Source organism: Heptranchias perlo, chromosome 5 (assembly GCF_035084215.1).
Source record: "Heptranchias perlo isolate sHepPer1 chromosome 5, sHepPer1.hap1, whole genome shotgun sequence".
Classification (NCBI taxonomy): Eukaryota; Metazoa; Chordata; class Chondrichthyes; order Hexanchiformes; family Hexanchidae; genus Heptranchias; species Heptranchias perlo.
In genome coordinates this window covers 95,417,798-95,561,976 of record NC_090329.1, presented here as the reverse complement: position 1 = coordinate 95,561,976, position 144,179 = coordinate 95,417,798, and the positions used below count along the sequence as shown (strand labels likewise).

At 44.6% G+C, this 144,179-nt stretch overlaps 1 protein-coding gene across 3 annotated transcripts; it reads right to left on the bottom strand.

Annotated features, from left to right (window-relative positions):
* Positions 1–26,198: 26,198 nt before the first annotated feature.
* sgk1 (serum/glucocorticoid regulated kinase 1) lies at positions 26,199–114,685 on the bottom strand. Of its 3 annotated transcripts, XM_067984852.1 has the most exons (16): positions 114,602–114,685; positions 108,501–108,716; positions 78,852–79,052; positions 47,369–47,441; positions 30,967–31,045; positions 30,568–30,640; positions 30,420–30,469; positions 30,251–30,308; positions 30,059–30,142; positions 29,744–29,875; positions 29,344–29,456; positions 29,055–29,178; positions 28,306–28,401; positions 28,047–28,202; positions 27,560–27,649; positions 26,199–27,387 (listed from the first exon to the last, which is right to left on the bottom strand). In XM_067984852.1, the coding sequence occupies exons 1-16, from the start codon at positions 114,668–114,670 to the stop codon at positions 27,220–27,222; spliced, it is 1,782 nt and encodes a 593-aa protein (XP_067840953.1). In that variant the 5' UTR covers positions 114,671–114,685; the 3' UTR covers positions 26,199–27,219. The 3 variants fall into 3 exon arrangements, with proteins under 3 accessions (XP_067840953.1, XP_067840955.1, XP_067840954.1); XM_067984854.1 differs by lacking the exons at positions 47,369–47,441; positions 78,852–79,052; positions 108,501–108,716; positions 114,602–114,685 and adding an exon at positions 33,034–33,082; XM_067984853.1 differs by lacking the exons at positions 47,369–47,441; positions 78,852–79,052; positions 108,501–108,716; positions 114,602–114,685 and adding an exon at positions 31,318–31,527.
* Between the last annotated feature and the right edge of the window lie 29,494 nt (positions 114,686–144,179).

Here is a 144,179-nt window from a genome sequence, read left to right as displayed (position 1 = left end):
TAACATGAGAATGAGAATTTAAAATCAAGGCATTGGTTGACCGAGAACCAGTGTAGATCTGCAAGCACGAGGTGATGATTGAACGGGGCTTGGTGCAAGTTAGGATAGAGAGGTAGTGATGAGGTAGAACTGGGTGTCAACAATTTACATGTGGAACCTGACATTATGCCTTCAGATGATGTCATCAGAGGGCCGATGAGAAATAGGAGGGGGCCAAGGATAGATCCTTGGGGGACTCCAGACTTAACGGTATGAGGGCCGAAAGAGAAGTCATTGCAGGAGATTGTCTGACTACTTGACACTCCAAAGTCTTTGACTGTGTTGTCCATCTTTCCTGCAACTCCATGTTTCAACCTCTCCAATCCGGTTTTTGCCCTGACACAGCTTTGAAACAGACCTAATCATCCTTTGTGTCTGTGACCATGGTGACCTATTCCTCCCGATCCTTAGTGACCTCTCTGCACCTTTTGACACGGGCAACCACACCATCCTCCTCAAATGCCTCTCCTCCATTGTTCAACTCAGTGGGACTCCCCTTGCTTGGTTATATTTTTATCAATCCATTTGTATCCAGAGCATCTCCAGCAATGGCTTCTCTTTGAGCTGTTAGCTGTGGCTTAGTGGGAGCACGTTCGCCTCTGAGTCAGAAGCTTGTGGGTTCAAGTCCTGCTCCAGAGACTTAACCACAAAATCTAAGCTGACACTCCAGTGCAGTAATGAGGGAGCGCTGTCTTTCAGATGAGACTTTAAAACGAGGCTCCCTTCTGCCCTCTCAGGTGGACATAAAAGATCCCCTGGCACTATTCAAAGAAGAGCAGAGGAGTTCTCCCAGTGTCCTGGCCAACATTTATCCCTCAACCAACATCACTAAAAACAGATCATCTGGCTATTATCATATTGCTGTTTGTGGGACCTTGCTGTGTGCAAATTGGCTGCTGCCTTTCTTACATTACAACAGTAACTACACTTCAAAAGTACTTCATTGGCTGTAAAGCGATTTGGGATGTCATGAGGTTGTGAATGGCACTATATAAATGCAAGTCTTTCTTTCTTTCTTCCCACCCCTACATGTGTTACCTCTGGAGTCCTACAGACATCTATCTTTGGCCCCTTCCTTTTCCTCATCCACATGCAGTCTTTCAACAACATCATCTGAAGACACTGAGTTAGCTTCCACACCATACTAGTCACCAGAGGTAGTCTGAATTCAACTGAGTCAGGCAAACTAGAATTCTAGCATATAACAAATGTCAACTCACCGTGTCAAAGAATGCTGGCGTGCAAGTTTGATCCCTCACTCTGCCGCATTCTTGATGCCAGTCAAACTACACAAAGATATGGCAACCAGAGATCCAGTGAGAAAAACAAACATAAATAGTGTCCACGTTTATTCGTCTCCTGGTAGCTGGTTAAGAATATCAGGGGTGGAAGCTGCAAATAGGCTCTTTGCCCTCTCAGTTACAGGAGATGTGTAGTCAATGGGGAAGGGAACCTGTGAGGTGAGAAAATGGATGAATTAGGATGGTATGTACCCTAAAAGAATTCTTATCCTATTGATTGATCCAACACTGATGCTTCCCTGTTATTCGGTAAGGTTTAACTGAATAAATATTGTACCCAACAGGTCCATGTCAAATATCCTTATACATCCATTCAACTCAGAAAAATGTTGAAAATCATTAGAGTTTCTCCCTTCTCTTCTCAAGGAGTTGACATTCTAGGGGTTAGCTCCATACAGTTGGCAGCCTTCATGTACCTCACCTTAGTGACCACTTTACACATTTGAGCAAATATAACAACAACTTACATTGATATAGCGCCTTTAACGTGATAAAACACCCCAAGGTGCGTCACAGGAACATTATCAGACAAAATTTGACACCGAGCCACGAAAGGAGATATTAGGACAGTTGACAGGTGGAGAGGGCAAAAAGGGCAAGAGAATACACAATCAATGGGAGGATACTGAGAGGTGTAGAGGAACAGAGGGACCTTGGAGTGCATGTCCACAGATCCCTGAAGGTAGCAAGACAGGTAGATAAGGTGGTTACAAAGGCATACGGGATACTTTCCTTTATTAGCCGAGGCATAGAATATAAAAGCCGGAAGGTTATGTAAGAACTGTATAAGAACTAGTTAGGCCACAGCTAGAGTACTGCATACAGTTCTGGTCACCACATTGCAGAAAAGATGTGATTGCACTAGAGAGGGAACAGAGGAGATTTACAAGGATGTTACTAGGACTGGAGAATTTTAGCCATGAGGAAAGATTGGATAGGCTGGGGTTGTTTTCTTTGGAACAGAGGAGGCTGAAGGGAGATTTAATTGAGGTATATAAAATTATAAGGGGCCTAGATAGAGTGGATAGGGAGGACCTATTTCCCTTAGCAGAGAGATCAATAACCAAGAGGCATAGATTTAAAGTGATTGGTAGAAGGATGAGAGAGGAGCTGAGGAGACATTTTTTCACCTAGAGAGCCGTGGGGGTCTGGAACTCACTGCCTGAAAGGGTGGAAGAGACAGAAACCCTCATCACATTTAAGAAGTACTTGGATATGCACTCGAAGTGTCATAATATACAAGGCTACGGACCAAGTACTGGAAAGTGGGATTAAGCCAGATAGCTCTTTTTTGGTTGACACAGGCACGATGGGTCGAATGGCTTCCTTCTGTGCCGTAAATTTCTATGGTTCTACGATACTATGTGACCAAAAGCTTGGTCAACAGGATAGGTTTTAAGGAGCATCTTATAGGAGGAGAGAGAGGTAGAGAGGCGGAGAGGTTTACGGAGGGAATTCCAGAGCTTGGGGCCTAGACAGCTGAAGGCACGATTGCCAATAGTGGGGCAAAGGAAATCAGGGATGCACAAGAGGCTAGAATTGGAGGAGCACAGAGTTCTCAGAGGGTTGTAGGGCTGGAGAAGATTATAAAGATAGGGAGGGGTGAGGCCATGGAGGGATTTGAACACAAGAATGAGAGTTTTAAATTCTGCTGGACCCGGAGCCAAATTTTTGGATGAGCTCAAGTTTACAAAGAGTGGAAGATGGGAGGCCAGTCAGGAGAGCATTGGAATAGTCAAGTTTGGAGGTAATAAAAGCATGGATGAGGGTTTCAGCAGCAGATGGGCTGAGGCAGGGATGGAGATGGATGATATTATGGAAGTAGAAATAGGCGGTTTTGGTGATTACAGCAAATTTCAGCAGGCTATTTCCCATGGGGAGCATCACAGCCGAGTCCAACCTTATTCTCACCTAACCATCACCGCAATTACACTTTCCAGTAAAGGCCACGGCAAAGTGATCAGGATTGGGAACCTTGACTGATTCTTTGCCTCTTCCTAACCTGGAGACACTAACCTCTTCTGATTTTGTGCACCTCCAGGAGTGATAGTAGATTCTGTCACAAGTCCGAACATTCTCTGGTTAGCACAATCCAAGGACACGTTACAATCAATTACCAAATACTTTGAACTGAATGATAACAATCTAGCTAGAACCACAAAATTGAATTAATCATGATAAGACAAGTGCACTTAATTTTACAATGTAATCAATCATTTGAAGCATGGTGTCACCTCTGCATTCTTGAATCACGAGCTTGACCTTGGAAACCTTGCGGGTTTCTTGAACATGAATGTGCAACTCCCAAAAAATATACTACATGCAGACAGATCAGATATGCATTTTTAATACAGTATAACCAAACCATCAAAACTTAGCGTTGGAAGTAAGTAGATAGGAAGGAAGAGAATACATGCAGAAAGGATGACCAATGGAATGAAAGCTTGTACAATGTCAAAAGGAATCTTAAAGAACTGAAGGACATTCATACTGAATAGTCCTACCACTGGTTCTGGAAACAGACTAACTGAGGAGCTCACAACACACAACAGCATTATGCAGTTCCCATTTAGGAATATACCAAGCACAGCTTAAAGACCCAATAGTTGGGTTCCAAATTCATTTGTGGAGAAGGTAATGGAATTGTATTGATCTAATCAAAAATATTCCCTTAAGCTTGCTTACTTTATGCAGTCACTTCAACCCAGGATTCAGTCAACAAAGCTACTCCATTATTCACACAGCAAACAATTAAGACACACATTGCATCCAAGTAAACATTATTACACAGTTACGACTGAGTTTGAGACATAGATGTACATCATGTTACTTGGTTGTCACCAGCAGCTACTATGACTCTGGTATCCTGCCTTGTGTTTTCCTCAGACATTCTTCTGGTTTGCTGCTCAACATCTAGCTGCCTCTCGTACTGTCTCTTTTACTTTTCTCACAGTTTCTTGGTACTATCCCAGCATCATCAGCTGATCCCAACTGAGACCAAGTGCTTCTACAATGCATTGCTTGCTTGGCCCCTGACTCATACAGACATAGTGTTTGCCTGGCCCCATACATGATGCTCGCCAACAGAGCAGCACCTTCCTGCTGCTCTGTTGACCCAATAACTTGGCACAAACATCTCAAACAGGGCAGAAGTAAAAAAAATACCTACATGATGAGGTTCTTTCAGTCCATAAACTCTCTCTCAGCGTTTGCACTCTCTTCGATGCCAGCAGACGCTGCTGAATTTTCAGAACACTCATATTACAAACCAGGGTGGGGCTATATTTGATTATCAATTACTTCAAGTAAAGGAAAATAGTACAGCTGGAGCTGCAGTGAACTAACTGATATTTAAAGTAAAGCTATTAAGTGCACTTAGTTCCCTAATCTAAACATTAAAGGCACCAGTTCCACCTCAGCGCAAGCAATTGATTTTGGAAATTCTTTTTTTTTTAAAGAATGAGTATACAGCTCCTGCAAAGGTTGCTAAAAGCAGGCAGATCAGACAAACACCCATGGCATTGTGTCAGAAATAAGTACAAAAAGGTTGAGAAGGAAAGGGTAGATGTGGAAAAAGAGGCCAGTGAACTGGAACTGAAAAATCAAGCGTAGAAATTCTGATACCTGTGCTCTCGGAAAAGTAAGCAAGAAAAGAAAGCATTTATATAGTGCCTTTTACAACCTCAGGATGTCCCAAAGCGCTTTATAGCCAATGAAGTACTTTTGAAGTGTAGTCACTGTCGTAATGTAGGAAACGTGGCAGCCAATTTGCGCACAGCAAGGTCCCACAAACAACGCGATAATGGCCAGATGATCTGTTTTAGTTTACTATAAAAATAATTATCTGCAAATTAAATAACCACTGCACCATTTTTGTCCAATTTTTTTTTGAGGGAAAAACACCTTGCTTTACCAATAGAGCAGAGAAGGTGCTGCTGCAGGAAGTGGGTGAAAGGAGGGTTTACCTACTTGGCACTGTAGGGCACCCACTCCTCAGGAGATCAATGAAGCATGCCAGTGAGGAAGTGGTGGAAAGAGCAAACACTACCTGTACCATTCATAGGACATAGGAGCAAGTGAGGAAAAAGTTAATAGATCTGAAAAAATTTGCCAAAATTTCCCAATACCAAGTAGATAGGCAAGGTATGCATGTCACAAAATGTTTCTTCTCAACTTGTTAACATGCTGTAGTACGGCCATGAATAGTCAGTGATCACAGAACTGTAAGGCTGCCCGAGTGATTTGCATGATTACTGCTAATAAAAAGCACTCAGCCAGCCGTACAGTTAGTTCTGTGTTTGCTAACTGTGCACAGCTATACAACAAAGTACACATCCCAGCTGCAACATATAATTAGAATTACCATCAGATTGAAATCTTAAAAGGATTCCATACAAAAAAAATTCTTCAACACAATCTAGTAGTGTGATACCTGTTCCTTCACTCACATACTTAATGGGATGCAGGATGAGCATTTGTATGTGCTCCTGAAACTTTCAACATCTCCACACTATTTCTCTGCTTGCAGAATAAGACTGCTCATAGTTGAAGTAAGCAAATCCTGGGTGGAGGCTCCAGAAATTTCAGGTCACTGAATCCATTCAAGGAGACATTCTTACATATCATTGAATAGAGGGCATAAAGGGAGTGGGGATAGGATGAAGCCAAAGTTTTTACCCAAGCTGAAAGCTTTTACTTCTTCTTCCTTACTCATTCACTCACAACACGCAAACACATCACCACTTAGCACAAAAGGATAATTTCAGTGATCTCATGCTTCCAGCAAGAAAGATACACGTGAAGGTAGTACAATCATAACATTGTAGACCTTATTCTGCAACTCATATGTTCTTTGAATGTAGCTCACTACTGGGCAAACACAGGAGCACTGACTTTACTCTGGAATATATTGTTCTGGAAGCACTATTTGAATGGGTAGCACGTTTAGTGAGATGGTCACACCGCGGATAAAGGTTGTACAGGCAGGAAGTAATTGGGTGACCACCAGGCAGAGTAAGAAGAGCAGGCAGGCAGTGCAGGGGTCCCCTGTGGCCGTCCCCCTCTCAAACAAATATACCGCTTTGGATATTGTTGAGGGGGATGACTTATCAGGGGAAGGCAGCAGCAGCCAACTTCCTGGCACCAGGGGTAGCTCTGCTGCACAGGCTGGGAGGAAAAAGAGTGGAAGAGCTATAGTGGTAGGGGATTCTATCGTAAGGGGAACAGACAGGCGTTTCTGTGGCCGTAAACGTGACTCCAGGATGGTTTGTTGCCTCCCTGGTGCCAGGGTCATGGATGTCACTGAGCGGCTACAGGGCATTCTCAAGGGGGAGGGTGAGCAGGCAGAGGTCGTGGTCCACATTCGGACCAACGACATAGGTAGGAAGGGAGATGAGGTCCTGCATCAAGAATTTAGGGAGCTAGGTAGCAGATTAAAGAGCAGGACCTCAAAGGTTGTAATCTCTGGATTACTCCCAGTGCCACGGGCTAGTGAGTATAGAAATAGGAGGATAGAACAGATGAATGCGTGGCTAAAGAGTTGGTGCAGGAGGGAGGGTTTCAGTTTCCTGGATCACTGGGCCTGCTTCTGGGGAAGGTGGGACTTGTACAAGTCGGACGGGTTGCACCTGAACCAGAGCGGGACAAATATTCTTGCGGGGAGGTTTGCTAGCACTGTTGGGGGGGGTTTAAACTAACTTGGCAGAGGGATGGGATACAGAGTGGAGCTACAATAGGGGGTGATGTGCAGCCAAATATAGAGAAAAAAACAAGTCAGCTTGGAAGACAGGGCAAATATGTGAGGGCAAGGCTGGATGGCATCTATTTTAATGCAAGGCGTCTTGCGAATAAGGTGGATGAACTGAAGGTGTTGATAAACACATGGGAGTATGATATTGTTGCTGTCACAGAGACATGGTTGAGGGAGGGGCAAGACTGGCAGCTCAATATTCCGGGGTACAGAATCTTCAGGCGAGACAGAGGGGGAGGTATAAGAGGAGGGGGGGTCGCAATATTAATTAAAGAATCAATTACTGCCATAAGGAGGGATGATATATTAGCAGGTTCCTCTAATGAGGCCATATGGGTGGAGCTTAAAAACAAAAAGGGGGCAAGCACTTTGATGGGAGTGTACTATAGGCCCCCAAACAGTCAGGGGGAGATAGAGGAACAGATATGTAGGCAAATCTCAGAAAACTGTGCAAATAATAGGGTAATAATAGTGGGGGATTTCAACTTCCCCAATATTAACTGGGATACTCAGAATGTAAAAGGCTTAGAGGGTACAAAATTCTTAACGTGCATCCAGGAGAGCTTTTTGAGCCAGCATGTAGAAAGTCCTACAAGAGAGGGGGCGGTACTGGACCTAATTCTAGGGAATGTGGCCGGCCAAGTGGAAGAAGTGCTAGTAGGTGAGCACTTTGGTGAGAGTGACCATAATTCGGTGAGATTTAAGGTGGTCATGGAAAAGGACAGGGAGGGGCCGGAAATAAAGGTTCTAAATTGGGGGAAGGCCGATTTTAATAGGATAAGGCAGGATCTGGCCAAAATGGACTGGGATCAGCTGCTTGTAGGAAAATCCGCATCGGAGCAATGGGAGTCTTTCAGAAGGGAGATTGAGACCATACAATGGCAACATGTTCCCGTAAAGGTCAAGGGTGGTTCCAAGAACTCCAGGGAACCTTGGATGTCAGGGGATATACGAGAATGGATTAGGAAAAAAAGGAGGGCTTTTGGCAGATACAAAAGGCTAAAGACGGAGGAAGCCCGAGAGGAGTACAAAAAGTGCAGGGGGATACTTAAAAAAGAAATTAGGAGATCAAGGAGGGGCCATGAAATAACACTGGCGAGCAAAATAAAGGAAAATCCTAAGATGTTTTATAAGTATATTAAGGGTAAGAGGATGACTAGGGAAAAAATAGGGCCCATTAGGGACAAAAATGGCAATCTGTGTGTGGAGCCGGCAGATGTAGGAGGGGTTCTAAATGAATTTTTTGCATCTGTTTTCACTATGGAGAAGGACGATGTAGACATAGAAATACGGCAGGGGGACTGTGATATACTCGAACATATTAACATCGAGCGGGAGGAGGTATTGGCGGTTTTAGCAGGCCTAAAAATGGATAAATCCCCAGGCCCGGACGAAATGTATCCCAGGCTACTGTGTGAGGCAAAGGAGGAGATTGCGGGGGCTCTGACACATATATTCAGAACCTCTCTGGCCACAGGGGATGTGCCAGAGGACTGGAGAACTGCTAATGTAATACCATTATTCAAGAAGGGGAGTAGGGAAAAACCGGGGAACTACAGGCCAGTGAGCCTAACATCAGTGGTAGGAAAATTATTGGAAAAAATTCTGAAGGACAAAATTAGTCTCCACTTGGAGAAGCAAGGATTAATCAGGGATAGTCAACATGGCTTTGTCAAGGGAAGATCATGTCTGACTAATTTGATTGAATTTTTTGAGAGGGTGACTAGGCGTGTGGATGAGGGTAACGCAGTGGATGTGGTATACATGGATTTCAGTAAGGCCTTCGATAAAGTCCCCCACAGGAGACTGGTCAAGAAGGTACGAGCCCATGGAATCCAGGGTGCCTTGGCACTTTGGATACAAAACTGGCTTAGTGGCAGAAGGCAGAGGGTGATGGTCGAAGGTTGTTTTTGTGACTGGAAGCCTGTGGCCAGTGGGGTACCACAGGGATCGGTGCTGGGTCCCTTGCTGTTTGTGGTCTACATTAATGACTTGGATATGAATGTAAAAGGTATGATCAGTAAGTTCGCTGATGATACAAAAATTGGTAGGGTGGTAAATAGCGAGGAGGATAGCCTCAGTCTGCAGGACGATATAGATGGGTTGGTCAGATGGGCGGAACAGTGGCAAATGGAATTTAACCCGGAAAAGTGCGAGGTGATGCACTTTGGAGGGACTAACAAGGCAAGGGAATACACAATGAATGGGAGGACCCTAGGCAAGACAGAGGGTCAGAGGGATCTTGGTGTGCAAGTTCACAGATCCCTGAAGGCGGCGGAACAGGTAGATAAGGTGGTAAAGAAGGCATATGGGATACTTGCCTTTATTAGCCGAGGCATAGAATATAAGAACAAGGAGGTTATGATGGAGCTATATAAAACACTGGTTAGGCCACAGCTGGAGTACTGTGTGCAGTTCTGGTCGCCACACTACAGGAAGGATGTGATCGCTTTGGAGAGGGTGCAGAGGAGATTCACCAGGATGTTACCAGGGCTGGAGCGCTTCAGCTATGAAGAGAGACTGGGAAGATTGGGTTTGTTTTCCTTGGAGCAGAGGAGGCTGAGGGGGGACATGATTGAGGTGTACAAAATTATGAGGGGCACAGATAGGATGGATACTAAGGAGTTTTTTCCCTTCGTTGAGGGTTCTATAACAAGGGGACATAGATTCAAGGTAAAAGGCAGGAGGTTTAGAGGGGATTTGAGAAAGAACTTTTTCACCCAGAGGGTGGTTGGAGTCTGGAACTCACTGCCTGAAAGGGTTGTGGAGGCAGGAACCCTCACAACATTCAAGAAGCATTTGGATGAGCACTTGAAATGCCATAGCATACAAGGCTACGGACCAAATGCTGGAATATGGGATTAGAGTAGACAGGGCTGATGGCCGGCGCGGACACGATGGGCCGAAGGGCCTCTATCCGTGCTGTATAACTCTATAACTCTATGACTCTATGACTCTATGAATGGATGCCCTTTCATTTCTGTGGACATCCCACAATACCCTGGCAGAAGTCAGAGTGACATTGAAGAGCAAGAGTCAGCAGAGGTACATTCACTCTGGGGGATTTAGGTAGTGAGATCGCTAGAAACACTAGGGGAAATCAAATTGATGTAACGTACCTGTAATAATTCTGTAATCAATAATCTGTATTGAGTGTAATGCAATAAGGCATCCTAGAGTGTCATGAACTGTAATTACGTACAATGTGTTCATTGAACTGTACTTGATGTAACCTGCAAATTGTATAATCTGTATTGTGTACATTTGGAATGTGATATGACAACTGTATTGTGTGTATTGCTGCAAATTTTATGAATAAAGTATATTTTATGAAAAAAAATGAGTGAGGAGGAGGGGCCTGTTTTCCAGAGGGCTGGCTCATGTCCTGCCAAATATAAATAGGGTTCAGCCACACTTCTGGCTCACCCCTGCAGCCCTGGCTGGGATCAGCTAATTTAGCCCAGGCAGAGGATCAAACCTGGGACTTTCCTGATCAGTGTGGTTCATTTTCAATTGAGCTGTCTCTTTTTCAATTGAGCCAATTAGTTGACAGATACTAAAGTAATAGGGTCTGAAACCCCATGGGGATTTCACCAGTCTCCTGCTATAACTCCAGTGGGAGGTGGAATTTCAGTCACATAATATATTTTAATGCTGTAATTGTATCTTAGTTCACTAGATGCAACAAAATGCCTTGATTGTGATGATTCTAGTTTCTCTATAACCGTGCAATAATTCATATTGGAACTTCTTCAGCATTTAAAGATAGTCATTTTCTCAAATATTTCATCATGTCTCACTTCCAAAAAAAAGGAGACCTCACAATAATGTTCCTATTGATGTGTCTACTGAGATGCATGATATCCAATTTCTCCCAGTTAATCCTGCAATTTAAGATCTGGGTAAATTTATCTCTTGCTTTTCCACGATCAACCATGATATCAAAATGCATACATTATTAATGGAGCTCAGCTCTCACTGCCACTTTTTTGATTGCAGAGACCTTCCAATTAATTGGCTAATACAAACAAAAATGGGAAGCAAAGGAATCTTATTTCATGCCCCTTCTGAGTGAAGGAAGTATATTCATAGAATTATACAGCAAAAGAGGCCATTTGGCCCAACAAGCCTCTGCCGGCTCTTTAAAAGAGCTGTCCAATTAGTCCCAATGTCCTGCTCTTTCCCCATAGCTCTGCAAAATTTGACTTTTCATGTATATATCCAATTCCCTTTTGAAAGTTACTATTGAATCTTCAGGCAGTGCGTTCCAAATCATAAAAAACTCACCGCAAAAAAAATTCTTCTCATTTCCCCCTGGTTCTTTTGCCAATTATATTAAATCTGTGTCCTCTGATTACCGACCCTCCTATCAGTGGAAACAGTTTCTCCCTATCTACTCTATCAAAAGCCCCTCATAATTTGCTCACCATTTGTAGCCTTTGGTAAAGTTAAAAAGTTTGCTTGGGTAATTTTATAATTTTTATTTGTATTACAAACAAAGCACTGGGGTTTATTTCCTCACCGCTAGAATTTCTGCAACCCCCCTGCCCAGCTGCCTGGGAGCGCTGGAACTTGCCAGTAAAATGGCCCGGGATTCTCAGCAAGGACCCCAGGCAGGCAGTACAAGTGCTCTAAGAGCAAGGATTCCTCCTGGTTCACATCATACAAGGCCATTTCCCTCCTCAACCATGACGGCAAAATCTTAGCCAAAATCCTGGCATGCAATTTAAACCCAATGGTGCATAAAATTATCTATCGACAGTACAAAGACTTCGGGGATGATTTTAAACCCAAGAACAGGTGGATTGGGGGCAGGTGGGAGTTGAAAATAGTTGTTTTTTGGGTCAGGACCACAACCCGGCTTTATTTCCGGGTTTAACATCAGTGCGGAAAAGTACAGGCTTCCCACTGGGAATGCAAAGTCCGAAAATTTTGCGGTTGTGACCCAAAAAACCAACAATTTTCAACTCCCACCCGTCCCCAACCCACCCGTTCCTGGGGTTTAAAATCACCCCCTTCATACAGGGTATCACTTGGAGGCTGACATCAGTGTGGCTCACCACCACAGCAGCTGCTCACATCAGCCCTGGTATCCAAACTAAAGACGGAAAAGTATTCAATTTGGGAATATGGGGCTTCCTATCTACGTATTTAAGAGAATGTCTTTCAAAATCATACTTAGGAGCTGATGAAAGTCCTCTATTTTTAATGCTATCAAGCGGCACTTTCTCACTGATAACCTGCTCATTGATAGTCAGTTTGGTTCCTCCAGGACCACCCGACTCTAGACCTCATTATAGTCTTGGTCCAAACAAGACCTGAATTCCATTGGTGAGGTTAGACTGACTGCCCGAGTGTGGCGCCAAGGAGCCCCAGTAATACCAAAGTCAATGGGGATCAGGGGGAAAACTCTCCCTGGAGGCCTGACACAAAGGGAGATCATTGTGGTTTTTGATGGTCAATCATCTCAGTCCTAGAGCATTGCTGCAAGAGTTCCTCAGGGCAGTATCCTAGACCCAACTATCTTCAGCTCCTTCATCAATGATTTTTCCTCCATCAGAAGGTCAGAAGTGGGGATGTTCGCTGATAATTGCACAGTGTTCAACTCCATTCACAATTCCTCAGATAGTAATGCAGTCCATGCCCGCATGCAGCAAGACCTGAAAAATATCCAGGCTTGGGCTGATAAGTGGCACATTCATGCCACATAAATGCCAGGCAACAACCATCTCCAACAAGAGAGAGTCTAACCACTTCCCCTTGACATTCAATGGCATTACCATCGCTGAGTCTCCAACCATCAACATCCTGGGGATCATGATTGACCTGAAGCTGAATTGGACCAGCCACTAAATGCCGTGGCTACTAGGTCAGAAGCTGAATATTCCGCAGCGAGTGACTCACCTCCTGACACTCCAAAGCCTCTCCACCACCTGCAAGGCACAATTCAGGAGTGTGATGGAGTACGTTCTACTTGCCTGGATGGGTGCAACTGCAACAACACTCAAGAAGCTCGACACCATCTAGGACAAAGCCGTCTGTGTGATCAGCATGTCATCCACTAGCCTAAATATCAATCCCCTCCTCCAGCAGCACACTGTGGTTGCAATATGTACTATCTACAGGATGCACCGCAGCAACTTGCCAAGGCTTCTTTAGCAGCACCTTCGAAACCCTGTCCACCACCACCTAGAAGGACAAGGGCAGCAGGTGCATGGGAACACCATCACCTCCAAATTACACACCATGCTAACTTAGACATATATCGCCAGTGGCTATAACAGTGAACCCAAGCACACTTAATGATAGAATATATGACCAATCTCATTATCTCACTCCCTAACATCTTTCAAAATATCGAGAAATTCAGATGGCTTTCAAATTACAAACTCATTTTTTTCAAAATGGAGGGCGGTGCATGTGTTGTGTACAGAACACCCTGCATATAGATGGGAATTATGTAACCTTACATGGTATTTAACTGTTTTTGTTAAAAGAGGAATTCTAGATTTAGAGAAGCCACAAGCATAGCTGGCCCAGCTATTTTAACATTCAGAAGGTGAGGAAGTGCCTAAAGCTCTCATCTTAATGTGAACTAGTTGCATTCTTAATATGTTGAAATTTGTACTTTCTAAGTGCAAATATGCAAAAAGAAATGTGAATTTGCAATGTGATGCCCAACCCTGTTACAAAATCACAAAGTCAGAGCAATGTTTCTGAAGTACACTGTTTTCAATTTAATCAAAAAAAAAGCAAACTAGGGAAACTAAGGCACTTGACAATATCTGTAAGAATGTCCGTCTGTTTACTGGCAGACTCTGGTTAGTGTACCACATTTTAGGGAATTGTGTCCCATATTGCAAGTCAGCAGGTTGCGAGGTATTAAAGGAGGCAGGGATATATCTTTGTGTTTCTTCTCATCAGGAGGGAAACAGGCAGTTTATTCCATCTGCCCATGTCACATAGGGAGGAGAGGAGAAAGTATGCTTTTGAATAAGCTGAGAGTTTGGACATCACTGTTTTTTCTGGGTATTTCAATCCATTAAACACCTTAAAAAAATAAACAGCATTCTGAACTCCCTGGGATATTTATATATGTAAAAATTGCCTGAATTACTTTAAACGGTTGGCATGTTTTCAAGATAAAAAAACAACAATGCCTGGAGATTCCAGGGGAATCTCCTGATCGTCTGCGTTTCCAGAACTCTCCACTCATGATGCTCCAACCATCATGAGTGTGGGGCAGGCTTGATGGACCAGCTGGTCTTTTCCTGCCTGTCAATTTCATATGTAAGTATGTTCATACTATCATACAACATAGTGACAGTGCAAGTCAGCTAGTGGGTGGTATTAATTGTTACTTATGGTTTTATCTCCTCTTCAATTTCCTTTGTTTATTTTGTTACTGGGTATTGGCATCATTCAGTACCTTCCTCAAGTGGCCATTATCCATGTGTTTGTCTTGTCAGTGAGCATCAGCAGACTTTGCAACCGTTCAGAACATTCTCCTTTTTATGTTAGAAGAGGAGTTCCAGATTTAGAGAAGCCACATAGCTGAAATGGGAAGTGGAAAATTCACACGAATGTAGAGAATGTTTTTCTTGTGAGGTTCCGGTTAAGGCAGGATTGTTTGTGCAGAATAAATGAAATCTTTAATCTGTATCTAGTACATGTTATACCGATCATGGAAGTGCTCGTTGTTGACATGTGGGGTGTCTGTACCACTGGCAATTTATTAGCAATTTGTGGGCTCCTTTGTCTTATAGTTCCACATTTACTATTCACTCTTACTTCATGTAGAGCCTTTATACCTGGTAGAAAGAGAAGTCTTTCATCCCACCTGGCTGGGCTGGGTTAAATTCAGAGGATGTATATTGGGCCTTTACTCATTTTCAGTGCTCCTGTTTTGGGTAGTGTTACATACAGGTTCCACTAGATGGTGCTAATGATCCGTGGAGCTGTTCGTGGCTCCATTCACTGAACTTTTATTGAGTTGTATGCTAAATAATGTTAAGCGGGATGAGAAACAAAAATTGTAATTTCACCTGCTTACTTTCCCACAAAAGTAAAAGGCTATACAACATTAACGTGATATTTTCTCATTTGTCTCTTTATCTTAAAATGGCAGATGCTGTGTTAGGTATCTATCTGCACTACCTAAACTCAATAAACTGTTTAAATCTGTGAATATACCTGTAACATTTTGAGATCTTTTACCCATTTGTTTTTCATAACAGATCAGTTTTGAAACAATGGAGAGTATGACTACATTTAGGGCTGTTCACACCTTTAATGCTGGGCTGGTCCAGCAGAGGGAGCTGCTTCACTTAAACAGCCAATGCCCCCACTCCCAGGGAAGGAATTTCCCATTCACGGGGGATGGCTTTGATGGGCACCTCAACAAGCCAGTCCTCAACACAGAAAGCTGAGGGAGGGGGCAGAGGTCAGCCTTTGTCTCTCTGCAGAGGTGGGTCTGGGACAGAGAGAGACATCTCACTTTCTCTTTAGCTAATCAGGGAGGCTAAGAGTCTCTTGGCAGAGATATGAAAGCCTATAAGTAATAGAAGGTTAATGCGAATCAATTCAGGATCTGCTAATTTGTGAGTAGTTTTTTAGCCCACAATAGATATTTCGCTATGTTTTATGATACGAGGAGCAGTAGAGAACTGATTGAACCTTGCTGTGAGAACTGTATTGTGTTTATTCATACATTTCATGTAAAATAAACCAGTTTGTTGGTCCCACGTCACTAGTGGAGCAACCAGTGACGCTGAACTGAGACAATATAGAATCATAGAATGGTTACAACACAAAAGGAGGCCATTCGGCCCATCGAGCCTGTGCTGGCTGTTTGTAAGAGCAATCCAGTTAATCCCATCCCCCTGCTCTTTTCCCATAGCCTTGCAAATTTTTTCCCTTTCAGTATTTATCCAATTCCTTTTTGAAAGCCACAATTGTATTTGCTTCCACCACCCTTTCAGCCAGCGAATTCCAGGTCATAACTACTCGCTGCGTAAAAAAGTTTTTCCTCATGTCGCCATTGGTTCTTTTGCCAATCACCTTAAATCTGTGTCCTCTGGTTCTCGACCCTTCCACCAATGGGAACAGTTTCTCTTTATTTACTTTATCTAAACCCTTCATGATTTTGAACACCTCTATCAAATCTCCTCTCAAACTTCTCTGTTCTAAAGAGAATAACCCCAGCTTCTCCAGTCTATTCATGTAACTGAAGTCCCTCATCCCTGTAGTGCAGACACAACATTTGTAACAATACCTATGAAGACTGACTGGGAAACTATCTTCTTCATTTCATCTAATTTTCTAAGTTTAGAAAGCTTAAAATAGCTTTAGGTGGTATTCAGAGGTTGACTGATAGTTTTTCAGAGTAGCAAAACCTACTGGTTTTACACAATATTTTGTGTTCAGTCAGTGGGCTATATCTTCCACACAACAAGCCAGACAATAAAATGGGAGAAGCACTAATCCTCGTAATCAGTTGTGAACTCAATTCAGTAAAACAGCTATTCAAGTAGTGGGAAAGCAAAGATGTGGAGATGCCGGTGATGGACTGGGATGGACAAATGTAAGGAATCTTACAACACCAGGTTATAGTCCAACAAATTTATTTTAAAATCACAAGCTTTCGGAGATTATCCCATTCACCTGACGAAGGGGATAATCTCCGAAAGCTTGTGATTTTAAAATAAATTTGTTGGACTATAACCTGGTGTTGTAAGATTCCTTACATTTGGGAAAGCAAAGGCAGATATTTAATGATCAAAATTACTGTAAAACTGGGAATGAGAGGGAGAAGAAGCCCGGTTTTACAGACCAAGCATTGCAAACCCTAGAGGAAGGATCCAGGGACTCAGTATAGAGGGCTGAAGGCCACTCTCATCCCAGAAGCATCTGGTGCACCAAGCATCGGAGGAGATGGCTGATAACATGCAGCACCAAACAGCCACCACATTGCTGGAGTGTGACTGTGCATGTCACTGATTGACACGCAGGGTCAATCCCAGCAGGCTGTCAGTGAAACCCTGCATCCAGCCAGCACACTTACTCCTTCCATAAGAGAGTCAGTTAGAAGGAACGATAGATTAAGTGTCACATATCTGACATAAAGCACAAGTACCAGGACCAGCTTGGTGCTAATTCAAGCTGTTAACATTGAAAAACTGCACAATAGAGAAAATAAATGCTCTGCACACGAATTGAGCGTGGTGCTGAGTATTTATTTCTCATTGGTTACAATATAGCTGTAACCCAGCGTAAGATGGCAGTAAATGGTATTTTAAGAACTGAGCATAAAAGTGTAGAACAAGACGGTTTAGTTTGAAAATCATGGGCTGTGGGCTGTGATTTCCCAACCTATGCTAATCAGCCCTACCATGTCCATATTGAGATAAAAATTTAATCCTTTTCAAGTGATATAGAACACCATATTGTGCTCAGGGGCAAAGTAACAATATGGGTGCTGTTGATGGCCTTCAGGACCCAGCAGTTTTGTAGAATTCTGTTGCCCTCTCCTGTTGCTGCTATTGGTGAGTGACAAAAGTGATTGGTCCTACTAAATAATGCATCTGCAAGCTGGCTCACACTGCAAATGTCCCCATATAAAAATTGAGGGTCATACTGACCTTGTTGTACACTTTCGGTGCTATAGGGATGTTGCGTGTTCTGTAGAGATCTTCCTGGAATATATATGTCAAAGGTACCCTGCTAAACGTCAGCGTCCTCAGGCGCCTCTCTACTGTCATTACCAGGTAGCCCTGCCTGGTACAGCAGATTTGGTACATAGTAGACTGGCAGGATTTGACAATACTCCTTACATGTCACCTACACCACAGTCAACTCTTTCCTGCTTTTGCTGGTCCTCCTCTGCTAAGTTCAGTGCCAGTGGAACACTGAGTGCACAAAAACCTGGAATGTGGGAAGAAAATGAGTAACAACTCACCTTTAATTGAAGACACCAGCTTTCTCACTGCAGTCTCTATAGTAAAGCCCATCCCATCTGAGAGAGATAAACGCATTGCACTAGCAATGCATTACTACAGCAGTATAGGGTGCATGATTATTAAGTGTCTCATCTGCCATTTAATTGGTATACTTCACACATTAACACTTAAAGTAAGAATTCTTCATTCAGCACTTTTGTTGTGACTGGGGAACAGGTGCTAATCAAATGTGATGCCGTACTCCTGGCATTGCTGGTCACTATCAGACATTTACCACTGGTGTTAAGCTTAACAACACCTGCAAACTCTAGGCAGTAGTTCCAAGCTCATAATGCTTTGAATGAGGCTATATGACCTGAAAACTATTAGCCATAGCCATAGGGTGGCACTAGTATCTCAGGAAACCTGCTACTCACTACCAAATAATGTACAATCTGCCTTCACTCACAGTTTATTATTGAAAAGGAAAATGTTTAATTAACATTAGTACACTTTTAATTCTAAGAATTATCTCGAGTACAGTATAATTGGTTTAAAGTTATATTAAGAACATAATGATAATATTCACAGTGGAGTTCATGAACTCTAACCAGGGGATGCAGCTTTGAATCCCAGCCTTGACTGACAGTCAGGGGTAATTTTATAAGTTCATGCTGCCGAGTCAGAAAATCATGGTTAATGCGTGCCCAAATTTTTGATGTGTGTTGGCAGGCAAAAGCTTCCCGCTGAGGGTTGTCAACTCTGTTTGGACATATTCCGGGAGGCTTTATCACATGATCTCCCGCCTCCAACTACCCTGCCGCCATTGGTTGCCCAACATGTCCATCTTCGCGGGGCACTGCCTTCCCACCCAATTGGAAAGCTAAGAGACTCTTCGTTACCCGATTGGCTGATTGACTGTTGGTCAAAACAGCTTTTTTCACCTCTCCAAGTTTTTTTTATACATTTATGATTATTCTCTTGAGTTGCTCGCAGCAGTGTCTAGGACATTAATCTTTAATTCCTGGAGACTGCAGGACAATCTGGGAGGGTTGGCAACCCTATTCTTGCAGGAGGTAAGTTATCCCCTGAAACTCTTCTTTCCTCCTTTAAGACGCTCCTTAAATCCTACCTCTTTGACCAAGCTTTTGGTCACCTGTCCTAATATCTCCTTTTGTGGCTCGGTGTCAAATTTTGATTGATAAAGCTCCTGTGAAGTGCCTTGGGACGTTTTACTACGTTAAAGGTGCTATATAAATGCAAGTTGTTGTTGCTGCTCTGCTTATGTTAAGTTTTGCTTGCTCTTGCCTGGGCTGCCAGATGGAGCACCATGCAGCAATGAAGCTCACCATGCCATGGGGGTTGGGGATGGGGTAACTGACAGGACCAGTCTTATCAAGAGCTGAAGTGTACCTCCAGCCAACCGATTTGAGAGAGACGTTGGTGGTGGGTACTGAGAAGTCTGACGGCCATGTCTGCCAAAAGGAGCAGTGATGGAAGGCAGTAATAGAGAATCTTTAAATAAGAGGAAAAACTGGAAAGGATATTTCTCCACAGTTTTCTTTCTTTTCTTCCCTCGTCTTCTGAAGGCATAGTTTCATACTGGAGTATGGTTCCATGGCAGCCAGCAGCCCTTTACCCTGCATCACTCCATGCATATCTAAAGAATCAATGTTGGTAGTTTATGAAATCATGGGACACATCACAACTACACCTGATCTTGTCTTCACAAAATGTCTTTTGGGAAAGAAAGCCTGTCATCTTTACCTGGCCTGGCCTATATGTGAATCCACTTACACACCAACATGGTTGATTCTTAGCTGCCCTCTGAGAGGTCTTGCAAGCCCCTCATTCATATCAAACCACCACTCAGCGATTAAAGATAAAGGTGTACCATCGCCTTGTAAAGACAACTAGGGGTGCGCAATAAATGCTGATGACCATATCCGAGAATTAATTTTTTAAAATCTAAAAGAGCGAATTTGGTCTTGGGCAGTAGTGCAAAACGGGCGATAATAAATCAGCCGCCTATTTTACACCCTGCCCAGTATGGCTTGTTTTGCGCTACTGCCCAAGACCAATTTCACCTCTTACATGTCTACACTTTCCAGAAAAGGTCACTGAATAGTGATCAGGAACCAAAATCCTGGCTGATTTTTCCACTACCTAACTGAGGGATGTTGTAGTACTCAATCCTGCTGCACATTCCTCGAATCACTGTTTATATGGATGTATCATACAAATTAAATATTCTAGGAGAACGTTGCTCAGGAAGTTTCTCTTGGTGCGTTTGTTCTATCTGGAAAGATTGTTTCCTATCTCCAGCAGCACATTCATTTTGTTAACTTTATTTTATATATATATGGTTGCTATCCAACCATTATAAGCACAGTTGTCCATAAGATAGTAATAAAATATTCCAGTTGACTTGGCCAGTCCTCATGCATAAAGTCAAGAAGTGTAAGTTTATTAAAATAATGTGTATAAACAGTCTATTATGGGAAGAGACCAGTTAATCTTTTCCAGTATAAGACACTGAAAGAAGTCTGAAATTAAATCTTAACACGTGATGAGGACCTTTCCTTTTTTTTTAATTCGTTCACGGGATGTGGGCGTCGCTGGCGAGGCCAGCATTTATTGCCCATCCCTAATTGCCCTCGAGAAGGTGGTGGTGAGCCGCCTTCTTGAACCGCTGCAGTCCATGTGGTGACGGTTCTCCCACAGTGCTATTAGGAAGGGAGTTCCAGGATTTTGACCCAGCGACGATGAAGGAACGGCGATATATTTCCAAGTCGGGATGGTGTGTGACTTGGAGGGGAACGTGCAGGTGGTGTTGTTCCCATGTGCCTGCTGCTCTTGTCCTTCTAGGTGGTAGAGGTCGCGGGTTTGGGAGGTGCTGTCGAAGAAGCCTTGGCAAGTTGCTGCAGTGCATCCTGTGGATGGTACACACTGCAGCCACAGTGCGCCGGTGATGAAGGGAGTGAATTTTTAGGGTGATGGATGGGGTGCCAATCAAGCGGGCTGCTTTATCTTGGATGGTGTCGAGCTTCTTGAGTGTTGTTGGAGCTGCACTCATCCAGGCAAGTGGAGAGTATTCCATCACACTCCTGACTTGTGCCTTGTAGATGGTGGAAAAGCTTTGGGGAGTCAGGAGGTGAGTCACTCGCCGCAGAACACCCAGCCTCTGACCTGCTCTCGTAGCCACAGTATTTATATGGCTGGTCCAGTTCAGTTTCTGGTCAATGGTGACCCCCAGGATGTTGATGGTGGGGGATTCGGCGATGGTAATGCCGTTGAATGTCAAGGGGAGGTGGTTAGACTTTCTCTTGTTGGAGATGGTCATTGCCTGGCACTTATCTGGCGCGAATGTTACTTGTCACTTATGAGCCCAAGCCTGGATGTTGTCCAGGTCTTGCTGCATGTGGGCTCGGACTGCTTCATTATCTGAGGGGTTGCGAATGGAACTGAACACTGTGCAGTCATCAGCGAACATCCCCATTTCTGACCTTATGATGGAGGGAAGGTCATTGATGAAGCAGCTGAAGATGGTTGGGCCTAGGACACTGCCCTGAGGAACTCCTGCAGCAATGCCCTGGGGCTGAGATGATTGGCCTCCAACAACCACTACCATCTTCCTTTGTGCTAGGTATGACTCCAGCCACTGGAGAGTTTTCCCCCTGATTCCCATGGACTTCAATTTTACTAGGGCTCCTTGGTGCCACACTCGGTCAAATGCTGCCTTGATGTCAAGGGCAGTCACTCTCACCTCACCTCTGGAATTCAGCTCTTTTGTCCATGTTTGGACCAAGGCTGTAATGAGGTCTGGAGCCGAGTGGTCCTGGCGGAACCCAAACTGAGCATCGGTGAGCAGGTTATTGGTGAGTAAGTGCCGCTTGATAGCACTGTCGACGACACCTTCCATCACTTTGCTGATGATTGAGAGTAGACTGATGGGGCGGTAATTGGCCGGATTGGATTTGTCCTGCTTTTTGTGGACAGGACATACCTGGGCAATTTTCCACATTGTCGGGTAGATGCCAGTGTTGTAGCTGTACTGGAACAGCTTGGCTAGAGGCGCAGCTAGTTCTGGAGCACAAGTCTTCAGCACTACAGCTGGGATGTTGTCGGGGCCCATAGCCTTTGCTGTATCCAGTGCACTCAGCCGTTTCTTGATATCACGTGCAGTGAATCGAATTGGCCGAAGACTGGCTTCCGTGATGGTGGGGATATCGGGAGGAGGCTGAGATGGATCATCCACTCGGCACTTCTGGCTGAAGATGGTTGCAAACGCTTCAGCCTTGTCTTTTGCACTCACGTGCTGGACTCCGCCATCATTGAGAATGGGGATGTTTGCAGAGCCTCCTCCTCCCGTTAGTTGTTTAATTGTCCACCACCATTCACGACTGGATGTGGCAGCACTGCAGAGCTTTGATCTGATCCGATGGTTGTGGAATCGCTTAGCTCTGTCTATAGCATGTTGCTTCCGCTGTTTAGCATGCATGTAGTCCTGAGTTGTAGCTTCACCAGGTTGGTACCTCATTTTTAGGTACGCCTGGTGCTGCTCCTGGCATGCTCTTCTACACTCCTATTGAACCAGGGTTGATCCCCTGGCTTGTTGGTAATGGTATAGTGAGGAATATGCCGGGCCATGAGGTTACACTTTACGTGGACAGATCTTGTTGAATAAAGAAGGTATTTTGAAATCAAGATGTGTCCCTTTCTACTTCTACTAAATTATACATAAGTTTATCCTGTGGATCAAGCTTCATTGCTAGAAAATTATTTTATTGACATCAGTCGATTTCCAAAGTATTTTCTGTGCAGCTAATCAGTATCAGTATTTTTAATGGATGTACCTACATATGTTTGCATATCAAATAACTTTGAATAAATGAAAGGAACGAAACTTGCTTTTATGTTGCACCTTGTCACATCTGTCAGAAATATCTCAAAGCATTTCATGTACAGTGAATTACTTTGAAAGGCAGTGACTGTTACTATTTTGGCAAACACAGCAGTCATTTTTCACTCAGCAAAAACCCATAAACAGCAATGAGTTGAATTATCAGTTGATATGCTTTTGGTTGTGTTGCTTGAGGAAGCATTGTTTTTTTTATTTGTTTGTCAGGTTTTATTTTTTTAAAAGTACAAACGCATCTTTGTAGCAGATGCCTATAATAAAAATAATATAAGCAAATGAATTTTTAGAGGTACCATGTTACAAAGAATTAACTAGAATCTTACACCACAGAAACAGGCCATTCGGCCCAACAGGTGTTTATGCTCCACACGAGCCTCCTCCCACCTTACTTCATCTCACCCTATTAATATATCCTTCTATTCCTTTCTTCCTCATGTACTTATCTAGCTTCCCCTTAAAAGCATCTATGCTATTCACTTCAACCACTCCATTTGGTAGTAATACATGTGTGGCATACAATTGTAAATTTCAGCGAATATGCACATAATGCAGGTTTTAATGTTTAATTACATGGCAGCATTTGCAGTTATTTTATTTTTTTGCCAGTATCATTCACGCTGGAGATGTCCATGAGTATAAACAGAGTAGTTCCAATGAACCAGATAGTGATATATTTGAACAGCGGACCCATATTAAGTAAGGGGTCTCAGCATAAGTCTGCTCAATATCCACCAGTAGAATCCTATTATTTCAGATTGGTCACATCAGCCAAAAGGGAAAGTTATACAATTATGGTGTAAGAAGAGCAATATGCATATAAAAGGAGATTGCCAGAAATATGCTTGTATATAGATTGTATACTTGTGTATTGGATTATATATGTAGCCTATTGATCAGCTCGTTACTGCTTGCTGATGTCTGCAGTCAATGCTTTTTCTAACATTTTGGTAACTGAGTACTCAGATACCAGTGACTTGTCCCATGATCAGAACTCATCATGGTTCAACTATTATATTAACCTAATAGCGTTAAAACTCTTAAAGCAAAGATTAAAAAGATACACTTAACAGTCTGTGACAAGCTAAATTAAACTGATCAAAGATGGCTTTTCTGAATCTGGATTATTACAATATTTGTCACTGGTTCCTAATTTGCTGTAAAAATAAACCAGGTGATTGAACTCCCATGTACCATTAAAGATGTGAATTTAGACCATTCAGGATATTAAAAAATCCTACCCCCTTTCTTGGCGACTTTGTTTACTCTGATACTCCTATTATATTGCTATTCTGCAATTAGTAGAAGTAGTACTGTAAGATGCTGTGTCTCACACATTAGCAGTTATTTAAAAGTTGTGATCACAACTTCCCTCTTCTGTTTGCAAATCTTGCTTGGTACCAGTAGAAGCAGTGCAGCAAATCACAACATAAAAGTGGCTCTCATAGTCACTGAGGGTATTATATCCTGCCAAGACAAGTACTTACTCCCTCTGTGGGTTGTTGTGACAGTAGAGGGTTCTTTGAATCAAGAAAAGCACACATTGCAAATGTGAGAAGAGTCTGATCTCATTAGCAGATAATAAGGCAATTTCCCACTCTCACACAAAATCCCTGATGGTAGCTTTCAATTAAGTTGCCCAAAAAAATATGGAGTTTCCTGCAGTCCATCCTGTTACTTTTGTCCAGTTTTAAAACTTCTGGGAGACTAATACATAGAACCTTCACCGGCTTCCCAAATGATCAAAACTAACTATTTTGCATTCATAACCCTCTGAGATCACTGCGTTCCTCCAACTCTGGCCTCGTGCATCACTCACTCCCTTCACCCTACCATTGCTGGCTGTGAATTCAGCCGTCTAGGCCCGAAGTTCTAGAATTCTAAACCTCTTCACCACTCTCTTCTCCTTTAGGACCCTTCTTAAAACCTACTTTTTAACCAAGCTTTTAGTCACTCCTCCTAATTTCTCCTTCGTTGGCCCAGTGTCAATCTTTGTTTAATGTTTCTGCAAAGCGCCTTGAGACTTTTTTATACATTAAAGGTGCTAGATAAATGCACATTGTTATTGTATAAATCACCCTCACTGCCCCAAACATTCACATCTACCTGCACTCCTACATTTTAGTTAATGTGATTAATGTAACTGGGATGGCCTGTTGTACCTACAGAGTATGATCCAGCTCTTTCCTATACACAGTGTTGCAGCAGAGAAGTGATTAAAATAACTTTCTGCACCACAGCTTCCTGCCCTAAGTATGTGACATAACTCAAATTAGATTGACCAGCCAAGAAATACTTGTTTTATTTCTGGTGCCATGACTAGAATGGTCCATTACCTCATTTCACCTATGCATTAAACACGGAGGATACAAGTTATGCAGCAAGAAACACATAGGGGTGGAAAAGACTTTGAAAGATAGTACAAGAGTTGGAAAGAGGGCATAATTCAAACTTCAAATTCTGGGGAGTGAAGGAATTAGTGTTCAAACATTATAAGAACACTGGAGCTCTGGAGACTTAGATCATTTCATAAAGGGAAGTCTTGCATTTATATAGCGTCTTTCACAATATCAGCAAATCACAAAGTGCTTTACAGCTAATGAAGTACTTTTGAAGTGTAGTCACTGTTGGAATGTAGTAAATAATGTACCATTGATGGCAGGAGTGTGGTACTGCTACTGCCAATAGCAAATGAAAGAGACAAACCCCAGTACTGCTTTTCTTTAATGTTCAGTGGGGTGATCTGGCTCAAATGCAGTTAGTTGCAACACCAAAGCAAATTTATCAGATTCGCTGTAAGGCTAGCAAGTTTACTTTAGGGTTGACACCAACTGCATCCATAGTTGGTGGCCTTAGCAACCCACTAAACACAATATAAAGGCAGCTCAGATCTCTAATAACACCTAGGACCCAACTATTCATGGATTTCAAGAGCACAGACACAGAAAATTAGTATCTTTTTCCCATTGGAATACCAGCAGGCCCTATAATCACCAGAGGCACATTAAAGGGGAGAACAGCACTCAGATCATGGGTCTCTGCTGTCTTGCAATTCAAGGAAAATGTTGAAGTGCCTTAAACAGGTTCAGATGTTTAACAGACTCTTCTGCTGACCCATGAGAAAGTATAGATTTGTATGTCCTGTCAACTTGTTATTGACTATTTCTTGAATGCAAGATTAATTTTGCACTGAAATTTTAATGATAGTGTGGTGCATCACCTATACTTAGATACAAAACTTGGAGTAATATATATTTAAAATAGTTCCACATTTATTGCAAACCCAACCTTAGTTCAGGAATGTGTACATTTCAAAACATGTTAAAATTACAGTCTATTATACAGGAAAAACATTTACATTACTGGTATTGTCTTAAATATGCACATTAAAACTAGTGCAGCAATGGATCACAGCATACAGATTTCTTTACATATGCACAGCTGATATGAGACAACCATTAAAATCTGGAATGCAATAGAACCAAAAAAAAGTTATTTTATACATACTGGATTACTAGCACATACAAGCCAGTTGGAAGTTATAAGACAGACTCCACGAATGGGGCATTTTGGTCCTAGAAACAAAATTTATAGTTCTACCTATAGCAGCAATGCTTCAAGCATATTGTAGTGAACTATTTTAGAGATTAATTGTGTGTGTCAATTTTGGGAGTGTTAAATTATACAGAGACAATATCTACATTTCATCTCAACTTCCTATTGTGAATGTGATGAATATACCCCACCGTGTAGCGCCTGCCCTATCAATCAAAATCACTCAAAGTCAATGTTTAGACCACAAAACAATCATTAGGTCCAATGGCCATGATTAAACCACAATTGCACCATTGTTCACATATCCAAATGTGGTGACACAACACTTGAACGTGACCACTCCAACACCTACAACCTTGTTGATTGCAAAAGGCACATGTAGCTGAAACAACAGTCTTCAGACATTCATCACCCTTATTCAAGTCAGGTTTAAATAAAAGCTCTTCAAATGGTGGGATGACAGCAAGTTCTTATTCCGTCCTTTTGATAAATGGACTTTCTTCCAGTGTGCAGCAGCACAGCACGGTCACGGCCATCTCGACGCATCGAGCAACAAGTGCTCCTTGAAGACTTCAACGTCACCTCAGAAATGGAATTGAAGGCCAGGCAGCTGCCAATGAGATGTGTAATTTTCCTTCCAGATAAGTCCCATTTCTTGGTAAACTCAAAGAGAGCTCAGGTAAGGTAAACCCCCATCAGACAACTCAGTTTGATGATTCACTACAGGAAGGAGTCGATGGGTGGAGCATATGAGAATCCCAGAAAAGCTTCAGATGCTTCCTTAACACTGGCAGTAATCAGAGCATTATCAGGTGATCTGCCAATCGAGCTTGGAACTGGCTCTTCTGTGAACTCTGGGTCAAAGTGTTGCAGGTCAGAAGGTCCACTCTAGAATAATATTAAAAAAGTAAAGAGAATTACAATTCTAGCTTTTATTCTTGCTGTAATTTTATACATAATTACCCAAATTTAAAAGGGAAGAAACAAGCTTGAGCTGTTTTGTTTGTGTGAACCAAATCTACTACTGTGAAGCAATTCGGTGAGTAATTAAATTACTTACCACGTTAGGATTAAACGGAGGTGTTAGCTTCTTGGCATTCAAGTCAACCCAGTTTATTGGAGAAAAGAAGACATGAGCCTTGATATCCATCTGTAGAAAGAGGACATTACAGTCAAGTAAAAAGAACTTGAATGAAAGAAGAAAAGATTGTTTGGATAAAGCTACCTGGTTCCAAAATCAAGTTTTAAAATATAGGAGCACAGCAACTGATTAGGTTTCAATATCCTGTCCAGTTTAAAAAGAACATGCTTTACTTAAATGGTCCACTATGTTTACTTCGATAGTAATCAGAATGAGTATGATCAGGTAACCCTAAATAAAAGGAATTTTACGAAGTATTTAAGACCTCATTACAGAGTACTACAGAAATACAAGGTATAGGGTCCCTCAGCTTTAATGATGTCTTTACATTACACAAGTAGCTTCCCCATACAGTGAAAGGGCAATGGGAAAACAGTTCAATCAAAAGAAAGAAGTATTTCCTTACAAAGTCCTCCTTTGCACCCAGGCGTTTTTTTCTGTCTTTTTGCAGCAAGCCCTCCAGCAGGTCTCTGGCAGCATTGGAGATGTTTGGTTTCAACAGTAGTGGTTTGTTCAGAATATTGTCGTACATCTCAGCAGTGTTCCTGCTATAGAACGGTGGCTGTATCAAAACACAAAGAGAACGTTACTTTCAATAATCTAATCTGCTTTAAATTGAAGAAACATCTTGATTGCTTGCTTAATAATGCATTGATGGTGCTTACCAATCCATACAACATCTCATAAAGCACTGCACCCAGGCACCACCAGTCGACTGTTCGGTCATAAGGCTGCTTGTGCAAAACCTCAGGGGCCAAGTACTGTAAGAGAATAAAAGAAGAGACAATTTAAACCAATTTGTTTTTCACAACAAGGGGAAAAAAATCACCCTGGTACAATACAGACCAGCATAGTCAACCCTCATTATAGAAATGTGCTTGTTGATACTTTTACAGTCTATTAAAAAGTGCCACTTATATAACAGAATTAAGGTAGGGTCCTCTCTGGCCCTAGTTATTCTACAAGGTGGGTTCCACAGCACTGGTAGCAGCAAAAAGAACAATTGTGTATGTGCAGGATTATGTGTACAGAGTTGTTGAGCGTCTATCAGATGTTTCCCGGTAGTTGGAGAAGACCCATACAAGACAGTAATAGGAAAACCATATTGCTAACTTGATAAAGGCAGACTGAGCACTCAACTTGCTCACAGCCAGAAAAAGCAATGAAACTGCTGCCTCCAGAGGCACTGAGGAAAAATACTTCTTTGTAAGTGTGTCCCAGTGTCTCCAAAAGCAGCAACACCATCTCATTTACCTTACAGCGCAGCCACCAATGGACCAATGCTGGCAGCAGCATTGTAAGCTAAATGCGATATTGGTTTAAAGTGTTATCTGAAAGAGACAGTGACTGGGCTAGCAAAAGAATATGGAGAGTGTCCATAAAGATGCCTTTGGGAAATACATGTTCCACTTACCTCAGGTGTGCCACAGAAAGTGCATGTTGTGCCATTTGGTTCAATGTTCTCTTTGCATAGGCCGAAATCAGTCAGAACAATGTGTCCTTGGCGATCAAGTAAAATATTCTCTGGCTTTAAATCTCTACAAGATAAAAACATGTAGTTTTAGTGACTTGAATAATTATATATATATATATATATATAGATAGATGTATATGGAACAATTAGAAATCTGTTGTTCAAGATATTTAAATAGTATCGTACAGTTTAATCACAGGTTTGCTTTCTTTATTCAACTCTTACTGACCTGTAAACAATCTTAAGGGAATGGAGGTAGCCCAGAGCACTGGCAATCTCAGCAGCATAAAACCTGGCTCGTGGTTCTAGGAAGCAACGTTCACGTTGTAGGTGATAAAACAACTGCAGAAGAAAGCAAACCAACAAAAAATAAATTAAAATCGATCGGATAACAATCAAGATGCCCTCCCTCCTAAGTTACAATAGCAACAACAAAAGGAAATGGCCTGTTACCCCCCGCCCCCACCTTCCAACTTTACATTTCTCACTCGGCAGCTAATTACAGTTACTAATTCTAGGGACTGTCCTCTACATCCGCTATTAAAACTCTCCTTTAAAATGCGAGTCTTTCACACCACTGCTACTTGGGACAGGAAATCCTGTCCTGCAGTCAGTCCCCTGTGGCTTACCTCGCCTCCATTTATGTAGTCCAGGACAAAGTAGAGTTTGTCGGCTGTCTGGAACGAGTAGTAGAGCCCCACCAAGAAAGGGTGTTTCACATTCTTCAGCAGGACATTACGCTCTGACATGATGTGCTTTTCCTTAAATGAAAAAATGCATAGAGAAGTGAGTAACACACTCAAGTGAATCTGTGCACAAGAATAGTCATTCATTTTAAGTCCAAAGCAAGTTTGACAGAATTAGTGTTTGCATTAAAACTTCACATATATTAAAACCCCTTTAACAGGAAGTTATAGAATGCCTAAAAAGGTGTTAACTATTACCTCTTTCTTCTTCAAAATTGCCTTTTTCTGCAAGACTTTTACTGCGTAGAACTGGTCATCAGATTTGTGTTTTGCAAGAAGGACCTATCCAAAAGATAGCCATACATTTAGAGAAACACTCACATTTCCAAAAATATGTGATTTTACAGTTTGTAATCGGTTATATCACACTTTAGAAAATGTGTCACAAACCTTTCCAAAACTTCCTTTTCCGATCACCTTTAGAAAGTTGAAATCACTTGGCTTGGCCCTGTAGGGGAGAAAGTTAAAAACTGTTAGAAAACATTGCATTCGGAGGTTATACAGTGAACAGCAAAAAGAATGTTTCATCCCAGCAATGAATGAATCCATTGATACTCACTGAGGGTCGGAAGAAGGGCCGAGGTTGATCTGTGCTGCTGTAGGGCTGGTCTGCAGGAGAAATCACATAAAAAGAAAGTTAACACCGCTCGTGTGAAGAGTCAAAAAAGAGAGAAACAGTCAGATCCTTGATAATCCTTTATACTCACTGGAGGAGACGAGCTGTTTCCATTCATTTCAGTTTCTTTTGGACTGACGTGTAACATGGCTGGAACTTCTGAGCTGTTTAAAGAAACAATTTACAAACCCATTAGAAACCAATCCAAGGCAACAGTCTGTTTAAGAACCTGTTATGAATCAAAGACTGTGATCTTAGTGAAAACAAAGCGTTGTTTCAACGGGGGAGATTAGCCGGAGATGTCTCGGTGCAGACAGACGCGCTATTGTGAGGAGCCAGGCGCAGAGACCGGGATCCGCCAGGACCAAACCGGGGCAAACATCACCAGCTCCCCTCCCCACACCACCTCAAAACGGCAGCTTCTGTACATAATACCCGGCGATACTCAGTGCAACAAGCAGTCCGTGACAGTAAGGCACAACATACTTACTGTTTACAGGCGTATGACTGGGAGGCCGCTAGTTTCTGGAGGAGATCGTTCAGTCCCATTCGCCTTTGTTTCATAAAAGCTGCAAAAAACAAACAATACTTAGAATAACAAGCACAGGATACTCTGATAAAGTTACAAGACCCAAACAAGTCGAACCGTCTGTCAGTGGCTCCTTTGCAAATTTAGAGAGTCATTCACTTAAAGTTAGATATCTCCAGGGTGAACGATAAGATCAGTTTAAAAAAAATAAAATGCTGCTTTGGAATCCTAAAATCTAAACATGCACGGTTGCAACTTTTTTTTAACATTATATATATAAAAAACAATTGGTGATTTGTAAACAAAAATTACCAGTAAGTATCGCGACCACCCCTCTCATTTTGGAGTAAGTGAGAGTGGATCCGGAGGAGCTGGATTTGACAGTCATGGCTAAAAGCTGATCACTTTATTAGGAACTGGAGGTTTGTGTCTGATTGTCCCTGCACGATCCTTGCCCAGTGAGAGAGAGATTGCTAACTCTGACTTGCGCTCTTTGATAGATATATATATACATGCAGGAGACTGAGCTGGGGGCGGAGGTATGTGAGCAATGTAGCGGTGCGGGGCGGGGCGGTCCTCACTGCTCCGAGTCAGCCTGTCAAACATCACTCATCCTCGGCTTCCTCCCGGAACGCGGGCGTCGCACAACTCAAACAACAACCAGCACCAGCAACTTAGCAATTTTCTCGACCTGTCACAGACTGCTGGGAACATTCTCCTGTTCTACATTCCCACCTGTTCGCTATCAGATCACTTCACAGCACCCCCATGGTGGTGCAAACTTTAGATAGTTTTGATGAGAACAACTCGGACAAGTTTCTGAAATTTGCATATTTACAAGATTTTTTTTTGCATATATGCGAATTGCATTACATTGCTCTCTGGTCACAAAAAAAAAATCAAACTTTGCTGCTTTTGCAACTCCAGATATCACAAAATGTCCAGGAGATTAGTTTGAGTCACTTCAATTTAATCAGAATTGAGCATATCTGCCTTCTAACAGAGAAACGTGTCATTGCACAAACAGTAATGATGGAAGAATTCTCAATTTCACAAGGGGAAAAGATTTCTCATTGCATACACAAGTTGCTAGTGATTTTCTTTTTCCTAAACCAACGAGTAAAATTACAATTTATGACTGATTCGGACCCCCCGCCTTGCTTACTGTGCATAAACGCTAGGGGGAGGAGGAATCTGACACCTGTGTTTACTCCGTTGGCTCGGGAGCATCACTTGCCCAAAATGTAACATTTACGCTTGACCTGCTCCGTGCAAAGTCAGGAGCCAATCCAAAACCCTAGACATGGCATTCCTCACCCGTCTGTGCCACAAGGGTTACTAATAGGCCAGTTGGTGTCAGTCCCTCCACACCACATATGATTTTTATAATATTGCTCCGTCTTTCACAGACTGGAATTATGATGTGGACTGAATGACCCGCACAACAATTGACGTCAAAATTAAATCACCCTTGAAACAAATTATAATGTAAACAGCATCCCAAATGAATCAGCGTAACAAGATTACAGCTAATCTGGGTGTTCACTTCATAGATTTGCATTCATTCCAATCGTGGTCCGCAAAATGCATATGCCTTCAAATCGCTGGGACGGTGGAAGTTATATTAAGCATACAGACCAAATGCAAGAAAAATGCCAATTCGGCCTGTGAAATACATGCAAATCACACATTCCAAGCAAAGAGCATGTATTTGCTTCCACGGTTTTTAGCTTTTTCCCTGCTGACTTTCGACGTGGCAATCTGGACCCTTCGTTACTCGTCACGCTTCCAGCCTTTTCCCCTCCCGCTGAACGACAAGCGGGTCTTTGATTCTCAGCCAATGCAACCGAAATCGGATCCAAGGAGTGTAAAATTGGCCAGGCCAGACCCTGGCACAGAGGAAACGGACCGGGTTTCACAAAGCGACCCCTTCCCCTCCATCAATCCTGGGCTAAGAATCGCCTCCTACAGTCACAGTTATATATTACAGCAGCAGTCAACTCACCCCAGCAAGGAAAGATATCTAACCTGTGAAAGAAATCTTTTGTGTTAAAGTTTTCATGGTCGTTTCCACTTGTTAAAACTTGGAGATAGGCCCCCACACCGTCCACTGGGAACTGACGGATAGCTCCTAGGCAGAAAGCGGTTAAATATATAGGCGAAGTGCCTTTAATTAAACTTCAATTTACATAGATAACTTATCGCCTTGCGTGGCTTATAAATTCCACAACGTAAGGGGCTGGTTGATTTAAAGCCGGATTCTCGAATTATGATATGTACTTGACCTCCACATGGCAATTAAGGTTGCTATATATTTTTGCAACATTTCATTGTTACCAGGCCGCGATTTCAGTCTGAATCTTATTGCTTTGAGGGGGAAATGAACTGACAGTAGCTGAGACCCAGATTGGTCCGCTGTGTATGCAGCACTTGAATTATCATCAGTCACCATAGACCCTCAGAGGGGCTCTTGTGGCGCCTGGGCTCTCTCCTCCTCCAGGACGTTGGGCACCGAGGCAATTGCGTGGAAGAGACTTGTTGAGACTGCTTCCAAGGGACCGGATACCTTTAGGGTGGAGGAGGCGCCCCCTGCTAATTCCTGGCATCCACCACAGATTTCCTTCAAGGAAGACAGTCGGCCAGAAGTGGAGCTAAGTTGAGAGAAACAGTTTGTGAATCGCAGTGTCTCGTCTCCCTCTGTCAGACAGCGTCCGGTGCAGCGTGCATATTTTAAAAACTAATGCAGAATTTTCTGTGATTAACTGCTCTAACACAAAGAATACGGGTTCAATATAATATATAGTAGACAACCAACTCCCCAGTAATGAAATGAAAATTAATTCTTGATTAATCTGCAGTAATGAGATCACAGACATTAATCTCCTTGTGTGAACATCATCATTTACAACTGTAAACAATTTTACAACACCAAGTTATAGTCCAGCAATTTTATTTTAAATTCACAAGCTTTCGGAGGCTTCCTCCTTCCTCCTTCACATCGTTCACCTGAGGAAGGAGGAAGCCTCTGAAAGCTTGTGAATTTAAAATAAAATTGCTGGACTATAACTTGGTGTTGTAAAATTGTTTACAATTGTCAACCCCAGTCCATCACCGGCATCTCCACATCATGATCATCATTTACAGCTACGGTTACCCCCAACATGAAAGAAAATATAACAAAAATTGATCTCAGGGAACAAAGAAAACAATAATAATTACCCATCATCTAGGTTTGTTCTCTGGATTTGTTACATCGTGTGAACCCATTGGGTAGGTTGTGACCTTGTAATCATTCCTGGGTTTCTGCTTTCTACACTTAACTTTTATAGAACACTTTAAATAGCTTTCTTTCCTCTGCAATATTTAATTCATAAATAGGCAAGTGTAGAAAGGAAGTGTAGCACGTATCGAAGAGGGGCAATGATGCCTTTAAGTTCTTATTGTTGCTCCCATCTCAGGACCTATGTAGAACAATCTGCACCTTTGAATATGAAAATCTATATTCCGCAAGGTTGTGCAAATATTTGAGCAATTTCAGTAACACCACAGAAACCGGACCTCACCCAGACCAATAGAATGTGATTGTATACAGGGTATTTTTGACACTATTACCAAATTAAATATGTGCATAGTTTACTCTTTGTGCTGGAACAGATTGAACAGTCAAGACTTGTTACCAGACAGCAATGTATCAGAGGGTTAGGATGATCTTATAAACCACAAGAAGTTCGAGTAATTCATTAACCCAGTGATGTGTTGCATCCTCGAAAGACACTCTAAGCTGTATTATGTGTTATAATTCTATAGGGGGAGTGAGAGAGAAAGAGAACAGGTTCAGAGAGACACCTTTAGTCCATTTTCAGCAGATTTTATTGTTGGCAACAGATGTCATTCAATGATGGATAGCAGCTTGCCACAATTAATTAAAGAATTTGAACTTAATGCTGTTGTACGTTGTGATTTGCATTGTATTGATATGTTACAGGCATATTGTAAACCTTGGCTCTATTATTATATTAAAAATTAGGCTACCTGGGAGTGGTTAAATGGTAATCTCATTCAGATGATATCATTAGCTAAAGAAGTGAAAGCTCCCCAGAAAGAGGGAATTTTAAGCCCTCACGATGGGCGGGAGAGGGCCGGGGGTGGGGGTTAAATCGGCTAATATGAGAAACCTGACCCCAACCCACTGCAAACGCGCCGACTTCTGTTTCAACCGCAGCAGGTTTGGGGGCGTCCGGGTAACCTGCACTGGAGAGGCGGGTTCGTGATTATAATATGTTACTGAGGTTTTGCTCCTCAGATTTTGGCAGCCAGGGACGCGCTGAAGCTAGGTGCAGCCGCCGCAAAGGCTCTGTGGGGAAAGGCAACCATTTAGAGCTTTCCTGTCATTGTATACCGAGGGGTTGCAATCAGGGAAAAAACCCCCTCAGGCAGAATGTAAAATTCTAATTGCTGTAATGTATCTGTAATATCCCTGTAATGAATCTGTAATCAATAATCTGTATTGAGTATAATGCATTGAGACACCCCAGAGTGTCATGAACTGTAATTATGTACAATGTGTTCATTGAACTGTACTTGATGTAACCTGCAAATTGTATAATCTGTATTGTGTACATTTGGAATGTGATATGACAACTGTATTGTATGTTTTGCTACAAATTTTATGAATAAAGTATATTTTTTGAAAAAAAAATTTGAATTTAGCGCTGGCTGGTTGGGTTTCCCAGGGCTCGGGAAACCCAGCAGCTAAAGGGAGGGGAGAGCAGCCGGATCCAGCAGGTAAGTGCTTTTTATAGCATTGCTTGTAGACCAGGAGGAGCAGGAGTGCTTCCCCCCGTCCCCCCAAGCAAATCTTCTGCCGTGATTTTTAGTTCTGGATCAAAATGAAATTATATGGAATAACATCCCTTCTCTTAGTGTGTCAATCTGATGCAGTACATAATCTAGGCTGACACTTCAGTGAAGTACTGAGGGAGTGCTGCACTGTCGGAGGTGCCGTCTTTTGGATGAGACATTAAACCGAGGCTCTGTCTGTCCTATCAAGTGGACATTAAAGATCCCATGGCATTATTTCAAAGAAGAGCAGGGGAGTTCTCCCTGGTGTCCTGGCCAACATTTATCCCTGAACCAACATCACTAAAACAGATTATCTGGTCATTTATTTCATTGCTGTTTGTGGGACCTTGCTGTGCACAAATTGGCTGTCGCGTTTCCTACATTACCACAGAGACTACACTTCAAAACGACTTAATTGGCTGTAAAGTGCTATGGGATGTCCTGAGGTCATGAAAGGTGTTATATGAATGGAAGCCTTTCTTTTTTCTGATCCAGCAAGAAAACAGAGGAAAGAATCAGGGAAGATTGTACAGGAAGGGATAAGCACATAGATATTGTTTATTGGCCGGAAATCTGTTTTCTGAGCTCATTGGAGCCAGACCTACCCTGGCCTGGGAGGGAAATGCCATTGTCCAGGCCAAAATAAACTGCTAGAAATTACACAATCTGGAGTGGGGGAGGAGGAAGCAGAGCTGGGGTGTGATTCCAGTGGGGGGCATAATTCGGGGCCAAACTCCAATCAGTTTGGTTTCTGAACTCATAACTTGCCCCACAAATTACCCTATAGGGGATGGATGTTTCTTATGTCTGCCCCTGTTACTTTGAAAACCAATTTTGAGTGCTTTGAGTGGCCATTTCTGGGCTACCCCAGGAGTTCTAGCTTTCCCCAGATATGTCCCTTGGAACCTACGCCTGCTGACACCAGGGGCCCGATTTTAGCACCCGCTCTCGGGTGCGTTCTCGGCGGGGGGGGGGCCTCGAAAATTGCGAAATCCAGGAGCGGGACCGGATCGTGCCTCGATCCCGCCCACTTCCGGGTTCCCCGCTGATGCGCGGGCGTGCGTGCGCAGCCCCCGCTGGTGGGAATCCCGCAGGCAATTAAAGCCAGCAGGATGCCACTTGACGCTATTTACTTTGCTATTTCAGGTCATTAACTGACCTGATTAAGGGACTGTGTGTGATTTTTGAGCAACATGGGACTGTTTCCCGTACTGGGGGAAACACTCCCAGCTGGAATGGACGTGTTGCAGCTGTCAGCCTGTGGCAGCTGCAAAGGTCCATTTGACAGGTTGGGGGGTGGGGGGAGACCCTCACTCATTGCAGGAGGCCGCTCTGTCACTTGGGACAAAGTTTGGCCTCCACCACCCTCCTCCTGACGGTCAAAGTCACCAACCTGCACACTTACCCCGGGGTCCGGAGACATGTACCTACCTTGCGGACCCCCTCAGATGTACATCTTGCGGATGGGGGCCGCCGTAGCTGCAGTCATGACCTCCTCGGAGGGCGAACAGCATCACCAGCCTCGCCGGCCACGCCGTCCACCTCTGACACGTGGAGCTCCACAACAGCGTGCTGTGACACATCCACCTGTACAGCAGGAGGGAGGGCAACCGCAGAGAGAGATGCGTCGCAGAAGGCACTACCCTCGCCACAGGGTCCACAGACCGAGGCGCAGCCTCCTGGACCTCTCTGAGCAGCAGTGCACACAGAGGCTCAGAGTCACTCGACATGTAGTCGTGGACATCTGCAGCCTCTTTCATGCCGAGCTGCTCCTGGCTGGACCGTGCACCATCTTCTTACCTGTCGGTGTCAAAGTCACCACTGCCCTCCCGAACTTCTCCTCCGCATCCTTCCAGGGTGCCGCCGGGGACATTGCCGATGTCTCTCAGTCGTCTGCGCAGAAGAGCCCTGCAAATACACCTACACCCACTCTGTAGTGACACAATGGGTGGCATCAGTGGTGGGTCCTCATAGTGATACCCAGGAGTGGGCTTTATTGCACAAACCGGACAGGATTCGCGAAGACATGGCAGTAGTGGTGCCATTATAATGTGTGATGTGAGTTGTTCTGAAATTCAATAGAAGTAACAACCATGACAAACCCTCAGACACCCTTGTGCATCCCCTTCATGCTCACGACACGTTTGCCTTACGCTGCCTACTGGACATATGTGATGCATGCCCTGTGGCTGCAGCACAGGTGGTGGCAGGTTGAGTGAGGCTGACCGTGAGGGAGATGCACGAGAGGGTGAGTATGGGATAGAGCCATGAGATTGTATGAGGATTGGGTTGAGTGGTAGTGGCGGGATGAGTACTGGCGAGGTGAGTAAGTGCAGGTAAGATGAGGATGGGGTTTGAGTGGGTATGAGGAGTGATGTGACAGAGTAGTGTTGGCAGTGCCGAAGGAGATGTGGGGTGGGGGCAGTGATGTAGCAGACGGAGTGTAGGGGAAAGACTACATGTACTCACTGTGGCTGACCTACTGAGGTCATTGGACCGCCTCCTGCACTGTGTGCAGGTGGGCGATATGTTGGTGGCGCGGGTGACCCCCTCTGCCACCTCGAGCCAGGCCTTCCTGGTGGCGGAGGCGGGCCGCTTCCTCCCGCCCGCCGGGTGGAAGATCTCTGTCCTCCCCCTCCTCCTCACCCCATGTATTGATACCTGTGGTGAGGGATCATTAAACTGGGAGCAGCCATCCCCCTGGGCTGCTCCATGCAGTCATCTTTGCTATTTCTTGCAGCATCTGTCAGTGGAGGACTGCCCCTTTAAATAAAGCGCCTCTAGCTGACAGATCTCACTGCGCATGCGCAGCCCGCCCGATGCGCAGATCAGCAGCGGGGAACCCGGAGGAGCAGGTAAGTGGATCCAATTAATGCGTTGCCTGCTGCGATCGCGCGGGAAACCCTCTAATTTCACCAGGCGCGTTACCAACGCGCCCGCTTGCCCATCCGCCGGGAACCCGCACCCCTGGTAAAATCGGGCCCCAGGTGTGGGTTCTGTTGTGGGCCTACTGAAGGCCCCAAGAACTAGAAAAGATGGTAATCGATCCTCTGATAAACCCTGATGGACACCTTAAAAATTTAGTGGCTTTTTTTCTTCAGCCCGATCTGGACCTCAGATGCCCAGATCTTATATAAATCTACCACATAATTTGGAAGAAGAGGGCACCGCTAAAACTTCCACCTCCTCAGCCAGGGCATGCACTTCTGTTGGACCATTACGGAGCCAGCACCTGCACCAAATATTCTAATGACCCCATTCCTGGGATTTGGAAGGGGGTCAGCAGCAGGTCAAAGCAGCGTGCCGAAATCCCGCCCACCTCTCTTCCACCCCTTCAAAAGTGTCAATGGAATTTCCACCCTATAGTGTTTAAACCATAGGTATGACTGAAATCCTCGTACTTAGCACTTTATCTAAAAATGATCCATTTTTTCAGCAATCTTATATAAGTCTAGTACATAATTAAAATAATTTCATTTGGCCCATGTCCAAAGCGTCCATATGATATGGGAAAGTGTCAATGTGTCCATGAGACATGGGAAAGTGTCCCACAAGTCCGTAGTTTGTGGGAAAGTGTCCGACGTATCCATAAAGTGTGAGAAAGTGTCCCACAAGTCCGTAGTTTGTGGGAAAGTGTCCGACATATCTGTAAAGTGTGAGAAAGTGTCCAACAGGTCCGTAGTTTGTGGGAAAGTGTCTGACGTATCTGTAAAGTGTGAGAAAGTGTCCCACAAGTCCGTAGTTTGTGGGAAAGTGTCCGACATATCTGTAAAGTGTGAGAAAGTGTCCAACAGGTCCGTAGTTTGTGGGAAAGTGTCTGACGTATCTGTAAAGTGTGAGAAAGTGTCCAACAAGTCCGTAGGTTGTGGGAAAGTGTCCGACGTGTATGCAGAGCACAAAGCATGCTGGTTGGTTCAAATTTCACATTCTCTAAAAACCAATCAATCACAATCACCACCTGTAAATAAAAAGCTGTCATCTCCTAATTTGCTAAAAAAAAATTAACCAATGATCCATCACTAAAGCAACCAATCAGATGTCTGAGAAAAAAATTAAAAGTCCCATCCACCCCATTAACAACTCCTAAAGTTTGGAACATAATCAGAAAATAATATATTCAAGCATTCAAAAAAATTACAAATCTAGCCCATAAGCTACCTGCCTCACTTTCCCAATACATCCTGCACGTTACCCTTAGCTGTGCCTCCCCTAACTCCATGGCTCAAGCTTATCATCTGAACCAATCATGGGCTTTAGGTCCCAATATTCCTTGTATCTGTTGCCTTGGTCCCACATATGAACAAACTTTCAGATCCCTATTTGATCCAGGTACCCACCTCCAACCAGGTATACGATGACCGCCAACTTGCTTCAATTGCTGGGCTTTCAAAAAGGTAAGAAATAGTAAAATAACCGCACACAGAGACTATGAGATATACAGAAGGGAGAGGATCCACAGCGAATGACAGAATTAGACAAAGAGTGAGAAAAAGAATGCATAATAAATAAAAGATAGACACCAGTGTGTGACAGCCAACAGAGAGAACAAAAGAGTGGAAAACAGAGGAACACGGGAACAATTAAAACACTTTCATGTTTAAAAACTGCAGTGAACAGAAACATTTGAACCTTTCACCTTCGCTGCAGCTAGAAATTTAAATTATCTGATTTTCCTGTTGTAATGGAGATGCACTTTCTCCTGGACTTTTAAAAATTAATTCTTGGGATGTGGGTGTTGTTTGCAAGGCCGCATTTATTGCCCACCGCAATTACCCTGAGAACATCGTGGTGGGCCTTCTTCTTGAACTGCTGAGTAGCAGTTTGCTAGGCCACTTCAGAGGGCAGTTACAAATCAGACGCGTTGGAGTGAAACTGGAGTCACAGGTAGGCCAGACCATGGAAGGGCCGTAGGTTCCTTCCCTAAAGTGAACCAGTTGGGTTTTTACGACAATCCTATTTTTATGACACACTTTATGATCACTTTTACTGATACCAGATTTTTGTTGTAAACTGAATTCAAATTTTCAAAGTGCCATGGTGGGATTTGAACTCATGGGGGTAAATTTTAACCCCCAAAAGCGGGTGGGTTGGGGCAGGTGGGAGGTTAAAATAACAGGTTTTCAGAGCAGGACTGCATCCCAGCTCCAACTCGTCCACTTCCTGGTTTAACCCAGGCAGGTTTATCTGCACGTGGACAATGGATACCAGGAAGTCCCACCCCCACTTAAAGCCGGCTGGCCGATACTTAAAAGGGCAATGTACCTCATCGAGATACTTGAGGTACTTTATATTTTGTATATTGGAATGTTAAAATAAATTTAGCCTTACCCGTTCAGGTTTCCCATCGCTTCCGTTTCACGTCAGGTGAAAGCAGGCGAGAAGGGCCAGATCCATGAGGTGAGTGCCTTTATTGCACTGCTTATGGGCCCAGAGGAGCCGGAGTGCTTTATCCAGGCCCAACAAGCTCACCTGGCCGACAGGAACCCCGTGATCGGCCGCAACCCCCCCTCCATGGTGGAACCCCCCACCATGGTGGACCCCAACCTACCTCCGACTCTTCAATTGACCTCCAGTGGCCCCGATCTTCTAACCCCCCCCCCCCGCCGATCTCATCCACGGCTCATGATCCCTCCCTCCCCTCCTCCCTCCTCCCTCCGATCTCCAGCTGCGGCCTGCTGCCATAGGCCTTCCTGCCCGACAGCCAGCCAGCCTGTCAATCAGGTTGGCTGCCGGGTACGAAATCCAGAAGTAAAATTTATTGGCCTAATTAAGGTCGCCCACTTACCTTCCGGGTTTTGCACCCGAAAATCATCCCCACACCCCCCCACTCCCTTCCTGGCTGGAAGTGAAAATTCTGCCCATGTTCTCTGGATTATCCGTCCAGGCAGTAGGCAGATGTTCAGCAGAAATTGTATCTACTTTGTGCACGGACATATTTTCCGCGGGCAGATGGAAGTGCTCAACTCAAACTGGTGGGCGTTTCATTTAAATATTAATTTGGGGCATGTCTGTCCTGAATGCTATTTCCTGCTGTTGTGGTTTCCAGGAAATTCAGGGTAAATCATATGAAATATACATCCTAGGTTGCTGGACCGAAAAATGTATACTGAAGATCATAGAAGTAATACAGTTAACATAAAGGTAAGTTCATTTTAGCCATTTCTGAACCTTTTTATTTATTTCTCTCCTGCTGGCACTTAGGCCCTCATGAACCTTTGTGCTAGTTGTTGCAACTTAGTTCTTTTTGCCCGCAGCACCATTACCAATGTGATTCCCAGTGTTTGGAAGAAGAGCAGTACGGAGGGCTGCCAGACATGTCAGGCTGCACAAGAGATACCCTATGCCTGCTGGTACCCACACACCTGCATCTGCAGACAGAGGTGAGTATACCTCGCTTTAGCAGACAGTTAGTGCAGGTGGAGGTCCCTCTTCTCAAAAGAAGTTGGCACAGCAAATATGATGGCGCCACTAAGATATGTGATGCCTAGCTAACCATAATATTGGATACTTCCTGGCAAGCCCCTGAATCACAGCTCGTCATGCTTCAGTGGCACTGTATGAAAGAAGGTTGCCAGGGTGATCACGGCTCAGTGTAGCCTGATTAGCCACACCCACCAAAATGGCAGTAGCCATTTCTGCAGGCAGAGCACATCTACTTGATAATGACCATGGAGGAACTGTCTTCCCAGGGTAAGGGTCAGAAGTGGGGCAGATGCAGAGCTGAGTCATCTGCTGCAAGGACCCCTGCAGCTACAATGCAGCATAAGGGTTGGCACGTCAAATGAAAGTACCTATCTGCTGCAGTCTCAAGCTTGCCTCCACCTCCTTCCAGGCATGCTGGAATGCTAACCTTTGCAGATGGTGCCATGTAGTGGCACAGAGAACCATCTTCCTCACAAGCATCTTATGCAGCACCACCTTCATTTCAGCAGTAAACAAACAGGACGTCAGGTGCTGGACTGCACCATGACATGTTGCCTGTGCTTTGGGTCGCCTTTCCCTTTATCTTTGACTGTCTTTTCTTGGTCCCCTGCTTCTTCAGCCTCAGCAATGGTTGATAACGGGATCATGTGCCTTTCGAGGCTCTCCTAAGTCATTAAACGTTTTCGCCATCCTGTTGTGAACCCCCCCTCCCCCCACTGCCACCTCCACCGCCCTTAACTGGCTCCATCCCTTGAAATTTCATTTACATACAACTTTCCTCTCCCAAGACTATGCCTCGGACTGTGGTGCAGTTTCAGGGGAAGTGGCAGCCTCTAGGACCTTGCCCAAATTCTTTACATTGCCACAGCTTCCAATTCATTCCAGCTGTAGCATTGTGTGCTTCCTATACCTGTCAGGATCTGCACCTGATCAGAGAACTAAGTGGTGCAATGAGTTAGACACTAGTCTTTCATCTGTGGGACTTGGGTTCAAATCCAGGCTAGATTGGTAGGATGAACAATTCCTCTATCTGCTGTATGTAGGGGGCCTATGTTAAAGGAGATTACCACAGTCCCTAGTGTGCCTGGGCCTACATCACAGACTATCTGTAATTTGGCTCTCACCCAGAGAGGTCACATTGGTGCAGTGCAGGATATTCTTCTGAGGATGGAGTTGGGGCAGAGTAGAAGAAGCTTTCCTCTGGATCTGGCTGTGCTATAGCAGAACTGTGGGGTAGATTTTAACTTTCATTGCCAAGCGGAAAGCTGAAAAGGAAAATCAGGCGGAGTCAATAACGAGCGGCCAATCTGCTAGCAAAGTGAAAGTGAAAATCTACCCCAGGGTGTCTGAAATGGAAAGAGTTCAATTCCCCAGCACTAACATCCATTATCTTGATGAATACGAAAGAAATACCCCTAAACCAACGCTACAACTGGATTGAATTGGAAGCTGTGGCAATATAAAGAATTTGGGCAAGGTCCTAGAGGCTGCCACTTCCCCTGAAACTGCACCTCAGTCCAAGGCATAGTCTTTAGGAGAAGGTTGGAATAAACAAAGAGAAAGAGAATTAATCATTTCTTTTTGGTGGTTTTTTTTACACTGCAGTCGGGTTCAAAACAAGAGCCTGCCATTAAAACCACATCCACTAAATTATCATTAAAAAAGAAAAGTACCTCTTGTTAGCATGACAATGCAAAATCCAACTGCCCAAACGAATGCAAATCTTCAACACAAAATATTCCTCTTTGCTATTTCCAATCTGATATTTCTGATCGTCAAATACACGCTGAAGCTCCAGATGAAACTATGCAATTACAGGCTAGGTAACTGTGCTACCATAGCAACCAAAGAACTTGTAAACAAGTCTGCTCCAAAATCATATAAATATCATTATATAATGCAATGAGTGAATCATAAATTGTATCCAATTTCATACAGTCTGTAGAGTATATCAAACACGCTGCATTGAATCAACAGTTTATTTATATCAATTGTGCTTGCATGTGGGTTTTTCTTTCCTGAACTGCATCCCTAAATGATTGAATGTATAGTGAACGATTCAAACTGTTCTGAAACTCATTAATGGTGACCTGGTCAAACTTGAAGGAAATTTATAGTTCAGGCAGTGCAAACAGGTCATTTCAAAGTCACTATTGATGAATCAAAGAATGGAAGAAGAACATAGGAACATGAGTAGGCCATTCAGCCCCTCGTGCCTGCTCCGCCATTTGATGAGATCATGGCTGATCTGTGATCTAACTCCATATACTTGCCTTTGGCCCATATCCCTTAATACCTTTGGTTGCCAAAAAGCTATCTATCTCAGATTTAAATTTAGCAATTGAGCTAGCATAAGAAAAACTTATATAGTGCCATTCATGGCTTCAGGATGTCTCAAAGCACTTCACAGTCAATGAAGTACTTTTGAAGCATAGTCACTGTTTTCACCTGCTTTCTGATCATATGCTTGTAGATCAAACATATGCTACCAGAATCATGTGTAGTCAGCGAGTATAATCACATTACTATATATTCAAAATCTTGCATTTGGCACACACTATAAGTTTAAATCCTATGTCACACTTTTACAATTAAAAAACTCATATGTCATCAAGTCACAATGGAGACATTATCTAAATACGTCAGCATTTTATAATGGGAAATCTCTAAACATATCACCATCATGGTTTGTAGATGAACTAATTAAATCATTTGAAGTGCTTTTTGGAAATTTTTTCATTTGCCAGCTTTTCTCAGTAACTGAAATTTCTAATGACCAAAATGCAGGTAAAATAAAAATGAATAAAAATGTACATATTTATGAACAATATAATTAACTTTATCAATTGAAATTTTTTGTGTCTTTTAATACCTTCATTAAAGACTGTACTTGCTGTATAATTTTACAATATAAAGCATGCAGAAGATGAAGAAGAAGCCAATGGTGCAGCAGTATCAGAGAAGGCAGTTAAGGAAGAGAAAATGGAGCAGTCATAGGTTCAACCAGGAAGGGTGGTACAGCAGGCATTCATTGAAAACTATTTCCAATAATTCCCAGATCCAGAGCCTATACAAGTATTGCAGATGTCTGAAACAACACACAGTGTTTCCAGAAACAACATACTGTATGTTTCTATCTACTGCACCTTAACTGCCATCTTACACCATCTGAACATCAAATATTACCCGAACATGGCCTTTCCCAATGAAAACTGTCTGCACTGAGAAACAAAGTGCTCTAAATTTACTAGGCAATATTTACAATTATTTGCAGTCCCTATCACCGTGCACCTCTTTGGTGACCCCTTAGATTATGTTTCTTCTGGTGCTTAATCTACTAGTACATCTACGTACTCCCTCAGTGGGAGGAGAAAGGGTGGTGGCAGGCTGTTGATATTCATTGTAAGCCTCAAGGGATGGAGGTAGTATTGAACCTCTGGAGGTAAAGTTATACCTCATGATGTGGCCTAGTTATAGCTGGAGCCATGTCCACCTCTGGAACATAGCCCATCTTCATTCCTACTTCAACTCTCTAGTGTAAATGCATCCTCAGTTATCACTCCTCCGTGTTCCAATTCTTCGTAAATGATGTAATCTTGATTTTCTTTTTAAATTCCAGGTAGCACTGCCACCAGCAACAAAGCCAGAGCCACTGAACTAATGAGAAACAAGTTAATCTTTGCTAATTGTTACAATTGGGGTTTTGCAGCAATGAATGTTTCTCTCAGATAATCTCAATTTTACTGCTCAAAGCAGATAATGATATGAATCACTCAATCAGCATGTCCATACCCATAGTAATTCCTGCATTTTACAGAGAAAATGTCCTATGTACAGATAGGATGAAGAGATAGAGGTGGTGCAGCTCACTTGAGTACAAAGAGAGACGAAAATACTGTGCTGGTTTTAGGACAGCGCCTGCATACCACTCTTTCCCACAGAAACAACAACTTGCATTTATATAGCGCCTTTAACGTAGTAAAACGTCCCGAGGCGTTTCACTGGAACGTAATCAGACATAATTTGACACCAAGCCACCTAGAGACATTAGGACAGGTGACCAAATACTTGGTCAAAGAAGTAGGTTTTAAGGAGCACTTTTTAAGGAGGGGAGAGAGGAAGAGGTGCGGAGACGTTTAGGGACAGAATTTCAGAGCGTAGGGCCTAGACAGCTGAAGGCACGGCCGCCAATGGAGGGGCGAAGGAAGTCGGGGATGTATAAGGGGCCAGAATTTTCATGTACGCTTGGATCCATACTCCATCTTTCAGGAGCCAGCTCCCACCATTCTGTTGTTAAATCTATTTTCTGTAGCCCGCAGGCAGACATGTAGACCCAAGTATCTTCCACAGATACCTTGCCCAAGTTCTTCAACAGTCACTTCGCCATGCAGGAAACCCACCGGAATGGGTGTAACGCTGGTTTGACAGCACGCCCAATATTACTCTCCACTGACTTCAGTTTCCTGACGGCGAGTTAGGTTAAATTTGCCCTCATTGTGTTAAAAAGAAGCTAATCTTTCCTTTACATTTAGAAACATGTTTCTTGGAATTAAAATATAAGGGTAGAAATCGCAAGGTAGCGCTGCCATTCCCTCGGATAACACGGGATAGATCTACAATGTCATAGCCCTGGTTCTGTGCCCCTCACTCACATCCAGCAAGGCTCTGCACAACCCCCCACCACCCCCATGCACGTGTGCAATGCTCTCATTAAAGCTAATGGAAATTGTTCAACCAGCTCCATTGAAGTATCTCTGTGACCTTTTAGCCTCCTCCCCACAAACCCATAACTGCCTCAGACAATAATCTGGGTTCATTTTCAAGAAAATGTGTGACTTCCATCACCTTTTATCAGTTTGAATTTCTGAGCTGCCATTTCAACTTTCCTACTTTGTTTACTTCAGTTCTATCTTGTCTGTTTTACTATTCCCTTCTTTCTTACTATGATGGATCCAATAATAACTAAGGCTTTGGCTGGAGGTAATAAACCAGGCTTTAAATTAAAACTGTTCTCCGGAGTGCGTGGAAATTAATTGTTTAAAAATACTTATTGATTTGAGGTTTGAAAGGAAGTCTGTATACTTCAGTCAAATTGTACCTGGATTACAGTTGTTTGTGAAGTGTCTCTCTGAGGGATGTTTCTGGAGTTCTCCTTGACACTGCTTCTTTGCCTGTAGTAATATTAATAGCATTAGTTGTTATTTTCTGCCATTCACTGAACAATTTCACATTGTAAATTATCAAGCAACCAGTTAGAAGCGCCTCATATCTTTTTCATTTTACTCCCACTATATTCAGAGCACATACCCACACAATCAATGTGTTGTTTCCCACATAATAGTTACTGCAGTTCAACGAGGCTGAGGCCTAAAAAAGGTGTATGGGGCCTTTATGGAAGGAGAGGAGACCACTACGAGGCCCTCTCGCTCCATGCATCTTTTTCCTGGCAGTCCCTGGGTTCAGCAGAGACAGTGGCAGTAAGGTAGGGAAATGAAGTGGCTTGCCAGGCCCTATTTCTGCACTAACATTTACATGTGGCCGTCCAGCCAGGGGCGGGGGATGAAAATCGAGGTCAGGGCAGCAGGCCTTGTTGTCTGACTTTCTCATCGCTGTCTTACCCAATTTTAGGCAGGATAGCAGAGGAAAATCCAACCAAGAGTGCTGGTAGACAATGGCCATCACAACCAACCCCAGCCCTGCCTTCACACGACATCCACATGCACATATATTGCAGCATGAGTCACTAGATAACGATCAGTAGCAGGAACCCTGGCTGAGTTTTTCCCACTCCTAGTCCGAGGATACAGAGACCAATTGTAAAGGAGGGGACCTTTGGCTGAGATCAGCAATGCAAGCAAAGAACCAAGAGCTGAGCCTGGGACCTACCTGATTCCAGTACCGAGCTCAGCATTTACTCACTAAGCCAAGCATTAAGTACAACGCAAAGAATTAAAGGGGTGGTTTACACAGAGGGTGGTTAGAATGTGGAATTCTCTGCCACAAAAGTAGACCCCATAAGATCTTTTACAAATGAAAATGAGAAATATTAAAGATTATGTGGAGCGACCAGGATGCTAGAATTAGACTAGGTGGTTCGTCCCCTTTAAAGCTGAGTGATGTTGGATTCAATTTGGACATTGTCACCCATGATTAATGGCCACATGGGTGAGATACTGGAAAGTGACCAGCACCTGTGTAACCATACCTCAGCAAAGAGTAAACACTTTCATGAGAGAAACAGATAGGAGAAAATCGGTTACATAAAAAAACCCTCACAGGTTTGATCCTCAAAGTGTTCTTTTCTCTAGCATGAGATTTACTTGGAGAGGAGGTGGAGAAATTATTGACAGTAAACCTCACATCTGTTAGCTTTAATTGAATGCAAGAAAACAGATAACACCTGGGAGGCTACACATAAAGAAGATTCTTGCTTTGATTTTGTTTTCTGTACATTGGAATGATTTTGAAACACGTCGGGGCTTCTTTGTACCTTGCAGGATCATGTGCGCAGGAGTGAATATATTGTTACTGGTCTGTTGACTCAATTTTAAACATTAATTAAAACCTCTTTTATTTGTGGGGAGAAACATATTTTGCGGAGAAGTTGCTTTCAGTTCAATCTCAACTCAAAGAGATTTAACCTTAGACACCCAGCAGGTTCAGGGAATTTCCAGTCTCCCCTTAGTTTTGTAATTTTTAAGAAATTGGAACAAACACTAATATTATGGCAATAAAGTATACACTATTATATTGTATTGTTTTTGCCATGTCTTTTTTGGTTACTGTCAATCCTGAACCAAAAGCTCCAATTTTAACCCACTGCGCCAGATTCCTTACCTCCGCGTTCACCCTGCACTCTTGCCAGCCGCGATTTTATCTCCTGGGTTACGGGAGGTGCGTGAGGCCCTGGCTGCAGGCAGTTGAGGGCCTCGTAAATATTCAAAAGTTGGTGTCTAATAACGACGCGATTTTAACCCCAGGATTAGTGAGTCATGTACAGTGCCGACCGCACGGGTAAAGCTGCCGCAAATTGGATCCAGGGCCAGAAGGAGCCCAAGTAAGTGATGTTTTCAATTTTTAAAATGTTTCCTTGTAGGTCAGAAGGAGCAGGAGTGCTCCTCTGGGTCCCACAAGGAATCCTTGGGCTACTCCCGCAATCACAATTGCCTCAGACAAAGCTCCCTCCCTCCATCTCATCACTCACCTTGCCAGGGGGCTGTTTCCTTGAATCCCGACTGGGGTTAAAATGTGAGTCATGAGGGCAGGGGAAGAAAATTGAGATCAGGGCAGCAGGCCTTGTTATTTTATTTTCCCATCCAATTTTGAGCAGAGTAGCAGAGGAAAATCCCTGGCGATGGCCTCCTGCCTCGCAATTTCCCGCTGCCCCCTCACCGGCTCCAGGCGGGAATCCGACTTGAAAAATTAAAATGAGGACGAGTAGTTAAAATGATCCTGGCATCACCATGCCACGGCCATCCGAGTTTCTCGCTTATGCTCCCCCCGCCTCCCCCAACAACTCTGTATTCACGCCCTGAGTTAAAATTGACATGCCAATTGCTCATTTGGAAATTTTAGTGGAGCTCAATGATATCGCAGTCCGAGGAAGTGGGGGGGTGGGGGCACAATAAAAAAAAAAGCTTATTCATTCTGAGGCTAATCACAATGAGTGTTTTAAATATTTAAATAATAATAAAATATTTGGGAATCTAGTTCGGTCTTGCCAGAGACATTTTATAAACAGAACTAGAAAAGCATTTGTAAATGTAAATGTTTAAAATGCTGAAACTACCTTAATACCATGCAAATTGTTACTGGAGTAAAGTAAACAAAAGCTCCAAATAAATCCCTGCCATACACAACATTTGGAATATTATATTGTAACTCATTTTCACTACTATATGGGTTCCTTTCCGAATTGGACCAAACTTACCTCGGACCCCACACCTCTCTTTCACTGTGGCGTATGTCAATTTCAAGTAGCTATTTAGTCAAGAAAAACAAATTAATGTACATCATGAGGGATAACTATACCCTAGGGGTTCGAAGAATGAAAGCACTTTTAATATGGAGGTTAGGGCAGCAAATGTGATTTTTCAAAATTCTTTTTAATAGTATTTACTGTGTTAGTATATTCATTTACAATTATGCAGCCCCCTGTTTCACATAGTTACAGAGTATCACATGGAATCTACAGCACAGAAACAGGCCATTTGGCCCAACTAATCTGTGCCGATGTTCATATGCCATACAAGCCTCCTCACACTCCAATTACCTCTTCCCACCCTATGATGAGTCAGGAGCTGTTTGTCAATGATTGGATATTGACGAGCTGTGTTTTCTTCTTTTCAAACTGGCCAAAGGAAATTTGCATGGACAGAGATTGAGTCTGCTCGTTCCAACTCCATTGAGTGCAAAAGTAATTTGTTTTAATTGGGATAAATTGACAGCGATAAAAAGGAGTATTTAAATAAACAAATAAAAAACCCTTCCTACCTCTCTGGGCTTTTGACCATATTATATATTTTTTCACTGACATAATGTTCCATGTCCTTTCTGCCAGTTAGCTCAATGCCATAATGTGGGAAAGAATACAAGCTCACCCCATAACTTGGAATCCTTAGAAAATTAGAGACTACTTCAAAAGCACATCATCCTTAGGACAGTTCCAGACAGATTTACTACAGGAATTTATTAAAAATTCTGATATCCCAATACCCTTATTATATGAAAAATATGCAAATTATTACAAAATTTTGGATATTCTTCAAAAATATCAAGTGACATGGAAGGCATCTTACATTTACTTTGCCAACACTCAGGAGAGTCAATAAAAGAGAAACTGGAGTCTAACAGAAACTGGAGTTATTGGTGATTGGAGTGTTGGGTTACAGGTGATCATTTATCAATTTCGGTCTTGACACTAAGAGAAATACCATTTGAACTGAAGTTCAAGTGAGAATACTTTCAGGGATCATTTTGTCCTGCAAGAACCACCAAGTAAAATGGGCTGTTTAAACAGAACCTCCTTCAGGTGCTCTCCACACGGAAAGGCCAGGCTTCACTTAAGGTGGTGCCAGAGTTTTACTGAACTAGCTGACGTATTTCTTCTGTGTACAATCCCATAGAAACCTTTTGTCCAAAATAAATCATTCCCTGACTAGTAACAAACAGACTGAATGTTCTCCAATAAACCAGGGACAACTGATTAAATTGTACACACTGTTTCCTCATCAGGTACATTAAGACACAGCCTCCTGTACCTGAAACTTGGCCAGGAAGGTTCAGTCCAGAACATATCACTTTTCAGCACTTTAATTTACAACTACACTTTATTTTGCCTAATGATGAAAAGATCTTGTTCAGGGGCTTAGGTAGCACAGTGGATTAGAGCACGGTAATATCTATGTGTCTGTGTACATCTTTTATTAAGACATATAGTAACAGAGAAATAATACAGAAGCTGCAATTTGTAAATATATTATTCACTCTATACTGCCCTGCTTTCATTGTGTTCTGTTCTCTCTAGTTATGTAGTTAAGCAAAACCTGGAAATTATGTATGCACATCTAGAAAGAATGCAACGATCTGTTACCAATATGTTATAAACACAGTCCTTCCACTTCTGGAAACTGGGTCCAGTCCAGAATGAGGGTATGAAAGTCAATTCTGATTGTTGGTAATCACGGAACCAGAAATCGTAGAGTAAAGGTCAGTGGCGTGAGAATTTATCTTGTCACAAACTAATCTCCAGTGACCAACATGGCAAAGTTTCAGCTCAGACTTTATACCTAGATGCTTCAGGAAATGTAGTCATTTGCAAACCTCCCCAAGTGTGTCATCTTCTAGAATTGCATAAACTATCAGGGAAAATTGGATCTGCATGTCATTGAGATACAATGTACATGCGGGGCCATGAGAGGTTTGTAAACTAGGCTGGAAAACGAAACATAGCTATGTTTGATTAATTTGACTTCTAAACTAATATTTTAAATAAATGTTTAGCTTGGCAAAATCTTATATAGGATTGTGGAAGTCACAGTATGTTACAGGGGAAGGAGAACCAGAGGTGATGTGTTTTCTGTTTTCTTTTGTCTAGAAATTGGAAATGTATAAAATCAGTCATGAATTAGTCTTACAAAGTATCATTATTACACTGTCCACTCTCTATGCATAGCTCACTATCAGGAACAGCTAGCACGAGATTGTAACCTTCCCTTGTGTGGTGGTCTGTGACTCTGTAGATCAGTTGTAAACAATTTTGCAACACCAAGTTATAGTCCAACAATTTTATTTTAAAATCCACAAGCTTTCGAAGGCTTCCTCCTTCCTCAGGTGAATGTGGAAATGAAATCCTCGAACCTCTCGCATAAATGCGATAGGTTCGAGGATTTCATTTCCACATTCACCTGAGGAAGGAGGAAGCCTCCGAAAGCTTGTGGATTTTAAAATAAAATTGTTGGACTATAACTTGGTGTTGCAAAATTGTTTACAATTGTCAACCCCAGTCCATCACCGGCATCTCCACATCTGTAGATCAGGGTACTCTTAAAGCAGCCTATGGGCCATATATGGCCTGGGCCCACCTCCACTTCATCAGTGTCTCTTTGCAAATTTGCTGCCTCATATGCCAGCAGGCTTTCATTCACAATCTGCTTGACTGTCAGATGATGACTAAGTTGAAATTCAATATTGTTTCCTCACCTTTGCTTGCTCACTAGCAAAGATACAATAATGCTATTAGGAGGCAGGATTATTCCAGCTTTCATACACCATGTGAAATTATTTAAATTAAAGTATTTAACCCTGAACTTGGCCTCATCTGATGTCCACAGGTGCATACTTTCCAGCCACAGTCACACCAGAAACATTCACCCATTATTTTTCTCTCTACTGTCTCGGCTGCATTTGAACTCTTTCATTTCTTTATCAGCAGCCTCCATTCTCACAGCAATTTTTGCTGCTCTTTTCAAGGTCAGATTAGCTTCAGTCAGAAGTTTTTGTCATTTAAACTGAGGCCACAGAGCAATGCATCTCTAGAAATTTCCCAAATTTATAGTTTTCTGATCTCCCTAACAATTTGAAAAAAAACACAATTTGCCTGTTTTTCAATCCTTCTGATTTTTGATGTAATTTTAAATATTCAGCAATGATGAATATTTGTAGACTGAAGTGATCTCTTTTTAGATCATCAAAATTGCCATTACAGGTTTTATCTGGTGTTACTCGATTTCTTATCAGACTGTAGTTCTAACTTTCAAGGTCCATCAGAAAGATAGCACTATCTTCAGTCTTAATTGCTTCTAAGTATTGTAATTTTCCAGACATAACTGCTGCCAATGTAACTTCTTTCCTTTTGTTGCCCAAAAATTTTCCACATCTCCCATTGTTATGTCTTTATACCTCTAGTCTGAAAAACAATATAGTACTTCATGTCAAAAAGAATTTCTCAGAAAGATCACTATTCCTGATCCATCAACACACTCTGCTTAAAACTTCCAGCTACCGATGCCATAAAGCAATCCATCCTTCTGCTGAAGCCAGAACGTGCATTCACCACATCATAGAATCAGACAGCACAGAAGGAGGCCATTCGGCCCATCGTGCCTGTGCCGTCTCTCTGAAAGCGGTACCAATTAGTCCCACTCCCCTGCTCTTTCCCTACAAATTTTTCCTTTTTAAGCATATATCCAATTCCCATTTGAAAATTATTAATGAATCTGCTTCCACCACCCATTTAGGCATTGCATTCCAGGTCATAACAACTCGCTGTGTAAAAAAAAATTCTCCTAATCTCCCCCAAGAGTAACATCAGTATTAGAAGATGTGGCACTGCCAGAATTGTTCTTTCCAAATAAGATCACAGGTGTGGTTGGGAATTGCAATTTCTAACATCTAGCTTTAGGAAAGAATTTTGTTGCACCAACAATTAAAAATTGTCGTTAATGAGTTATGGTTGACTTTCAGTGCAGTAAAGCATGCAGGAACTATATTCCACATTAGATACTGACATGGTCAATATACAAGCAGACAGGAATGCAAAACTTGAACACTGGAATCATGCTTGGTAGAACTGCAGTCCGAGATGTAGATTAGTACAAACAACCTTGGGCAGCATTGCAGTTGGTGCTAAAAGTTAAGAATTCTATCTTCAGCGATCTAGGCCTTAAGCTCTGGAATTCCCTCCCTAAACCTCTCCGCTTCATCACCTCTCTCTCCTCCTTTAAGGCGCTCCTTAAAACCTATCTCCTTGATCAAGCTTTTGGCCGCCTGTGCTAATGTCTCCTTCTTTGGCTCGGTGTCAATTTTTTGTCTGCTTACGCTCCTGTGAAGCGCCTTGGGACATTTTGCTACTTTAAAGGTTTTGTGCTCCAGTCTCAGACCAGTAGTTGCAGTATAGGTTCCAGCCAGGCAGTACACCGTTTACATTGCTTAACTCCTGCTCGGCTAGAATTCCAATTCTCCTGTCGAGGAGAGAGCTCTGTGAATGCGTGGTTATAAGCATACTCAGAATTCTGCTTCCACTGACTAATATCTATGGGGAGTGAATTTCCTCACTGCTCCTGCTGCAATGTACTTGTGTAAACGAGGTTTCTGCCAAACTTCTGCTAAAGTTACGCAGCAAGCGGGAGAAGCCCTGAGGAAATTCACCTGCAATGTTTAGAAAGTGCAGGTGGCAGCATCCGCACTGTTTTAATATTCAAATTACTCCAAGCAGGTTTAAAATGTGTCCGGATGGTCCAAGAGACCCCTGGGGCGTTCTTAAAATCCATTTCGACACCACTCCGGTGTGGTGTAAAACCCAAGAAGTGTGAGACAAATCCCTGCAGAGAGTCGCAAAACATCCCTGACTTTAGGGTCATCCAGTCCGCTACCTAAGTAATAGCCTGGATGAAAAAGATTTAAATAATTTTTGGAACTAAACCTTGGACATGTGTAAGAGACAAACTGACTGGAGTCCTGCATCACTGATTACACTACTCAACCTGTATATGTAACGGGAAGGCTATTTTTAACTTTAGCATCACTGAAAACTCAAAACTGCTTTGCAGTGATGATAAATGCATATTATAAATGGACCCTTGGCGAAAGTGCCACTGACTACTGTCTGCCTTTAAGAGCAGTCAGGTGTAAATGAGGTGCCATCTCACTGGGCGGCACCATGGTCATTTTAACCTAACTCACCGAACGGGAATCCCATGGAATCGGGTGCAACACTGGTTTTACACCCTGTCCAATATTATTCTCCACTGACTTCAGTGAAGAGTAAAATCGGGCGGGGTGTAAAACCAGAGTTGCACCCGATCCCGGCCATTTTCCGATGGGCAGGTTAGGTTAAAATTGCCCACCCCATGATTTTATTGCTGTTTCTTACAACGTATAGTTTGGCATTCACATCACTGCAAGACGTTGACCAACGAGCTCTTGACCAAGAGATTCCAAACCAAACTGAATAGAGTTTTTCAGAACTCCCGGCAGTCATCTAAGGTCAGAGACTAGGCTGGGCGATGTCCTGAATGTCTTTTAGTCCTTGACACAGTAAAGGCCGCAAACTATCACTAATGTCAGTTATACCAACTCTCAGAAGCGAACATGTTAAAACCCTTACGTCAGCAAAACCAGCACACTGTAAAGATTATATTTCACCACTCAAGCTACTAAAGCTCAGAGCGTGAGCTGGAACCCAGCTCTTACATCAGTAATGTTAATCTTTAATCTTGAAATAAGGAACACTGCTGTGGAAAAGGGATGGGAGGAGCATCCGGATTAGCAGCCAAGTATTGGCTTGGATGAAATAGATTGAAATAGTTTTCTGAACTAAACCTTGTTCAAGAAACAAACTGGCTAGAGTCCTACATCACTGATTACGCTACTCGAAATACGTGTGTAAAAGAAAGGCTATTTTTAATAAAAGAATTTGAAATACAGGCCTTATTATAATGAAAATATCATCTTTGACAAAGAATCTGTTGCTGTGCAAAAAAAAAGGCTGCATACTCTGGCCTTGCAATCAGCAACATGCAGAGGAACAAAATAAAATCATTGGGGAATAGTAAGCGTGAATGGGAAGAAAATTGTGCACTGGAATCCTACTTTCAGCTGAAATCCAATATCTGCTTGGATCAGGTGCACGGTCATCTGGAATCAGTTATATTAAATCACATTATTTGGTGGCAGAAAGATTTCGCAGTTCAAAAAATCTGTTTGAGAGGCTCATAGACTGCGTCTGTCAAGTATTTTACATAATATATATATAGGGGGGAATTTTAAACACCGAGAACGGGTGGGTTGAGGGTAATATTTTTTAAATTCTCAAACTCGTCTCCAACCCGCCCACTTCCAGTTTTAACGGAGGTGGGAGAGGAGGGGGGGGCAACTAATCCGCTCTCAGGAGGCAGGTCGGTCACTAAAATCTTTTAAGGAGGCCGCGTGCCTCCATATTAACTCAGTTTTTATTTTTAACACATGGAGGCCAGGATTCCCAGGCCGCAGGAATCCCAGCGGGTAGAAGGAGGCGGGAAGGGCCGGATCCATAAGGTAAGTGCCTTTATTGCACTGTTTGTGGGCCAGGAGGGGCATGCGTGCTTCCCCACAGTCCACCAAGCAAAACTCCACGTGATCGGACCCCTGTGATTGGCCGACCCCCGCCAACCCCGCAATGTCTGAATGACCCCCCCCCACCACGATGTATGATTCTCCTGACCCCACGATGTCCGATTCCCCCGCCCCCCCCAATGTCTGATTCCCAAACCCCCCGCGATGTCCGATTCCCCCGCCCCCCACGATGTCCGATTCCCCCGCCCCCCCACGATGTCCGATTCCCCTGCCCCCGGACGTCCGATTCCCCCGCCCCCCGTGATGTCCGATTCCCCCGCCCCCCCCACGATGTCCAATTCCCCCGCCCCTCGCATTGTCTGATTCCTCACCCCCATGATGTCCAAACCCCCCCCAACATGTCCGACTCCCCAACCCCCGACGATGTCCGATTCCCCCACCCCCCACAATGTCCAATTCCGCCGCCCCCGCAATGTCCGATTCCCCCCACGATGTCCGAATCCCCCCACGATATCTGAATCCCCCCGAGACTCCGCTTCCCCCTGCGATGTCCGTTTCCCCCCATGCGATTTTCGACCCCCCGTGATGTTCGTTCCCCCCCACACCCGCTGTGATGTCAGACTTACCAGACGTCCGTCTCCCGGCTACTTTCCAGCTGGACAGACACAACCTGTCAACCTGGCTGTCTGTCAGGCAGGAAACCTGTTGAAAAAATGTAAAAGATGTCCTGCCGTTAAATTTGGCAGGACATGAGAGAAACCCTTACTTCTGGGTTTCCCGTCCGAAAATCCTCTTCTTGGCTCCGAGTAAATATCGGGACCATAATGTCAGTCTATATTTCCTTCATAATTAATGTATTTGTTTAAAATGAAACCTCAAGATCTGTCAGCTCCCACATTCTGTCTTGCCAACGACTGAAGCTAATGACATTATTGCCCGGTTCCTCCACTCTCAAGAAACTAACCATTGAAAACTTAATACATAGGTGTGGGACAATGCTGCAGCCTAATGGCAGGGAGGGAAGATTAATGATTCTGGTAAAAGCCAACAGTAAGCATCTTTAGAATAAAGTGGAGAACTCCTCTGCCACTTCCCTCCCTTCCTTAGCCCACCAAGCCAAACTTCCCCCCCCCCTGCCCTAGCCCTGAACTCACATCTTTGTCTTGTTTCTCTCCTATCTCCCCTCATGCCCTCTCTGAGCTCACCTTGACCATGAGACCCACCTCCTGCTCCCTCGACCATATTCCCACCAAACTGCTGACCACCCAACTTCCCTTCCTGGCCCCCATGTTATCTAATATTGTTAACGGTTCCCTCTCCTCAGGTACTGTCCCCCTTCAAATCTGCTGTCATCCTACCCCTCCTCAAAAAAAACCCACCCTTGACCCCTCTGTCCTTGCAAGCTACCGCCCCATCTCCAACCTCCTTTTCCTCTCCAAAGTCCTTGAACATGTTGTTGCCTCCCAAATCCGTGCCCATCTTTCCTGCAACTCCATGTTTGAATCCCTCCAATCAGTTTTCTGCCCCTTTGACAGTCCTGAAATGGCCCTCATCAAAGTCACAAATGACATCCTATGTGACTGTGACCGTGGTAAATATCCCTCCTCATCCTTCTCGACCTGTCTGCAGCCTTTGACAGGGTTGACAAATGTAAAGAATCTTACAACACCAGGTTATAGTCCAACAATTTTATTTGAAAATCACAAGCTTTCGGAGATTACCTCCTTCGTCAGGTGACTCACTCACCTGACGAAGGAGGTAATCTCCGAAAGCTTGTGATTTTCAAATAAAATTGTTGGACTATAACCTGGTGTTGTAAAATTCTTTACATTTGTCAACCACAGTCCATCACCGGCATCTCCACATCTTTGACAGGGTTGACCACACCATCCTCCTCCAACGCCTCTCCTCCATCGTCCAGCTGGGTGGGACTGCGCTCGCCTGGTTCCATCCTTATCTATCCAGTCGTAGCCAAAGAATCACCTGAAATGGCTTCTCTTCCCACTCCTGCACCGTTACCTCTGGAGTCCCCCAAGGATCTATCCTTGGCCCCCTCCTATTTCTTATCTATATGCTGCCCCTCGGCGACATCATCCAAAATCACAACATCAGATTCCATAGGCGTGCTGATGACACCCAGCTCTACCTCACCACCACCTCCCTCGACCGTTCCACTGTCTCTCATTTGTCACATTGCTTGTCTGACATCCAGTACTGGATTAGCAAAAATTTCCGCCAACTAAATATTGGGAAGATCGAAACCATTGTCTTTGGTCCCCTCCGCAAACTCCGTTCCCTAGCTATTGACTCCATCCCTCTCCCTGGCCACTGTCTGAGGCTTAATCAGACCGTTCGCAAGCTTGGCATCCTATTTGACCCTCAGATGAGCTTCCAACCGCATATCTGCTCCTTCACCAAGACCGCCTACTTCTACCTCCGTAGCATCGCCTGTCCCAGCCCCTGCCTCAGATCATCTGCTGCTGAAACCGTCATCCAGGCATTTGTTACCTCCAGACTCGACTATTCCAATTCTTTCCTGGCTGGTCTCCCATCTTCCACCCTCCATAAACTTGAGCTCATCCAAAACTCTGCTGCCCGTATCCTAACTCGCACCAAGTCCCGTTCTCCCATCACTCGTTGACCTACATTGACTCCCAGCCTGGGAACACCACTATTTTAAAATTCTCATCCTTGTATTCAAATCCATCCATGGCCACGCCTTTCCCTATCTCTGTAACCTCCTCCAGACCTACAACCCTCCAAGATCTCTGCGCTCCTTCAATTCTTGCCTCTTGCGCATCCCCGATTTTAATCACTCCACCATTGGCGGCTGTGCCTTCAGCTGCCTTGGCCCTAAGCTCTGGAATTCCCCCCCTAAACCTCTCCACTTCTCTAACACACTCTCCTCTCTTAAGACGCTCCTTAAAACCTACTTCTTTGACTAAGCTTTTGGTCATCTGTCCTAATACCTCCTTGTGTGACTCGGTGTCAAATTTTGTTTGATCTCACTCCTGTGAAGCACCTTGGGACGTTTTACTACATTAAAGGCGCTATATAAACGAAAGTTGTTATTGTTGTTGATAGGGTTGTTCAAAATTATGAAGGATATTGATATGGAAACTGGAGAATATAAATTTAAGATCATCACCTAAGGAACAGAGTTAGAACAATCATATTTTATTCAGAAGGTTGTTAGGACATAGAATTTTCTAGCAGAAACAGTGGCAGAAGCAGAATTTATAAAAGCTTTCAGAAACGGATAAATATTTGAAAAAGAGGTTTGAAAGGGTATGGGGAGAGGGCAGGAGAATGGAACTAAATGGAGAGCTCTTTCAGAAAGGACAAATGGCCTCGCTCTGTAAAATCCCATGATTCGAAGTCGGTGTTATCCAGCCCAACACGTATAACACCAGATTCACCAGCGATCCAATATAATCATTTTTTTCACTCACTGCTTCCACCATTTGCTATAATCTAGTATGTAGGAAAGAAAAGAAAAAGGGGACAAAAGATTCTCTGCTCCACCTCAGATAGGCATAGTATTCCCTAACATAGCTACTTTATTTAATCTGACCCCTGACCCCAGAAGTAGGAATCAGCCCTGAAGGAGAAAGCTTCCTTCCCCCTCCTGCCAACAGTGCATCTCCATCCCTCAGCCCTGTGCTCCAAAAATCCTCCTTATATATCTCAGCCTATCTTGTTGAATCACATCTATCTGAACTGGACATTTCTTCACTCACACAAACAGAGCATACTCAGCTGCCCAGTATTTCAGATTAAGAAATACTATTTGTTTTCACTATAGAGACAAAAGGATAACTCAGAAAAAAAACTGTCAGGGTGGAAATAACTATCCCATGGCAGGTCGCCTTGAATTCTGGTGACAGCACAAGTGAAGAAGGACTCGTTGTGTATTATGATTGTTTTCTGTTGGAGCTACTTCATTTTGATGGCAGATTATATTAATGGTTATGGTGGTGACATGTTGACTGAGTTCTGTCTAGAGATGAAGGCAGAAAAATTACACAAGACTAACTGCGGAATGGATTGAGTTGCACGTTGGATTGTCTGTCTCTTTAAATAAAAAAGATGCTGCTGTGAAGGATGTTATCTCAGTTGCTTTCAGCCTCTCATTCCATTCTCTGTTTCATCGCCAGCTCATTTGGCTTCTAATTATATTTGCCTCGGGCAGGGTACAATATTGTTTACTTTCCCTCTTGTTATTCAGCAAGAAGGCAAAGCAACACCATTAGGAGGTGATACTGACACATCCTGTACACTATATTTTTCTTTATTCCCCTCCTTCCTCTCCTGAAGTGGTGACTCATGCTGGACCTTATTCCACGGGTGCTGAACATCTTCCAGTACCTCATTCATGTCACCGTTCTTCATGTGTGAGTTCATTCCGTGTCAAGCAAGGGGAGTATTACATCTAGGCCCCATCCTCTTCTCATCTAGTATTCACATGTTCATTTTCCAGCAGAAGTTACTGGATAGCAATCAATTGTGAGAGCCCTGGGTGACCTTTTCCCTTTCCTAGCCCTGGGGCACTAAACTCTCCCCATCAATGACCTTCCCTCCATCATAAGGTCAGAGGTAGAGCTGTTCGCTAATGATTGCACAGTGTTCAGCTCCATTTGCAACCCCTCAGATAATGAAGCAGTCCGTGCCCACGTGCAGCAAGGCCTGGACAATATCCAGGCTTGGGCTGACAAGTGGCAAGTAACATTCGCGCCAGACAAGTGCCAGGCAATGACCATCTTGAACAAGAGAGAATCTAACCATCTCCCCTTGACATTCAATGGCACCACCATCGCCGAATACACCACCATCAATATCCTGGAAGTCAGTATGACCAGAAACTCAACTGGACCAGCCACTTAAGAGCCATGGCTACGTGTGCAGGTCAGAGGCTGGGTATTCTGCGGCAAGTGACTCACCTCCTGACTCCCCAAAGTCTCTCTACCACCTACAAGGCACAAGTCAGGAGTGTGATGGAATACTCTCCACTTGCCTGGATGGATGCAGCTGTAACAACACTCAAGAAGCTTAACACCCTTCAGAACAAAGCAGCCCGCTTGATCAGCAGTCCATCCGCCACCTCAAACATCTACTCCCTCCACCACCAGTGCACCGTGGCTGCAGTGTGTACTATCTACAGGATGCTCTGCAGTAATTCGCCAAGGCTCCTTTGTCAGCACCTCCCAAACCCGCAATCTCCACCACCTAAGACAAGGGCAACAGGTGCATGGAAAAGCCACCACCTCCACTTTCCCCTCCAAGTCACACACCATCCTGACTTGGACACATCTCACCATTACTTCATTGTCGCCGGGTCAAAATCCTGGAACTCCCTACCTAACAGCACTGTGGGAGAACCTTCGCCACACGGACTGCTGCAATTCAAGAAGGCGGCTCACCACCACCTTCTCAAGGGCAACTAGGGTTGGGCAATAAATGCTGGCCTTGCCAGCGATGCCCACATCCAGAGAATGAATTTTTAAAACTTGAGCCCAGGTAGCTCAGCAAAGATTAGGGATTGAACTTGGATCTGTCCTGCTCTTTATGGCTTGGTGGTCACTCCTTAAATCACTTTTAGTTTGAAATTTCCCTAACTCTTTCATGCCCTCCTTGCAATGATTATTATGAAGGTTTTTTTCTGTTAATAAAGAAGTAGAATGTGACAAGTTTCAAGAAGCATGACCTGCAGGATACTGTACGTGCAGCCTCCGCATTCAGATAAGGTCTGGAGCTAACAGCATTGTGACTGTTACAAACAACACTAAGTTCTTAACCTTAATTAAGGATTCATCATCAATCATTTTGTAATGAATAGTTTTAGAAACGGACTCACTTAGCATTTTTTCTAACCTTATGGTTCTCTTCTGAAACCAGTTAATGAACTTCAAACAGAAAGGAAGCTCCCTTTCAACAGCTCAAAGAGAAGCTTCCTTTCAACTGATTTGTTTGAAGTCACTTTCTCTGCAACAGTAGATGTTCGGTTTATATTACAAAGTGATTTTTTTTCAGCTAATACAAATTCCAGTAACATTAATTTGTCATATAAAAATGAAAAATTAAATCAGTCTTAAAGTATCAGTGACACCTAGGGTTGAATGTGGAGATGGCTCTTTAAACATGTCATAGGGATAAAACATTGATAAACATTTAAATATTCATTACTTTTGGCATTGTTTAGAGATATGCAAATAACTCCAGATCCCTGTTCTTCCAACACTGCCTTTTGCCTGACAACAAGTCCTTTCTGTGACTAGTCTGTGGAAAAGGCTTATTGAGTCCATCTCCTTGTTTCTCCTGTCCATGTCCCTTTTCATAGAATCATAGAATCATAGAATGATACAACACAGAAGGAAGTCATTTGGCCCATCGTGCCTGTGCCAGCTCTTTGGAAGAGCTATCCAATTAGTTTCCCTCCCCTGCTCTTTTCCCATAGCCCTGCAAACTTTTCTCCTTCAAGTATTTATCCACTTCCCTTTTGAAAATTATTATTGAATCTGCTTCCACCACCCTTTCAGGCAGTGCATTCCAGATCATAACAACTCGCCTCGTAAATTTTTCTCCCCTTATGTTGCCTCTGGTTCTTTTGCCAATTACCTTAGATCTGTGTCCTCTGGTTACCGACCCTTCTGCCACTGGAAACAGTTTCTCCTTATTTACTTGATCAAAACCCTTTGTGATTTTGAACACCTCTATTAAATCTCCCCTTTTGTGGCCTGTCCTATCCATTCTGCAATCTGGTTTAAGTAAGGGTGTACTCCAGACAGTTATACCAATTAATTTGATGGTTCAAATTTGAAGGTATAGGTTTAAGAATTGGATTATCTTTTATCAGTACGCATGTTTTGAAAACTTACAACAAATACCGTTATCTCTGTTTATGAGAAGCTCCGCTAATATCTGAATGGGTAACGACACTAATTTCGTCACCAACCATTGACTGGAATGTGCACGTGTCCGAATTGGGTTGACAACAAGATTGAAACTGTAGAATCATCAGTGAACAGCCCCACTCCTGACCTTACGATGGAGGGAAGGACATTGATGAAGCAGCTGCAGATGCTGGGGAACCCCTATAGCAATGTCTTGGGGCTGTGATGACAATCCAACAATCCTGATTATCTTCCCATGTATCAGGTATAACTCCAGCCTCTGGAGGGCTCTCCCTTTGCCACCCATTAACCTCAGTTTTGTTTGGGTTTCTTTTGGTGCTGTACTTGCTCAAATACTGCCCTGGTATTGAAGGCAGCTATTCTCATCTCTCCTCTGGCATTCAGCTCTTGTGTCCCTGTCTGGATCAAGGTTGTGATCAGGTCTGGAGCCAGGTAGGTTCTGGCAGAACCTGAACTGAGCAGCAATAAGCAAGTTATCGGTGAGTAGGATCCACTTGATGACACATTTGAAATTCCTTTGCCTGCCATTTTAATGGAGTCTTTAACTTGTTTAAAATAAATAAGTTAACACCTCAGTTAAAACAGCAGACAAAGGAATTTCAGATGAACACTTTGAGTTTTTGTACACTAATACTGACAGAAAGTAAGCCGTGATTTTAATTCCCCCCGCGCCGGACAAAAATGGGGTGTGCAGAGGTTTAAATTTCAGCACAGGCACAATGGGCCGAATGGCCTCCTTCTGTGTTGTACCATTCTGTGATACTATGATACTAAAATCCTTGCAGCGACCTACTCACCCGATACTCGCTGGCCATGTGACCTTTAAACAGGCGTGTTCTGGCCAGTCAGTGTGGCCCTCACACCAGGTAGGCGAGGGCCTCACTGAAATTCAAAAGTCAGGATCTGATGACGTCCTCAGGACCCGACTACATTTTAACGCTGGACAACTGCATTTAGCGCCCGATGACAGCCTCACCAGCAGCACCAGGCGCAAAGGAGCAGCAGGCCCAGAAGAGAGGACCTAAAATCTTTTTTTAAAATGATGTCCTTGTGGAGTCCGGAGAGGCAACTCCTGTTCCTCCTGGCCCACAAGGAAACCTGGGCAGGGCGGGGGGGGGGGGGGGGGGGGGGGGGAGCGGGACGGCGGGTAGGCGATTGCCGTTGGGAATTTCCCTAACCCTGACGGCAATTGCCTACTCTCCCACCACTACCACTTACCTGACTGCCAGGGACCATTCCTGCAGGTCTCTGGCCGTGGCCTCGTGGCACGCTCGGCTGACTCCCGCCCGCCAGCCTGATGTCATTGATGCCGGCTTCGGGCGGCAGTCGGGTCTGGTATATTTAAATGAGGCCTGGGGGTTAAAATGGCCCGGGCCTCATGTCGGCGAGCTGGGCAGTGTCGAGCCCCACGTTCACCCCTCACTCCCAGTTAAAATCAGGCAATCGTGTTCAGTTCAAAACAAACTTGGTTCAATATTACTTTGAATAATGAAAACCCTATTTGCACCCTTAACAGAAGAATGTTTTGTGCTTATTAATTCCCTGCTGTTCTTCCCCAGGTCCAACATCATGTAGTTACGCTACGTGATTTTATTGTACATTCACAATTCCATAGTTTTCTTCTCTCTCCTTGTGTTAATATTATTCTTATTAGTTATGCCTGGGGCATCCCACTATGTGGAGTATTTCTAATGTTGCCCAGCTTTCGTTGTTTGCCCTTAATCTAACCCCAGCCCATTAAACTCAGATCTGAACAAAGTGTTCCAGGACTGACTGTATAAGTAACTAAACTGATCCAAGCCCATTAAAATTCAGACCCAGCTCAGAATTACTTTTATTACTGTGAATTCAATGATACAAGTCAAAACGTGGCTCAGCTCCAAGTGTTTTAGTCACTTTGAGTTCAGCTTTATTGTAAAACTGAGGAATTCACCATGCATGGAGTGACTTGCTGCCTCCTTACCACACTTGTCTTTCAACAAACAATGGCCTAGAACTTTGAGTGCGCCCAAAAATGCTCATGCAGCGGACACAGGATGCACTCCCTGCGCCTGAATGGATAGGCTTGAGGTGCACGTAATATTGGGCCGCGGGCCTCATTATCATCGAGCCAGCGAGCCGCGGACACTTAATAGACGTCCCCAGGTGGATCGCTGGAGAAGACGACTCGAAGATCGGGCCGCTGTGCCACAAGCAGTGGCCCCCAGATACGTCATTAAAGGGGACAGGAAAGAGGGGCGATCTGAAGGGACGATAGCGGTGATCGGGAGGGAAGATGGCGGTGATCGGGAGGGAGGGTGGCGGTGATCGGGAGGGAGGGTGGCGGTGATCGGGAGGGAGGGTGGCGGTGATCGGGAGAGAGGGTGGCGGTGATCGGGAGGGAGGGTGGCGGTGATCGGGAGGGAGGGTGGCGGTGATCGGGAGGGAAGATGGCGGTGATCGGGAGGGAGGGTGGCGGTGATCGGGAGGGAGGGTGGCGGTGATCGGGAGAGAGGGTGGCGGTGATCGGGAGGGAGGGTGGCGGTGATCGGGAGGGAGGGTGGCGGTGATCGGGAGGGAAGGGGGTTAGCGGTGATCGGGAGGGAAGGGGGTTAGCGGTGATCGGGAGGGAAGGGGGTTAGCGGTGATCGGGAGGGAGGATGGCGGTGATCGGGAGGGAGGATGGCGGTGATCTGGAGGGAGGGTGGCGGTGATCAGGAGGGAGGATGGCGGTGATCAGGAGGGAGGATGGCGGTGATCAGGAGGGAGGATGGCGGTGATCAGGAGGGGGGGGTGGCGGTGATCGGGAGCAAGGGTGGCGGTGATCGGGAGGGAGGATGGCAGTGATCAGGAGGGTGGATGGCGGTGATCGGGAGCGAGGGTGGCGGTGATCAGGAGGGTGGATGGCGGTGATCGGGAGCGAGGGTGGCGGTGATCGGGAGGGAGGGTAGCGGTGATCGGGAGGGAGGGTGGCGGTGATCGGGAGGGAGGGGGGTTAGCGGTGATCAAGAGGGAGGGTGGCGGTGATCGGGAGGGAGGGTGGGTAGCGGTGTTCGGGAGGGAGGGTGGCGGTGATTGGGAGGGAGGGCGGCGGTGATTGGGAGGGAGGGTGGGTAGCGGTGTTCGGGAGGGAGGGTGGCGGTGATCGGGAGGGAGGGTGGCGGTGATTGGGAGGGAGGGCGGCGGTGATTGGGAGGGAGGGTGGGTAGCGGTGTTCGGGAGGGAGGGTAGCGGTGTTCGGGAGGGAGGGCGGCGGTGATCGGGATGGAGGGCGGCAGTGATTGGGAGGGAGGGTGGGTAGCGGTGTTCGGGAGGGAGGGTGGCGGTGATCGGGAGGGAGGGTGGCGGTGATTGGGAGGGAGGGCGGCGGTGATTGGGAGGGAGGGTGGGTAGCGGTGTTCGGGAGGGAGGGTAGCGGTGTTCGGGAGGGAGGGTGGCGGTGATCGGGAGGGAGGGTGGGTAGCGGTGTTCGGGAGGGAGGGTAGCGGTGTTCGGGAGGGAGGGTGGCGGTGATCGGGAGGGAGGGTGGGTAGCGGTGTTCGGGAGGGAGGGTGGCGGTGATTGGGAGGGAGGGTGGGTAGCGGTGTTCGGGAGGGAGGGTGGCGGTGATTGGGAGGGAGGGTGGGTAGCGGTGATCGGGAGGGAGGGCGGCGGTGATTGGGAGGGAGGGCGGCGGTGATTGGGAGGGAGGGCGGCAGTGATTGGGAGGGAGGGTGGGTAGCGGTGTTCGGGAGGGAGGGCGGCAGTGATTGGGAGGGAGGGTGGCGGTGATTGGGAGGGAGGGTGGGTAGCGGTGTTCGGGAGGGAGGGTGGCGGTGATTGGGAGGGAGGGTGGCGGTGATCGGGAGGGAGGGTGGGTAGCGGTGTTCGGGAGGGAGGGCGGCAGTGATTGGGAGGGAGGGTGGCGGTGATTGGGAGGGAGGGTGGGTAGCGGTGTTCGGGAGGGAGGGTGGCGGTGATCGGGAGGGAGGGTGGCGGTGATTGGGAGGGAGGGTGGCGGTGATCGGGAGGGAGGGTGGGTAGCGGTGTTCGGGAGGGAGGGTAGCGGTGTTCGGGAGGGAGGGCGGCAGTGATTGGGAGGGAGGGTGGCGGTGATTGGGAGGGAGGGTAGCGGTGTTCGGGAGGGAGGGTAGCGGTGTTCGGGAGGGAGGGTAGCGGTGATTGGGAGGGAGGGTGGGTAGCGGTGTTCGGGAGGGAGGGTGGCGGTGATCGGGAGGGAGGGCGGCGGTGATCGGGAGGGAGGGCGGCGGTGATTGGGAGGGAGGGCGGCGGTGATCGGGAGGGAGGGCGGCAGTGATTGGGAGGGAGGGTGGCGGTGATTGGGAGGGAGGGTGGCGGTGATCGGGAGGGAGGGTGAGTAGGTGTTCGGGAGGGAGGGTGGCGGTGATTGGGAGGGAGGGTGGCGGTGATCGGGAGGGAGGGTGGGTAGCGGTGTTCGGGAGGGAGGGCGGCAGTGATTGGGAGGGAGGGTGGCGGTGATTGGGAGGGAGGGTGGGTAGCGGTGATTGGGAGGGAGGGTGGCGGTGATCGGGAGGGAGGGCGGCAGTGATTGGGAGGGAGGGCGGCGGTGATTGGGAGGGAGGGTGGGTAGCGGTGTTCGGGAGGGAGGGTGGCGGTGATCGGGAGGGAGGGCGGCGGTGATTGGGAGGGAGGGCGGCGGTGATCGGGAGGGAGGGTGGCGGTGATTGGGAGGGAGGGCGGCGGTGATCGGGAGGGAGGGCGGCGGTGATTGGGAGGGAGGGTGGGTAGCGGTGTTCGGGAGGGAGGGTGAGTAGGTGTTCGGGAGGGAGGGTGGCGGTGATTGGGAGGGAGGGTGGCGGTGATTGGGAGGGAGGGTGGCGGTGATCGGGAGGGAGGGCGGCGGTGATTGGGAGGGAGGGTGGCGGTGATCGGGAGGGAGGGTGGGTAGCGGTGTTCGGGAGGGAGGGCGGCAGTGATCGGGAGGGAGGGCGGCAGTGATTGGGAGGGAGGGTGGCGGTGATCGGGAGGGAGGGTGGCGGTGATCGGGAGGGAGGGTGGCGGTGATCGGGAGGGAGGGTGGCGGTGATTGGGAGGGAGGGTGGCGGTGATCGGGAGGGAGGGTGGCGGTGATCGGGAGGGAGGGTGGCGGTGATTGGGAGGGAGGGTGGCGGTGATCGGGAGGGAGGGTGGCGGTGATTGGGAGGGAGGGTGGGTAGCGGTGTTCGGGAGGGAGGGTGGCGGTGATCGGGAGGGAGGGCGGCGGTGATTGGGAGGGAGGGTGGGTAGCGGTGTTCGGGAGGGAGGGTGGCGGTGATCGGGAGGGAGGGTGGCGGTGATTGGGAGGGAGGGTGGCGGTGATCGGGAGGGAGGGCGGCATTGTTCGGGACGGGTGTGGAGGCCGGGATTGGAGAGTGTAGATGCCGAATATATGTATCTCCCGCTTGATTCAAGCAGGGCCCTCAGCCACCCGAAAGAAACAGTCGCGTTGAAATCGCCCCGAGGCGGGAATTTAAAATGCTCAATTTTAACTCCCACTGGACCAGTTTCCGCCGGGTGTGGGGGGGGGAAGTTAAAATTCCCCCCAATAACTCTGGTTCCGTATACTCTTTCACTCGTTTCCAGATAATCTCCTCTTTTCAATTTCAATTTACAGAAGAAAAGTATAGTACTGTAAAACCTATCGTAAGAACTGTATATATTGCTAATATTTTTAAAAGAACATCGAGAATATAAAGCAAACGGGGAAAGATGAAACAAGGACGCCTCAATGAGTCATCACTTCCACATTTTTTTTCATTGTACCTTGTCAGCATTTTCATGCCCTACAGGATGTTTGTGTGCAGATTGAAATCTGGTTCCAATTAAATGTATTAAAACTAAATTCATGGATCACTGGTATGCACTGAGCAGACATTTAATAATACCAGCTGACAGCTCTTTAGCTGCAGTATACAGTATACAGTATGTTAGTCCGAGGCAGCACTGTCTCTGGTTGAGGAGGAAACAAGGTGGGTGACACTATTACTCACTCAGGAATAGAGGTTGTTGGGGTTCAGGCAGGGTGGGAGGGGGTATTGCACCGGTGCTCCGTCTACAAATCAAAAAGGAAACACTACCAACAATAGATATCAATTTTTTTTTTTTTATTCGTTCATTGGATGTGGGCATCGCTGGCGAGGCCGGCATTTATTACCCATCCCAAATTGCCCTTGAGAAGGTGGTGGTGAGCCGCCTTCTTGAACCATTGCAGTCTGTGTGGTGAAGGTTCTCCCACACTGCTGTTAGGAAGGGAGTTCCAGGATTTTGACCCAGCGACGATGAAGGAACGGCGATATATTTCCAATTCAGGATGGTGTGTGACTTGGAGGGGAACGTGCAGGTGGTGTTGTTCTCATGTGCCTGCTGCCCTTGTCCTTCTAGGTGGTAGAGGTCGCGGGTTTGGGAGGTGCTGTCGAAGAAGCCTTGGCGAGTTGCTGCAGTGCATCCTGTGGATGGTACACACTGCAGCCACAGTGCGCCGGTGGTGGAGGGAGTGAATGCTTACAGTGGTGGATGGGGTGCCAATCAAGTGGGCTGCTTTGTCCTGGATGGTGTCAAGCTTCTTGAGTGTTGTTGGAGCTGCACTCATCCAGGCAAGTGGAGAGTATTCCATCACACTCCTGACTTGTACCTTGTAGATGGTGGAAAGGCTTTGGGGAGTCAGGAGGTGAGTCACTCGCCGCAGAATACCCAGCCTCTGACCTGCTCTTGTAGCCACAGTATTTATATGGCTGGTCCAGTTAAGTTTCTGGTCAATGGTGACCCCCAGGATGTTGTTGGTGGGGGATTCGGCGATGGTAATGCCGTTGAATGTCAAGGGGAGGTGGTTAGACTCTCTCTTGTTGGAGATGGTCATTGCCTGGCACTTGTCTGGCATGAATGTTACTTGCCACTTATCAGCCCAAGCCTGGATGTTATCCAGGTCTTGCTGCATGCGGGTACGGACAGCATCATTGTCTGAGGGGTTACGAATGGAACCGAACACTGTGCAATCATCAGCCAACATCCCCAAATCTGACCTTATGATGGAGGGAAGGTCATTGATGAAGCAGCTGAAGATGGTTGGGCCTAGGACACTACCCTGAGGAACTCCTGCAGCAATGTCCTGGGGCTGAGATGATTGGCCTCCAACAGCCAATACCATCTTCCTTTGTGCTAGGTATGACTCCAGCCACTGGAGAGTTTTCCCCCTGATTCCCATTGACTTCAATTTTACTAGGGCTCCTTGGTGCCACACTTGGTCAAATGCTGCCTTGATGTCAAGGGCAGTCACTCTCACCTCACCAAGGCTGTAATGAGGTCTGGAGCCGAGTGGTCCTGGTGGAACCCAAACTGAGCATCGGCGATCAGGTTATTGGTAAGTAAGTGCCGCTTGATAGCACTGTCGACGACACCTTCCATCACTTTGCTGATGATTGAGAGTAGACTGATGGGGCGGTAATTGGCCAGAGTGGAGTTGTCCTGCTTTTTGTTTACAGGACATACCTGGGCAATTTTCTACATTGTCGGGTAGATGCCAGTGATGTTGCTGTACTGGAACAGTTTGGCTAGAGGCGCAGCTAGTTCTGGAGCACAAGTCTTCAGCACTACAGCTGGGATGTTGTCAGGGCCCATAGCCTTTGCTGTATCCAGTGCACTCAGCCATTTCTTCATATCATGTGGAGTGAATCGAATTGGCAGAAGACTGGCTTCTGTGATGGTGGGGATATCGGGAGGAGGCCGAGATGGATCATCCACTCGGCACTTCTGGCTGAAGATTGTTGCAAACGCTTCAGCCTTGTCTTTTGCACTCATGTGCTGGACTCCGCCATCATTGAGGATGGGGATGTTTACAGAGCCCCCTCCTCCCGTTAGTTGTTTAATTGTCCACCACCATTCACGACTGGATGTGGCAGGACTGCAGAGCTTTGATCTGATCCGTTGGTTGTGGAATTGCTTAGCTCTGTCTATAGCATGTTGCTTCCGCTGTTTAGCATGCATGTAGTCCTGTGTTGTAGCTTCACCAGTTTGGCACCTCATTTTTACATACGCCTGGTGCTGCTCCTGGCATGCTCTTCTACACTCCCCATTGAACCAGGGTTGATCTCCTGGTTTGTTGGTAACGGTAGAGTGAGGACTATGCCGGGCCATGAGGTTACAGATTGTACTGGAATACAAATCTGCTGTTGCTGATGGCCCACAGCATCTCATGGATGCCCAATTTTGAGCTGCTAGATCGGTTCTGAATCTATCCCATTTAGCACGGTGGTAGTGCCACACAACACGTTGGATGGTGTCCTCAGTGCGAAGACAGGACTTCGTCTCCACGAGGACTGTGCGGTGGTCACTCCTACCAATACTGTCATGGACAGATGCATCTGCGACAGGTAGATTGGTGAGGACGAGGTCAAGTAGGTTTTTCCCTCGTGTTGGTTCGCTCACCACCTGCCGCAGGCGAGTCTGGCAGCTATGTCCTTCAGGACTCGGCCAGCTCGGCCTACCAGTAGTGGTGCTACCGAGCCACTCTTGGTGATGGACATTGAAGTTCCCCACCCAGAGTACATTCTGTGCCCTTGTTACCCTGAGTGCTTCTTCCAAGTGGTGCTCAACATGGAGGAGGACTGATTCGTCAGCTGAGGGAGGGCGGTAGGTGGTAATCAGCAGGAGGTTTCCTTGCCCATGTTTGACCTGATGCCATGAGATTTCATGGGGTCCGGAGACAATGTTGAGGACTCCCAGGGCCACTCCCTCCTTACTGTATATTGCAAAGAAAATGTGCTAAAATGCAGAATGGGCTTTTTTGGTGATAAAGCATTTGGAAAATTTTAGTTGGCAATTGTTTGCAGATGAAATAGTTGCTCCTTATTGATTGCAAGAAACCTTGTCTGAATTGTCTAGTATGGGGGTTTCACTGCAATGTATCACTATTGGTGATAACTTAACATTTACAGTTAGTTTATCATGAGTCTAATCATCAGCCACCACTGGTTAATGGTTCCACCATTAGGTCTTCTTTACCTATTGACAGCTGCATTAACTGGAAGCCCGTACGAGACCATGCCTTTATACATCCAGGATAACGGGAGGAGGAGGCTCTGCAAACATCCCCATTCTCAATGATGGCGGAGTCCAGCACGTGAGTGCAAAAGACAAGGCTGAAGCGTTTGCAACCATCTTCAGCCAGAAGTGCCGAGTGGATGATCCATCTTGGCTTCCTCCCGATATCCCCACCATCACAGAAGCCAGTCTTCAGCCAATTCGATTCACTCCACGTGATATCAAGAAACGGCTGAGTGCACTGGATACAGCAAAGGTTATGGGCCACAACAACATCCCGGCTGTAGTGCTGAAGACTTGTGCTCCAGAACTAGCCGTGCCTCTAGCCAAACTGTTCCAGTATAGCTACATCACTGGCATCTACCCGACAATGTGGAAAATTGCCCAGGTATGTCCTGTCCACAAAAAGCAGGACAAATCCAATCCAGCCAATTACTGCCCCAATCAGTCTACTCTCAATCATCAGCAAAGTGATGGAAGGTGTCGTCGACAGTGCTATCAAGCGGCACTTACTCACCAATAACCTGCTCACTGATGCTCAGTTTGGGTTCCACCAGGACCACTCAGCTCCAGACCTCATCACAGCCTTGGTCCAAACAGGGACAAAAGAGCTGAATTCCAGAGGTGAGGTGAGAGTGACTGCCCTTGACATCAAGGCAGCATTTGACCGAGTATGGCACCAAGGAGCTCTAGTAAAATTGAAGTCAATGGGAATCAGGGGGAAAACTCTCCAGTGGCTGGAGTCATACCTAGCACAAAGGAAGATGGTAGTGGTTGTTGGAGGCCAAGCATCTCAGCCCCAGGACATTGCTGCAGGAGTTCCTCAGGGCAGTGTTCTTGGCCCAACCATCTTCAGCTGCTTCATCAATGAGCTCCCCTCCATCATAAGGTCAGAAATGGGGTTGTTCGCTGATGATTGCACAGTGTTCAGTTCCATTCGCAACCCCTCAGGTAATGAAGCAGTCCGAGCCCACATGCAGCAAGACCTGGACAACAAGTGGCAAGTAACATACACGCCAGAAAAGTGCCAGGCAATGACCATCTCCAACAAGAGAGAGTCTAACTACCTCCCCTTGATATTCAACAGTTTTACCATCGCCAAATCTGCTACCATCAACATCCTGGGGGTCACCATTGACCAGAAACTTAACTGGACCAGCCATATAAATACTGTGGCTACAAGAGCAGGTCAGAGGCTGGGTATTCTGCGGCAAGTGACTCACCACCTGACCCCCCAAAGTCTTTCCATCATCTACAAGGCATAAGTCAGGAATGTGATGGAATACTCTCCACTTGCCTGGATGAGTGCAGCTCCAACAACACTCAAGAAGCTCGACACCATCCAGCACAAAGCAGCCCGCTTGATTGGCACCCCATCCACCACCCTAAACATTCAATCCCTTCACTACCGGCGCACCGTGGCTGCAGTGTGTACCATCTACAGGATGCACTGCAGCAACTCGTCAAGGCTTCTTCGACAGCACCTCCCAAACCCACGACCTCTACCACCTAGAAGGACAAGAGCAGCAGGCACATGGGAACAACACCACCTGCACGTTCCCTTCCAAGTCACACACCATCCTGAATTGGAAATATATCGCCGTTCCTTCATCGTCGCTGGGTCAAAATCCTGGAAATCCCTACCAAACAGCACTGTGGGAGAACCTTCACCACACGGACTGCAGCAGTTCAAGAAGGCGGCTCACCACCACCTTCTCAAGGGCAATTAGGGATGGGCAATAAATGCTGGCCTTTCCAGCGACGCTCACATCCCATGAATGAATTTAAAAAAAGGCTTACCATGACTGGGCTGAAGCTTTGCACCTGCAACTGGTTCCGTACTCCAACTGGTGGAACCATCATTCAGTGAGATTTAGTGTGTGTCCATGTTAAAGTCAAAGGATGGTGTTAATGCACCGCTCTGATATTTTATGGGTAGCTATGGAAATCTGCTGATTGTCATAAATATTGAAGGCGTTCAAGGATCCTGCCTCCCCTATCTGGTCTGACCTGAGGGCAAGTAGGGATTGGCAATAAATACTACCTTGCCAGTGTTACCCACATCCCAAAAACAAATTTTAAAAATGGCCCTCCTAATACCTACTGCCCACATAGCATAAGCTCAAGCTCTGCTCTTGCCAGTTGCCTAACGACCAGCTAGTACCTATCCTGACTTGGGGAGAATGTAAGTGGGTCTCTTTGGGGTCCAAGATGACTCACCTGATGATTAAAGTTCATAACTAAGTCAACCACAATGGTAGACTTGGTAATCCAATACCTGAGCCAGCCACATCTGTAGTCTGTATCGTTACTGTTGATGATAAACCAGCCATCCTGGCTCACTAATGGAAACTGGAAGGGGTAGCCCTGTCACTGGTGCTTCCCACTTGGCCCTGGATAACCCTGTAGTCGAAAGCCTTAGTGGGTAGGATGGTCCCATTTGGATAAATAGCAGGACGCTAACCATTGATCTGCTCTGGTAAACTGAAAGGTTTTAGCTGGTTAAAGTTCAGTATCCCAGTGTACATTTACCTACTCTTAAAACTCTCTGGACTTAGGGAAGAGACAGGGAGAGAATGTGAGCATCATATTGGGCAAAATACTACAGGTGGGAGCACTAAGTGAGATGGGTCTGGAGGCGATTGTGGTTGGGGGACAGGGAGGGAAGCCCAAGGTTTCCTTGTGGGGCTTGGAGGAGCACTCCTGCTTACAAAAAGAAACCATCAAAAAATGAAATATTTAACCTCTTCAGGCCACGATCCTGCCTACCACTAGGTTTCATAGGCAGGCCTGGCATTGAGCATCAACTGTGATCGGCAGTTAAAATGCATCAGGGTCCAAATGACAATAGTGAACCCCGATTTTTAAATATTAATGGTGTCCCTGGCGGGCGGCCTCGATGCTGCCGAAACCCCGCAGATATAATAGCGGCGGGCACGAACATATCGGGAATGCTGCAGGAAGCAGCGCTGGGCAGGCAGGGTTAAAATCCGGCCTTTTATCTTTCTCTGTTTTCTTGGTACTATGATGGTCAGTGCTCTTGTTACTTCTAATCTCTAAATATGCCACCCTATATTGTTCTGCCTCCTTGCATCCTGACTGTATTAAATTCAAGACTCGTTACACAGTCTCCTACTCATTTGTTTCCCTGGATCTAAAAACTGTAGAACTCCTTATTTCTCCATATCTTTTATCCTCCTACAATTTTCAGACTTTTAAAACCCAAGCTTGGAGCCATCTAATCCTGAACTACATCATTTCTTTTACTCTTTTCAACCTTGGTGGTGCCTTTACCCTTCACCTTGGTTTCTCAATAAAAATAATTACTACTGCTCCTTACAGCCCAACAATATTAAATACAGCTTCGAGAGAATAACACAAGTTAATTAAAATACCAATTAAGATTCTTCGTTTTTTGACAGTGGTAAATAAAGATTGTTAACACCAAAAGTGCCTACCTACCACATCTCACAAAGGAGGACTCCAAACGAATATATGAACAGATAAGAGGACAGATTTTCTTGCCTTCCCCACCCTTGTGCTGGACAGGAGCAGCACACCAAAGGCACATTGCTCCTGTCCAGGCCTAGAAGCTCCAGGATTTCATATCCAGGCCTTTTTAAATGGCCTGGGGACATTCCCGTGCAGGCTTCCAAATCCCCAGCAAGGCCTAGCACTGGTAGAAGGGGCAGGAAAGTTTCAAGCTGCAAAAATCAACCTACCTGATAATCTTCAGCCTGCCCCCAAGTTTCCTCACGGAGCCTCCAGGAATCAGGGGTTTGGCAGCAGGCCACAGTGCCATATTTTCTGGGTGCCTCTGCACCGGACACCCGATGGGTGATAGTCCCAGAAAATGTGGCGCTAGGCTGGGAACGTTCTTTCTCGCCTCATCTGCATAGCTCTGATGGGCCTGCGACACTGTCGGCACAGGGCCGGCTCTGTCCCCAGGAAAGTCCTGTCATTCCTGGGCTATGGAAAAGGGGCAGTGACCCGATGAACTGGATCTCCACTCCTTTTTCCTGACCTCTATGCTGGGAGGTGGCATTTCCCAGGGACACGGGTCAGGAAAATTGGCCCTAAGTTGTCCAATCAGTTAACCAAATAAAGCATAAATCCTGATATTTGTACTTCTAACTACAAAATATCACCATAAGGATTAATATTTATGATTGTGTCTAAAATTGAAATGATAATATCAGTATCATTTTCAGGCTTTTTACAAAACATTGCTAGACGTCAGTACTGGTGAATGAAAAGCAGATACTTCAGAATTATCCATCTTTTTCTCCCATTTATTTGCACCAATGTTTTTATTTAAACTGGTCAATGCTTTTTAGATTCTCCATGTTACCGTGACACCGTGTTTACACGAGGGGTGGCAAATAAATCTTTGTTAAAATCTTTTTGTTCTGGTGCTGGTGAAGTCTGTCAAAGTACATGGAAGTATTTGCTGCTGACAAATCTAAAGCATGGCCCACTTTAGGATCCTCCAGTACACACCTGCATAATGAATTCTCAAATAACATTTCCCTTCTTTCAAGATTATTAGCAGAGCTGGTTGGACATAAATCAAATTATTCATGAGCTACCCAGCCTTACCTCAGCATTTTAAATCATTGAAGTTTGTGTAAAACTATTGTCACTATTCTTCAATAGCAAATATCAATCTTGTGATTAATAATAGTCTGAGACATTACAAACACTGGGTCATAATGGTGTGGCCTACCACAGTAAATGGAATGTCAAATTAACATTTATGGAAGAAAATGGCCCAATTAAGAGGGGATTGACTTCCTCCACTCTTCAATAGGAAATCCCTGATTACAAGTAATCAAGCTTCCGATGGTATACAAGACCAATGTGGCTATGTCCATTGGTATAAGGTGAATTGTATTACTATTAGAATTGAAATAGAAATATAAAGCTCTGGAAGTTAATATATTTAGATGACAATTCATTCTGATAATGGTCTATAGTATTCTCTTGAGCCTTGTCTGATATGACTATCAAACTGTAATTTTGATTGGCTTACATTGACTGCCTAGAAATCACAATAGCCAGACATATATACTTAGGTCAACTGATATTGTGCCGGTCTGGTGCCAGCAAGCTGCCTCGGGACACCGGTTTGGCACCCAAAGCCTGCTGCATATATGTTAATGAGGCCTGGCCCTCGAAACAGGCCGGGCCTCTTTCCAGCACACTCCACCAGCCGGCCACCCGATAATTAAAATCCACCCCACAGTCTCTTGTTTTCATCCCCATGTGCAAAGTCCACTTATGATAATTTATAGATAATTCACTTCATTAACAGATAACAGGGTAAATTTAAAGAATTTGCACACCTGCAGGGACGGAAAATCCTGTGGGACCTACTGACCTCTGAAAAGCTTTGTCCACCAGGAGCACAGATTCTTAAAATCTAACCTAACATCAAAGAAAATAACCTCTACCTACCCTTTGGAACAGAATTAATTCTGGTCAAGGGACTCATGACCATTTAGCTACCAGATTGCCCAGTTAAAACAATAGATATGTATCTAGGTCCAGACCCAAGCTGTAAATTAGTAACTTGGCTCTTGTGTCTTGTTCAATGTATATATTTAATCTAGATTATTATATCACTTCACTTAAATATTTTTTGGTAAAATAAATACAAAGCAAAATTGTGCTTGACTGTAACACTAACTCATTGATGTACCATTACGTCGATGGCAATGTTTATGGTTCCCTCATTAATAGAGAAACTATATAAGAACCATTCTATAAAAAGTGCCATGACTATATTAAATGCAAAATATGTCTCTGAAAGGCGATACAACATAGACAGTTGCCTATAAAACAACAGTGACTGCACTTCAAAAGTAATAAATTGGCTGCCCATAGGACATGAAAGACATTATATAAATGCAAGTTCTTTTTTGTTTGCAAACCCGTGACACGATGAGATAAATGGCAGTGATCCACATCATGCTATCAGTTGCATGTAACGTCATGGTGAAAAGGTTACAGGTCACTTCTTTCCCAAACAAAAAAAATCATACAGTTTTGATAAAGACAGTTACTCTTTAAATTAGATTTGTACAACTTTAACTGCTATACCTTGGAGCTCTTTTTGGTTTCCCATGATCCATCAGATTTATGAGTAATTTTCCCTTGGCAACAGTGGCATTCCATTACGGATGACTGAGCTGTTAATTTAGGGACTTTGCTCATCTGAGATGTACAGGAATCTGGATCATCTGTGTTTATTGCCAGCATTTTGCCTGGGTTGAATTTGTCACTCTTCTTCCATCTTCTGACCTATACAAAGATAATAACAAATTGAAGGCTATTTGCAAGGCCACTGGACTTTGTTTCCTGTTTCTTTAAGCTAAAGAATAGACCAACAAGAATAATTAGCTACATCAGACTCAGACAGTTCAACATTTGGCAGGAGAACATGGTGGACACCCCACATGATCTCCCCTGAACTAAATATTGCAATTAGGAGTTAATTGTTAATCCTTGGCATGCTAATCCATACACTACATGAAACTAACCTTTTGCCATGAACACAAGACAAAACTTATGGGAAAAGGCCAGAATTGTAACACATACATATTTGAATGCATGTATACATACACAGCATAAACAAGCAATGAACACGTGTGCAAGTCACATTAATGTGCATAAACAGATTATTTCAGTGTCCACTTCTTCAAAAGTTAATAACCATAATACATTTTAAATTATACTAGAACATGTCCTTTTGTTTCCCTCACTGTGCACTTTCAGCAGCTTTGTGGGCAAAAATGTTTTGAGCTGAAGGGTGCAGGAGCAAGTCTAACTAACGGCAGACAGAGTTAGATGCTCTGCTGCAGCAAAATCTGGCCCATTGTACCATACCAGCATCAGTAACTATACTGTCCAATATATAGCCTTTTAAAAAGTGAACTTGTTATGAGTGTGTTCCTGAAATCAATTGCCATTATATACATGAATGCACAAAATTATTCACTGCAGGAAAAGACTTGCCAAGATTAATCTGCATGTCTGTATTTAACTTTAGAGTCTGACACATTAATGATAATTAACAGCACCTGATTGCGCTGGCACCCATTCCAGAAAAATGGGTAGAGTTTCTGCTTTGGGCGCAATCGGGAAATTAATCCCAAAATGCACTTGAAATTGTGCTGGTTAGGTTAGGCTTCAAGTTTCCTCTAAAAATGCATTTGCATAATCACAAAAGTAAAATCTTCCATGAACGTGTGCAATCAGGCAGCGTAATGGAATGTAATAGTTTCTTTTTCTTTCTGTTAAATAGTATTCCTTGATGTATTTAAGAGTGGTAACCTGGTGCAGTTTTATTAATACAGCTGCAAATGGGTTTATCAACAAAAATAAGCATTTTTAATAAGGATATTGAGTCCTCTACCTGGGAGTAACCTGATTTTAAACCACTGAAAATGACTTAAAAAAAACTATACTGAACCATTTACTTTCATTGGTGTACACGAGTAAGTTTCTTGGTAAATTAAATATTTTTTGATATGAAAAAGCTTTTAAACGTGCCTAACTAGTGCCTATGATGAGCACAATTTGAAGAGCCTTCCTGAACCTGCGCAATTGGCAGAATCTCACAATTTCAACCTGCGGGCGTGGCCAGTTTTGTAGGCGGGGCCTGATTCGGGGCAAATCGAATCTTGAATCAGTGTAAAAGATTGCGGAAAACACGAGCGTAAGTGGTTTTAGGCGTAACTCACAGATGTTTAAAATTCACCGATTTTTTGAGCTGGTTTGTCCAATTCCACTCGGATTGCGCTGATATAACTGCTGGAAACTCAACCCCGCGGAATCTAATCATTCGTAGAACTGTTACGGAGGAAAAAAATCAGTCGAAAATGCTATGACTATATATTATATTGTTTCTCAGTGCATTAAATAAAAGGGTGCTAGGTGTCCTAAGTACACTTAGCCTCCCTGATTACTCATTGGATGTGTGGCACTGAAGTTTTATAGATCAGAAAGGCTCCAGAATCAATTCCTTATCTATGCTAATTTAGTCAATCCCAGCAGTGGAGTCACTGGGGGAGTTATAATTAGCTTTAGCATCTTTGAGCTAGATAAAGTGAACATTGGCCAGGGTTCCCACTTCAAATCATGTTCAGGTGATTCATGCTTGAAATACAAGTGTTGGATGAGAACAGAATTAGGCTCGGTTGTGAGCTCCACTCCGACAAGCATTAATCCAACCGCACGGTCACTATCCATGCTCATATATAAAAACCGGGTACTCAGGTGAGGTACGGGTGGGAGGGTGTTGCTGCACATCAAAATGTACAACAGTGTTGCTACTTTCAGAAGAGAAGTATTGGGAGAAAATGAAAGAACAGCAAAAAAACTATGTTTGGGCAGTAAGGTATCAGACAGAGTAGGTAGGTTGTAGCATAAAGCATTAAGTTAATATTGACAATGCATTTTGATTCTCCTATTTACGTACATTACTTTTCTACCAATGCTGTTTACACGTTTATATCTAATGTGATTCAATTGGAAATCAAGGCTTTACATCAAAGTTAAATCACTTAACCTAATTGTACCTTGCAAGCTTAAGAACAGTAAAGGAGAAAGTCCAAGATGGAATGACATAATATTTACAAAGGGCCGAATATTTCCAAGTTACAGCTTCGGTCATAACACCAAATGACATTAGAATCCCTCACACCTGGAACACAGAGCAAGCTGACATCAATATCACCATGGTTACATTTCTGAAAGTTTAGCCTTACAAACTACAATGCATTGTATAGTTTGAATGCATCCTATTTAACTGAGCTATGGAAGTCAGCATTAAAATTATTCTGAACCCTGTATTCTATACAGACCATCTATAGCTTAGCTGTCCCAAATATCTGAATCAAAAACAGACTGCATGTAAGCAGGAGGCTTAGAAACTCATTCACTCCCTTCTATTAAAATGCCAAGAAACACTCTTCTCCCTCCAGTCCACCAGAGAATAAATAACCCATAATAATGAAAGTAATCATTAATAAATTATTTTTAAGTTCAGTTTTTCTTTACAAAAGCAGCCACTGTTTTCAGCCTTGTAAAATAGTACTTGCACACATGGAGGAACTGGTAATGTAAACTGTCCTCTTTTTAATGTGTGATGTCAAGTCAGAATGGTCTGAACTGCAGGAAGGTTCATATTTTTGCAAATATTAGAATTTTGGCTCAATTCACAATATGTCAGGTTTGGTCCTTTTCCATTTTAGGATTAAATCTCATTCAACTATTTCAAACGTCTATGAAATTAGGATGTGGAAGCTTATTAAGAGCAGTCATTACTAGTGGAGCCTGAAGAGCTATTTACTCATTTCATGTTAACCTGAGTGTAGGACCCAGGTTTCCTGATAGATGTTGCACATTATAGTTTCTTTAATAAGGAAACTGAAGACCCAAGAGGTATTATCACTGCATGTGAAACACTTTATGGTCACGAGAAGTATGTGAGATTCCAGCACTTTTTAAAGCCGTACTTAAGATTTTAATCAGAGACTCCGTCCAATAAAGAGAACATCTCAGCTGTTATATTCTCCAAGTCTACCGGCTGATGTACCATTTTTTAAGATGATATCACAAAGAAACAGAAGGAAGAAGCTGGCTTAGGTTGCTCAATTCATCCTAATGAATTACCACTGGATACTTGGATCCCAATTTTAACACTGGGTGGGTTTTGGGTGAGTGGGTAGCAGGGTGAGTTAGAAACTTACCCTGCTACACTAGAAAATAGGCCCAGGAGTATTTGAAGTCCTGGGCCTCATTATAATCTCACGGGTGGGTTTCCAACCTGAATCGCTGACGGAACGGGAAACTCAGCCACGTTCCGAGTGCAATTTCTGGCGGGCCAGCCAGAGGCCTATTTGAAGCGGGAATGCACCTCTTCAAGTTTCCTTTTACAAGATTTTCCTTTGGAGGGGTGGAGGAAGTTTCAGCTCGAGTCGCAGGCGAGCCCGAAGGTTCTCGGAAGCCTCCCTGGAGGTGCTTCTTGGCGAGGTCAGGGTGAGGAGGGAAGCTCTCTTTCCAGCCAGTGGGAGGAGGATCCCGAAACATGGCATGGAGAGAGATCGCTGAGATTGTCAGCTCGAGGAGCACCACCCCCAGGACCTGGACCCACTGCAGGAAGTGCTTCAATGACCCCACAAGAATTGAAAGAGTGAGTACAGCTCTTTATTACTCCACCTCACCCAAGAACACATGGTAACACTCCTTTCCCCCCTCCTCCAGCATTACAAACACACACTCACCCCTTCCTTGCTCTCTATACACCAGCCACTAGCAGCATTCACTCCTCACTAGGTACTCTTTGCAGAATCATCAACTTCTTTCATGGCTCCTTCCTCACTTCACACTCCAGATACGTGCTTTCCATTCAACACCTCTCTATCCCGATTCCATCTTGCTTCTTCTCCCTCTCAGCATGCGCACAGCAAGCGGAATCCCCAGTCATCTGCGCTCCTATAAAAGAGATACTCACTAACACTCGCCCTCTATCTCTGCAGGACAAGACAGTGCACAAAATGGAGAGGAGTAAAACCAGGATAGGATCACCCAACATTATGAACCTCTCCGAGCTGGAGCAGCAAGCGCTGGAAATCAGAGGCCCTCCAGAACTGTTAGACAGGAGATTTTGAGGGCTGGTCTGAGTATTGGGACTGAGTATTGGGACTCTCCCTTCATGAACCTCTCAAAATTGCACAAGCAGGTCAGCTTCAAGCTGGATTGTGAAGACACCTCAGAGGAAGATAATCCTTCCCAGGAGGCACCCTCACATGTTCCCTCACTCTCAAGCACCAGCACAGAGACTGGGACCCCGGCTGGGTTAGAATTGGAGGAATCTGCTCTGGTGAAGCACTCAGTATTAGCAAACAGCAGCAGCTATTGGTGGCAGGGACAGCCCAGGAGATAGCTCACCAGAGGACGAGGTCCTCTCCCAGCTCCGCTGAGGAGGACAGTGATGAGAACCTCAGGGGCTCGGCAATGAGAAGAAAACCATTTGCTTCTCACAAGCAGTTACATCAGGTATTGGAAGGCCAGCCTAGGAGTTTCAGCACCATGGCTGAAAGTGCGGAGGAGCCCACTTCCAGCCTGTGTGGTGTCATCTTGCATGGCATCAGTACTCTGGAGTCTACTCTGGAGTCCAGGGACGCTGCAACTGGGCTCTCACAACAGCAGTCCATGTTCACAGCCTTTGCAGCTTCAGTGGAAGTTCAAACATCTGCCATGCAGGCTCTGGGCTCAAACATGTGCTCCACCTTCGAGTTATACATGTCTACCTTGGAGAGATTGGTGGAACAAATGGGTTTCAAGGGGTCACTCATCTTCTGCAGTCTGTGGAAGTGATGAGCCCCAGCCCCACTGGAGTGGCAGTGGCGCAGTGGGAGTGGCACTCTCAGGGTGTCAGCACATCTGCTCCCTCACCGCTCCCTCAGCCGTGCCAGGACTGCCCCAATAACAGTCAGGCTCTCAGAGGCTCCAGCTCCCAGAAGTTGCCGGCCACAAGCATCCCATGTGAGCAACAGCAGCCTTTCACCTGCTGCTTATCCTGGTTTTTGAGGCTGTTGTTCCTCTTCCTTCAACTGTTTGTCCATCAAAAGGATAAACAGCTGCCATGATAAGCAGTAGGTGGTTAATGAGAGTAGGTGAGGGGGGAAAAAATCAGAGAGAAGCAAATTGCAAGCTCAAAACTGCCTAGGAAATGCACTGCTCACAATAGCACACAGATCCCAATAACCCAAATCCCAGCAGGTGAGTGTCCCTTCAATTGCAACTTCCAGGCATGTCAATCAGTTTGCTAGGGTTGCCGCTGGACAGGACTTCTGATCCACCCAGTTAAAATTGCATCGGGGTCTTAATGACATCACAGGACCCTGATTTAAATGTATTCCTGAGGTCCCTGCCTGTTTCTGGTGAGTGCCTTTGCCACCTGATTCAGCTCCGGAGTTAAACTGCTGGTTGGCGGTTTTGTGATTTTAACCATTCACCTGCCCATTTCCTGGGGACGGTTTGGGTTAAAATCGGGGTTTGGATTCTGAATCTAAATTGGGTTGAAATTCTGATTTTTCTGCTTGCTCAAATTTGGGTCTGAATTGGACTGATGTAATTTGGCATTTGCTTCAGTGTTCCTCCATAGTGTAAAATAGGCAGTTCACACCATTATCAAGAAGATAACTGCAGTAAAGCAAAATGAAGTTGCTTTGGGGATTGGCGTAAAATGGGATTGCTATGGTGTTCAATGATTTTCCCTATTTCCTTCATTCCCATCCACTCCTCCTACCCCTCTACTCTCAATGCCTCCCCTACCTGAGTTCTGCTGCTATTTGAAATGATTCCAGTCAATGCATACTGTAGATGGGAATTCCTGTTATTGTTCCTGTCAGCATGAAACACTGATGTTTGGCGTGTACGCTTGGTATAAACAGGGGTTAAGTCTACCTATACATATGGTACACTGTACTATTAAAACTGTTTTCGGGAGTGTCTTAGTTGCGTGACTACAGTATAAATAATAGGCACTAAAAGGTTTGCAATCAATTACACAGTAATAGTTGACACAACTGCAATTTACTGGCAACTTTGTTTACTGATTCACAAATGTGCTGTTTTTCTGAAACCAACACTTTATCAAACACTCTTGGGCAAGAAAGGAAAGATTTTTAAGTTGCGTAACCTATAGCCTTATTAAACAAGGAACATATCTTGAAGATTAAATTTCAGAGTACCTTAAAAATTGCAGGAACAGGTAAAGCGTGCTGAGATAGAATTCTTGCTTATTCACAGAAAATAAGTAAAAGTTCTCCCCACAGACTTGAACACGCCAATCATTCATGATGTGCTTTTTTGTCCTCTCTCCTCCTTTCCTCCCCTCTCATCTCTCCTCTCCTCTCCTCTTCTGAAGGTGCTGACTCATGCTAGAGTACGGTTCCATATCACCAGAAGCTCCTCAATGTATTATCCAAGTGGCCATTCTTCACGCATCAGCCCAGTTAGTGAATGATAGCAACTCATTCAACCATAGGGGGCGTCATAGATGAGCCCAGTCCTGCCCTCATCTGGGGCTCGATTTTAGGGTCGGGTTACCTGCGGGTTTCCAGCGGGGGGGCCCCGAAAATCCCGATCTCCGATCACGTGACCGGATTCGGACGAAATCCCGGCCACTTCCGGGTACCGCGCTGACGTGCGGGGCTGCGCGCGCAAGCCCCGCTGGTGGGAATCCCGCAGGCAATTAAAGCCAGCGGGGTTCCACTTGAGAGTACTTAACTTGCTCGTTGTGGTCAGTTAATGAGCTGAAGCAGCTGTCAAAAGAGGAAGTGTGGGATTTTACGTTCAAAGCAGTCAGTTTCCCACACTGGGGGAAACAGGACCCTTCAAACCAGGCGTGTTGCAGCCAGCAGCCTGTGGCAGGTTCCAAGGTGCGCTCCACGGGGGAGCGCCCTCACCCACGCAGGAGGCCACCGCGTCACATAGGGCAACCCCTGCCCCCCACCACCCCCCGGCCAAGCCAGAGGACAGACCGACACGAAACCGCAGCCCCAGTCCGAGGACCCACACACCTACCCTGCACAACCCCTCAGACCAACACCTGCCAGTTGGGTGGTGTGTGGACACCCTCGGAGGACGAAGAGCATGACCACCACCAGCAGCCTCGCAGTCCACGCCGTCCGCCGCAGAGACGTGGATCCCCCCAACACGGTGTGGTTGCACGCCCACCTGCACAGCAGGAGGGAGGGCTACTGCAGAGAGAGACGCGTCGCAGAGGGCACTACCCTCGCCACAGGGTCCACACACCGAGGCGCAGCTCCCCGGACCTCTCCCAGCAGCAGTGCACAGGGAGGCGCAGATTCGCTCGGCATGTAGTCGTGGAGATCTGCAGCCTCTTTCATGCCGAGCTGCTCCTGGCTGGCCCCAGCACCAACTGCTTACCTGTCGCTGGCAAAGTCACCACTGTCCTCCACACCTTCTCCTCCGCATCCTGCCAGGGTGCAGCCGGCAACACCGCCGATGTCTCTCAGTTGTCTGCGCGGACGAGCCCTGCAAATACACCTGCACCTACTCTGCAGTAACACGATGGGTGGCATCAGTGGTGGGTCCTCATAGTGATACCCAGGAGCGGGCATTATTGGACACAATGGACAGGATTCGCGGAGACATGGCAGTGGTGGTGTCAATATAATGTGTGCTGTTTGTGGCTCTGAAATTCAATATGGGTAACACCCATGACAAACCCTCAGACACCCTTGTGCACCCCCTTCATGCTGACGAGACGTTTGCCTTACCCTGCCTACTGCACATATGTGATGCATGCCCTGTGGCTGCAGCACAGGTGGTGGCAGGTTGAGTGAGGCTGGCCGTGAGGGAGATGCACGAGAGGGTGAGTATGGGATGGAGCCATGAGATTGTATGAGGATTGGGTCGCGTGTTAGTGGCAGGATGAGTACTGGCGAGGTGAGTAGGTGGAGGTAAGATGAGGATGGGGTGTGAGTGGGCATGAAGGGTGATGTGACAGAATAGTGTTGGCGGTGCTGAAGGAGATTTGGGGTGGGGGCAGTGTTGTGGCAGACGGAGTGTAGGGGAAAGACTTCGTGTTCTCACTGTGGCTGACCTACTGCGGTCATTGCAGCGCCTCCTGCACTGTATGCAGGTGGGCGATATGTTGGTGGCGCAGGTGACCCCCTCTGCCACCTCGAGCCAGGCATTCTTGGTGGCAGAGGCAGGCCGCTTCCTCCCGCCCGCCGGGGGGAAGATCTGTGTCCTCCCCCTCCTCCTCACCCCATCTGATGATATCTGGGGTGAGGCATCATTAAACTGGGAGCAGCCTTCCCCCTGGGCTGCTCCATGCTGCAATTTGTCCCATTGGTTGCAGCATCTGTCAGTGGAGGACTGCCCCTTTAACTCGAGAGCCTCCAGCTGACAGATCATACTGCGCATGCGCAGCCCGCCCGACGCGCAGGCCAGCGCCGTGGACCCCGGAGGAGCAGGTAATTGGATCCTATTAGTGGATTGCCTGCTACGATCGCGTGGGCAACCCACTAATTTCGCCGTTCGCGTTTTCGACGCTCCCGGAGGACCACCCGCTGGGAACCCGCAGGCCTGCTAAATTCGAGCCCCTGATGTCCACACATGTACACTTTGACAGCAGGAGCCACTGGGTAATGATCAGGAGAAGGAACTCTGGCTGATTTTTCCCTCAGCCAGAAGACACTAAGGCCAAAAGGTCATTCTCCCATCATATCTAAATGTACGCAACATGCTGGCCTAAGCGACTGATTTTTAACCAAAAAGTCAATTGATTGCCTTAAATATATTTTTCTTCTCGCAGCAAATAGTTAAATTTTGACATTTTTTCCAGGCCCCCAAAAAATGCCTGCACTAATCTATTCGTCATTTGACTGAAATACAGAAACTGGTTAAAAAAATATAATGGAGCAGATTTTCCTGTTATTATACCTGGGCTTTTGGATTGCCTGGGTGCAGCACATAGATGAGAATTAGACAGGAAGGATCACAAGCTGATAAAAAAAATCCGCCTGATGTATGGGTGTTGCGATCCTCTCCGCCTGATTTCCTACCATGGGCTGTGCCCAGGCGATCCAATATAACCTGGTGCAATAACAGGAAAATCTGCCCACATATCGTCTCCTGTTTTAAAGCACCCCAAATACTCAACTTTGAAAGGTCCTAGTGTACAATTATAAGCTGAAAAATACTCCTGTGTAATAATACATTCTCGAGGAGATATGGTGAGTACAACTGTTCTAAAGTCAGGATTTGATTTTTTTCGGTATATCATGGTCTGGAATTCCCTCCGAGCTGCTCCTGCTCTGCAGCAATAACTTAGCTGGAAGTGCAGCAGGAAAGCCGTGTAGGCATGTAAACAGAGTTTCTGCCGCACTTCCGATGACGTTACAGCAGAGCAGGAGCAGCTCTGAGCAAACTCTGGGCCTACGTTCCTTTTCCTGTGGAATCATGGAATTTTACAGCACGGAAGGAGGTTATTCAGCCCATCGCTCTTGTGCTAGCTCTCTGAAAGAGCTATCTGCTTATTCCCAATCCCCTGACCTTTCCCCAAACCTTTTAGTTTATTTTCCTTTTACGAATATTTATCCACTTCTTTTTAAAAAGTTATTTTGAATTCTGCTTCCACCAATGTTTCTGGTGGGACATTCTATGTCTCTGTGTAAAAATAACATTTCCTAAGCTTTTCCTTCATTTTTTTGGTGATGAATCTAAATTTATACACTTTGGTTAATAGGCACTAATCAATGGAAATAGTTTTTCCCCATTTGCCTTATCAAAAACCCTTATAATACCTCTTTCAGATCTCCACTTAACTTTTTTTTTGTTCTTGTTATATTTTGGGATTTTTGATTATTGATGGGAAAGAGTTCACATTGATTATATTAAGATTATGCTACCAAGTTACGTTGAGCACATAAGGGGTTAAATCGATACAGCACATAATTTTCGGGAATGTGAATTAGATCCAGTTGAAGCATTTATCCAGAATGGTATTTCTTGCTTACCATATCAGTTTGAGACAATGAGATTCATTGACACATTCCAGAGAGGAAACTGGGTGTAATATTGCAATGGTCTCTCTTCACATAGCACAGCGTGTGCTCTTAGCTGACCAGGCCAGAAGATGCCAAACGAGAGGTGTCTGATTTGAAGGATTATACTTGATTGGCAATTCAGCTGGCCGATCCCTAAGCACAGAGAGCTGGAGGGAGGGTCAGAGGTCATGTCTTTGGCTTCCTGCTTAGTTGGAACACAACTCAATCTGCAGAAAACCTGGTGTGGAAGACAAACACAAATGAGAGAGAACCCGCTGCTTAAGGTTAGTGCTGACTAGTTTCAGAGATTTGCTCATCAGTAAAGTGAATTTAGGCCACCAACAAGGATAGTGTGGTGTACTAGGTTATTTTCTATGTAACGAGGATGCGTTATGAAATAGATTAAATTTCACTGTAAACTTTATTTTATTTGTTCATTTATTACGTGTAGAAAAAATAAACCACCAGTACCCTGCAACACTCTGGCAGATGTCAATTCTTTCTCTCAGTTTCAAATCTTTGTTTGCCTCTCTGTTGTTTACCTATCTCTATCCCTCCTAGTATACCCATATGTGTTTTTGTGCAATGCTACTAATTTAAGATGAATTTTGCCGCTCTATGACTTCGTATGTCTCTATGTCTTGCAGAAGCCATGAAAAAATACAAAATGGCCACCAAGGTTAAGTGAGTAGGACAGCTAAAGTTCAAAAGGGTGCAAGTTGTTAGTATTTGCTATTTTTCTGCCTAGTCAAGATCTTTACTAAGAATGGGGATTTCTGCAAACTTGGAACTACTCCGTTATTTCCCCACCCCAAAAAAAAGTAACCTGCTATTTCAAAAAGTGTTTCGCAATAATGTGGTAACAGCCTGTTATAAGGTCAGTGCACCAAGCAATAAAATCCAACTATGCTGAATCAACAGACAGCATGTAATCTATGCTGAACACATTTATCTTACAATGCATTTTATTGCTGCAACACTGTAACCTTTGGCAAAAGAAAAGATATAAAAAAATGAACAGTAGCTTTGAATTCTTGGGATCCATTGTCTTTGCCCCATTTTTAACGTTAAATTTTCCTGGTCGTCCAAACATGGGACGACCATAGCATTAAAATCGCCTCCGAAAACTTACCACTCTGTTCCAGCTCCATCCTCGCCCACCACCGCTTTAATTGGGTCCTGTTTTTGGGCGGCCAAGGTGCCCGTCTGACTTAGGCGAGAGCCTCATTAATACTTGTAAATTGGGCTGCCATGATGTAATTAAAACCCGAAAGGCATTTTAACTGCTGACGGAATGGGGTGCTCGCCATAGCCTCCACGCTCAGTAAAACCTATCGGGGGAAAAGCCGAGGCCCTAAAAGGTAAGTTTTACATTTTCTTTGTGGAGCCAGGAGGGACTTGCCAGCATGCCAGTGGCCAGCCACCAGGCAGCCCAACCTTTGCCAGCCAGCTGCCTCTTTAGGCCAGTTTGGGCAGGCAGCTGGCCGGCGGGATGTAAATGAGGACCTGGAGTTGGAATAGCTTAGGCCTCAAGTTGATGCCTTCGGGGCTGGGGGGGTGGGGTCAATGATCGCCCTGTCCCCGTGTCTGTACGAAACCCACTTCCAGTTAAAATCCCTCCCAATGAGGCAACGGTGCTAAAAACCATCCTTTCCAAACCTGCAGGCCCACAAAATCTAACAGGGCAGCCTAAGAAATAAGAAATATACGTATAAATAGGACTGAGTTGCTTGGACTTGAAGGGCTAGATTGCCAGAGCTTGGGTGCTATATGTGCTCTTGGCCCAGTTTAGATACCCTAGGCATCTGCAATGGTTCTAAGGGCTCATCACCTAGGTTATTATTACCCAGGATATGCAATAAGTGGATGAATAAGCCATGATAATTAAAAACAATTATTAGAACTTCCTACCACAAAACTTAGTAATGTGACAGGTAACGTCAGAAATGCCAGGGCACATTATGTAATTCCATTCTTTACCGGTGGTGGGCAAATTTTTGGAATCAATTCTGAGGGACAGGATAAGCCATCACTTAGAAAGGCTCGGAGTAATCAAGGACATTCAGCATGGATTTGTTAAGGGAAGGTCGTGTCTGACTAACTTGATTGAATTTTTTGAGGAGGTAACAAGGAGGGTCGATGAGGGTAGTGCGTTTGATGTAGTCCGCATGGATTTTAGCAAGGCTTTTGACCAGGTTGCACATGGCAGACTGGTCAAAAAAGTACAAGCCCATGGGATCCAAGGGAAAGTAGCAAGTTGGATCCAAAATTGTCTCAGCGGCAGAAAGCAAAGGGTAATGGTCAACAGGTCTTTTTGTGACTGGAAGGCTGTTTCCAGTGGGGTTCCACAGGGCTCAGTACTAGGTCCCTTGCTTTTTGTGGTATATATTAATGATTTGGACTTAAATGTAGGGGGCATGATTAAGAAGTTTGCAGATGAGACAAAAATTGGTCATGTGGTTGATAGTGAGGAGGAAAGCTGTGGAGTGCAGGAAGATATCAATGGACTGGTCAGGTGGGCAGAAAAGTAGCAAATGGAATTCAATGCGGAGAAGTGTGAGGTAATGCATTTGGGGAGGGCAAACAAGGCAAGGGGATACACAATAAATGGGAGGGTACTGAGAGATGTAGAGGAAGTGAGGGACCTTGGAGTGCATGTCCACAGATCCCTGAAGGTAGCAGAACAGGTAGATAAGGGGGTTAAGAAGGCATATGGAATATTTTCCTTTATTGAAAGAAAAAGCATACAATTCCATGAAGATTAATGGCAGGTCAGAAGATGGGTCAGAATATAAAAGACAGCAAAGAATGACTAAAAGAATAATAAGGAGGGAGAAATTAGAGTACGAGAGAAAGCTAGCTAGAAATATAAAAACAGATAGTAAGAGTTTCTACAGGTATTTAAAAAGGAAAAGAGTAAGTAAAGTGAGCATTGGTCCTCTGGAGAGTGAGTCTGGGGAATTAATAATGGAGAATAAGGAAATGGCGGATGAATTGAACAGTTATTTTGTGTCTGTCTTCACTGTAGAGGATACAAATAACATGCATAAATAATTATGAATCAAGAGGTGAAAGGGAGGGAGGAACTTAAAACATCTACAATCACCAGGGAAAGGGTTTTGAAAAAATTATTAGAACTAAATGCTGACAAGTCCCCAGGTCCTGATGGACTTCATCCTAGGGTCTTAAAAGAAATGGGTGCAGAGATAAAAGATGCATTGGTATTACTTTTCCAAAATTCCCTAGATTCTGGAAGGGTCCCATCAGATTGGAAAATAGCGAATGTAACTCCTCTATTCAAGAAAGGAGAGAGACAGAAAGCAGGAAACTACAGGCCAGTTAGCTTAACACCTGTCATAGGGAAAATGCTCGAATCTATTATTAAGGAGGTTATAGCAGGGTACTTAGAAAATCTCCATGCAATCAGGCAGAGTCAACACGGCTTTGTTAAGGGGAAATTGTGTTTGACTAAATTATTAGAGTTCTTTGAGGAAGTATCAAGCAACGTGGATAAAGGGGATCCTGTGGATGTCGTGTACTTGGATTTCCAGAAGGCTTTTGACAAGGTGCCACATCAAAGGCTACTACACAAAATAAGAGCTCATAGTGTAGGGGATAACATATTAGCATGGATAAAGGATTGGATAGCTAACAGGAAACAGAGAGTAGGCATAAATGGATCGTTTTCAATTTGGCAAGATGTAACGAGTGGAGTGCCACAAGGATCAGTGCTTGGGCCTCAACTACTTACAATCTATATTAATGACTTGGATGAAGGGACCGAATGTATGGTTGCTAAATTTGCTGATGACACAAAGGTAGGTAGGAAAGTAAGTTGTGAAGAGGACATAAGGAGTCTGCAAAGGGATATAGATAGATTAAGTGAGTGGGCAAAAATTTGGCAGATGGAGTACAATGTGGAAAAATGTGAACTTGTCCACTTTGGCAGGAGGAATGGAAAAGCAGTACGTTATTTAAATGGAGAGAGATTGCAGATCTCTGAGGTACAGAGGGATCTGGCTGTCCTAGTACGTGAATCACAAAAAGTTAGTATGCAGGTACAGCAAGTGATTAGGAAGGCAAATGGAATGTTGTCATTTATTGCAAGGGGAATGGAATATAAAAGTAGAGATGTTTTGCTACAGTTATACAGGTCATTGGTGAGACCACATCTAGAATACTGTGTGCAGTTTTGGTCTCCTTATTTAAGAAAGGACATAATTGCTTTGGAGGCGGTTCAGAGAAGGTTCACTCGACTGATTCCTGGGATGTGGGGGTTATCTTATGAGGAAAGGTTGGACAAGTTGGGCCTGTATAAACTGGAATTTAGAAGAATGAGAGGTGATCTTATTGAAACATATAAGATCCTAAGGGGACTAGAAGGGGTAGATGCTGAGAGGATGTTTCCCCTTGTGGGAGAGACTAGAACTAGGGGCCACAGCTTAAAAGTAAGGGGTCTCCCATTTAAGACAGAGATGAGGAGAAATTTTTTCTCTCAGAGGGTCCTGTATCTGTGGAACTCCCTTCCCCAGAGAGCGGTGGAGGCAGGGTCATTGAATACTTTTAAGGCTGAGTTAGATAGATTCCTGATTAACAAGGGAGTCAAAGGTTATAGTAGGTAGACGGGAAAGTAGGTTGAGGTCACAATCAGATCAGCCATGATCTTATCAAATGGCAGAGCAGGCTCGAGGGGCCGAATGGCTTACTCCTGCTCTTAGTTCGTATGTTCGTATTAGCCGAGGCACAGAATATAAGAGCAGGGAGGTTCTGCTGGAACTGTATGAAACTCTGGTTAGGCCACAGCTTGAGTACTGTGTACAGTTCTGGTCATCATATTACAGGAAGGATGTAATTGCACTTGAGAGGGTACAGAGGAGATTTACGAGGATGTTGCCAGGACTGGAGAATTTTAGCTATGAGGAAATATTGGATAGGCTGGGGTTGTTCTCTTTGGAACAGAGGAGGCTGAGGGGTGATTTAATTGAGGTGTACAAAATTATGAGGGGCCTAGATAGAGTGGATAGGGAGGACCCATTTCTGTTAGCAGAGAGGTCGATAATCAGGGGGCATAGATTTAAAGTGATTGGTAGAAGGATTAGAGGGGAGCCGAGGAAAGATTTTTTCATCCAGAGGGTGGTGGGGGTCTGGAACTCACTGCCTGAAAGGGTGGTAGAGGCAGAAACCGTCAACTCATTTAAAAAGTACCTGGATGTACACCTGAAGTGCCATGACCTACAAGGCTATGGACTAAGTGCTGGAAAGTGAGATTAGGCTGGGTGGCTCATTTTCGGCCGGCGCTAACACGATGGGCCAAATGGCCTCCTTCTGTGCCGTAAATTTTCTATGATCCTATGATTCATTTATAACCCTGGCACTCATGAAGGAGAGGTCAGAGAAATAAAAACCAAAAATAATAGTATTGCCAAGACCAATGTCATTCAAGACTAATCTTCTCAGTGTTGGTGCTACACAATAGGGGTGGAATGTGTTCAAGAAGCTTTTGGTATTTCCTCTCATCTTTGCTTACCTAGTACCTGTATCATACATACTGGTGCTTCAAAGTGGAGTAAATGGTGAAGAAGATGCAGAACTTAAGCCATGATTTTAACTCAGGGCGTGAGTTCGGCATGGAGGGGTGGGGGAATGTCAAGCCTGCACCAGGCCCAGGCCATTTTAACCCCCAGGTCTCCTCACCATCTTCAAGGACTGACTCCTACCTGAACCCAGCAGGATTGACAAGGAGGCCGGCAGGCAGAAGGAAGACTTTAGGTGGCAGGAGGCCACCGTCAGAGACCCAAGGGAATGGTCTCTGGCACTAAGGTCTATTGTCGGGAGGGATTGGGAGTGATTATGGTCACGGGGAAGAGCAGGGAGTCCTGGGACAGGCAAGGCCCAAGGTTTTCTTATGGGGCCCGGAGGAGCACTCCTGCCTCCTCCACAAAGAAATCAGTAAATCTTTAAAAGAAACTTATCTTACTGGGCCTATTCTGGCACTGGATCCATCTGCCGGCAGCTTTCCCTGGTGTGCTCGGCACTGTGCGCCACTCTTGCGGCCTGGCGTTAAAATTGCGTCAGAGTCTGAATGACGTTATCGGGCCCTGACTTGCGAATAATTATGAGCCCCTCACCTGCCCCGCGGTGAGAGCCTCACACGTCTCCCGAAACCCGTGGGCTAAACTGGCGCCAGGCAGGAGTGCGGCGCAAACAGAGAGGTAAGTACTCTGCCTTTATTTTAACTCCCCCCACATACCTCATTCTTGTTGGGTGCAAGGGGTTAAAATCTGTGCTTTAGATTTTTTTGGCTTAGCTGTGGTCCCAACCTGAAGGAAGGTGGGGTACAGATCACACCTTCCAAGAGGATGATGGAAATGGGGAAGTAGAAAGGCAGGCGGCAGCCGTGGGGTCGGAATGACATTCTGCTTCTCTGCATTGTTCCCTGCATTAACTGTCAGTAAACCATATCATAAAACCCTCACGTTACTCATTTTGCCCATTTATATGGGTGAGAAGATGAAACAGTGCAAATGATGGAAAATGCAACACACGACATCATGACACCATTTTCGACTCACTGGCACGCAACAGCCCAAAAACAGACAGGTGCTTTCTGCGGCCTCCAGAATAACAGAGGAAAATGCGATGGGCAAAAAAGTGGGCAGTGATCCAAAGGTAAATTGTCATCTTCACTGCCAGAGCTTTCATCTGGCAAAGAGCATCAACAACCCATTAAGGAACCCGCTCAATTTTCATTCCATTGATTTAGCAGCGTTTATGCTGTTTTTCACAGCTCTTCCACCAAAGTTATGGGAGACGAGGGGGGGGGCGGCCCTGCGGAATCTCACCCCCAAAGTTTTTGATTGAACAGAAATAAAACCTGTAATATGTATCGCAGATGTTAGTTAAAGCTAAAGCCTCTGAACCCAGAGATTAAAGTAACTGTATTACAAATTGGGAGAAGAGGTATTTGCAGGGTAGATGAACCTAGGACAAGAAGAAGATAACAGAAAGAAGAAGACAATCACCCAGAACGGTGGCTTGCCACACATTGTAGAGGAGAAGCTGAGCATGGTAGAGGAAGGCAGAAGAGCTCAACACTACAATAGCCAACCTACTAAAATGAATGTATGCTTTATCTTTGTATTATAGAGGAATAGATACATGCAGCAAATTTGTCTTGACTAAGAACTTAACATTGTCATGGTATTAGTTGTGTTAATCAAAGATATTGTTAAATAAAGTAGTGGTAATTAATGAATCATTTCATCCGACTTGTCTGTGATAACTCTAGCAAACAGGAGTTATATCTACTTCACTGAGTTCAAGTTGCCTTGCATAAAGATTAATATAATTTAGCTGCACTATGTGAGACAGTCCAAAAGTGAGCACTCCAGTTCCTCCTGGCTTCTCATTCAGGTAAGTAAAAAAATGTTAATTACCATTTTGCTGGCACCCTCCAGCCATCCCTTTTAAGGCCGCTGGTTTGGTTGCTTTTCGCCCAAGAAATCTGTCTGGAACCAATGTAGTAAAGTAAAGGCCCCCAATTTTCATTTGCAATGGGCTAATGCCAGTTTCTGGCGGGCGCCCTAGGCAACTACAGGGCACCCTGACCAATATGGCGTCATTGCATACCCAGCACTAAATTAAGGCATGCATGCAGCATTCTATGGAGGCCCCTCCAATGCCCGTTTTTTGCCTGAAAAACAGGTGCTGCACAATCCAATTTCTAGGCCCAGATGCGAAGGTCATGTTCCAATCCATTTTTCGATTTCAACAGGCCAAGTCTTCCTGGAAAATTATGGGTGTGTTAACGAAGCATGCCGTTATTAATGCGCAAATTGGCCAACAAGTTCAGGGGATGGAGAGGTGTGCTGAGTTGCAAATCTCCAGAATTTGCTGGTCGATTTAGACTGCTGCACTGTTTGCTTCGCTCAAACATCATCTCGCCCGTAACCTCCCCGTTATTTTTAAGAACTTGCTGGATTTGCACCTTAATTACTCATTAAATTCACCACAGAAAGTTAGGGCTCATAATTAATAGTGAAAGTACCCTATTAACAACATGATAATTGTTAATGCAATGCTACTCAATCTTCCCGGCCCAGAAAGAGAATAACTTAATCCCTTCAGGTGGTAAATTGTTGTTAGAGATTTAATTTTTCAATATTTTTCTTACTTTTCCTTTCTGTCTCTTTTTTCTCTCTTTCTTAATCCAATCTTCCCTCTCTCTCTTTCTCTTTCTGTACCTAATTTAACTCTAATTCACCCTCCATCTCTGTCGCTCCTTTGTTTCTATCTCAATCCTTAAATCTCATTGGGTTAAGGAGATAGACTGTTGGACCCGCCATTCACCGAGGTCCCAGATGCCCCATTGCCCTCACCACACTGTTATCAGCTCGCACTTCCAGCAAGTTACGGCACAATATATTTTCGAGGTGAAAGATGCCCCATTCCAGCAAGATTTGGTCCAACATGTTAGAAAGGGAGAAAAGATTTGATTAATATTAATTACCTATTGGGGTTTCTGATACAATGAGGGGAGCTTTAACACCCCAGGACAGGCGGGAGAGGGGCGGAATTAATAATTCAAAAATCTGAAATCTGACCCCAACCTGCCTCCAACGTGCACACTTCCGATTTTAACGGAGGTGGGTTAGGGGATCAGGCGACTAACCTGCTCTCCAGAGGTGGGTCCGTCATTTAAATATTTAAATGAGGTTGTGTGCCTCAAATTTTACCACAGTTTTAAATCTAATGGCTGCGGCCTGGGTTTCCCAGGGCTCAGGAAACCTGGCGAGAATGGCTGGATGCAACAGGTAAGTGTCTTTCCAGCACTGCTTGTGGGCCAGGAGGAGCAGGAGTGCTTCCCCTGGCCACTCAAGCAAACCTGCTTCCCACCCCGCGATCGGACAATTACACACTCGGACCCCCACCCCCACGCGATCGGATCTGCCTCGCCATGATTGGATCCTCCCCCTGCAATTGGACCTCACCCCCGTGATCGGACCATCCCTGTGATCAGATCCCCCTCCCTGCAATCGGACCCCCCCACCCCCCCGCAATTGGACACCCTCCCTGCATTTGGACCCACCCCACTCCCCGATGACCTCTCCTGCCCCGGATCTTCTCCCCAGCCTGCGATCTTCTCACCGGACCCTCCCTGCCCAATCTCCTCCACTGCCGCCCCCCCCACCACAATATCACCCCCCCCCCCCCCGACCCTTGATCTCTCCCTCCTTCCCTCCTCTCCACTCCCCAGCTGTGGCCTGGAGTCGCAGGCCTTCCTGCCCGACAGCCAGCCAGCCTCTCAATCTGGCTGGCTGCCGACTGGGAAACAGAGACAAGAAGTTTAAATGAGGTCCTGCCGTTAAATTCAGCAGGACCTCCGGGTTACCCGTATTTCCGGGTTTCCCGCCTGTTACAGCTCTCACCCCATTCCCTCCCCACCTCCCCATAAATATCAGGGCCAATATTTCTTACATATTTTATGGAATTTATTGATTAACAATCTTACACACCATTCTTCTGCTCCCTACACCCATCCAAATCTGCACCCGAAGCTATGCTAATGAACTGGTCTCAGAAAATTGGGTGCAAATAGCACACTTCAATTTGAGTCTGCCTTAAACCTGCCAATAGACATTCAGGTCTGATAATTCAATCAAGGCATTGTGAAGGTTACACTGGGTGACATTGGGATCTCGATAATAAAGAGAATAATTAATCAGTGACTGTGCCTTCCAGTCTTATGTTCATGAAAGAATTGCCATAACTCACTATCACCAGTGGGATATCTCCTGCTACTTCTGGGATAGCTGGTAATAAAACTATAATTGCTTGTAAAAAGCATTCCAAAAGCTAATGACAGCAATTCAAACTAATGACAGTACACTGTACAATGTACAGCTTCAATATAGATCTAAAAAAAAGGGACACCGTGCTCGTAGATGGCTCAATGTTCAATCCCCTGTTGTGCTGAGTTAGCTGATCTCAGCCAGGGTGCTGATAGGAGTACTACAAGTGGACTCAGTCACCCTGAGTTAGGGAGGAGAAAATCAGTACGGGTTCTCTCTCCTGATTGCCATCTTACTGGACTCCTACTGGAAGTATCTGTGTGGACGTCAACAGAGGGCAAGGTCAGGCTTAACAGTGATCTCCTCACCCACCCGTGCCAGCCAGCACTCTATGCCTAATCTCATTCATCAAGAATGGTTGTTTGCGAGAGTTACTGGAGAGTCTCTAGCACCAGTGGGACCATACCATAATGGAGTCAATGCCTTCAGGAAGAGAGGGGAGAAAATGGCAGAAAAGGGAGCCAGAAACATTAGAGTGAATTTTCTCTTTTGCGCTTTGCTGTTAAATAATCGCCTGTGCAGAGCGCATAGAGGTAAATTGAATGGGCTCTATTGCAGGCATGTGATTCTTTTGGCCCGCTTTTCCACTGTGTGCTCCACCAAGGAAGCACCAAACAGCATGTACGTGGAGAGTGGGAGGAAGAGGAGAATCAGAAGGATAGCGATCCATGGGGTTCCATTGGAATATCACCTAAGAGTTAAATCAGAGTGGTGCTGGCAGGTCTAGGAGTAGAAATTCAGCTTTAAAGAAAGTTTGCCAGTCTAGACTGTATGAGATCGACAGTAGCACATTGTACGATGCTAAAAGGTGTGGATGAACCGAGAAACCCAGGGGTACAAATATATCATTCCTTGAAAGTGCGACTGTGGAAAGATAAACCCTAAAAAGGCCAATGGCATTTTGGATTTTATAAATAAGGCAGAGAGTACAACAGCAAAGAAATAATGAGAAATTTATCCAAGGCAATAGTTTGAGTACTGCGTCCAGTTTTGGACACCCCGGGGGAGAAATTGGTCCCCGCGAAACTGGTTCCGCCAGGACCACTTAGCTCCAGACCTCATTACAGCCTTGGTCCAAACATGGATAAAAGAGCTGAATTCCAGAGGTGAGGTGAGAGTGACTGCCCGTGGGCTGCTGCCAGCTACGTGCTTACTCCCCTCCCCCCAGGATTCACCTCTGGAGCCGGCCAAATTTTTCAGGGCCCTGACTGGCAAGCTGCGCAGGAAGCCCAATTGGCGTCCGCCGCTTGCCAATGTGTATATGAGGCCCAAGGCCCCATTTCCAGTGAGCCTCGGGTGTTCACCTTCAGGTACACATTGCCGGCATACTGCCCACTTCGGCTGGTTTATGGCGCGAGACCAATTTCCCAGCCCCCATTATAGAAAGGGCATTAAAAACATAGAGAGCGAACAGTGCAGATTCACCAGGATGACACCAGGAATGAGAAACTATAGATATGAGCAGAGACTTAAGATATTGGGACTATTTCCACTGGAGCGGAGATCTAATAGGTTTTTTAAAATAGGTTTTGATAGCAAAATACTATTTCATCTAGTTGGAGACTCAGTGACAAGAGTTACCAATTTAAAATGGTCTCTGAGGAACTGAAGAGAAAGATTAGGAGAGATTTCTTTATGAGAGTTGAGGCAGAGACCATTGCATCATTGAAGAGAATAGCTGAAACAGAGGAAGATGCAGGGCAATAAAAGAAAGAATCACTTGCATTTATATAGCTCCTTTCACGACCTCAGGACATCCCAAAGTGCTTTACAGTTAATGAAGTACTTTTCTTTGAAGTGCAGTCACTGTTGTAATATAGGAAATGTGGCAGCCAATTTGCACACAGCAAGGTCCCACAAACAGCAATGGGATAATGACCAGATAATCTGTTTTTAGTGATGTTGGTTATGGGCAGTGAGGTTAATTTTGGATTGCCTGAGCAAAGAACAGGAACAATGGTCCCAATGGCCTCCTTTTGTCCTGTAAACATTTGAGGTTCTAAGAGCAACCAGGTGAAACTTTGATATAAAGTCAGTATCAAAATCACCGACAAGTAAATTCATCGGCAGTCCTTGTTCCTTGACAGTACCTGGGTGAATAAATACATTCATTTTGAAACACTTGCCCGAAGAAAGCTTGTGATTTTCAAATAAAACAGTTGGACTATAACCTGGTGTTGTAAGATTCCTTACATTTGTCAACCCCAGTCCATCACCGGCATCTCCACAGTAAAGGAGCAGGCAGTGATGCTTTTGGGAAGACATGGGTGAAGGTTTCCTCTGTCTACTATTTGCAGTGAAATCGTAAGCCTCTTCTTTATAAACACGCTTGCAATTCCATCCCCCATTGTTATATTATTGGGCTGGCGATGGTGTTAACCACTACAAAACAGAAAAAATCACGCTGCAGAGTCCACCCTGCTGCAGGTATAGAATTTGCTGGGACACACACTTCACTTACCAGCCAATGTAAAAGTTTAAAATGAGCTTTTGGAGCTTGCTCAGATCTGCGCTCTCAGGAATTGAATGTGGCCAAAAACAATGATGCTGCTTCTTAAACTCTTAATTCCTGCCTAATTCCAAAAAATTGATTCCGATTGGGAAAAATTTGTAGCTAGAACAGAGCAGCAGAGCAGTCTCAGGTTAAACCAAACCTGTCAAATCCAGTGCACCTAGAGCTGGAAATTGCTAGCTATTGCCATCTCTCTCCTGCAGAGATATCATTAGGAAAAGTGAACATTTAGCACACAAAGCCACCCTCTCATCCATTGCCTTGATTGCATTGCTGTGTACCAATATAATTATGTCAGATTGGATGCGTGCCCATTGGCTGCTTGTAATGCAGGTCACATGTTTGGAAGTCGAAACAGCCTGAGTTGCTCGCTGCTGTTCTGACTCAGTACTCACCTTGTACCCATTGTGTTGGGAAGTCCTAAGTGCTCAGGAGAAGTGGAGGGGAGTGTGAACTCAGGGAGACAAAAGATGGGGGCAGAGACACAAGCTGACAGTCAGGCCCAGCAACAGCTGCAAAGTCAATCAGGTTTTTAAACAGAAGCTGCGAGGGCAAGCTTTTGCTGGTCTCAGAAAAAGAATGCAGGGGGATTGGGACTGATATTGTTTTAAAGCAGCAGCCAGAATACCTCCAGGCCTGAAGATCCATTGAGAGGCTGCAAAAGAAGACTTACCTTCTCAGGCCTCCCTTGAGTTATTACAAATACATAAAGGGCAAAAGGGTAACTAGGGAGAGAGTAGGGCCTCTTAAGGATCAACAAGGTCATCTATGTGCGGAACCACAAGAGATGGGTGAGATCCTGAATGAATATTTCACATCGGTATTTACGGTTGAGAAAGGCATGGATGTTAGGGAACTTGGGGAAATAAATAGTGATGTCTTGAGGAGTGTACATATTACAGAGAGGGAGGTGCTGGAAGTCTTAACACGCATCAAGGTAGATAAATCTCCGGGACCTGATGAAATGTATCCCAGGACGTTATGGGAGGTTAGGGAGGAAATTGCGGGTCCCCTAGCAGAGATATTTGAATCATCCACCGCTACAGGTGAGGTGCCTGAAGATTGGAGGGTAGCAAATGTTGTGCCTTTGTTTAAGAAGGGCGGCAGGGAAAAGCCTGAGAACTACAGACCAGTGAGCCTGACATCTGTAGTGGGTAAGTTGTTAGAGGGTATTCTGAGGGACAGGATCTACAGGCATTTGGAGAGGCAGGGACTAATTAGGAACAGTCAGCATGGTTTTGTGAGAGGAAAATCATGTCTCACGAATTTGATTGAGTTTTTTGAAGGGGTAACCAAGAAGATAGATGAGGGCTGTGCAGTAGACGTGGTCTACATGGACTTCAGCAAAGCATTTGACAAGGTACCGCATGGTAGGTTGTTACATAAGGTTAAATCTCATGGGATCCAAGGTGAGGTAGCCAATTGGATACAAAATTGGCTTGACGACAGAAGACAGAGGGTGGTTGTAGAGGGTTGTTTTTCAAACTGGATGCCTGTGTCCAGCGGTGTGCCTCAGGGATCGGTGCTGGGTCCGCTGTTATTTGTTATTTATATTAATGATTTGGATGAGAATTTAGGAGGCATGGTTAGTAAGTTTGCAGATGACACCAAGATTGGTGGCATTGTGGACAGTGAAGAAGGTTATCTAGGATTGCAACGGGATCTTGATAAATTGGGCCAGTGGGCCGATGAATGGCAGATGGAGTTTAATTTAGATAAATGTGAGGTGATGCATTTTGGTAGATCGAATCGGGCCAGGACCTACTCCGTTAATGGTAGGGCGTTGGGGAGAGTTATAGAACAAAGAGATCTGGGAGTACAGATTCATAGCTCCTTGAAAGTGGAGTCACAGGTGGATAGGGTGGTGAAGAAGGCATTCAGCATGCTTGGTTTCATTGGTCAGAACATTGAATGCAGGAGTTGGGATGTCTTGTTGAAGTTGTACAGGGCATTGGTGAGGCCACACTTGGAGTACTGTGTACAGTTCTGGTCACCCTATTATAGAAAGGATATTATTAAACTAGAAAGAGTGCAGAAAAGATTTACTAGGATGCTACCGGGACTTGATGGTTTGACTTACAGGGAGAGGTTAGACAGACTGGGACTTTTTTCCCTGGAGAGTAGGAGGTTAAGGGGTGATCTTATAGAAGTCTATAAAATAATGAGGGGCATAGATAAGGTCGATAGTCAAAATCTTTTCCCAAAGGTAGGGGAGTCTATAACGAGGGGGCATAGATTTAAGGTGAGAGGGGAGAGATACAAAAGGGTCCAGAGGGACAATTTTTTCACTCAAAGGGTGGTGAGTGTCTGGAACGAGCTGCCAGAGGCAGTAGTAGAGGCGGGTATAATTTTGTCTTTTAAAAAGCATTTGGACAGTTACATGGGTAAGATGGGTATAGAGGGATATGGGCCAAGTGCAGGCAATTGGGACTAGCTTAGTGGTATAAACTGGGCGACATGGACATGTTGGGCCGAAGGGCCTGTTTCCATGTTGTAAACTTCTATGATTCTATGAGTCTGAGTGGGTCCCAAGCACAAGACCTAAAGCCAGCTTCCATAGGCGACACTCAAATTGGGCACCCTTCCATTGAATGGAGAGGAAAATGAGGTGGGAGGGCAGAGTACACCCTCTCCCACCTCATTTTCATGACTATCCTTGCCCTGTGCCTGTTTTGGGAGCAAACCCAGATCTGCTCCAGTGGAAGCCTCATACATCCCAAGGCAATGTAAAGGGATGAAGATCTAATGTAACAGGCCTCCTCCTCCCTTTCCTGTCTGTAGCTCATGGAAATTAATTGTTCCTCAGACAGTACAGAGAGGCATACCAGGGCCTACTTTCCAACTGGAGTCACTGGATAGCAATGAAAAGCAGGGACTCTGGCTGATTTTTCCTCTCCTAGCCCAGGAATGCTGAAGCTGATTGTAACCTCGCTAGTGCTGCCTTAGCTGAGATCTAATAACTCAGCACAGAACACGGAACGAAATAAGGATTTTGCTGGTTTGTATGGCTCAGTTCCACACTGGATAGTACATTTAATCCACAAAAACACCAGAAGCCTGCAAGTTTCACATTATTGTAAAGCATTCAGCACCAAACCTCCATGAAAACCAAACAATTATGATATTCAGTCCAATACCATGGTGTGGATGTATGATAGAGACCACCCCAAGTGGGCTTACTGTTGAAGAATATTTTCACCATTCAGTGGTGGTGCTGGTAAATAGGCAGTAATGGATTGGCCGCCCGTTGCACACCCCGCCCGTTGCACACCCCGCCCGATTTTCCTTTCCATTGAAGTCCAAAGTTTAAATCACCCCTAACTATCTAGCTCTGATAATTTTATCGTGCAAATATGCTTAAAATAAATGTCAATATTGTCATATGAGCTAATTTTTGCATCTGTGTTCTCAAAGGCACAGTGCCTATCTTGATGATGAAAATTAAGAATTGGAATGATCGTAGAGTGCATTGGAGTGCTAATGTGCCATGCCATGGAATGATTGGATGTGGGTTTATTCCATAAAATTTCCCTCTGGGTGAGTTGTTGTAACACAGTAGCAGGTGCTGAAACAAGCCAGACCCTTACCCACAGAGAAGGAGACAAAAATTAGATGGAATTCATGCCCAGACCACTCTTGCCAACCTACTAGGGGCCAGTTCACAATGGCATAGACGGGAGTGGCACATGGCACGGGGATACCGAAGGAAAAGAAGAAAATAAATATTTGCAAAAGATGCCGTGTTACCGTTACAAGCAGTAAAAAGAGAAGAAAGGAAGGCATGAAAAGCTGGTTCCCGTTACAGTGTGTGAGCCAGCCTTCCATTCTTTCATAACAGGCCAGATTTCTTGAGCTGTATCCCAGCACTGCCCTTCGAATCATTCCTCAGCTGGAACACAGCTGATTTCTGACTTAGTTCCAATAAACGCTCAGCAGCATAGAATAGGTCAGGAAAATCTTACCCTGCAAAATATATTCCATATGTGTCGTTCAGCTGCGGGAACATCAGAAGCAATTTGCTACCATATGAGTCAAAATACTGTTATTGTGCTTTTGATTTTAGTGAAAATGAGTAATACAGGAATGAAATGTCTCAACTGTTTCTAAAGGTTACTTGTGAGAAGACTATTGAGGACAGTACTAGATATTTGGGAGTAGAAATCTGTCTTGGGTGGTCTCACTTAACGGGTGGTATTAATTCAGCTGCCAACTATATTGACGTCAGTGGCACTGAATATCAGTCAGGGCATATAACGGCAGGCCAATGCGATACCTCCCGTTTTGCATGACCACCCAAGACAAATTTCTACCCCCTTGTGTTGATCGTGTCAGGTACATTTACAAAAAGGTCTAAAACTCTGGACTATTCTTTACATGAGGCTCCAAACCCTGTAGCAGTTTAATAGATGGCTAGAGCTACATGAAGCGCGGGTGATGCTTTAATGCAGGAGAATCTCAATCTGAAGGAATATAGTATTTATTTTATTTTGTATGTTTGAGAAACTAACAAAGGTTTTACTTTGAAACAAACCAAAGGCTGGGACGTGGTAGAATGGTGTTAAGTTTTGAAACACTTACACTCATGACCAATGAGCAGGGACATGGGGGTAATTTTAACCCCCAAGAACGGGTGGGTCGGGGGCGGGTGGGCAGTAAAAAGAGTTAGTTTTTGGAGCAGGACCACGTCCCGGGTTTAACCTGGGGCGTTTGGATGCGCGCGCACAACAGAAACCTGGAAGTCCCGACACTGCCTAATGCAGGCGGGTGGATCGTTAACGGGGGCAATTTATTTCGTTGAAATAGTTAAAGCAGGTTTTTTTTAATTGAATGTTACTCATCTTTAAGTTTAATACCTCCAGGACGGCTTTCCCGCAGCTCTTGAATCTCACCAGGTGAAAGGAGGCGAGATGGGCCAGATTCATGAGGCAAGTGCCTTTATAGCACTGCTCATGGGTCAGGAGGAGCGGGAGTGCTCCCTCCAGGCCCAATAAGCTACCTATCGCGATCGGAACCCCGCGATCGGCCAACCCCTCCCCCCAACCCCCGATGGGAGACCCCCCACGATGTCCGACCCCCCCCCCCCCCCACCGCCGATGTCCGACCCTCCCCCCCCCGCCCCGATGTCGGACTCTCCACCCCCGATGTCGGACCCTCCCATCACCCCCCCCCCCCTCAATGTCCGACCCTCCCCACTGATGGCCGATACCTCTCAACCTCCAATCTTCTGCATGGCTCCAATCTTCTGCCGACCTCCGAACTTCTGTGTGGCTCCAATCTTCTGCCGACCTCCGAACTTCTGTGTGGCTCCAATCTTCTGCTGACCCGATCACCTCCCGGCCCGCGATCTTCCAATTGGCCCCTCACGTCTCCCCAACCACCACCCCCCCCCGCCCCACCACCATGTCCTGCACAGCCATGATCTCGCCCTCCCTTCTTCCTCTCCGATTCCCAGCTGCGTTCCCTCCCAATGGGCAACCAGCCTGTCAATCTGGCTGGCTGTCACGCAGGAAACCTAGAAGTAAAATTAATTGCCTTGAATTGAGTTGCGATCGCAGATTCTGAAGCCCTTAATTCGCTTTTGGGTCTCCCACACGAACATCTACCCACCTCAAAGGGGGTTATGCACCGCCCAATCTATCATCAAAGCCAATCAGATCAAAGACAAGGAATAAATTACAAGCAGAAAGTTTATATTTAAATTAAAAGTTAAAAAATAAATCAAAGTTGAATAAATATAGGATAAGTGAATTACAAGATAATAATTTCTTAGAATACTTACGGTTATAACACTGCCATTTAATTAAATAACTGCCTTCATCTAACATTTGTTATTTTTTACAGTAAATAGTCAACAGTTTATATTTTTGACGTGAAGGAATGATAAAGCACTAACAATAGGGAGTTAAAGACATATGACATCAGATGACTAGAAATTCTGTTTGTTTTCTAACAGATAATACTATACATGATACAGAGGAATAATCAATACCCCGGAGGGATTACCAAGTTATACCCTGAGATCAAAGCTTAAACAATTTGTAATTATCATTAGAACACAGCTGTGAACTCACTTCCTGGTATCTATTATATATTTTAATAATACATAAGCTGTTTGATTGGGGGCAGTTCTTAATTTTGCAGCTACTTCTGTGCTGGTGGCAGCTGTTAATGTACTGCTTGCACTTGATATGTGACGATATGGAAGGACTGCAATTCCCAGTGACATTGACTAAAGGTTATTAATGAGTTTTATTGCACAGCGGTTTACTACAATTTAACACTGCTCACCATATATGATATAATTACAGGAGGTACTGCAATAAATTATATTTAAAAGGTGATTTTTTTGTTGTTGCAATGATCTGTTTATTGTGCTTTAATTAATTTTCTTAATCAATGGATACCTTTTAGTGTGTGTCAAGGCTTGATTTAAAATTTGTGGGGGGAGTATGTCATAACAATAAACATCTAAAGGGTTTACAGCATCACATAAGGAACAGTTCAGAGTGGTAGTGTTTTTTAAATGTACTTGACACAATCAATGCATGACATCTATGACTGTAATGCTAATGTACATTTTAGTAATAAGGCATTTGGTGCTCAAACTTTTATACTGAAGAATGACTGAACGTGGGAGTAGTGGCCCACCTCTTTTTCAAAGGCCTGCTGTCAAGTTTCGGTTCTTGCAGGAAAGGGATAAACATGAAACACCTAGTGCTACAGTATAGTGAATATTAAGCTGTTTGTGGAAAGTGTCAGTAAGATTTTAAATTATTCTGATTGACTGGCTTACTTTGCAGCTTCTGCCGTTTTTCCGGGTTCCAAACTCGATGTCTTGTGTGATAGCCATAATTTGACAAACGTGGCATTCTTGACATGTAGAATGACATCTTAACTGTGGGTCTGCATCTTTTTGCAGTGTGGTCTTCACAAAGGCATCAGAATTGTTCAAGTGCGTGTGCTGATCTTTGTCCACATTGACCTTTGGACTCCTGATCCATCTCCTCACCTGCATATGGCAATCACAGTCTCAGAAACAATGTAGATTTATAAAGATTACAGAAAGGATACCACAAAGCTGCAATATTTAATGTAAAAATCACAATATATTACACTGTAGATAACGATTCATCAAATTAATCTCCAACATTTCAAGTGCTCAATGCTAGCAAAAGGCCTTACGATGTTAAGAAGGAGAAAAGACCATTCAACTCATCTAGTTTGCACTGTTGTTTAGATCCATGATGTTCAGGATTTTTTCAATTTCTTTATACTTTGGTGCCAAACGTACATCCCTTAACACCTCACTAAGTCAACAATCTGTCTACTTTTTTTCTGAATGAGGGAGGTAATTTTGACTTTGGGCGATAGTTTAAAACAGGCGATATCGCATCAGTCGAAGTCAATGGAAATGAAAATTGGGAGAGATGTATAATGGGCAGCTGATCCAATATCATTCATATTACACTATCATCCAAAGTCAAAATTACTCCCGATGTTTCAACCAGGTCTGCATCCTTAGTTAACATTCCCCTAAGTGTGAATTAGTTTCTCCTTAAGTTACAATTAACTTGTGATTTCTGTAAATTATAATTGAGTGCCCTTAGTTCTCCTTTTCTGGTTCAGCACAAAATATCCTCCTCACAATCATCTTAAATTATTCCTTTCTCTGCAATGTGGAATCAAACCTTCATCTTCCATGTGGCAGGTAGGAACATTCTGACATTGCTGACAGACTTCTATGATTCTATGATTTATCATTCCCACCCCCAACACACACGTAATACATACACACACTGTAAATAATTGGCACTGTGACAGAAACACAAATTTCTGCCTTTATTTTATGTGATTTTTGGTAGGGTAAATCCAAATTTTAAAAATGGCTTCATGTCTGTGTGATGATCCCTTTGTTCTATGGTCAGGTTAGTCTGTAGGTGACCAATATGCATAACTGGTTGTAAGCAATCAGACCTAGTCTTTATATTTAATAGAAAACATTTATTATAATGGGTTTTCCTTATCATTTCAACCTATGCTGAGGTCCCCCAAAAGAAGGCCCGTTGTTGTGGAGTTCCTCTGCATTGCTTTTCTATGTGAGTTCCTCTTATTGGCAGCTAGCTCAAAACATAAGTTCTTTCAGCATCAGGTTGAAACTAGTTTATCTGAGAAGAAGTGAACGCCATTGAGAAGAGAGACCTCTCCTGGACAATAGCTCATTGTTTGCTGTGATGTACCTGGTTAGAAACTGTTAAAGGTCAATCTTCAAAGGAACTGGTTTTACATCAAAGGAAAAAAACTTCCTAATAGACAAGGACCCTTTTATTGTCTGTAGTCTTCTACCAATCTAGCCTTTACAAGTATTGCAGGATCATAACAAAGTAAGAAATCATTTTATATATATAGGAGGCAAAGTGCCAAGAGCAGGTTGGCGAAGGCAGGACGTGGGAGAGCACAGTTACTTCCAGCTTCATGTGGAATATCAAAGTATTTAAATAGGCATTGACTCAGCCACTGTTTCTTTAAAGACCCATATGATTGTTCACACAGTTAAAAAGGTTTGTGTTTTTGACATCGTAAGAGTTGAGTTGGAGGACAAGGAAAACCTGTCAGAGGAGCAGCTGAGATCGTCCTAATCTATAAATCCTGTGGTATCAAAGTGTTAAAAACAAATGTCTTCTATGATGCCTCACTCTAAGTTCCTCCAATCTAATCTGTTCCATTTCCTCATTCTCTTCATCTTCATAACACAGGAAGAGAGGAATTCTTATTAGAAAATCCACTTCCCCAGCCGAAGAGCTAATTCTCTGCAGTACTCACTATAAATGACAAGAGAAGCCTTCAGAGAAGCTCCAGAGCATCAAACAGCAAAAATCAATGTCCAGGCAAAGTGTCGCAAAGATTCAGATGTATCAGCAAAGATGGCTTCCGGTCAGCGTTTCTCGACGTCACATTAGGGGTGCTAATTGGAGGAAATTGTGTAGAGACCTTGGCCACGTCAACCTGCCCAAATTCACATGCAACTGGGCAGGCGTCAGGCAGGCAGTAATGGCGACTGCTAGATTTTACCAAGGACAAATCTGATGGGTATTTTTGGGGTGGGGTTGTGGCGGTAAGGTACACCGCTCCATTTTACTCTATTTTACACCACAAAACCATCTGAAAACAGGCAATTTAAGGTAAGAAAATCCAGCTCAGAATGACACTTTCACAATAATATGACATGTTTTGATGTGAGTCCAGTTATTGTATTAAGCTTAAAGCACCTTAGTTATCAAGATAGGATAAAAGAGCTGGGACTCTACACTTTAGAGAAACGTAGATTTAATTGAAGTTTATAAGATAATGAAAGGAATAGATTGTGTTCCAGTTGACAGTTTGTTCCAATTAAATACATTAGGGAGCTCCAGGGGGTCACAATTTTAAGTTGTACAAGGCCAGATCTAGGTTAGATGTCAGGAGGTGGTTCTTTCCCAGAGAATAGTGGACCTCTGGAACAGGCTGCCGGCTCGTACCGTGGACGCCCATTCGCTGAATTCCTTCAAGCGAGAGCTGGACCTGTTTCTGGCTGGGGTGGAGATCACCTCTTACAAAAGGTAGGTAATGTAATGTATTGAATTCAGGGTCAGAGTGACCTCCTGGATTAGTTTCAATCGCCAAAGGGGTTGGAGAGGAATTTCTCAGACTTTCTCCCCCCAAATTGACCAGGGCTTTTGGCTGGTTTTTCACCTCTCTCATGAGGTCACATGGTGTGGGGTAGGGAGTGTATATATTGAGATACAGCTGGGTATCACGATTGTGTAGGACAGACTGGACGGACTAGAGGGTCTTTTCCTGTCCATTATTGTTCGTACGTTCATATGTCTTAGTATTTGGCAAACTCATATGGAAGGTTTTTCATAAAGTTGTTTAGTTTCTCCCTTCCCAATTTTTAGATTTCCCCCAGGGCATGTACCACTCCTCAGTTAGAAGGGCAAATTGGCAGCCTGTATTAATGCCTTTTCCAATGTTGTTCTCAATCTTATCATTAGGAGATGCATGGAAGTGGCCCAGAAGAAAGAACTTGCATTAATGTAGCACCTTTCACGAGCTCAGGGCATCCCAAAGCACTTTACAGTCAATGAAGTACTTTTGAAATGTTGTCACTGTTGTAATGTAGGAAACAAGGCAGCCAATTTGCACACAGCAAGGTCCCACATACAACAATGAGATAATCTCACCTCCTGACTCCCCAAAGCCTTTCCACCATCTACAAGGCACAAGTCAGGAGTGTGATGGAATACTCTCCACTTGCCTGGATGAGTGCAGCTGCAACAACACTCAAGAACTTGACACCATCCAGGACAAAGCAGCCCGCTTGATTGGCACCCCATCCACCACCCTAAACATTCACTCCCTTCACCACCGGCGCACTGTGGTTGCAGTGTGTACCATCCACAGGATGCACTGCAGCAACTCGCCAAGGCTTCTTCGACAGCACCTCCCAAACCCGTGACCTCTACCGCCTAGAAGGACAAGAGCAGCAGGTACATGGGAACAACACCACCTGCACATTCCCCTCCAAGTCACACACCATCCCGACTTGGAAATATATCGCCATTCCTTTATCGTCGCTGGGACAAAATCCTGGAACTCCCTTCCTAACAGCACTGTGGGAGAACCTTCACCACACGGACTGCAGCGGTTCAAGAAGGCGGCTCACCACCACCTTCTCAAGGGAAATTAAGGATGGGCAATAAATGCTGGCCTCGCCAGCGATGCCCACATCCCATGAATGAATTTTTAAAAAAATCTGTCTTTAGGTGTTGCTTGAGGGATAAATGTTGGCCAGGACACGGGGGAGAACTCCCCTGCTATTCTCTGAAATTGTGCCGTGGGATCTTTTACGTCCACCTGAGAGGGCAGACGGACTTAAATAAAAGTATATTATTGATGATTTTTCCTTCCAATATAACTCAAAACCGGAACTTGTCATGCAGGAACCAAAGGTACCAACTGTGATCCTACCGCTACGTGGCTCAGTGCACAGCAGCATTGTGCTGCACTGCATGGAGCTTTCTACTTGTTCTCATCACCTGTAGATCCTCACCTTGACTGCAAATGGCTGGTCCCCTTGCAGATTGTTACTGGCATTGAAGCACAGCAGCCATGGAAAGCTTAATTCATTTTCTTTTTCTTTCCAAAACTTGATGTGCAGTTGGGCTCTTAATATAAAAACACAACCCCTGTTCTTGAGAGTTTAACTAGAAGAAGGTGCTTCTAGCCAAGCCTGATTCATGTCGGCAGGCAGCACATGTGATCCTGGCATTTTACTCATTATTTATAATCAATGAATGCATCTGCAGCTTAAATCTTTGTTTAAAAATGTGCTTTTAGTCGGGACCACGAGAGGGATCGAAGTGTTCTTTGTAGCTGTGTTGCCTACCAACTCGGGCATTACAGAAAATCGGGCCAGCACACAGAAAGCATGCTTTAATATTCCTGGAAACCAAACACAGTCAGGGTGATACTTATTAGTTGTGTGTAACATTTCCATTACAAAGCACAGCTACAGTATATGTTGAAAAATATTTTTGTAATATGAATTTCTTCATTAAATCAATGTAACAATATATTATGATGATAAGAATGAGATTTTACATTGATTAGTATAAGTGTTTATAAATGTGCAAAGTCACCTACGATGTAGCTTTAGGTAAGAGTAACCCCATCTCCCTCTTTGCTTTTAAATGCTAGTGCCAATATAGAAAAACCCATCTGTTAATAGGTATGATTCCCTTTATTATTACTGGTGCAGCATAACACTGGGTGATTTATTGATTCTACACTGGACTGACTTCTTAGCCCCAAGCGCCTAGTGCTATTTGACGCTAGAATGAGGGTTCAGGTCAAAGACAACAAGAAACACCTGCAGTGACCGGCTATAAATGGACTGGATACCATACTGATTAGCCTTTACAACATTCATTCATAGAAACAAGTGCAAGTGACAGTGGCTGCTTTCATCCGAAATATGAGTCAGTAGACTCAAACAACATGTGCCTTAAAAAATAAACCATTTGACTATTTTATTCATAGGTTTGAGTGCAGCTAATTCATAGTTTATGAATATGAAGTTCTCATATGAATGTTATTAATATGAGCGGTAACTGGACATCCAGTAGGTATTCACACATTAGCTATTAAAAAATTCCAAATGAAATTCTTACAGTAATATCCACGCATTAGTCTGAAACTCAATCACATGAATGGGGAAGATCACTGAATATGTAAAATATAAAGAAAGACAGACAGAAAAAGAGTATATTGAACGCAACAGTGTACTGGATGAGATCTTTCACACGAGTCATCAATCATGCAACGTTCTATTTTAAACTATATATTTTTTTGAAAAATATGTATTAAAGTGCATTACACTACACAGGGCATTGAGTGATGTTAAAATACAGTTAATTGTCATTTTCATGTTCGCTGCAGTGAATGGCGACATTGGGTTATGAAGTTATCACTAAAGCTGCAACGCAATTATGACCTTTAAATCATAGTAAATAAATTACATAAAATGAAGTGGTTCTAATATTGAGAAGTTGTAATATGAAAGATTTCACAAGGAAAATCATTCACACGGATCAAATTATACAAAATCATAGTTCCAAATAATAATATTGCAAACTGGTTTGGAGGTTTAAAAATTAAAAAAATAGATCCTCAATTTTAACTGACACCTGAGACTAATAGCTTTTGTAACTCTATCCCTTGACATTTATATTTAACCCAGTTATTCTGATCCAGTGCCTTAGCTGTCAGATTAAAGCTGTGACATTGAGATAATTGCTCTTCCAAGGGAACTGCAGTATAATAAACATGAACTGAAATAAAATTAAATCTTCTTACCCGTTTTTTTAAAAACTGAAACGCAGAACATTTGGTGACAGAAAAGCCAGCTATTGTCCTGTTTTTCATCTTCAGAATCCTGCAATGAAGCAGCACTCCAGGTCCAGCAGCTTGTTAAATCTGCTTAGTCAGTACATCTGCTTTTCTCCATTCTCCACACTAACAGTCATTTGTGAAATGAAGAGAAAGTGCTCAGCAGTTGGTAACGTGGGACTCCCTGAAGCCCAGGTGATGTTCTTGCCTCCTCACGGCTGTATTGCATCAGTCTCTCATTCCACTCCTCAGCCCCAATGTGACAGGCTGTTAAGTCACAACACAGAGTTCATTATGAAATAAAATCACTATGCAGTCGGGTATGTGCCAGTAAAGTGGTTTTATCACCTCACTTTTAACAGGCAATGCAAATGAAGGCAGTTCAGGCTTCCTTGAACGCAGTATTGTTTACCTCATCATGCTGTGTTCTTACTGAGGATACAGCTCCTCAACCTCCTTCAGGGGCTTCTTGTGAGCCCCAGAGGTGATCGTGAGCAAAAACAACAACAAGCTGGAAAAGAAACAACATAACAAGAACATTCTGGAAATGCTATCAGATTCATTCAAATGGTATTCGTAATCTGTCAGTGATATATTCTAAATGATCCTTTCATTTAGCAGAGCCTCTCTATTGTTCCTGTGAGGACTTTAGGTCAATTCCTAAGGATAGTGCTGGCAGGTGCTTTCCATTTCTTTAAGCAGTTGGAGCAAAGTGCTAGTTTTAGCAGAAGATATCCTGTATGGCTAAAGAGCGACTAAATAGTCTGTCTCTCTTTCCAATTACAAACACATTGAAGAGACAGGTGTACTCAGTTTCTATTAAAGCCACAAACTTATTTCATAACTAACATGATTTGTACCCCCACAGCACCCACCTTCATTTCCTCTCTTTGGAATGTTCCCAGGTATTTATTGTATAATCAGAGACAACAATTATAATACTGCTGGGACTATTACACTGCCTCATCGTAATTCGTTATTTTGAAAAAGTATACTATAATAATCAAATAGAATTTTAAAAGTGAGCATGTACAATTTTTTTGGAAGCCTAAAGTGTGTTATAGAGTAAAATATGATATCAGGATTACTTGAAAATCTTCTGGTATGGCATGATCCAATCAGTTACTGAGCTAAACCACCGTGGTAAGATTCAGGCTCAGACTTAAGACTCCTGGGCTGGTATCTCCTGATCCCAGGAGGAGCTAGCTGAAAAGGGATCAGGCATTGCACACACGCACACTCTACTAGTACTAGCAAGGATAGGTTGCAGACCAGACTTCATCAGAAATGGCTGCAAATACAGGCAACTTAACATTAAGAAGCAAGTGCATGACCAGAGCTAAGGGAGCTTCACTCTGCGGCTGGCCATGCTACACTTGACCTGGGACTTCTTCTTTCAAACAATGGATGCATAAGTTGGAAAAATGTGCCATTCCCAATACTGATTTTGTTAACTTGATGAGCATAACAAAATAGAAAATAACACTAGATTATTAAACTTCCTCCCAAAAACACAGATAGTATCACTTCACATTAACTCTTTCGACATTTTACAAAGATTTAAATCTTCAAGAATGTTGGACTAAAAAAAATTGGAAAGGATTTCCTATGATTTTCTGATGGCCATGTACCCAGCATGCTTGCCCAGATGAAATAGGTGCATCTATTTGAAAGTGGTCTGGCCTGCGTTGAAACTTGTTTTAAAGCGGGCTTGTAGCTGTTTAATTTGTAATGCTTTCAGAAAGATTTATTTTTTTGGCTGTACATTTCTGGCTACCTGCATTGGATGAGAGTCTTTCACATTTGTGAAGGCTCCATTTTTGTTCACTTTAGCAGGAGGGGGATATTCCGCAAGCCTTTCTTGCCTGCAGTCCTGAGTGTCTTTACTGTTGTCCCAAGTGCAGTTAAGCAAGGTGGCAGGATGGAAATCCTTTTGGGAATTCCAATTGCAATGTATGACCTGGAAGAAGAGGATGAACTTATAAGGCCATACCATCTTCAGCCGCAAAGGCTCCTCAGGGGTTATGCACACTCTTGCCTGTAGCCCGGGACCAAGTCAGTCATCCTTGGGGATAACCGATGAGACCTGTTTCCAGTGCTTCCATGTTTCCAGGGATGCAACTGTACTACTTGTACCTGTAAAGGTATCAACTACCATAACTTTTTATGATACTGGATCCTTCCAGACCACAGGAGGGGCCATCACCCAAATCACCATATCCCGTTGGATAAAGAAAGCGACCATCAGTTTCCAAATGGAAAGGACCCAATAGCTCGAGAGGGCACAGAACTGTTTCTGAGGGATTCCACGAGTGCAGTTCCACGTTGTTGGTAGAAACTATGTGGTCTCCATATGAGAATCCCAACATTTTTGTGTTTTGTCCCTGTACAGCTGTGGGTTAACAATGAAAGCACAAACATTGTAACCCCCCTGAGGATGTCTATGTTCTATCCACTCAACATGAAGTGCCCTGGTCCTGTCCCGTACTATCACTAAGAACTTTTCAACCACCATACCCAAAATTTATTGATCAGCCCCTCAAGTACCCCTACATGTCCTAAGCATGTGCTTTCCCTTGGTGTCCTTACAAATTGTTTGTTCTACTCTTTAGCCTAAGATTGTAATAAAGTGCTCCCAGTGTGGAAAAAGCAACTCAGGTGTCAAATTGGTGTGGGAGAGATGTGGTCCTATTGGGATGGTCGTAGCCTGGATCCTCTGGTGCAGGGTCATGTGATGTCCCAACAATAGCTGGATCTATATGCACTGATGCTATGGCTGCCATTGCCTGCCCACCCTCTGACAACTCTACAATCCTATGAGGAGCCTGGCTTGAGGGGAACTTGTCCCATCTCCTTAAAAAGATGCTTCATGGGATCTTTGCATGCCATGCCTCATGATCTGCATAAGAGCAGTCCACAGGGTAGCTCCGATATAGGTGATGCTCATTGTCACAGCTGTTTCTTAAATGGTTACCCAGTGTCAATTCTGATACTGGGAGACTCTTATAACTAGATGCCTAGGGCCTCATTTGCACCAGTTACAGTGTTCATGAGAGAACTCTATGTTGTGATTGGTTCTTAATGCTTTGAGACTCATCTGCACACAACCATGAAAATGTAATTCACTCTATTGTATTAATTTAAGTAAATCCCTCCTGCAAGAATGATGTCGGAGGTGCACTGCTGTACATTCTTTGACAGAGGTTTTGAGAATCTTCTGGTCCTACATTGACTCCCTTCTGAAGGCAGATCCAGTTGGATTCCAATTTCTTGCCCTTGCTCCTAGCAAACAGCATAAGTTTAATCTTGACTGGATGTTCTTCTTCCTCTCCTAGCACTTCTACTTGCTCCTCTTCACTTGTGCATTGTGCTTCACCCAGTTCCTCTTCTTCCAACTAATTAACAACACTCTCCATCTGCTAGTATCTGTGATGGTGCTAGGGGCAGGTGGACTAATGGTTGCACTGTTCTGTAAGGTTCTTGTACGGATGGTGCCACTGCCTCTGGTCTTCTTATCATGAGTGTCATCTCCTATTATGTAGTCAGTAGGACTGGCTCACTTTCTTTGTTTGTGCCCTGTGGTTGTGGGCTGCCTTGACCTCTAAACAAAGCACACTGATGAACATGTTAGCTTGTGAATCCATGATTGCAACAGTACTCTGTGTCCTGGGTACAATGCTCCCTTGCCCAGACTTCTCCCATTAATTTGTTTGTGGCTTTTCTTGTCAAAACTTTTTTGTGGATGATCCTGGAGATTGCATCCCCCAATATCAGTATGTCAAGCTTCTGTAGAATAAAGATGGGTGGCAACAAGGGGATCATACAGTGTGGTACCTTCACAGCTGTGCACACTGAAGGTCCAGCAAGTGGACAGTTATACTGGGGCCATGCCCTGTATGAAGGAAGAATGCTTACCTTGGCACTTTTGGTCCCTCAAAACGTTTTCTTTATTTGTTCCCATGTCTGCCTGACAGTATTAACTTGCCAAGTGATTTCTTCCCACACAACTTGAACCTCTATTTTTAGGTTGTGGGTCTGCCATGAGGAGGGATATCCTCCTTTGGCACATTTCTCTTATCTTGGCCTCCAATGCACCACAGGATCATTTAATGTACAGGATGGGAACAGATCACTTCGGTTTTTACCAGGGCCAGAATTCAAAAACAGAATGTACAGTTCACTGCATATATCCCTCAAATGATTTTCTCTTCAAATAACAGTTCAACTCCCTCTTAAAATTACTGGTGTCATCAACCTTGATCTCCTCCTTAGGCAGTCCATTCCAAACATTCACAATCCTCTATGTGAAAAAGTTATATCTGATCTGACTATTCACTTTCTCACTTCTGCGCTTCATCCCATGCCAGCTTGTTATTGTCCATTGGGGTGAATGCTGGAATCTTTTTAATGGCCATCATCTCACAAATTCCAGAGTCCTGCAGCTCCAAATTGAGCCAGGATGTATTTTCCCTTCAAGTGCCAGCTGCAGACCTTTAAGAGCTGCTGACTGGCCCAATTTTCCTATTGGCAGCCAACCAGCATTAAATCCTAACTCCCTACACATATTTTCCATGCACAGGGAGCTTATTCTAACAAGGGGGAGTCATAAAATCTGCCCCTACAGACACACCATTCGCCATGAGCATGTGCAAACGCAAATTTCCCGAACTCAGAAAATCAGAGTTTATTTGTCACGACTATGGTAACTCACTCCTACTCCTCCAGTATTTATAATGCTCTTTAGGGCATCCTTTTCTTGGCTGAGTAGAAGAGGGATGTTCATTGTTCCAGATAGCTGCATTAGCAAATTTCTCATAGTGAGATTGCACAGCACATTAGGCAGATCAGCGCTATTGTGATAATAGTTCCCAAGCAACCTCCTAAATATCAGGGGAGTGAATAAAGCAAAAAAACAGAAACATAACACAGCTTTTTCAGTTAAACAATAAGTCCATCTTTTAATTTCCTGTGTTCGCCTTCAATATTTCTGGGGTATAATTATTAGCATATTTAAGTGTCTTGCTGTAGCTATTAATATTTTTGTTGCTGTGTAGTTTCTGAATGTGTTCAATGTTGCCTCATCACCCACAAGACCATATACAAAATACATAGCTGATTAATGAAATAATGTATTTAATGTATTCATTATTTTTTCAGTCGTAAACTAGCTTCTGAATGATGATGGGCTACAAGGCTAAATGAGCAAAGTACTGAATTCATGAGTGTGTATTTGGGGAGGGGAATGAGAGAAACTAGTAAGACTCTCTACCAGCATAAAATCTTTGCCAGTAGAATTTTTGTTTGTGGTTTATCCGAGAAAATAGGTTAAACCTGATACCCAGCACGTCCCAGACTTGCAACCTGAAGGCTGCGTTATCTCTAAGTGGCTTAAAGCAATGACAAAAATTTAGCATATCAACATAAACATCAATAACAGACAGAACCTCCTTAAAATATTCTGGTCAGTGTTCCATCTGTCACAGGGACCAACCAAAGCTTTGAAGCTTCAAGTGCACTATTGGTTGGGTGAAATCAGGATTGAAGGAAGCTTAATCAATCTCAAATGTTATTGTCATCGATATCCGCATAAATTTGGCCATAAATCTGTAATATGACACCACCTCACTATTAATCTTGTCTTAATGTCCTAAACTGACAGGAAGAAAGAGGTGTCAGAATGCAGATTTATATTGCATCAGCTCAAGTATGTAACAAGGGCTGACTAAGTTTTACTTAAACTAATACATGTTAAGACATGCATAGAAACAGATCCATCTGCAAAAAAACCCAGAAAATTTCCATTAGAAATAAATCGGTCGAGTTGTATCAATAAGTAGATTTTAGTATGTGCTGACTGAGGCAGACACACGCAGGGTGCTTTGGTTTCTAGTGAAATTCAGAGTGCCATTATACACACAGAAGCATGGTAGGTAACTGTACGTGCACTGTGGTGCTCTGAGTTTTAGATTACGCAGAAGAAAGCAGGCTTCTGAATTTCACTCGAAACCACAGTGCCCGATATGTGCAGCCTACCTCAGCTATTCTTTAATGCTGCCTCATTTGTGTCTCTGGAACAATTTGTGTTACAAGCATAACTGCAGCAAAAGTGCTCAAATTAGGCCAGAAGGAGCAAAGTTAGGACTAGAGAAGTATAACCGAGCCTATGTATGTTTGAAGCAAAAAAAAGTTTAAAACCTTTTTTAAGACCCATCTTAAATTTAAAAACACGAGTTTGGTAATCTTCAGCCATTTATCCCCCATTACTCTATCACTGTTGTAATGACAGTATTACAATTTACCCTATGGATGTTTCATGTATTCTGTTCTGATTTAATATTTAGCATTTTATAGCCTGAAAATAAAGCAAATATTCATAGATTTCATACATAAGTTATGTATGTTGGGTCCTGTGTACTGCCAATTGCAGAAGTATTACCAGCGGCACAAAAGTTCCACATTCAGTAATCACTACAATCCACAACATCCATGTAAGCCTTCCATAAATTGAGAGGAATATCATGCATTAATGAAAGCACTTATTAAGGCAATGTTGTCCAATAGATTAGCCACTAGCCACATGCAGCTAATTGGGAATCCAGATGTATCTAATTGCATTTTTGATTAATAAATAAAAAATGGAGTAACAGACACTGTCGTTGGACATGTGATCTCAATACTCATTTTCACATGGCATCTGCATGTGCACTTTAACCTTTTTGTGCATTGTTGGCAAAATGGTAGGATGAAAAACAGAGTGGGTGAATATTTTTTGATCATTGTGTGTGCTTTACTTTCTTGGTTACTGCTTATTGGTTATTTGCCAAAACACAGGTGAAAACACCAGACTTCAGCAGCATGGAAACACCAGCAACATTGTATGGAGAGGGGAGCTATGATCATTGTCAGTTCGACCAATTGGAAGAAACGCTTCAGGCCAGTGGAAGAAAGCAAGCCCAACCAGTAAGAGCAGCTCCAACGGGGCACAATATAGCAAAGAACAAGCAGCATCCAACTGCATTCTGGGTGGAGAGCAGCAGTGGGTCTGGCGCGTCTCGTTTTGTGAGTCAACATTCTCAGCAATCCCCCTGATGAAGTCAAAGTACCTCTCACAACGCTCGACAAAAACCTAGAAGCTGCACTAAGATGTGCTGTGTCTGATAAATTCATGTCAGAATTCCAAACTTCGGTGAAAGAGAAAGACTGCAAAGTTTTGCACTGAATGGTGGTAGAGGTTTGTTAAGTAAATATACAGGCAAAGTACATTTACCTGTATTGTGTGTAAGGCGTTTTCTACTAATATGTGTCTTAAACAGTGTCACCGATTTCTGTTGGACAACACAGATTTAAGGTAATTATATAGGGGCATAACTACATAAAGTAAGTGAGAAAAGTATTCTCCCTTTGAAATTCCATCCAACCTCATCAGGATTAAAGCAGGGTTGGACATGATTGTCCAGACACGCAATCCCTTTAATCTCACATGAAAGGAATATTTATTGATGCTATGTGTCATAGCCGATTTTGAGGGAGGCGATGGAGGTTAGAAGATGAGGGAATCCTGCCCAGAGGATGTACAGGCCTGACTCACTGAACAGCTGGCTACAGCAGTTTTATCTTATCAGAGATGAATCACCAACATCTACCAAATGTCTTGATCCACCATCCCTGATTGCCACAGCCCTGTTAATAGCAATGAGGGTGGTCTTTATGCCACTGTTTGTAGGATTTTATGGCATTGCAGTCAACAGTGCTCAATTAAATTGATGGTGTGAAAGGTGCACTTTTACTGAGACATAGAGAGTAATACCTCCGAAGTTCAGCAGAATTGCAGATTGCTAATCAGTGCTGTTTCTACACATTGCTGAGGTCCCTGCGTGTTTGGAGTGGTGGACTGCATGCATGTGAAAAATCAGTGCCTCAAGGTACAAGTCTCTTTCATACATATTAATTATAAGGGATAATAATCTGTCATTGCACAGGTTGTCTGCAATGCTAAGCACCAAATAATTGGGTAACTGCGAGTTTACCTAGCTTAACCCATGATTCATTCACATTGACTAAGTATGGGGTGCTGGAGATGAGGGAGTTGAAATTCTGTGGGGGTTCCACTGGTCTCCAGTGATAAACTAGCAAAATCCCCAGGGATACAGCGAAATGAGTTGGGAGGTTATGAAGGTAGGCATAGACTAAAATGATCAAATACCCACAGGAAAGATAGTTACTGTGCTGCTGGAACGGGGGAAGGAAATGTTGTCTAAGAATGACAGTTGGTCAGGGTTGGATAGTGGATCAGTGAGGATGGATAAATATCCTGGAGTTCTGCATGGTTACCTGTTGAGATCACAGAGTTTTATGCAGAACTTTCCTTCAGGAGCTTAAATGGCTGGGGGACATTCCGTAACAGGGTAGGTGGGCCCATGGAAGGAGCAAGCTTGATGGGTTGAATGACCATTTCTCATTCCATGCTATCTATTCTTTTCAAACTAAAGTCTGCAGGTCGGGGGGTGGGTGGTGAAGGAGGTTTATGGCAAGATTCCAGGGGTCTGCAAGATCATTAGATTTTATCTGTTTGAGGCCATTGCATATCATGCATTGTAAGCACAGTGTCTGCACATTTCTTTATTCTATTTTTTTCTGTATTTGTTGACTTAGTAGGAAGTTATTTCTATTGCTGTATGCTTTCAGAAGTTAGAACATGCGGCCTGAGGATTGTTAGGGATTCTTATATAGAAAAGTTTGAAGACATGGTTGCAGAATCTGTCCACAATCCACAGGCCTCAGGTGAGATTACATATAATGGAGCACATCTGACATCGCAAATCAACACTGTCGAGAAAATATTTGTCACCTTAAGTGACAAATTCTATGATTTCAACCACTCATAACTTCGCTACCCAGAGTGCATATGTAGCAATAAATTAGGAGAGGACAAAAACGCTTCAGCAATCACAAAAAGGAGGAAGTACCCGGGGACCCAAACACCAGTATTATTGAGAAATAGTTTGATGGAAAAAAGCCACACTGTACGAATTTCCAAATCTTGCCATGGAAGCTATTTCTACCCCTGCTGTAGGCTATTGGCAAATTAATTTCAATATATACAAGTGTGAGGTGGTTCATTTTAGTAGGAATAATAGGGAGACCACATACTCCTTGGAAAATAAGAGTCTAAATGAGGTAGAGGAACAGAGGGGTTTATGGGGTACAGATACACAAATCACTAAAAGTAGTGACGCAGGTTAATAACACCATAAAAAAGCAAACCAAGCATTGGGGTTCATTTCTAAAGGGATAGAATTGAAAATCAGAAAAGTTATGCTAAACTTGTATAGAACCTTTGTTAGATCACACTTGGAGTATTGTGAACAGTTCTGGTCTCCGTATTATAAAAAGGATGTAGAGACACTGAAGAATGTGCAAAAAAGATTTACCAGGATGATACCAGAAATGAGAGGTTATCCCTATCAGGAAAGATTGAACAGACTTGGGCTTTTTTCTCTAGGATAGAGGTCTTTAAGATTATGAAAGGGTTTGATAGGGTTGACATAGAGAAGATGTTTCCACTTCCGGGGGAGACCAGAACTAGGGGCCATAAATATAAGATAGTCACTAACAAATCCAATAGGGAATTCAGGAGAAACTTCTTTCCCAGAGAATGGTAAGAATGTGGAACTTGCTACCACAAGGGGTAGCTGAGGCGACTAACACAGATGCATTTAAGGGAAGCTAGATAAACACATGAGGGAGAAAGGAATAGAAGGATATGCTGATTGGGTTAGATGAAGAAGGGTGAGAGGAGGCTCACATGGAACATAAACACTACCATGGACCTATTGGGCCGAATGGCCTGTTTCTGTGATGTACATTCTTTGTAATTCTTGTAAGTGACAAATGTTATATTTGCTCAGGAAACAAACTTCATGACTTTTCCAATGGAATGGATGCATCAACTGAACACAGTTGAGAGTTTTCACTCGGTGGTCATTTGTAGGCCAGACCAGGTAGGGGTTGCAGGCTTCTTTGTCTGAAGGATATTAATAACTCAGTTTGTTTTTAATCACAATCTGGGCACTTTCATGTCATTTTCTGATGCCATTGGATTTATTGAAACTATTTCACAATTTGCCATGATAGGATTGTGATTTCACAACCTCTGAGTTGCTAATCCATTATCATAACCATTACACTACCATACCCATGATCTAATGCAATGAAAACCATACACAACAATATACCGTACTGATTTGTATATCGAACAAAATGGTTGTGTATAATGAACCCCAGTGATTGCATTTCATGTGTCTACCACATGAAGCCCGTATAATCCTTCCCCATGCTTTCTTGAGGTGGTTCTGTTTGTGGTCCGTATGCATTGTCAGTTGAGACACTGCCAGAAGGGGCAACAGACTCATCCACTTGCATTCTGATTGAATGTGAACTGGGCTGATGGCTGTCCTATTTTAGGGGTATCATATCAAACTTTTCAGAGCAGGCATCTAGCTAGCTGAGAAAGGGTTGTTAATCTTTCATCCAGTGAGGATTGCAAGTCATCTTGAATATCAGTCATATCAACATCCAAAAGTGTTCCATATCTGTAGGCTAGAAATTACTAATTGTGATAAATGCTGATACATGCTTAATACATTCATATGAGATTGCTTTGTATACTATCTTAATGGGGGCATTAACCCTTTTAAAATAAACCCTGTATTTCAAAATCCACAAACAAAATGTTCTGTTACTAGTTGGGCTTCTCCAGATATTTTTTCTTGTGCCCAACACAAAAGTCAGTTCCCATAAGCAAGCTGCATCTTTTATCAACGGAAGTGAGACCATAGGGGAAAAATTTGATAGGGCCCACTTTCGGGCGTAGAAAGCATAATCCGCTATTACCCCGCGCCCGATGGCCCCTATGCAGACAGCCTCCTCCTCCTCCACCCCTGGCTCAGGGTCTTTTCCAATCATTGGTGGAAAAGGCTGGTCCCTCATGATGGTGAGGTTGTGCAGCATGCAGCATACCACCTCAAATCTGCCCACCCACTCAGAGGAGTACTGCAGGGCTCCTCCAGACCAGTCCAGGCAGCGGAAGCGTTGTTTGAGGAGGCCTATGGTGTGCTCCACAGTGTTGCGTGTGGCAGCATGCCTCTCATTCTCGGCCTGCTGTGCACGTGTGCATGGGTTCCTGACCGGTGTCATGAGCCACGGCATGAAGGGATAGCCCTTGTCGCCCAGTAGCCAGCCTTTGACTTGCCGAGTCGGATGAAAGGTAGCTGGCATGTTGGACTGCCGCATGACGAAGGTGTCGTGACTGCTCCCAGGATAGCGGACATCGACCTCCAAGATTTGATGCGTGTGGTCGCACACCAGCTGCACGGTGAGGGAGTGGAAGCCCTTTCGGTTGACGAAGACGGCCGAGTTGATATACAGGGCATGCAGGGCAATGTATGAGCAGTCAATGGCACCCTGCACCATGGGAAAGCCAGCAATGTGAGCAAACCCCCGTGCTCACTCGTTCTGCTTGTCTCTGTCAAGAGGGAACGTAATGAATCCGTTCCTCATCTGGTACAGTGCGTCTGTGACCTCCCTTATGCAGCAGTGCACTGCATACTGCGAGATGTTACACATGTCGCCAGCAGAGGCCTGAAATGCTCCTGAGTCGTAGAAATTCAGTGCCACGGTAACCTTCACAGCCACAGGCAATGCTGTCCTCGCCCTGCTCTGAGGCTGCAGTTGTGGCCGCACCAGTTGACAGATCTCAGTCTTCCTTGGTGAACCTCAGGTGTCAGATGCAATCCTCCTCGGTCATGTTGAGGTAAGACAATTGGTCACCGAAGGCCCTCATTGGATACGGCCGCCTGCTCAGTGCCCTGCGCTTCCTCCTCCATCCTCTCCTCGCAGCTTGACCTGGTGTGCGTGGCCTCTCTGCATGCTTCCCATCAGCTCATTGTCCAGCGGGAGCCCTAGCAGATCACCCATGGTTGCCAGCAATCTTGTTCATCCACGGTTGTAACTTTCCGACCCGTAAGGCAGTACCTGCCAAACCACTCTCAAATGTACTCTAGGAACTCTTAGTAAGTATAGGGAGCTTCAAAAAACACTTCCTATTCCACCAGCAGCCAGAAGCAATAATCCAGCAACTAACCTGTAAATCCTGCATGGTGCCTTTAAATAGTGCTGATGGGGGACCTCCAGACGCCCCAAGACATGTTCAGGTGTGTGTGATTAAGACTGCGTTGAGTTGAGCGTTAAGTTCCAAAATGGTGTCTATCATTTTAAATCAACGTTGCACACTGATTGCATGCATTTTCTCCCTACTTTACATGCTTCCAGCATTCGGTATTTGTGCATGTGCTAACTGCTATACCAAGATGGCGTCTGGCGCACGTCACGCTGGAAACGTGCGTGCGTAGCCAAGACGCCATCTTGGCAACTCAAGAGGCCGCGTGGCGCTGAAACAGCGGGTGCTATACGGCCCAATTTAGCGCCCCTTGTGCGCAGAGTATTCTGGGACATTGTGCCCAGGGCAAATAGCCCCATTTATTTTCTCTGGATTTCTACCTTGGATTTCCACTTTGCACTGTCACTTCAGACGATGATTAATATCAGCTACACCATGCACTTTTGTAATAGACTAAAACAGCCAAACAGATTTACTCAGATAAAGTCATTCACAGCTTATTGAAGTTGGTCCAAATAACAGCTACTCAGAACCAGGTGGTAAAAGAGTTCAACAGACGAACCATTCGGTTGAGTTAATCCAAATGGCTTTCTTTATGCATCTTTCAAATAAACAACAGGCAATCACTTCTTGGAAAAGGAAGCATCTGCCTGATCCCCACCAATTACAGTCTCTTAAAAAATTGCTTCGGCATTCCTGCTCGCATAGTAATGTCTATTACAACCAGCTAAAACCATAACTACTTAGCATATCAAAGATTGCTAATCCTTACCCTAAAGCCTTTTGAATTATAGTCTCACCTTTGAAAAGGCAATCTGTGACACTGAGACAACTTACTTGAACAGTCAGTTCCATCCAGTTATAAAGTGTAATTGTTGCTAACACTTGGTTGATTGTTTTCTTAAGTGCATATGTCTGGCTTCCTTCTAATATTCTCCAAGCAAAACCAAAAGAATAGAAGCCAATTTCCCAGCATGCAGTTGCAAAAGCCATTTTGAGGGTGGCAATCTTCTTAAAGGAACCTGGGGGTTGAATTGGACAAGGCCATTAACCGGGCCCGGGTACCGCGATCCACGACTAACCCGCGCCCGGTGCTTCCTGCGCAGGCAGGACGTGAACATCGTGCACCCAGTGCTACCCGCGCTGCTGAGAGACTGCACGCAGAATCAGGAAGCCCGAAATGGGGTGTGGCCAATGCTCATCACGGGCAGCCTGTTTAAAGGCACAAGTGCACATTTTAAAGGGCAGGTGCACAGTTTACTGGGAGGAGGGAAAGTTGGCAGGAAGGATGGGGGGACCGGTGCGAGAGCATGCCCCACGCTTCTCCGATGATGCACTGCAGGCCCTGGTGGAGGGGGTGGATGAAAGGAGGGCCAACATGTACCCGTAGGGCAGCAGGAGACTCTCCAGACACCAGCTCCGCATGCATTGAGAGGCTGTGGCCCAGGAAGTCAACGCCAGGAGCATGGCACCACGCACGTGGGTGCAGTGCTGAAAGAAGTTCAACAATTTGACACGAGTGGTCAAGGTGAGTGAATGCAAGTGTCAAATGGCACATCCGACCAACTGCACCACTGCTCCACACGTCACACCCCGTCACCCACCCACCAACAGACACTGCCCATCTGTACGCAATGCTGCACTTGGCATGCTGCATCTCATCCGCACACACTACCACACTTGCAGGCCACATAACCACCACTCACAGGTCACACACACTGGCAGCCATTCAACCATGACAGGCACATCACTTGCAGGATGCTCACTGATACTCTGCCCTCTGTCTTGCAGGAGAAGGTGGCGCATAACAGCCGGCAGTAGGAGAGACCTGAGTGAGGACGGGCACGCCTACACGTCCTCACCCCGCTGGAGGAGATGGTGCTTCGGATCATTGGACGGGCCATCTCTGCAGCCATGACCACTGGCAGCACTGGAGGTCCCAATGAAGGGGGTCTCTGCATATCTAATGCTCCTTCTCGTTTCCCACATCTCCCTCCTCCCATAATCTTTTCTGACTCACGTGCTGCAGATGCTGTTGGCACACACGTCTTACTTGCTCCTCTCCACGGTCCACAACTCAACCTGTTTCCCTTTGTCATTGCAGATACACAAAAACTGGAGCTGGCACCGTCCGGGGAGGAGGAGGAGGGGGACACTGAGGCTACACCGTCATTCGGTTTGACACTAGTATCCACCAGCTCAGAGACTGACACGGTGCATTCTTTAGAGGTTAGGTTAGAGGAGGGATCTGCACGTGGTGAGATACCGGACACGTGCACAGGAGCCGGGGCGGAGGGAACGGATACCACGGGTGTCAGCTCACCGGAGGGTGAGGTCACTCACTAGTTCTGCTGTAGAGGAGACAGATGAGGACTTTGATGGGCCAGGCTACAGAAGACAGCTGATGGGCGTACACCAACAAATGCTTGGGGCACTGGAAAGCCTGCCAGAAAGCCTGCGCACAATGAGAAGGGGCATGGAGGAGTCCAGCTGCAACTTGGCGCAGGGCTGTGCGCAAAGCTTGGAGCCCATCCTTTCCAACATGGAACGGGTGGTCACCTCCATCAGCGCACCTGTGGAACCCACCATGATGCAGCGTCTGATGATCGATGATCGATGTTGTGGCTTCCATTGCAGCACAATTCGATGTCATCAAAGGTCTGCAAGCTACGGTTGAAGCTCAGACTGCTGCTACCATGGAACAGGTCTCCCAGGGCATCACAGCACTCCAGCAATCTGTTCTCCAGCTGATCACCAGGATTGCTGAGGCACCGGCCCGTGCAAGTGCCAATGGCGCCATGGCAGTCGGACCTGCCGTCCGCTCTCAGGACGACAGCATTCCTGCTCCCACCCCTGCCATTCGCCAGTGCTCCTGTTGTTGCCTCTCGGCCAGCCAGGCCAGACTGCTGCAACCCACGCCAAGATGGCGCAGTCTGAAGCCAGGCCCTCCAGGCCCAGAGCTGCTCGAGGTCGTCCTCCGAGGCCATCTGCAGTCTCCTCATTTGAAGGTCAGCAGCCTTCAATTGAGGAGCATGCCGATGGCCTTGGAGGACAGGCACTAAGGGAATGCCCTTGCAGACAAGGTGTGTGTTCCGTGTTGCCCCCTTGCGTCTTCCTCCATTTCCTCTTCTGGATCCTCCCCTTCCTCCTCCTCAGCCTCTTCCTCCTCCTCCTCCTCAAACTCTTCCTTCTCCTCCTCCCCAACCTTTGGCTCAGGATCTTCTCCGATCATCGGTGGCAAGGGCTAGTCCCTTATGATGGAGAGTTTGTGCAGCATGCAGCATACCACCATGAACCTTCCCACCCACTCAGCGGAGTACTGCAGAGCTCCTCCAGAACGGTCCAGGCAGCGGAAGTGTTGCTTCAGGAAGCCTATGGCATGCTCAACAACGATGCATATGGCAGAATGGCTCTTATTGTAGGCCCGCTCTGCACGTGTGCGTGGGTTCCTGACTGGAGTCATGAGCCCCCACATAAGGGGATAGCCCTTGTCACCCAGTAGCCAGCCTTTCACTTGCCGAGTCGGGCATGTTGGACTGCTACATAATGAAGGCATCGTGATTGCTCCCAGGGTAGCGGGCATCGACCTCCATGATACGATGCGTGTGGTCGCACACCAGCTGCACGTTGTGGGAGTGGAAGTCCGTTCGATTGACGAAGACGGCCGAGTTGCTATGTGGAGCACGCAAGGCAATGTGCATGCAGCCAATGGCACCCTGCACCATTGGGAAGTCTGCAATGCGAGCAAACCCTTGTGCTCACTCGTTCTGCTTTTCTCTATCAAGAGGGAAGGTGGGGAACCTGCTCCTCATCTCGTATAGTGTGCCTGTGACCTCCCTTATGCAGCATTGCACTGCAAACTGCAAGATGTTGCACATATTGCCAGGAGAGGCCTGAAATGATCCAGAGCCATAGAAGTTACCTTGACAGCCACAGGCAATGTTGTCCTTGCCTTGCTCTGAGGCTGTAGTTGTGGCTGCAGCAGTTGACAAATCTCCATCACGACCTCTTTGGTGAACCTCAGCCATCGGATGCACTGATCCTCGCTCATGTTGAGGGAAGAGAATTGGTCCCTGAAGGTCCACATTGGATATGGCCTCCTGCTCAGTGCTCTCCGCCTCCTCCCTCCCTCTCCTCGCAGCTTGACCTGCTCTGCGTGGCCTCTCTGCATGCTTCCAGTCCAGCAAACTACCCATGGTTGCCAGGAATCTTCCACCGTAAGGCAGTACCTGCCAAACCACTCTCAAATGTACTCTAGCAACTCTCAACAAGTAAGTATAAGGAGCTTTAAAAAACACTTCCTATTCTACCAGCAGCCAAAAGCAATAATCCAGCAATTAACCTGCAACACCTGCATGATCCCTTTAAATAGCACTGGTGGGGGGGGGGTCCTCTAGGCACTTTAAGACATGTTCAGGTGTCTGTGGTTAAGACAGTACGTTGAGTGGAACGTTAAGTTCCAAAATGGTGTCTATCACTTTAAATCAGCGATGCACACTGATTGTACGCATTTTCTCCATACTTTACATGCTTCCGGCGTTCGCCTGCTGTGCATGCACTAATATCTTTACCAAGATGGCATCCAGCACACGTCACACTAGAAGCGCGCGTATCCAAGACTCCATCTTGGCACTCCAGGAGGCCACACAGCGTCGAGATAACGGGTGCTAGACGGCCCAATTTCTAGCCCCTTGTTTTTAAGCCAGGAAATGAAGTACGAAGAGAGAACCCGCAAATTCTGGACAAAAATACTCCATTTTTGTCACGCCTTCTAAGTTTATAACGTCTATTTGAAAAACCTGTTGAGTTCAGAAAGAAAGAAAGAGAGAAAGAAAGAAATTATATAGAATTTACAGCATAGAAACAGGCCATTTGGCCCGACAGGTCCTTGCTGGTGTTTAGTCTCCACATGAGCCTCCTCCCTCCCTACTTCATCTAACCCTATCAACATATCCATCTATTCCTTTTTCCCTCATGTGTTTATCTAGCTTCCCCTTAAATGCATCTATGCTATTCGCCTCAACTACTCCTTGTGGTAGCGAAAGAGAGAAAGAATTTACATTTTTAAAGCACCTTTCACGTCCTCAGGATGTCGCAAAGCACTTTACAGCCAATGAATTATTGTCGAGGTGTAGTTACTGTATTGGTCTTTCTTTCTTAATGCTAAAGGGATCAAGGAATATGGGGAAAAGCGGGAACAGGGTACTGAGTTAGACGATCAGCCATGATCATTTTGAATGGCGGAGCAGGCCCGAAGGGCTGAATGGCCTACTCTTGCCCCTATTTTCTATGTTTCTATGTTGTTTTGTAAACAAGAGCAGGAGCCAATTTGCACACAGCAAGATCCTACAATGAAGAAAATGACCAAATCACCTGTTTTTAGTTAAATAGGTTGAGGCCAGGACACTGAGAGAACTCCCCTGCTTTATTTTGAATAGTGCCATGGGAACTTTTACGTCCATCTAAGCAGGCAGACGTGGCCTCAGTTTAATGTCTCATCCAAAAGATAACATCTCCAACAATGCAACATTCTCTCTGTACTCCACCAAAGTGTCAGTCCAGATTATGTGCTCAAGTCCTGGAATGGGATTTGAAATCACAATCTTCTGACTCAGAAGTGCGTGTGCTACCACTGAGATGCCAAAATTCATTTGCTGGAGGTAGGGGTAAGCACGCCTCTTCATAGCTTTTTAACCTGGTTCTGTGGTCTGTATCTGCTTTGAATTCAGAAGGGGGACTATCAGCTGCTTCCTCTACTAACCTTGTACACCAATAAATGCTCATGTTCAGGTCTTTAAGCAGTTCTGGTGAGTATACATTTCGCTGGTGCTGCTGTTGTAATGTGGTTTATGATGGGATGGGCATGCTGCGATGAATGATATGCTATTGCTTCTTCTGGTAGCTGTTTGGGAGGATTCCAGCACAGATGGTGCCTTTGGATTTCCAGATGGTCCAAATTTATCTATTGAGAGAGATAATAAGTATGTTTTCAAAATATAATAATGGAGAATTCATATATTTTTATGTTTGCAATATGTATCACAGATATAAAATATCCTAAATAATTCAGGGTAAATTTTTCAGGTCTTCATCCACAGGGCGAGGTGTCAGAAAATCTATTCCATTTAATTCATAAGATTGTGTTGTTCAGGTATCTCATCCAACCACAAAAACAACCTGTGAATAAAAAGTGGCCCCGAGTTCTCCCTATCTCCTGCAATAACTTTGGTGATAGATTAGCACAACCCCCTAAAAACCAATGTAAAGAATTGATAACCAACATTAAGAGGGATATCAGGGCAATCCCTGCTGAAATTCAGTGACAGTGTCTTTAACAAAGCAAAAACATCTCAAAGCACTTCACAAAGTGGCAGCTGCCATGGCCAGGAGTAGGGAGAAAAGTTAGGAGAGATAGCAAAAGGCATAACTAAAGACATAGGGATAGAAATTGGACCTCATTGTACTCATTTTGTAGGCGTAATGCGAGCACAACGAGAGCCCATTTTAGGGATCAATGTCAAAGGATGCCTGAAAGACATCTAACCCGATATTGGGTTGGGCCATTTTTCAAAAGTCCCTAGCGGCTATCTAAAACAGGCGTTAGGCCCCTAATTTTAACTCCGTAGGTTTTTGAGGGGATTTTTGAAGTTGGGGAGAAATGTAGCAATATGGAGGGATTAGGCTAGAGAATTGAGGGCAAAATAGCTGAAGGCTCTGCAGCCAATAGCAAATCAGGGGGAACAGGCAGAAAGTTTGAGTTAACCAAAATTGGAAGAGCAGAGTGTGCAAGTGGGGATGCAGAGGTAGAGGAGGCTGCAGAGGTAGACTCAACTGGAGGATTTCTAAACAAGGACAAGTGTATTGAAATCAATTCATTGGGGGACAGAGAGGCAGAAAGGTTGGTGAGGATTGGGGTAATAGGTGAAAGGGATGGCGTATGGGACAGGATGTGGGAGGCAGATTTCTGGATGAGCTTTAGTTTAAGTAGGGTAGTGCATGGGAGGCAATGAGTGTGCTGGAGGCTTGGTGGTGATTAAAGCTTAGGTGAGGGTTTCAGCTGCTGTGGGTGTTGAGGAGCAGATGGAGATGGGCGATATTTTGAAGTTGGAAGTAGGCTGTCTTGGTAATGGTCAGTTAAGTCTAGCTTGTTAAGTTTTAAGTTTAAATCACAGCATTGGGTGGATTTAGTTTATTGTCAACAACCGGAACGCATATTGGGAATCTGTGTGTAGGAGTCAGGGTGCCTCATATGATTTTCCATCCACTAAAATTAATCAGTGGAGAGTGCTGTGAGTACAGCAGTGTAGGTGCTGCCTCTTCACATCAATCTAAAGGCAGCTACTGCTGTCAAACCTGAACCATAACCACAGTGTAAGTTAAGGGGCTAAATACCGCCCCATGTTTGCTTTCAAAAAGTTAAATTATTATATTGGATTTCCGCTAGAAGCTTTTCAGCTTAAATAAATTTAATGCAAATATACTTTTGTCTGAGTTTAAAGCAGTTTAATAGCAAAACTGGCCCTTTCTGCCCCGGCACACCTTTTCAATGGCATTGCTACGAAGGACAATTTCCAGCACAGAAACAAGCTTGGTTCCTGGTGATATTTTTGAACCCTGCAGCGTAGTATGTACTGTCCTTCACTGGTACAATAATTAAACAACACAACCTGCTGTCCCATCACCTCATGCTGCACAATATTGTGTTATTGTACAGCATGTTCTGCTAAGGTACAGAACCTCTTGTTTGTTTAAATGGGCTGTGAATGCACCTGACATGACCGGTGAAGCAATGCTCAAGATTTCCCTTATGGAATGTGGTCATTGTTACCGAGTGCATTTCAATACAAACCTTCTGATAGGCCTCAATAGTTTTTGGCCTCTTCTTTCATGTTAAGGTGTTTCAAGCTGTCTACCCACACTCCCCACCCCACCTCCACCCCCAAGATATCAATCGATTATATTATTGATGTGCTTGATATTGTGGTTGGGAGAGGAGGTGTTGTCTTTGCACAGGTGTCTTTTTTTCCCTCGTATGGCTCCACAGACATCAGGAGCACTCCACTACCTCGCTGAGTTGGCATTTACTTATTTGTGAGCCTTGGCAGCGGGTTGTGGCAGGCTATTCTTTTTCCGTGGGCATCACATCTGAGCCCAATCCTGTCCTCACGTGATGTCCACATGTGTGCGCTTCCAGCAGGCACAACTGGATTGTGATCAGAAGCAGAAACCCCAGCCAGTTTTTCCATCCCTGAATCAATGGTACTGAGGCAAATTATAGCACCCCTACCACCACCTCAGCTGAGATCAACTAATTCAGTACGGACTGGGAGTTGAATCTGGAACCTTTCCGGCCTCTATAGCTCAGCTGCTGACTAAATAAACTCTAAACCATCCGTGAGGGAGGGGTTCCTCCTTTTCCTTTCATTTTTCCACCCGGATTTCCTCCTCTTCTCTGCCTTCCTAACCCGAAGGAGAGCAGGGGAGTTCTCCCGATGACCTGGCCAATATTTATCCCTCAACCAACATCATTAAACACAGATTATCTGGTCTTTATCACGTTGTTGTTTGTGGGACCTTGCTGTGCGCAAATTGGCTGCTGCGTTTCCTACATTACAACAGTGACTACACTTCAAAAGTACATCATTGGCTGTAAAGCTCTTTGGAACACCCTGGGGTTGTGAAAAGCACGATATAAATGCAAGTTCTTTCTTTTAAGAGAAACCTGAGCAACACATTAACATTTGCAGGATTTGAAAGAGTTTGAAGGCAGGCCGAGGATCACATCATCTGTGGGTAAGAGGAGTCCAAGCAGATTGATAGGACTGGGCAGGATGGCAGTGTCTGTGGGAGGAGGGAGTCACGTGTGACCGTTTTTTTATCTTTTACATTACTTGTCACCATACATAATTGACATTTCATGTAATTACACAACTGTCCAATAGTTTGGTAGTGATCCTCCTCTCATGAAGGTTCCCTTCTATCTACACTGCATCTTGTCTCTGTAAGTGCAAATAACATGCCAAGGAAATTTCTCTTTCAAATCTACAGCACTCCTACATCGCACGGTTTATTAAATTGACTCCAAGTAAACACTTGGAATGTGTACAAACCTCTTGTCCAATCAATCAACACACTAAAACAAATTAACTGGTCATTAGTTTCATTTGGTGTGTGTAGGAACTTACTTTGCTCAAATTGGCTGCCACGTTTGCCTATTAAAATAATAGTGACTACAGTTCAAAAGTAAATCATTGGCTGTGAAGTACTTTGGGACAGTCTGAGGATGTGAAAGGTGCCATATATAAGGTGCAAGCTCTATTTTTATTTCCACAACAGGGTTGCGTCTGACAGCAAGTGTGCATTTGAGAGCTACCCTGTATGTAAATAACTTGGCAGCTTGTATCTAATGAAGTACTCTGTTGGACATTTCTCTGAATGCCTCTGCTTTTAAAATTCTCATCCTTGAGTTTAAATCCTTTATAGCCTCACCCCCCTCTATCTCTGTAAAGTCCTCTAGCCCACAGCCCCCACCTCCAGAAATCTGTTCCTTTGACTCTGGCCTTTTGTGCATCCCTCCCTCCCTTCGCACTGCCGTGCCTTCAGCTGCCCAAGCCCCACACTCTAGAATTCCCTCCCTAAACCCCTCCACCTTTCCACTTCCCTCTCCTTCTTTAAGACCCTTCTTAAAACCCATCTCTTTGACCATTCTCTTGGACGTACCTGCTAATATCTCTTCTTTGGCTTGATGTCCATATTTGCTTGATTGCGCCTCTGTCAAGCGCCTTGGGATGTTTTTCTAAGTTAAAGGTATCATATAAATGCAAGTTATTGGTGTTGTTATTGACAGGTGGGTGCTGACAGTGGAAAAACGAAATGGCCTCTGCTGACAGCAGTTGTAACGGGTTCACAGTTTTGGGTCTGGCAGAGTGACCTTTCAATATTCCCGTGATTTCAACAACAAGATCACAATCTGAATTTGCACTTTCTGTGATATTTGTTCAGAAAACAATGCACTTTGCTACTTTGTCATGGAATTAATCTAAATGTCTATCTCTGTAATTCGTGGACGCTGTAAATAAATATATATTTTGAAATTGGCAAGCCAGGATAAAGCAGGAGTCTTCTTGTTACCGAGGTTCGGCAGTAGGATTGTCTGCCATTACGGGTACTAATCACATATTCCTGTTTAAAAAGTCATAGGATAAGTTCAAACAAAAGCCCTTCAGCCCCTTTAATTTCCACCTTCTGGGAAACCAACCTTACTGACTCCCATTACAGCATCTGCTTGTTTCATAAATGATTCCAGTGCCCTGACCCCAACCATCCTTCCTGGCAACCTGCTCCAGCTGCTGATTACTCTTTGTATAAAGAAATAATTCCAAACGGGGAGGGTCGAGGAAAATCGGGCAGGGAGGATTACATGCCCAAGTGGAGCCCGCCCGCTTTTCACCCATTTGCTCTGCCCAGATGATGCTTTGTGCCCAAGTGCTAAAGAGGAAAATGTGCCCCTTGATGCATTACTGCAAAGCTCAGGTGCTGAAAACACGCCACTGGAGACAGCAGTGTTTAAACTGTTCTTCAGGACAGAAAAAAGGCAGATGAAAGTACAATATTAAATTCCTAAGGGGATGTCAGTCATTTCTAGCTTGGTTATAGTTTCCACATCGTTCACCTGAGGAAGGAGGAAGCCTCCGAAAGCTTGTGAATTTAAAATAAAATTGCTGGACTATAACTTGGTGTTGTAAAATTGTTTACAATTGTCAACCCCAGTCCATCACCGGCATCTCCACATCATGGTTATAGTAAGGTTAAAGGGCTAATTCTGCGCTCCCAGCCAGGGATAGCACTTGCAGGGAGTGCATCATCGAAAATCATGGGCTGTGTGCCTGTTAGTTTCCATGATGCACTCCCCACAAGCATCGCTCCCCACTGGGAGTACAGGATCAGTCCTTATATCTTTCAGTATAATAAAGGATTGTCCATGATTAGTATCTGTGATATATTGGGTAATACAAGGGCTGCAGTGTATTTTTAAGTAACAGCACACTGAGAGGTTAGCAGATAAGATTACTGATTCCAATTATGGGAGTGGAGCTTAGGTAATTTGCCAACAAAACAGGGAAACATCCTACCAACACGTTCCAGTTATTCCTTACATCACATGTATACAGGGTTTTTGCCGCTAAAGGGTTTCATGGCAGACACGGATGGCAACTCTGCCATGTTGTTTTAACTTTATTGAGATTAAGTTTAACTTTAACTTATGATGCAGGGAAATACTCTATATATATTACACTGTGAGAAGTACAGGATACTCATGAGGAACTGTGGGATGCATCATTTATTTCACAGGTAGGGAAGACAACTCATAAATGATGATATAATGAGTGAGCTGCTAAGATTGTCTTCTCAAGAGGCTTGAACTATCTATCCCACAGTGAACTCCGCATCAAATATTCTATTTATGCATGTTTTTATTTTTTAAAGCTATATCATCATATTACCATCGTGTTCAAAATGAGCTGCCTCCCACCTGAAATGAAGAGTCATTGGGGCGGCAAGTGCATAGTGCTGGCCTGCCGGCACAAACTAGGTACAGGGAACAATCCTTGCACCCAAAGACAGAGAAGTTGATCCTCAGGCCTCGTCTAAATATTCAGGGCGAGCTGCAGCTCGACAGACAGAAGAATGCAATTTCGGGCCACCGGCCTCAGTAAATCAGGAGGGGAGAGGGACAGAAGGTTGGGGGGGGGGCAGATCGCGGCCAGTGGAAATACTGTGCAGCCAGGAGGAGCCCGCTCCTGCTCCTCCTGACTCCACCGAAATTTAAACTAAAGAATCATTTACCTTTACTGCCGCATCCATGTCCCATAAACCTGAGCAGAGCAGACCCGCTCAGGGCTGCCAAACTTCTTGTAAGGGTCCTGAAACAGGCATTACGGCCCTCATTGGCGTATTAAATGCCTGAAAAATACCCAGACCCAATTTCAGGTCAGAGGTTTTTCAGGCTTCTTTGGGGCGCAGGACATTGCGCCCTGAAATTGATCCTTCTTGCGCCCATTTTACACCTGTAAAATGGGCGCAATGAGGATCAACTTCTACCCCATTGTCTTTGTTAGGAGTGGTGAAGAATTATACTCACAAAATACGGTCTGCTGTTGTAGGAAGTCATGGAGGTAATGAAGGGTTTTAGCTTCATGAGTTGATGAAATGCCAAAAAGAATGGAACTGGAGCATGACTGGAATTAAAACTTTGTATTATTGCTTCAGTATCACAGTGACTAACCTCCACATGAATATGATGTGGAGATGCCAGTGATATGAATAAGTATTTTACATTTCTTGTCTTTACAGAGGGTCATGAAGCTAAATCATATTTTTACTTCTTGATTCAGTGGGTAATTCATTCAAGTTTGGGCCTATTAGGTAAATTTAATAAGGCTCCGCACTGGCACCAGAGTCTTGCTTGGAGCAGGATGAATCATGAGATTTGGCCTGGGAACCTGTGCACCCAGGGGATGATCCAAACCCATTTTGTAATAAAGAAGTTTCAGGCTGTGGGGGAGGTTGTGCTGTACTGCGGGCCTTGGGATACTTGAAAATTATGTAAATTAGTGGCTCAGCGGATTTCCTGTGTCTTCAGGGCCTCACAGTTCCGATGCTGACCTCACCCACGTAAAATGGGCCTATCAGTAACCCTGTGACCTAGGAACAAAGGAACTGGAGTAGGCCATTCAGCCCCTTGAGTTTGTTCCGCCATACAATTACTCATGGCTGATCTGTATCTTAACTGCATTTACCCGCCTTGGTTCCATAATCTTTAATACCCTGACCCAACAAAAATCTATCAATCTCAGTTTTGAAATTTTCAATTGACCTAACCTGGTCTACTCAAGTAGACTTCTTACAGGAAAATTATTTTGGTACATTTTGTTTTGTATCTTTGGATTTTTTACACTTTTGAAAATTGAATTTGAAGCGTTTTGCTCCATTCCTACTGGGTAGCACGCCATTTTTGCAATTTTTGTGTTTTTTTTCCCTGGCAATACTTTCCTTGCCTGCTGCTGCCATTCAAGTGGTGAAGATGGGAATTCCTTTGAGAGTTCTAACAGCATCCAATGATTTAGATGAGAAAGACAATTTCATAAAGGGATATCAAATGCAGGTGCAATGACACCTGAGGTGTTTCTTCCACATCCATCACTACCCCAGGACCCGTAATTACAGATCCCTACATGTACCTGGTGATGTTAGAGGAGACCTATCTTCACCGCTTCCATTTCCCAAGAATCACTGTCACAGAGATAACATTTGGAACAGGGACAGCTTTTCCCAGAGAAGAGAAGATTACCACAGCATTGAAGCTTTCATGCTACCAGGTCCTTTCAAACCACTGCAGGAAACATCTGCCACATCAGGCTGTCTACAGAGCCTATACTTAGCAAGCAAGTGACAATTGCTATGTTTTCAAGAGATAACATCTTCAGCATTTTCCCTGTGGGAAGGATACAGAGTTTATACCATGTGGCAGGGTTCTCTCCCGTGCAGAGATTCATAGATGGCACCCATGTGAGCATCGGTAATCCACATATCAAGTCCATCGCCTACATGAACAGAAAGAGCTGGCACTCATTTAATGTTCAGGTGGTATTTGACCATAGATACATCCTTTTGCACAACAGTGGCCATCATCCATCCCTTATTAGGATAAAGTAATTGATCCCTGAAGGTATGCAGAAGGGCAAAAGATTTGAAAGTAATGATTTTTGTTGGGCCCTTTCAAAGTCTTCTCCCTACCATCGGAGCAGCATGTTCAGAGAGGGCGCTTCAGGGGTGCCCAACCCACGTATGTAGATGACCTCCATCCCCGTAACTTGGGACTGGGTGTGGGCCTCTCCACTCGGGCATACTTAGGGGTTGAGCTTCCGCAAGGCTTCTCCCAATCGTCTGCTGTAACTTCGGCGGAAGATCTGAGGAAACTCCAGGGGTAAATGCTGCTTCCGCTGTTTCTCCGGGGTTTCCATGGATCGCCTGCTCAAGTTACGGCTGACAATTGAGAACCACCCCCCTCCCCCCGCGGACATTAGTGGCATTAGAAGCTACTCGGCCACTCTTGCACCAGCAGAGCTGTCCTAGAGCAATTCTGGGCCCACGCTATCAGGGCTTACACATAACAAATAAATAGCCACTTGGGTGAAGCATCAGAGGACTGCCAGTTGTACATGCACTATATTTCAGCAACTATTACTGCCTTCAGGAAAGAAAAGAGAGTATTAGGGCAAAAACAGATAGGCCTGGTCTCCAGATTTTCCTGGATGTATTGCATAACGTAACCAGTACTATACCTGCACTGTTTGCTCATTTAATTTGTGGTCTCTTTTCATTATTCAATATAATCAATCATTTTTTTAAAATGCCTATGTGTTTAAAAGGGTCATCTCTGTATTGATGTTTTTATTAGGAACCAAATACAGCAACTGCAAAGGAATGCAAGGCCTAGGTGGAGTAAATAATAAAGTAACTATTTTCACTGTACAGAACATGAGCAAGTGAAAAGACAATCTTATCTGTGACCTTGCTTCAAATTCGTTCCCATTGTCAGGAAAGAACTGGCAGCAGTTCACTGTTAACAGCTGCACTGATTAGGCTGAAATTCCTACACAGCAGGTTATAAATTTTCTGACAATAGGGAGCTGCAGGAAATCGGTACTGTATATAGCAAAGTAACGCTTTCCCTGCTTCAGTAGCCTATAAATTCTGTCAGGCAGAGCAGCACACATCACATCATAAAGTGCACAAGGCCGCAGCTATCACTAGCTGGCTCCTAACACTGAATAATGCAGACTTGTGCGAGTCTGGCACTGCAAAATCCTTGTTCAAATAAAACTCTGCATGTGGCAAATCTGGTCATTTTAATCCAGATGTGGAGATGCCGGTGATGGACTGGGGTTGACAATTGTAAACAATTTTACAACACCAAGTTATAGTCCAGCAATTTTATTTTAAATTCACAAGCTTTCGGAGATTTTCTCCTTCCTCAGGCAAACATTTGGCTGAGGAAGGAGAAAATCTCCGAAAGCTTGTGAATTTAAAATAAAATTGCTGGACTATAACTTGGTGTTGTAAAATTGTTTACATTTTAATCCAGTCATTATGCAGGCTCACAGTTCGCATTAGCACACCAGTGAGATGGGAGAACTTTAATTGCCTCTCAAGACTTCCTGTGTATCTAGACCACAAAAACCTTTCAGCTCCAGTTCCCCTTTAATTTGGATCTGATCCAGGTAAAACTTTCCATGTACACTGGTTGACACAGGGGAAGAGGTTCAATATGAGGCTGATGCTCGTAGCGTGAAGCCAAAGCTCCTGGGGCACTGCTGTAGCCTTTGATTTAAGCAGGCGGAGGGTCGCTGAAACAGTTTTCTGTATTTGCATAATATAATTTTTTTTTAAGTTATTACATGGGAGAAATCATTGCTGCATGAAATTAAAAAGGTAACTTTTAATTTAAAGAGGCCGAACATTAGAGTTCAACCTTTTCACTTCCCAGCTGCCCCTACATGCCTCTGGCTCCAGCTCCATCGCCCCCCGCCCCCGCCCCAGCTGTCTGCTCAGGTTGAATTAGGTGATGCGCAGCCCTGGCAATCTGCTCAACCCCCCCAGTTATCACTTTAACCCCACAACCTGTCAATCACCAGATTGTATTTTTCCTCCTCTGCAGCATTGCGCATTTGCGCCCTTGTATCTCTCCTGCTGCCAAAACCCTAATCCACACCACCAAGAACTCAAGAGACTGATTTCTCGAACACTTTCTTCACTCCTCCAACCTTCAAAAGCTTCAGTTAATCCAGAACTCTCCGCCCATCCAAACTCTGCATTATTGCCCATCATCTGATCCCTCTGCTCTGCCTACTCTGGATTATTGTCCATCACCTGATCCCTCTGCTCATCCATCTCTGGATTATTGTCCATCGCCTGATCCCTCTGCTCCTCCATCTCTGGATTATTGTCCATCACCTGATCCCTCTGCTCATCCATCTCTGGATTATTGTCCATCGCCTGATCCCTCTGCTCCTCCATCTCTGGATTATTGTCCATCACCTGATCCCTCTGCTCCTCCTCCTGGGTGGGTTAGGCTAAAATCAGGATACAATGCTTTGATATCTGCTGCTGCCACCGGTGATCACTGCTAAAGGCTCTGTAGATAGCTGCTTGGTAAAACAGGGCTCCAGTTACCTCCAGTAGAGAAACCCCCTAACACAAATTGTCCAAAGCCCCCATACATAAACTGTCCAACTCCCCCCCATACACAAACTGTTCAAACCCCCCTTACACAAACTGTCCAAACCCCCCATACACAAACAGTTCAAACCCCCCTTACACAAACTGCCCAAACCCCCCTTACACAAACTGTCCAAACCCCCCATACACAAACTGTTCAAACCCCCCTTACACAAACTGTCCAAACCCCCCATACACAAACTGTTCAAACCCCCCATACATAAATTGTTCAAACCCCCCATACACAAACTGTCCAAACCCCCCATACACAAACTGTCCAAACCCCCCATACACAAACTGTCCAAACCCCCCATACACAAACTGTCCAAACCCCCCATACACAAACTGTCCAAACCCCCCATACACAAACTATTCAACCCCCCATACACAAACTGTTCAAACCCCCCTTACACAAACTGTCCAAACCCCCCATACACAAACTGTTCAAACCCCCCATACACAAACTGTCCAAACCCCCCTTACACAAACTGTCCAAACCCCCCATACACAAACTGTCCAAACCCCCCATACACAAACTGTCCAAACCCCCCTTACACAAACTGTCCAAACCCCCCATACACAAACTGTCCAAACCCCCCTTACACAAACTGTCCAAACCCCCCATACACAAACTGTCCAAACCCCCCTTACACAAACTGTCCAAACCCCCCATACACAAACTGTCCAAATCCCCCTTACACAAACTGTTCAAACCCCCCATACACAAACTGTCCAAACCCCCCATACACAAACTGTCCAAACCCCCCTTACACAAACTGCCCAAACCCCCCTTACACAAACTGTCCAAACCCCCCATACACAAACTGTTCAAACCCCCCTTACACAAACTGTCCAAACCCCCCATACACAAACTGTTCAAACCCCCCATACATAAATTGTTCAAACCCCCCATACACAAACTGTCCAAACCCCCCATACACAAACTGTCCAAACCCCCCATACACAAACTGTCCAAACCCCCCATACACAAACTGTCCAAACCCCCCATACACAAACTGTCCAAACCCCCCATACACAAACTATTCAACCCCCCATACACAAACTGTTCAAACCCCCCTTACACAA

Coding starts and splice junctions, on each gene's coding strand:
- sgk1 (XM_067984852.1), bottom strand. CDS start 114,670: ATGAAAAACAGGACAATAGCTGGCTTTTCTGTCACCAAATGTTCTGCG. Junction 108,717..114,601: donor TTCAGTTTTTAAAAAAACGG/GTAAGAAGATTT, acceptor TGCCATATGCAG/GTGAGGAGATGGATCAGGAG. Junction 29,179..29,343: donor TCCCTTAAGATTGTTTACAG/GTCAGTAAGAGT, acceptor TTTATCTTGTAG/AGATTTAAAGCCAGAGAATA.